At 46.7% G+C, this 132,409-nt stretch overlaps 2 protein-coding genes and 1 non-coding gene across 3 annotated transcripts; 2 read left to right on the top strand and 1 right to left on the bottom strand.

The window, feature by feature from the left end:
• Positions 1–49,737: 49,737 nt before the first annotated feature.
• Positions 49,738–72,791, bottom strand: LOC138748839 (eukaryotic translation initiation factor 3 subunit K). The gene is made up of 8 exons (XM_069909651.1): positions 72,644–72,791; positions 69,671–69,769; positions 67,128–67,248; positions 64,947–65,021; positions 59,634–59,700; positions 53,338–53,415; positions 51,688–51,813; positions 49,738–51,597 (listed from the first exon to the last, which is right to left on the bottom strand). The coding sequence occupies exons 1-8, from the start codon at positions 72,700–72,702 to the stop codon at positions 51,566–51,568; spliced, it is 657 nt and encodes a 218-aa protein (XP_069765752.1). The 5' UTR covers positions 72,703–72,791; the 3' UTR covers positions 49,738–51,565.
• Positions 72,792–79,343: 6,552 nt separating this feature from the next.
• On the top strand, positions 79,344–79,470 carry LOC138749137 (U6atac minor spliceosomal RNA). Its single transcript, XR_011348445.1, has one exon. It is a non-coding gene; the product is annotated as a U6atac minor spliceosomal RNA (small nuclear RNA).
• A 5,115-nt stretch (positions 79,471–84,585) lies between these two features.
• On the top strand, positions 84,586–131,898 carry clip3 (CAP-GLY domain containing linker protein 3). The gene is made up of 14 exons (XM_069907428.1): positions 84,586–84,708; positions 98,275–98,441; positions 99,207–99,346; positions 109,841–109,934; positions 112,558–112,719; positions 114,872–114,990; positions 116,611–116,847; positions 117,857–117,992; positions 121,865–121,993; positions 122,925–123,059; positions 124,612–124,735; positions 127,488–127,552; positions 129,364–129,436; positions 131,239–131,898. The coding sequence occupies exons 2-14, from the start codon at positions 98,288–98,290 to the stop codon at positions 131,291–131,293; spliced, it is 1,623 nt and encodes a 540-aa protein (XP_069763529.1). The 5' UTR covers positions 84,586–84,708; positions 98,275–98,287; the 3' UTR covers positions 131,294–131,898.
• The last annotated feature ends 511 nt before the right edge of the window (positions 131,899–132,409 follow it).

The following is a 132,409-nucleotide window of genomic DNA, read 5'->3' as shown; positions in this document are numbered from 1 at the left end:
AAATGGAATTCAAGAAATCTCCTTTCTATTCCCCATGACTTCATGCTACAATATTCTCCATGCTATCTCAACACCAATGTACCCAATAATGTATATGCATAGATCCCCACATGATCAAACAAAAATTGTTCAACATGTCTGGTCTCTCTTTAAAGGTGATAAGAATGCAAGTGGTTGGAAATGGTACCTCTGCCTTACACAAACTGATCGGATCTGGATAGAGTACCAGATTCAGTATGAGTCACTAAGTCTCATTAAAGAACTCTGGGCATTGTGGAGGATCAGTGTCGATCTTCAATCCAGATTCTGGGGTGAGATCCGAATTAGCAGTTTACTCTTCTGAGAAATGAAGGGCTCAGACTTCTGTTTAGCCAATTCCCTTTATTTGTTATGCAGGCCTGTGGGAGGTCTGTCACCTCCGCAGAGGATCCAGGAGCTCTCTGAACCCTTACAAAGACAAATTTCTATTCTCCAATGCAATCTGACATTAACCAGTCTCAAAGCAGTCACCTCCCTGCAGCAAAATTCTCCCATCAGCATTAAGCAGTGCAATGTCCATTGTCCATCTACACGATGTGGACCAATCACGCAAATGTATCCCCCTCCTTTTTCCCCTATTTCTTGTAAATCACATGACACCAGAGAGAAAGGAGACTGCTGGAAGTCCATCAAGTCAAGTTGTTGTTACCAGGCAACCCACATTCCATAGCTCCTTGCTATCCTTGGTCAGGGCTAATGGAATTTCAGATTGCTGTCGTTGCTAGGCAATACACCATCCTAGGACCTTTCTCTATCCTTTAGTTATAAAGCAGCTTTCCCAACATAAGCATTAAAAGTTGTATTTATATATTACTATTTTGGTTAATTCAGATCAGATTTAGATTTCAGATTTATTGTCAGAGTACATACATGACATCGCAAACCATCCTGAGATTCCTCTTTCTTACGGGTGCGGGTAGAATTACCACTAATTGGTAGTGCAAAAAATAAACTGGACACTGCGTAAAACATATAAACAAACAAGAACTGTAAACAGTTAACAAATGTAAACAAACTGACTGTGCAATACAAAGAGAACAAAAATAAAATCAATAAAGTGCACAAGTAGCTCGGAGGCGCCAACTCTCAGGACGAGAATAAACTCCAGAGGGTTGTTAACTCGGCCTGTGACATCACAGGCACCAGACCTCACTCCATCGAGGACATCGACAAGAGGCGGTGTCTTAAGAAAGCAGCCTCTATTCTCAAAGACCCCCCCCCCCACCACTCAGGCCATGCCCTCTTCACTCTGCTACCATCAGGAAATAGGTACAGGGTACCCCAAAAGACGAGCACTCAACGACTCAAGGATGGCTTCTTCCCCTCCGCCATCAGATTTCTGAATATTCAATGAACCAAAGACACTGCCTTACTTTTCATGCACTTTATAGTAATGTTGCAAGATGGTTATAATATGAATGTTTGCACCATGACGCTGCCACAAAACACTGAATTTCACGACTTGTTCATAACAATAAATTCTGAAACTGGACTCTGGAAAAAAAGGTACGAGTCCTTAAATGAGTCCCTGATTGAGTTTGTCGTTGAGGAGTCTGATGGTGGAGGGGTAGCAGCTGCTCCTGAACCTGGTGGGTGCGAGTCTTGTAGCACCTGCACCTCTTTCCTGATGCCAGCAGCGAGAACAGAGCGTGCGCTAGATGGTGAAGGTCTTTGATGATCACTGCTGACCTCCAACACCAGCATTCCCTGTTGATGTACTCAGTAGTGGGGAGGGTTTTGCCTGTGATGACCTGGGCTGTGTCCACTACCTTTTGGAGGACTTTACACTCAGGGGTATTGGTGTTAATATTTTTGATATTTGACATATAAAGTTTGGCTATGTATGTATTATTAATTACATGTGCCAATAAAACAAAATTTGAAAAAAACATTTTTTGATGTATTAATCAACACCAATCTAAACTAGAAAGACTCTTAACTCTTAAGACTCCTAACTCACAGATCACAAAGAGGGAGGTAGCAGTAATGTTTGCACTTAGTGGCCATGAATTCATATTTTTGAGGGTGAGTCTGATTGTTACTTGGTCTGTTATTATATCAATGGACATGAGGCAAAGAAATGAATGTCATAATCTGTGGAGCAACAGATTCAAGTGACTGAATGACCTCCTAGTCCTATCCTGTGTCCTTTGAGTAGATATTACCATATATACTCAGGTAATTGTCGAATTTCTTTTGGACCACTTATTTGGACTTTCACATGGATCAAACTTTTGATCTCATAAGTACCTGCGTCTTTCAAAGCATCAGGAGCTCGGATGGCCGGGACCAGGTGATAAGTCCACGTTCAGGGCGATGGGAGCTCAAACGGGCGGGTGGCTGGGAAGTTCGGATGGGCAGGCGGCTTGGGCGAGGATTCGCAAACAGGAGCTCGGATGGGCGGGCAGCTGGGGCATCAGGAGCTCCGGTAGGCGGGTGGCTGGGGCGAGGGTCCACTGTCAGGGCATCGGGAACTCCGGTGGGTGAGCAGTTGGAGCCAAAAATGTGGGTGAGGGGGTCGAATTTTACATGGGTCATACAAAAACACTCAACTTTTAGGCCAAAAATTCAGGGGGTCAACTATTACACGGTATGGACAATTGCATGAGTATATATGGTATATTTGCTCTGCATCAGTACAGGGATCTCCCATTGGCAACCACTTCAATTCTGTGCCCCATTCCCATGCTGTCCATGGCCTCATACTATCACACCAAGGCCACCCATAAATTGGAGGAAAAACACTTGATTTTCCATCTGTACACTCTCCAACCAGATGACATAAACATTAACTTCTCCAGTTTCTGCGGGCCTACTCTCCATTCTCTCTCTCTTCCCCATCCCTCTGTCTTCTTTCCTCCAGCTCTCCACCTCCTCCATTCACAGAGCCGTCCCCCCCCCCCCCCACCTTCTGCTTGCTGGTGTCCCCTTCCTCACTTATCCACCTATTACCTCCTGCCTTTGGGCATGTGCTCCTTCCCCTGTTCCCCACCCACCCACTATTTTCTTCGGGTGCCTGCGTACACTTTTTCACACATTGTTGAAGGGGCTGAAGCCCAAAATGTCAGTTCTGTAGTTTTACCTTTGCTATATAAAGTGGACTTTTTACCCCCTCCATAAATCTTCGTCCGCGAAGCCAAGCCAAAGAAAGATAAAGGGCACCATTTGACCTGATGAGTTTCTCCAGCATGTGTTTTTACTTCAACCACAGTGTCTGCAGACTTTCGTGTTTCACTTATGTTCCCTCCAATTGTTTTATGTGAAGGCTTGACTTCTGGATGAAATGGAAGAGTTGCTGGTGTCAATATTAGCTTAGAGGGAGTTCCCCTTTTCAGAGGTGGTTGGGATGTGCAGTGTGGGGAGATTATCATATGAAAAAGAGAATAAAGACTTCCAGACCTTAACCTTGAATCCCACCATAATACCTTTACTGTGGCACAATAACATTTTAAACTCTAAAAACAATGATTTTCCAAAAGAGTTTCACAAAAAAAGCCCCGTAGTTTTACTTGAATATTTCGAGTTTGGACATGAATGTGCTGCTACACCCAAAAGGAAGATAATGACATAATAACTATCTGAGTTGCTTAGATACATGTCTCCTGGTTAACACCTAAGCAATAATTGTATAATATTCAATGCTGTTTTCCCATTAACAGTTGCAAACCCAGTATTGTCAAGGAAAACCTGTTTCCATTGGGACGATAGACAATGCACAGATTTAAAATATTTGACCATTTCTTTATGGGGAATGGGAACGTAGGCATTTTTTTTTCAAGTAGCAAGATACTCTAATCTGGAATGCACTGTCTGGAGAGCAGGAAGAGGTTATTCAATGATAACTTCAAGATCAGAAACTGGAATAATATTTGAAAAAGACCAGTAACACCAAGGGGCGGCTTGGTTAGCGTAGCAGTTAACGCTACGCCGTTACAGCGCCAGCAACTTGGGTTCAAAACCGACACTTCTCCTTGTCCCCGTGTCTGCATGGGTTTCCTCCCACCCTTCAAAAGATACATGAGGTCATAGGATGGCATGGCCTCGTGCGCCGAAAAGGCCTGTCTAAATTCAAATAAATTAAAATTAACATTGGGCCAAATAATGCATTGCAAGGATCTAGAGGCAGCAGAAAAGAATAACGATAAAGCAAATGATAATTTTAAGGCCACGCTTCTTGCTTGGAGGAACGTGACTGAGGTCAATGTGATTGTTGAATTTTTCCTTGAAATGGGTATATCCCAACTCTGGCCCCACCACTCCAAATCGTCTAACCGTTTTTTCAGTGATCTGAAGAAACCAAGTCATCTATCATTAACGCTTACAAGTCAAATCTTCAGACTGTGTAAACAGGAGCTAGCCACTGTGTTACAAAAGCGCACATAAATTGCATTACAGTGGGTAAAAGGAACTTGACCTTCACAAACAAATTTTTAGAGGCATTTCCTGTTTTTGCTATTCCTCATTTTGTTTTCAATTTCACAAGAAATTGCCACTTACATATGTCCTAGTGTTTGCACATTCTGCATTTATTTCTTCCCCCTCCAGAACCTCCCCCCCCCCTCAGTTTTGCAGACTACTTTATAATGAAGTTTCAAAATGTTTTGCTGAAGTTGTTAGCTTATTTCTCCCTGTCTCCTAGCATGAAGCTGACTTCGTGTTTACTCAGTCCCTGTGGTCTGTGGCATAATGTTAAAGGAATATATTCTGGGAGAACAGGGTGGGGCCTTCCATTTGCAAGCTGCCCAAAAAGCAGTGGGCAGATTCCTGCATCGCAAGAGCAAGTTCCAACAGCAGCTGAGGATCCTCCATTCAGTGAGGACCTTTGAATTGAATGACATCAGGCTGTTGTTAAGTTGCCTTCACAGCATGGGAGGTGAGAGGGGGAGGTGGTGCTGGAAGAAGAATAGCGCTGCTTCAGTCGGAAAACCTGCAATGCTTACAATTGTTGAATGTTTCCCTCACATCCTGCGCGTGCCACTGCCTTCCAACTTCCAAGATTAAGTAAGTCTCCCATTTCTACTTCAGCGGCATGGTTCACATAGTGGTTACAATCCAGCACTGTCTGTAAGGAGTTTGTACACTCCCCCACCCCCCCATGTGACCTGTGTGGGTTTCCTTCGGATGCTCTGGTTTCTTCCCCCACCCTTCAAAATGTACTGGGAGTTGTAAGTTAATTAGGTGTAATTGGGCAGCACGGACTCGTGGGCCGATAGGGCCTGTTACCGTGCTAAAGTTTTAAAAGGTGTATTTTTGTGAAACTTTTTTGCTCTTATTCCAGATTCTTTGATAGTGAAATATTTGCTAAATCACCCTGCCTACATGCTGCTCTCCATAATTTTGCATCCAAGTTTGGCATAGAAATAAAATGTGGGTTTTTTAAAAATAGGCCTGTGATCTTTACATCCCAGGATGTCCAAATGTAGCAGGGCGCAACACAATGATACACAACAAACCACTGATGTTTACAGCTGGTTAGCTCCGCTGAGTCTACATTGGATATATTCTACACGCTCACATATTTACTCCCTTCACATTGACCCACTGGGTATCATTGCCGTTTTAGATTTTCAGCCATTGATGTTCCCTTTTTCCATTGGTCACATTTATTCTAAAATAGGCCCACCTCTTTGCTCCCTCTGCGTAGCCCTACATTTTCCTTACACTGTTTCATTCATTTATAATAAAGAACAGTGAGTTCATTATTGCAGACAGAATAGACTGGTGACAAATATCGGGGAGGGTTTATTTCCTTTCCCTGAGGTGTTGAGTCATGTTGCCGAGAGTCAGTGGAACAGCTGAAGGTGAAAGGTTTAATTGAAATTTCAGATTTGAATGAGGGAGACTAAGCACATGCCAAAACTGTATTTTGGGAGGTTGGAAACAAAGGCAAGACAACATAAAGTCAGCCTTCCTCCAGGAAGTCTTGATACTACTGAAAAATTGTGATAGTCCAGATTCTATCACCAATGTGTCTATGTACAGATGGTCGTGTAGGATGACGGCGATTGGCTGAGAGCGTAGCCACACCTACTGGCAGGTCTTAAAGGATTGCTCCTTGCCAGACCAGGTCATTCTGGACTGGTCGACCTATTTGTGATACGCTCCAGTCTTTTAGCTAATAAAACCCTTGGTTTGGATCAACAAGTCTTTGGTTCTTTCGACGCACTCTTCAAAAATGCTTTGTTAAGGGTCAGTAGCTACTCTGTAAAACCCAGTTTAAAGAAATGATATCATTGCAAGGTGCCTGACAACTGCAAAAGTGCCATGCAATCAGGGAAACTCAGGAGTAGATCCAAACCAATTGACCCTCCCCAGCTTGTTCTGCCATTAAATACAATCACGGCTGATCATCCGTTGCAAAACAGGTACGGCACCCCGTATCCGAAATGCTTAGGACTAGATGTTTTTCGGAGAAATGGAACTAAGCAGCACAGTAGCATATTCACCGGTTAAACAACAGCAACAAACAACGGCAGGCTTTTTGAATGCCAACATGATGCCACAAGTGGAAAATTCACATGAAACATTTGATACTTACCAAAAAAACTTGATCTCTGCTTAGGGGCAGTACCAAACACTAGAAATTCTCCTCGACAGCTTTTTCGAATGTTTCCTCCAGTGTCATCTGCCTTATTAACATTGTTTTTTGTCTTTTGCCGCTGATGGTCCCCGACACCTTCTTACCGCCGCCACCAGCCCTGAGACCTCCCCAGCCCCGCCACCGGATCCCGTCTGTGGTCTCCGCTCCTGCTGGTCCCGACACCTCCCCACCCCTGCCACTGGGTCCCAACTATGGTCCCCGCTCCTGCCGGGAGCTCCAGGTCCCCGTTCCTGACCTGGAGCCCGAGGTTCCCCGCTCCTGCCCAGGAGCCCGAGGCGACCTCTTCGATGTGGACATCACTGCCCCCAACGTGGAGAATGGAGTCGGGGAGAAAGCGGTGCAAGGCAGCGGAGATCATCGGAGCAACCCGTCCACCCGGCAGCAAAAATGCCCCGCAAGAAGGCTGAAATTGTAAGACGTGAAGAGTTGAGGAGGATATTACGACCACGGAAAACTGCCGAGCTAGTAATTCCTGCCAAGAAGGCCACAGTGAAGAAAGCTGCTGTGAAAGCTAAGAAACAAAAGGTCGTCAAAGGAAAAACCAGTGATTTGAACCAGGAACCCAGCTCTGCTCCTGCCCAAAATGGAGAAAACAAAGAGGCTTAAGAAGCAAATTTGCTAATGGACAAGTCTCGATGGTGGAAGGCTTATCAATCTCCTGCAACTTGTACAGTTGAAAGGAATATTTTTATCACTTTCTATAAAGGCAACATTTTTTTTTACTTTGAGTGGGCAAATGTTGTGGGTGCTTGCATTGTGTTTTTGGAGAATTTGTATACTGATTGCATGTTGAAATGCTTGAAATTAAACTCTGCTCCCTTATATACCCCTCAATTTGAACCATTTTCTACCTGTCCAATGAAATTGTTTGTAATGTCTTGTTAATGACATTTTCTGATCCCCATGTGAAATCATAATTCTTTTCAAATCTGGCCATTTAAAATGCAACTTTTTAAAATTACTGTTCGAAAGTGGAAATGTTCTTTAGAATTTCATCTGGTTGAGATGAAATTTTTAAAGTCAGTCCTATTTTGGTGAGTATTCCATGGAGTTTTAAATTTGCTACTTAAATAAAGTTGGATATTGTTTTGAAAAAAAAAGAATGGAGTCGCTGCCATCGACTTCAGCTGCAGCTGATGCTGAAGACTTGGACTCAGCTCCATTTGACATCTTCCCGGCCAGAAACAAAGTTTTGTACCACAGAGCTCCATTGTTACCAAACTGGTGCCCATTGAGTGTCAGAGCCCCATATGGGCAAGTCAGGTGATGGATATTTTTCAACATGTCGGTGCTAAAAAAAACTTTGATGTTTGGAACTTTTTGGTTTTCAGAACTTCGGATATGGGGTACTTGACCTGAACCGTAATTCTGTTCACTCCCCACACCTCGCGATAACTTTTATGCCCAGAAATCGGTCTCTCCTTATTGTCACTGGAAGCCTCTGCAGTCAGTCATGGTGGAGAATTCCGCAGCTTCACCATCCTCTGCGTGAAGGTATTTTAGGCCTGTCCCAATTCCTGAGCCCATGACTTAGGTCTAGACACCCCCAGTCAAAGGAAACCTCTTGTTGGAGACCCTTAACCTCAGTGAGTTATCTTCTTATTCCTCCAAACTCAGGCTTAGTCGATCCAATCTCTCCGCATGTGGCAAATTCGACACCTGCTGAGCTTTTGTTCCTCTCCCCTTTGTGGCAACTAACCCGATTACCTAGAGGCAAATGTTGATGCTCCCTCATAACATCGAACAAATATAATCAGACATGGATTTTTAGCATTCATTCTCATGCTTCTGCAGAGGGACTTGGAGCCCTAACTGGTGTCTGCCGTGCGCATGAGAATCGCAAGGCAAACAGACTGCACAATGTGGCTTTCTCTGAGGAAGTATACACAGCACGATGTTATTCAGCATGTATTGTTAATTTGACACCAGTGCTTCTATTTTGGAACAGTCCTAACCTTCTGCAGCTGAATGTGTATTGGACAGCAGGAAACCACTACCTCACCCCATTCCTGGCCCTTTGCTACAAGCTGTTTTAAAGAGACATTCCCTTGTGGCTCGGTACAATTTCAATGCCGTCTCTAAATTTTCTGTCGTTGGCAGAATTGCAAAATTGCGATGAGGAAGCGTACAGGAGTGAGGTAGATCAGTTCGTTGAGTCACAACAAGGTTAGCAAAACTAAGGAGATGATTGTGGACTTCAGGAGGGGGATCCAGGAGAACACAACCCAGTCCTCTTCGAGGGCTCAGCAGTGGAGAGGGTCGAGAACTTCAAATTCCTGGGTGTCAGCATCTCCGAAGATCTATCCTGGGGCCTTCACATCATTGCAATCATGAAGAAGGCTCGCCAGAGGATATACTTTGAGAGGAGTTCGAGGAGATTTGGTACATCACCAAAGAGTCTAGCAAATTTCTACAGATGTACCTTGGAGAGCATTCTGACTGATCTGGTATGGCGGTGCACAGGATAGGAAAATGCAGGGTTGTAAATTCAGCCAGCGCCCATCATGGGCATCGGTCTTCACTCCATTAAGGACATCAACCAAGGGCAGTGGCTCAAGACACCAGCTTCTATCCTCAAGGACCCTCGCTACCATTTGTATCAACTTTCGTAGTATTAGGGTATGGGTGGGGGGGGTGAGGGGTAGGGGGATAAACAGGATCTGTAGGTTATTGTTGAGAGAGATTGTATTGTTTGGATTTGTGTAAGTCTTTGAAAATCAAAATAAAATATTCAAAAAAAAAGGACCCTCACTACCCTCTTTTCACTGCTATCATTCAGGAAGGAGGGACAGAACAAAAACTGCTTCTTCCCCTCTGCCATCAGATTTCTTTTTTTTTTCCTTATTATAATTTTTTATTTTTCACCCCATAAATCACATTAACCATGATACACATTTTTTCCTTTTCACACATATACAATGTCATTTTCTTCCCCCCCCCACTCCTCCCCTCCCACCCTCCCCACCTCCCCCCTCCCGTCCATTTAAGGTATACATTCTAGGATACATTAAACCTGTCAGACAATGTTGTCATTCAATGAAAATACACCAGAAATTCCACTGAGTCCATTCTTTTCATTTCCTTTTCCTTCCGTTAACTTAGGTAGTGATTGTCTCCGGTAGGTTTTCGCTATTGTGTTTAATATAAGGCTCCCATATTTGTTCGAATATTTCAATATTATTTCTTAAACTATATGTTATTTTTTCTAATGGAATACATTTATTCATTTCTATATACCATTGTTGTATTTTCAAATTATCTTCCAATTTCCAGGTTGACATAATACATTTTTTTGCTATGGCTAGAGCTATCTTAATAAAACCTTTTTGTGCATCCTCCAAATCAATTCCAAATTCTTTGTTTTTTATGTTACTTAGGAGAAAGATCTCTGGATTCTTTGGTATATTGTTTTCTGTTATTTTATTTAATATCTGATTGAGATCTTCCCAAAATTTTTCTACTTTTTCACATGTCCAGATTGCATGAATTGTTGTTCCCATTTCTTTTTTACATCGAAAACATCTATCAGATACTGTTGGGTCCCATTTATTTAACTTTTGAGGTGTAATGTATAGCCTGTGTATCCAGTTATATTGTATCATACGTAACCTCGTATTTATTGTATTTCTCATCGTTCTGCCATCAGATTTCTAAACGGACAATGAACCAATAGATACTACATCGGTCTTCACTTTTTTCTCTTTTTCTCTCTGATTATTTTTTAAATCTTTTATTTAGAGGAGCTATCATTTATAACAATTTTGCACATATGATACACAATACTGCTGCCACAAAACGGCAAATTTTATGACACATATTCATGACAATAAACCTGAATTTGATTTGAGTTATAATTCTCAAACAATTTGGCCATCAAGCACCACCTGCCACACCTGCATAGGCATTATCAACCACCCCAAACCCAACAGAAGGAGGCCAGAACAGTGGATACTGCTTAAGGAGATGTGAAAGAATCTTCAGAACCCCAGGTTCGTTGGAGATACAGTATTTCTACTGTTGCTCCACTTTAACATGTTTCTGTGTACTGTGTTTGTTCTGTGAGATTGGGGTTGCTAAGTCACAACAATGCCCAAATTTTTAAATTTAAATTTAGACATACATCAGGGTATCAGGCCATTTCGGCCCACGAGCCCACGCCGCCCAATTTACACCCAATTAACCTACAGCCCCTGGTACGTTTCAAATGGCCCCAGCTGGCTGACGACCAAGGTGAGATCAGAAACTTTGCTGCCTCCCCCCCCCCCCCCCGCCCCCCCGCCACCTCCGCCATCGTCCTGTCACTGTGTCCCAAATCTGCCCTGCTGCACTGCCAAACAAAAAAAAAGATCAGATTCCGGATGCTTTCTGTGATATTTATAAAACAAATAATGCTTCCTGTAGATCTGAAACATTCAGACATTCCATGTTATTTTGGACCATTTAACCTTTGTTAGATCACAGACCTCAACAAAATGTGAAGGCCATGAAGCTGAGCAGAGCGGGTTCACTCCTTGCAGAGGCCATTGAGAGAAGGGAGCTCTACTAGCCCTCAGAATGCACATCATTTTGGAACGTTAAAAAGTAAAATCTCCTGAAAATACAAGCTTACTTAAAATAAAATAACAGCTGACAACTAGCAAAGATAAAGATACATAAGCAACATTTTGGGCTTGAGCCCTTCATTAAGGTTTGAACAAAATGGTGGGGGAAGGAGGGGGGGAACACGGGAAGGAGCACAGTCCCACATCCAGGAGGGCCCACCAGGGGGAAGGGGATAGTTCTGTGAATGGAGAGGGAAGGGGGTGGGGAGCTGGAGGCAAGAAAACAGAGGGATGGGGAAGGGAGGGAGAACAGGGAGTGGGACAGCAGAAGCCGGAGAAGTCAGTATTAATGCCATCCGGTTGGAGAGGGTCCAGGTGGAAAATCAAGTGTTGTTCCTCCAATTTACAGGTGGTTTGGGTTTGACAGAACATGAGGCCATTGACAGACATGTCAGCATGGGAGGGGGGCACGGAATTGAAGTGGTTGCTCACTGGGAGATCCCTGTCTCTGGTGCGGACAGAGCGAAGATGTTCAGCAAAGCGATCTCCCAGTCTGTGTCCATTAAACTCTATTTGTCTCTCTCCTTATTTTCACTGAGAACTTCTACAGACATTTGAGCTGGAGAACTGCACAAGTTCACCACGCTCTGCATGAAGAGATTTCATTTCGGTCCTAAATGTTCTTTCTCATTTCCTGATCCCCTATCTCTTCGGTCCGGACACCCCCAGTCAAGGGAAGCATCTCCTGTTGGAGACCTGTACTGTAACACAGCATTCAACAAGATTATTTTGTCGGCAGATTAAGAATCAAATCCATCAATCGAGCAGGAACTGGGATCTCGTGACCCACCCAGTATGCTTCCCTCTAACAATGACTGCAACATATGACATTGGAAACCTTGGCCAACTCCTACAGTTGTGTGGTGGAAAGTCTGCTGACAGCTGCATCGTGGTTTGGTATGGGGACATCAATACCCCTGAGCGTAAAGCCCTGCAAAAGGTAGTGGCTACAGCCCAGGACGTCACAGGAAAAACCCTCCTCAACACTGAGAACATCAACAGGGAATCATCGGGAATCCACATCACTAAGGACACGCTCTATTCTCACAGCTGCCATTAGGGAAGAGGTCTAGGTGCCACCAGGTTCAGCAACAGTTTCTACCTCTCCACCATCAGACACCTCAATGACAAACTCAGAGACTCATTTAAGGACTCTTTACTTTAATTTATCAATTAATATTTATTTTTTGTATTGCAGTTAGTTTACATTTCTTTGTATGTATCTTTTTTTTAGTATGGTTTACAGTCACCAATGAGTAGAAATTCTGCCTTGCCTGCAGGAAAAAGAATCTCAGGGTTGTATGTGATGTCATGTATGTACTCTGACAATAAATCTGAACTTTGAACTTTGAACACATTTCCTTGGCTGTCAAAAGGCCCAGGCTCAAAATGTTGCACACCAGTGTTCTCTGGTCCTCGGTGCAAAACATGCTGACACACAACCAGACATAACACACATGCAGACAAACAATACATACGAGGGACATATAGAAATAAATATTGTTTTGTGAATATGGAATATGTGAGCGGTTCTTTTGTTCATTCAGCATTCTCACTGCCTGTGGGAAGAAGCTGTTCCTCACCCTTGTGGTGTTGGCAGGTATGTATCTAGGGTATGGCAGGCATGGCACATGCACAGGGTGCCACTTGGGTGGGGGCAACACTTGAAGGCTTCCCCACCCCCAGCTCCTCAGTGCCGCCGCTGCCAACTGGACATACAAGGAACATGTACCTGTTTCTTCTATGCTCGGTGCACTCGTCCTTGTTCCTCATCCTAGCGTTCGCTCTCGTGAGACCTTCTTGTCGTCATATATTTTGACACATTGGCCAGCCCTGCCATAGGTGCTATTTTGTGTAGATACACTCTGGGTGCTGACTCAGATCCTCCTGGATCTTTTTCCCAACAGGAGCAGCTGAAAGATGCTGTGTGCAGGATGGAAGGGGTCCTCAGTGATTTTGCGCACTTCTTCAGACAACGATCCCAGTAGATCACATCGGTAGTGGGAGTAGGGATTATGGATTGACCTCTGATCCATTTCTCTGCAGCAACTGTACCACACAGTGATGTAGCCGCCCAGGACGCTCACAATGGACTCCTGTAGAAGGTTCACAAGGTGATGGCCGGTAGCATTGCCTGTTTCAGTCTTCTCAGAAAGTGCAGTTACTCTCGTGCCTTCGTGACAAGGGAGGAGATGTGCATCCACAATAAGTGAACTCCAAGGAACTTGGTGCCTCTTTGTGTATAACCCTTCCTTTCTCAACTGAAGAACAGCCTTAAACCTTTGAATACCATTTCTCTTTCTCTATTTCCTTTCAAATCATCCTTTAAAATTAAGCAGCTTGATCTATTTGGCCCTATGGCATCCGGGTCTTATCAGAGAATATTACAAGGGGTCTGAGATGCTCTAACGGTGACCACCTTCAAGAAAGGAGGCAGCCCCCTGAAGCAACTACAGTGGGGCCTCCCTGCTGCCTGGAGAGTCCCAATCATCAACCACCTCTTCCCTGTGTCCAAAGCTCTCTATTCTCTTAACTGCACTATGCATTCCATTCAACAAAATTGGGGCAAGTGCAAATGAGTGCAAATGAGCTCCCCCAATAATCATCTCTGAGAATATGTGCGATGTAAGGCCCTGGATGTCTTCAAGGATGCATGCTCTGCCCTCTTGTACATTCTCTCCGCACCTATGTCTGTGCAGCCAAATATCATTTCAACTTTGTCTCCACATTCACTGACGACACCACAGTTGAGGGCCATGTGTCCCATAACGATGAGATAGAATACAGGAAGAAGACTGTAGGTCTAGAGGCACGGTGCCAAGATAGCAACATCTCTCTCAACATCAGTAGCACAGAGGAGTTTATCAGAGACCACGCCTCTGTCCACATTGATGGCACTGAAGTGAGGAGAGTACAGTAACAGTCCGAAGATCTGGGTGCCAGAAAACTGGATCGCCCGAGACTTCCTGAAAACGCTCGGCTTTTGTGCGTGTGCAGGCGTGCACTACGTGTGGGTGCATGTGAGCATTACGTATGCACGCGTGTGCATTACGTGCAGGTGTGCATTATGGGTGTGCGTGCATGCGTTATGTGCAGGCGTGCATTGTGTGCATGTATTGCGTGCACATGTGCATTACAGGTGAGCGTGCATTACGTGCGCGTGTCTGTCCATTCGTGTGTGCGTGCGTGGCGTAAGCACCACAGATGTACTGCCCGAGAATCTGGAAAATTCACTCTACATAACTTCAAAAACATCTCTAGTGACCTGCTGGACCGTCAACATGACACAATGGTTAGAAGAGTGAGGCCATTCAGGAAGCCCCTTTGCCCTTCAACAACCTCCACAGACGCACCATCAAATCAAACTTGCTGGAAACGTCACCGTGCGGGCTGCTCACTACGTCATGTAAACTTCCCTCCGCTCCAACTGACTCCACCTACATTCCTCACTGCCTTGGAAAGGCAGCCAACATACAAAAGAACACATCGCAGCCCAGACACACTCTCTTCTCCCTCCTGCTTAAGGACATGAAATTACACACCTACAGGCTTAAGGGCAGCTTTTTCCTTGCAGCCAGCAAACTCCTGAATAAACCAGTGCTGTTCTTGTTTTTTGCACTTCTCATTGTAACTCCATACACACTGAATCATGAATCAGAATTTATTGTCATGAGTATGTCACAAACGTTTCTGTTTTGTGACAGCATTACATGTGCAAAAAAAATCGCTTTTGATTACATAAAAAAATAATAAATTGGAGCACAAGAGGTCAGGTCTGGGGTTCATTGGCCATTCAGGAATCTGATGGCGGAGGGGAAGAAGCCATCCTTGTGCCGCAGGGTGCTCATCTTCAGGCTCCTGGACCTTCTTCCTGAGGGTAGCGGTGTGAAAAGGGTGTGGCCTGGGTGGTGTTGGGGAGGAGGGGGGGGGTGGTCCTTGATAATAGAGGCTGCTTTCTTGAGATCACTTCTTGCACCCAACACCCAACCCCAACACCCAACCCCAACCAACCAATTTTCCCCTGCAACCGCTGAAACCGTGTCTGCCTGTCCCGCATTGGACTTGTCAGCCACAAACGAGCCTGCAGCTGACGTGGACATTTACCCCCTCCATAAATCTTCGTCCACGAAGCCAAGCCAAAAGAAAAGAAAAAAAAGAACTTCTTGCAGATGCCCTCGATGGAGTGATGCCCGTGGCCGAGTTCACACCTCTCTGTAGTTTTTTTCCCTGTCCTGTGAATTGGCACCTCCGTACCAGACAGTGATGTAACCAGTCTGAATGGTCTCCACAGCATACCAGTAGAAATCTGAAAGAGTCTTTGGTGACCTACCAAATATCCTCAAGCTCCTCATGTGGTATAGCCACTGGCGAGCCTCCTTCCTGCTTGCATCAACATCTGTAATTGTACTCTTGCCATTCTAATTTGTACGGCTCTATGAGCACAGCAGCAAGTAAGGAGAGGAGGGAGGGCAAGGTAAATAGAGAGGGAAGGGGTGGAGAGCTGATGGGGGAAAGGAGAACAGGTTGGCAGAAACCGGAAAAGTCAATGTTAATGCCATCCAGCTGGAGCTGGAGAGTGCCCAGATGGAAAATCAGGTGTTGTTCCTCCAAATTACGGGTGGCCTTGGTGGGATAGTACTTGAGGCCATGGATAGACATGTGAGTTTGTCACAGAAGTGAAATGGTTGGCTACTGGGAGGTCACTGGTGAATGTTACAGTCGACCTGTAAGGAGAGCCCTTCTCACTGTACCAGGCATAATGTGGCAAATAAACTAAATTTTGTGGTGGCACACCACTAGGCAGGCGAACCAGCCCTGCTTGTAATCCACGCAGCGGGGCAGCCGGCCAAAATGGCGCCGTCGGGGGTTTCCTTTTCTTCTCAGCACAGGGCCCAAAACCCCTCGCCCACGTGACGCCTGGGTGACGTCAGCGCCCCCCAGCACAGTTCTCAGCCAGGTCCAGGCTGGGAGTATAAGTCCAGCCCAGCAGCCTGCCATAAATCAGTTCTGCTGTCTGGTTGTGTGTTCTTTCAGTAGCAGTGTTGCTGCCGCTACAATTGGTGACCCCGACTGGTTCAAACGTCTTTGCATCAGTGCTACAACTATCAGGCTGCCTGAATTCTGGGTTCAGGAGCCGGAGACCTGGTTCAGCCACGCGGAGGCTCAGTTTCACCTCCGCCAGATTTCATCCGACACGACCAAATTCTACCATGTGGTCACCCTGGACCATGCTACACTTAATTCAGCACCCACCCGCCGAAGACAAATACGAGACCATCAAGCAAGTGCTCACCAGATCCCTCGGACTATCCAGGCACCAGAGTGCCGCTCAGATGCTGCACCTCGACACCCTGGGGGACAGGTCCCCAATGGAGCTGATGGACGAGATGCTCGCATTCATGGGTGATCATAGCAACTGCCCACTCTTCGAGTGCATTTTCCTCGACCATCTGCCCGAGGACATTCAGCCGTTACTGGCCCAAGAGAGCTTTACCGACCCGAGGAAGGTTGCTCAGAAGGCCCAAGAGCTATGGCTGGAGCGATTCCCGGAGGGTTCAGCGGTCCAGCTGGTCATGAGGCACGGGCATGACCACACCAAGCCCGCCTCTAGCGCTGTGGTAGAGCATCCGGCCCCTGCAGGGGCCACCAAGAGCATAACAAGGGGCATGGCATCCGCTCCAAGCCTCTGCTTCTACCACCAGCACTGGGGAGCCAAGGTTCAGAAGTGTCGTCAGCCCTACTCATTCCAGGGAAATGAGCAGGCTGGCCGCTGTTAATGGCTGCGGCAGCTGGCCAAGGACACAACCTCCTCGACCTGCAGGACTCAGTCAGCGGCCGGCAGTTCCTCGTCGACACTGGGGCCCAGATCAGCATCATCCTGGCCACGACCATCGAGTCCAGGAACTGACCTTGAGGACCTCCCCTCCGTGTGGCCAACGCAACAGAGATCTGGACGTATGGAGACAAGACAGTCCACTTCCAAATCGGCCGACGAAAGTTCTCGTGGAGGTTCACTGTCTCGTCCCTTCCGACCACCATCCTGGGTGCCGACTTCCTCCTTGCCCATGGGCTTCTGGTGGACATTCGGGGTAGGCGCTTGGTGGACGCCCGTACTTTCCAGGCTGTTTTCCTCGACGGTTCCCACACAGAGCAGCTGCAGATGGCCACGATCAGCACGCCCAGAGACGAGTTCCAGCGAATCCTGGAGGAGTTTCCAACCCTCCTCAAGCCATAGTTCTCCATTGCCTCGCTGCGCCACAGGGTGTTCACACCAGGGCCTACCGGTTCACGCCAAGGCATGCCATCTCCCGCCTGACAAGCTCCAGGTGGCAAAGGAGGAGTTTTTGCATCTGTTGGAGCTGGGGATCATTCAGCGGTCCGACAGCCCATGGGCCTCACCGCTCCACCTGGTCCCAAAAACCTCCGGCGGCTGGCGCCCCTGCGGAGACTATTAACGGCTCAATGAGGTGACAGTTCCTGATCGTTACCTCATCCCTCACATCCAGGATTTTACGGCCAATCTGCATGGTGCGAGGGTTTTCTCCAAGGTTGACCTGGTACGTGGTATCACCAAATTCCAGTGCACCCTGAGGACATCACCCCCTTCGGCTTGTTCGAATTCCTTCGCATGCCGTTTGGGCTCAAGAACGCCGCTCAGACCTTCCAGCGCCTCGTGGACTCAGTGGGCAGGGACCTGGATTTCGCCTTCATTTACTGAGACAACATCCTCGTTGCCAGCAGGGATCAGGCGCAACACAAGGCCCACCTGCGTGCCCTCTTCTCCCAGCTGGCAGACTTTGGCCTCACCATAAACCCAGCCAAGTGCCAGTTTGGGAAAGAGTCCATGCAGTTCCTGGGCCATACCATCACGGCCGAGGGAGCCACGCCCGCCACTACGAAGGTCGCCGCTACCAAGGAGTTCCCACATCCGGACAATCTCAAGGGGCTGCAGGAGTTTGTGGGCATGGTCAACTTCTACAACCGATTAATCCCAGGAGCTGCACGCATCATGTAGCCGCTATTCACCCTCATTGCAGCCAAGCACAAAACGCTCACCTGGACCCCAGAGGCCTGCAGTGCATTCGAGGCCACCAAGGACACCCTCGCCCACCCACCTGCATATGGCACTCTCCATCGATGCCTCTGCCACAGCCGTGGGCACTGTCCTGGAGCAGCAGGTGAATGGACAATGGAAGCTGCTGGCATTCTTCAGCTGGCTTCTCCGCCCATCCATGCAAGTATAGCGCTTTTTTAAAAAAAAAATATTTTCACACTGTGAACCGTATCAATCAAAATACATACAAATATTTCCCTCTTAAATATACACAGTGCCATTTTCTCCCCTTTTTTCCCCCCACCTTCCCTCTCCCCTTCCCACCCCCCTCCAAACCCACTAAATGTTCAACATATATAATGCAATAAACCCATTAAACAATGTCATCACACAATGAAAATAAACAAGAAAATTGTGTCATCTACTTTTACACACTGGGTCAGTTCATTTTGAAGTATAGCACTTTTGACCTTGAGTTACTTGGCATGTACCTGGCGGTGTGGCATTTCCACTATTTCTTGGAGGGGAGGACTTTTACCATCTTTACTGACCACAAACCCTTCACCCAGGCACTCCCAATGGTGAAGGATCCCTGGTCGGACCACCAGCAACGTCACCTCTCCTTCATGTCGGAGTTTACCACCGACATTCAGCACAAGGCGGGGAAGGACAACGTGGTCACCGATGCACTCTTGTGACCGGCCATCTGCGTGCTGACGCCCGGCCTCGACTTCAACGAGACACTTGCATGTCTCCCTGAAAGCGGACAAACCAAGAACAGAAGTCCGACGAGGAGACACGAGCCTTCAGGACTGCCATCACAGACCTGCAGTTCCAAGACCTCCCGACTCTGAGCGGCAGAAGAACCGTCCTGTGCGATGTCTCCATGGGCACCCTGAGGCCAGTGGATCCCCAGCAGTGGCGCAGGCAAGTCTTCCATCACATCCATGACCTTTCGCACCTGTCCATCAGGTCCACGGTCCAGATGGTGGCAGAGCAGTTCGTCTGGCACAGGCTGCGGAAGCAGATCGCAGGCTGGGCCAGAACATGCACCAATTTCCAAATGTCCAAGGTACACAGGCTCACCAGGGCACCCGTGCAAGAGTTCGAGCACGTCCAGGAACCGTTCAGCCACCTCCATGTGGACATAGTTGGGCCCTTACCCATTTCCCAGGGCAACCATTACCTGTTCACGGTGGTGGACCGCACCACTCATTGGTCCGAGGCGATCCTGATGCTGGACACCTCCACTGACTCCTGCTCCCGAGCGCTGTTGAACAGTTGGGTCGCCCGGTTTGGCGTTCCGAATCACCTCACCAGCGATCGGGGTGCCCAGTTCACCTCTGTGCTCTCTGCACAGCTCGCCAACAGGTTGGGGATCGAGCAACACTGCACCACGGCCTATCACCCACAGGCCAATGGGCTGGTTGAGCGTCTGCACAGCCACCTTATGTCGGCCCTAATGGCCCGCCTCACCAGTCCTAGCTGGGTGGACGAACTGCCTTGGGTGTTCCTAGGCATCCGCTCCACGCCCAAGGAGGATCTGCAGGCATCATCAGCTGAGCTGGTCTATGGCGCACCACTGGCACTTCCTGGTGAGTTCATCAACGCGCCTCACAACCCCCAGGGGTCGCTGCATGAGCTGCTTCGCCACCTCCGGGCTCGCTTGGACTCCTTTGCACCCCCACCGCCGCCCAGAAACGGCACACAACCATCTCACGTCCCCAGTGAGCTGCATTCCGCAGAGTACGTTTTTATTCAATGGGGCCTGCCCGCGGCACCTCTGCAGAGACCTTATGAAGGGCCGTACAAGGTTGTCCAGCGTTCAGGGTCTACGTTCACGCTGGACATCAGCAGCAGGTGGGAACTGTTTACTGTGGACAGGCTAAAGCCAGTGCATCTCAAACCCACTGAACCAGTGATTGTGGCCCAGCCCAAAAAGCGAGGCCGCCCAGCTAAAAAGGACATTGGCACCGGTTCTGGGGAGGGGCTGTGTAGCCGGCCAAAATGGTGCCTTCGGGGGTTTCCCCTTCTTCTCAGCACAGGGCTCAGAAGCCCGCACTGGGAGACCACGTGATGTCAGCGCCCCCAGTGCTGTTCTCAGCCAGGTCTGGGCTGGGAGTATAAGTCCAGCCCAGCAGCCTGCGATAAATCAGTTCTGCTCACTGAGCTCAACCCGTCTGGTTGTGTGTTCTTTCAGTAGCGGTGTAGCTGTTGCTACAATTTCACTTTAACTAAACATAGACACACCCTTCTCATAATATTAAGGACACTTGCATGTCTCCCTGAAAGCAGACAAACCTGAATTTCTGTACACACCCTTGTTTGAAAGCCTCACGTTTGGCCAATTGCCTGATGCTCATCTTGGTTTGGATGACACAAGGCACTTTCAAACACCTGTCTGAAAAGGCGGAGGTTCTTTGCCCTTACGCCTAAAGACGTACCTTTCTGAATGCGCCGTGGCCGGGTCCAAGGTGCCGATTCCACCCCTTCTCCGGGAAGGATAATCGGTGGAACGCTGCAAGCGACTGGTTAGGGACGGACTGATGATGCCGTCAGCCTGCGACCCTTCTCCCCGCTCACCCCTCTCCCTCCATGACCCCCTCAAGGCAGGGCAGCGGGCAAGAGCCGTTGGGGCAGTGGGAGTCATTGCAGCAGCGGGGGCTGGCGGGACAGCGGGAGCCATCAGGGGGTGGCCTCACCGGGCCACTTCGGCCTTCGGGGCCGCTCTCTGTAGCTCAAAATGCAGCAGAGCACTGGCCATCTCCCCTACCCATAATTCCCCATGCAGCTGAAACTGTTCTGGAAACGACAGAATGGTTCCAGCTGTGGGAGGGATTATGGGTAGGGAAGATGGCCATTGCTCTGCCATGTATTTATGACAGGTGGAGCTACGGCACCAGTCGCCCCACCTCCATCAGCTCCAGGATTCACTTGGGCTGCATAACCTCTAGCAAGGATCTGAAGGATAGCCAGTTAGATATTCAGATCAAGAGATGATTCTGAAAGAAAATGACTGGCTTAGCAATGTCAGTAATGTCGCAACAACGTCACCTCCCAAATTTACAACCTCTCCCACCAACATGCACATGTATTGCAGGCATACGCACCTTCTGCGGGTTTCTCTCGGAGTTGATGCCAATCTTGACCAGGGGCACCTTCACCACAATAAGAGCAAATTATGGAGGAAGCTCGATGCAAGTTCCTTTTACTGACATGCAAAAAACACAAAAAATGTAATGTAGACAAAGAGAAAGTCACCATCAGCATTGCCTGGTGTCCCTAAACAGTAAGAGAAAGAAATGCATGAGAGAGTCCCTTCAGAATCATGGAGTGTCCATGGATTTGCCTCCAGCGCTCCTGCAGCCTCTTCAGCCGCACAGGCTTCCGTTCGATCCATCCACCACCCGTTCTCCAGATCAAAATCTCCGACACAATCAGGAAGCTTTCGATGTCCGAGGCCCTTCGGGAGCTTGCCTTCCGCGCATTCCAGTTCCGATGCCTGGTTCCCAATATCTCCTGAAGTGGTCAATAAATACAGGACTTTTGCCAGAACAAACCCCCTCAGAAAGCCCTTTAATGGGGTGGCCTCGTGTATTTTTTTTTTACCTTTGTTGAGATTTCATGCTGAGAGAGAAGGAGCGTTTGTCCATGTTGTTCGGGTCACCAGAAGGTGGGCCGGGCTTGATATACCAGATGTTTTTTTTTACTGCCCTTCAGATATGTATGGCCAGAGATCAAAGGACCTCATAAATCAAGGTGAACAAAGTTTTCCACAAATAACAAGAATTGCATGCACAAAGTGAAACCAGATATTCAGGGCACATGCGAAACAAAACACACAATTGCTTTACTGATAAGAAAAGTAGGATGGTGGTTGAAGGTGTATGGCGCTGGTTTGACCAGGGCTTCTTCATTGCCCCCTGTTCCAAAATCAAGCAGGCAAGCATAATTGCTGAAACAGGCTAAAGATTTCAGCTGAATATGCGGGTCATGACATTGGGAGCCACGCATTGATGGAAACGTCCGAAACAGAAGCTACATTTATATGCCACCATTCATCTACACGACTTTCCAAAGGCTCAAAGCCAGGCGATTCTCTCACAGCATTTTTACAGCAACTTTACAGAATATGTGGAAGTGTTAAACAGCTGATGAAGGCACCCTGACATGGAGTCACCCTTGTCATGTAGGAAATACAGAAGTTAATTCACCTACTGCAAGTTCCCAGAAAGGGCAAAGTCACCAGAGCACCTGCTTTAGGACTGTAGAGTGAGAGAGAAAAATTGGCACTGGATTCTGGATTAACTCAAATGCCCAGTGCCAGAGATCTTTTGTTGTAATAGACAGGGTCTTAGATTAGCTTCTCATCCAAAAGGCAATGCCTCCAAAATTTAACGATGGTTCAAAACCCCCTCCATAATGATGTTTGGGGTGGGATAAGTTCCAATGGAGCAGAAACCCCTCCATAATGAACTGGTCGGTGGGGCAAGTTCCAATGGTGTGGCCACCCTCCATAATGAACCGCAGGGTGGGACAGGATCCTATGGTGCAGAACCCCTTCCATAATGAACCACGGAGTGGGGCATGTCCCAATGGTGCATCAGTCTTGGACCACTGAACATAGAGCATAGTAAACCACAGCACAGTACAGACCCTTTGGCCCTTGATGTTGTGTTGATCTATATATTCCTGCCAAAATTTTAAAAAATGAAACCCTTTCTACCTCATAACCCTCTATTTTTCTGTCATCCACGTGCTTGACTGAGTCTCTCAAATGCCCCTAATGTTTTAGCCTCCTCCACCATCCCTAGCAATGTATTCTAGTCACCCACAACTCCCAAGGTCCCTTTGTTCATTCACACTATCAAGCATCCGACCATCAAACCTGTACTCAGCTTTCCAAAATGCATCACTTCACTTTTACCTGGAACCATTCCATGGGTGGGTGGGTGGTGGTGGTGGTGGTTGGGGGGGGGTGGGGGGGGGTCACGAACCATTTTCTCACATTGATGGAATGTGATCTGAACCCTATATCGACTTGTTCACTGCAGTACACTCAACTGAGCCACACTTTTTTGATTAGGCCTCACTTTTTTGTTGACTACCAAATTGTGCACAGAGAGGTTCCTCAAACAGCAATGAGGTATTCAGAGACAACATTTTAAATTTAGACATACAGGCCATTTTGGCCCACGAGTCTATGCTACCCAATTTACACCATTAACCTACACCCCCAGTACGTTTTGAACAGGAGGAGAAAACCGGTGCCCGCCTGGAGAAAACCCACGCAGACACGGGGAGAATGTACAAATTCCCTATAGGCAGTGTGGGATTTGCATCCCGGTCCAGTACTAATCGCTGGCGTTATAAAGGCATTGCGACACCAACCATGACACCCTTATGCCAACCGTGCCACCTTACGCCAATAGTATTGGTGAGGGTGTATGGAGAACTTTCTTTCAAACAATGCCATGGGGCCTTTGATTTGGAAAAACTACGGACACCTTCGTTCAAAGTCTCGCATGACAAAAATAGCAAAATCCCTCAGTGAACTGCAACTGAACTGCCAGCCCATAGCACGTCGGCTCAAATCGTGGATTAGAAACTGAATTCATGGCTGGACACTTCAGCACTGCTAATTCGGGAAATCAGCCACACCAAATTAATACCTTCCAGAACAAAATCATGTCAAGATCTCCTGCAGATGAGGAAATCAAACATAATGATGTGCACATTGATAAGGTGGGAAGAGGATGGGAAAATGTTGCGGTAAAAATTCATTAATTTTAAATTTAGTCCTACCAACCGCCCAGGTACCTTAATTAACTAACATCCCCCGTACGGTTTTGAAAGGAGGGAGGAAACAGGCACGCCTGGCAGAAACCTATGCAGACATGGGGAGAACATGCAAACTCCTTACAGACAGCAACAGATTTGAACCCATAATAGTATTGTGCTCGCTGCAATGCTAAAAATTAATGGTATTATTACGGCCAGCACAGTTAGCGCAACGCTGTTACAGCACCAGTGACCTGGGTTCGAATCTAGCACTGTCTGTAAGGAATTTGTACATTCTCTCCGAGCCTGCGTGGCTTTCTTCTTGGTACTCTGGTTTACCCCCTCCATTTAAAAGCATGGTGGGGTAATAGGTCAATTGGGCTTAAGGGCCGAAAAGGCCTGTTACCATGCTGTATGTCTAAATTTCACATTAAAATTTAAGGCCTGCCTCATTGCTGCCCTTTCAATTGCAGCGGTTGCCACATGTTGATGTTGCCGACTTCCAAGATGCTACTCAGCTTCTGCTAGACGTTGCTTGTGGCAGGGCTCGATTAAGGACAACTGATGCCTTAAGCGCAGCCCAACAATGGTTCTCCCTCGAACCTTCCTTCCATTGTCTAACTGGCATGACATTAAGTGCTGAATGTGAAATAATAGATTAAAAATTCTGTTTTTCTCCAGGCCAGACCCCATAATGATATGATATTAAATCTTGTGTGTGTGTGTGTGTGTGTGTGTGTGTGTGTGTGTGTGTGTGTGTGTGTGTGTGTGTGTGTGTGTGTGTGTGTGTGTGTGTGTGTGTGTGTGTGTGTGTGTGTGTGTGTGTGTGAGAGAGAGAGACAGAATGTGAGAGAGAGTGTGTGTTTTTTCATTTATTATAGGGGGGGCCTAGTTCACCTGCACCGTGGTAAATCGGCACTGGAAAAAAATTCTGTGGTGTCCCCTTTCCTTGGTTCTCTAAGCCCATGCTTATTTTGCTTCATGGTCAATCCAAGCCTGGCTTGTGGCAAGAGTTTGCCACAACTTTGGCCATGTTCTCAAACTGTCTTCCAAGAATCATAAAAGTTAGGTGGAGAAGGCCATTCAGCCCATTGATCCTGGACCTGCAGCACTTGCATCTCTGGTAACCATGTGGAAGAGCTGTTTACAAAGGGGGAGCCAGGATAGAAGGTGGAGCAGGTGTGGGTTCTGAAGAGGCTTTTTCATGGAAGATAAAGAAAGAGGGGAAGGTGGGGAGGTTGACGGGGAAGGGTCTTGGCGATTCAGTGATGGACCATAAAAAAGAAAGGGAGGCGGGGAGAGGGAATGGAATGCAGGAACAGATGAAGAACGAATGAAAAGCTGAAAACAATCTAACCAAGAATGAAAAAAATGAGGGCATGCGTTGAATGCTTCTCCCATCCCTTTCTGTCACTGCTGGAGAATGCAGCAAACCCAGCTCCAAAGCAACAGGAATGTGATAATGACCAGACATCCTGTTTTGTTTTGGAAATGTTGATTTGGGGATAAAGTTTCAGACATTGAGGGGCACTGCCCTTCTTGTTTTCAAAATAATGCCACATCCAGCTAAGCGAGAAGTGGCAATTCAAACATTTCCCCAGCAATGAAACTTGAACCCACAATCTTCTGACTTGGAGACAAGCAGTTAAGTATTGTTAAACGCAAAGCACTCCACATAATCATAGAACAAAAACAGCGATCCTCATCGGAGGCAGTGCATTAAAGGTTCAACAATGTCTGAGAGAGAGTGAGAAGGCTTTTTCAGGTGCCTTCTCTGCTAAGAATGCGCCTGAAGAAGCAAAAGTGGCCCTTTAAATTGCCGTTCAGGTGGCACCGTTGAAAGTGCACACTGGCCACCTGAAAGGACAGCTGCGCCGGGATGCACATCTGAGCGCATTCCGGCTCCTGTCTCTTGGGCTGTCAAGTCAGGATGGTTGGCTGTCAGCTGGGACAGCCAGCACGGGCTATCAGTCCGGGACGTCCCCACACTGCTCCTGCTGCTCCGCTCTCTCCCCACTCACGGGGCTGGAGCGGCTGGCGGGGTGGGAGGGGTACAGGGGCTGGAGCGGCAGGCGGGAGAGAAGGAGGCAGGAGCGGGCCGGTGGGTGAGTATGGGGGCTGGAGCGGCCAGCGGGGGAGGAGGCTGGAGCACCAGCGGGGGAGAAGGAGGTTGGAGCGGCCGGCGGGGGAAGGAGGCACTCAAGTCGATTACCGGCCAGCCCCCTTCTCCCCTGCCGGCCACTCCAGCCCCCTTCTTCCTATTCCTGAAATCAGTCCCCACAGTGTGGGGACAGCCCGCGCCGGCCGCCCGACAGTGTGGGGACTGATTTCGTGAGTGGGGAGAGAGCGGGGCAACGGGATCAGTGTGGGGTCGTCCCCACGCTGACAGCCCGCTCTGGCCGCCCAACAGTGTGAGGACTGGGAGAGGAGCTTTTAGGTGGCTTCATTCAGATGGCTGGGGAGGCCACTGTGTTGTGGGGATTATCCCTCTCGGAGGAGGGTTACCAAGCTCGCCTTACAGGCGCCTCCTGCACATTCACGTGGCCTTCCCACAGCCGCATTTTGCCAAAATATGCGGCTTTACAAGCGGGGCACTTGGCCACCTGAAAGTGCCTAGAGAGAGATGTGTGGGAATACAATGGGCACCATCCTATAATTGACTAATAAGTGATGACTGACAGGGACACAGGGAGCTGACCAGACAACAGTGGGGAGAACAGGATGATGCAACAGGAGGCTCAGAGCCACAGGAAGAAACTAAACAAGATTAAAGACTAAAATCTTTCATTTGTGAATGATGGATCCCACGAATGATTACAGGGCTAACAATTGGCAGGTACAGATGATTTACATGGGATTGATGGCCTTTACCCCTCCTTTCAACCTTCATGGACCAGGAATGACCACCCTCTACTACACATTAATAACTATATAGTGGAGAGAGAGAGCACTTAACAAGGGATCTATCGTGGACACGCAACATTTCCTCGCTTGTCAGGAAGGCGCAATAGCGACTGCACACCTGAGACGACTGAGCGGGAAAGGCCCCCGGCCACCGTCATGTCAACTTTCTACAGGAGCTCTTTTGAGAGTGTCCCGGCCGGCTGCATTGCAGTTTTGCTGCAGAGAAATGGATCAGAAGCAAATCCACAGAGAGAGTGGAATGATCTGCCGGAAGAAGTAGTTGCAGCAGGGTCAATTCTGTCATTTCAGATGATGTGAGGGGGTTGGAGGGTTATGGGCAAGGGAGTGGGTAGGCGGAACCAGTGGAGTATCACGTAAATCGGCGCGGACTAGAAGGGCCGATACGGCCTGTTTCCGTACTGTAAATGGTTATAAGAGTGGCAGAGAGGACCACTGGGTCTCTCTCTCCCCTCCTCCCGCCCATCAACGTGATCTACTGGGATTGTTGCCAGAAGAGGGTGCGCAAAATCATTGAGGACTCTCACCATCTTTCAGCTACTCCTGGCGGGAAAGGGATTCAGGAATATCAGAGGTTGAGAAACAGCTTCTTTCCGTGAGCAGTGAGACCTGCCGAACGCCTGATGAACTGCTTGTGCAATCCCTCTGAGACTCTGCTATTTATTAAAGTATTTATTTATTTTTTATTTTTATATATGTACATTTGTTCTGCATGTGCATTGATTGTCTGTATGTATGGTTGTGTATCCCTTATGTTTTGAACCAAAGGCCCGAGCACACTGTTTTGTTGGTTTGTAACATACATTTGGATGATAATATACTTGAACTTTCTCCCTTCACTCTGGACGTCCTGATACGACTGCAAATATTAACCTGACTGGAGATTTTTACTGAATTTGGGTGAAGTGATTCTAGTAAGGGACCATACTTCTCCTAACTTTTTTTTTAAATTTTTTATTTTTCACACCATAAACCACATTAACCATGATACGTACTTTTTCCTTTTCAAATATATACAGTGCCATTTTCTCCCCCACCCCTCCTCCCCCCCCCTCCCTACCTCCCCCCCCGTCCATTTAAAGTACAAAATCTAGGATACATTAAACTTTCCCCTTGAACAAAAGGTTTATTAAAATGACCCACTATTATTTTTACAAGTCTATTCCATTTGGAGCTTTTTCTGCAGGAGACCAGGTTTCAAAACCTGCCCTTAGTCTGAGTAGATCCACTGAGGATGTCCACTGCACTCAAACCTTGGAGCACCACCTCTGTGGATTCCTTCCACAAATTGTTCAGATTCAATTGGCTGCACCTGGAACCTCCACACGCTGTCCAGTTAGTCTGATGAAGGGAAGAATTTTTTCTTTCTATATTAGCCCAAGGCGCCAGCGACCTGGGTTTGAATCCTGTGCTGCATCTCAGGAGTTTTTACGTTCTCCCCGTGTTTGCATCAGTTTCCTCCACGAGCTCCAGTTTCCTCCAAGACGTACAGGGGCTGTAGGGTTAATTGGGGTATTTGAGTGGCAAAGGCTTGTGGGTTGGAAGGCCCTGTTACTTTACTGCATGTCTAAATTACAATTAAAAATATTTTAGGGTCCATAATATCTCTCAGCCCACGAAATCTAGCCTCGGTGTAAGGCCGGAAATGTACTCTAATTTGTGCACAGGGAGGCCCTCGCACACAGCAATGTAATCCGCTGTAGTCTTGAAAAAGGGTCCCTGACCCGAAATGTTGACTGCCTATTTCTCTCCATGGGTGCTGCCTGACCCGGTGAGTTCCTTCAACTGCTCAAGGTACCAACATCTGCAGCTACAGAGTCATACAGTGTGGAGGAGGCCCTTTGGCCCAACTCCTCCCTGCTGACCAAGTTGCTTGTGTTAACCTGCTCTAGTCAAATCAAGTCAGGTTTATTTATCATCTGATTGTTTAAGTTATGGCTTGGCTTCGTGAACAAAGATTCAAGAAGGACCGTAGACATGGGCATGTCCTTTGAGCCTGCACAATGAATTTTTTTTTTTTTTTTTTTTTAATTTTTTTATTTTTCACACCATAAATCACATTAGCCATGATATACACTATTTCTTTTCACACATATACAGTGACTTTTTCTCCCCCCCCCCCTTTCCTCCCAAACCACCCCCCCACCCCCCCCTCTCATCCATTTTAGGTATACAATCTAGGTTGCATTAATCCAGTCAGACAATGTTGTCATTCAACAAAATTACACCAGAAATTCTACTGAGTCCATTCTTTTCTTTCCTTCTCCTTCTATCAACTTAGGTAATGTTTGTCCCCGGTAGGTTTTCGCTATTGTATTTAATGTAAGGCTCCTATACTTGTTCGAATATTTCAATATTATTTCTTAACCAATATGTTATTTTTTTTTCTAATGGAATACATTTATTCATTTAAATTTGGTAGTTTCTTCCTTTTAATTTGGTTATGTATTCCATTAATATTTAAAGACATATAGTTCAGCGTAGCCCTTTTATATTTTGTTTATCTTCTCTTTCCGTTTTTCCATCATTACCTTTCCTCCTTTTCCATTTCTGTTTTCTTATTTTCAACTCTTCATAAGACAACATTCCTACAACATCTAACATTTTCCTTATTCTCCTATTTCTATCTTATTTATCCCCAATCTCCCCTTCACCTCCTGAGTTGTCCTTTATCCCTTGTCGGACAACCACATCTCCCCTCTCCATTTGGATTTGCGAATCCACTCGCAAGCGTCAACTGATTGTGCAGTGACCGCTATTTCCCCCCACCCCGCCTCCCCCAGAAAAGATTTCACTTTTCATATGTCACAAAGGTCCCTCTTTTAATTCCCTCCTTATTCTCTCTATTCCATTACCTTCCCTTATTAATTCTTGTCTATACTATCTATATTTTCCTCTAAGTACAGATACATTCATGTATGCTCATTGTCTCTATTCACTCTTATACCTCTTTACCTGCATACATATCAATCGTGATCATTTTTACTCTCATTACCCGTCTTCTTCCCTCAGTCTATTTTTGTCTTTACCCACATACATATCAGTCGTGATCATTTTAACTCTCATTACCCGTCTTCCTCCCTCAGTCTATTTTTGTAATTGTTCTGCAAATTTTCGTGCTTCTTCTGGATCCGAGAATAGTCTGTTTTGCTGTCCTGGAATAAATATTTTCAATACCGCTGGATGCTTTAGTATAAATTTATACCCTTTCTTCCATAAAATCGCCTTTGCTGTATTGAACTCTTTTCTCTTCTTTAGGAGTTCAAAACTTATATCTGGATAAATGAAGATTTTTTGCCCTTTATACTCCAGTGGTTTGTTGCCCTCTCTTACTTTTTCCATTGTCTTCTCCAGTACCTTTTCTCTTGTAGTATATCTTAGGAATTTTACTACAATAGATCTTGGTTTTTGTTGTGGTTGTGGTTTAGAGGCCAATACTCTATGTGCCCTTTCTATTTCCATTTCATGCTGTAGTTCTGGACATCCTAGGGTCTTAGGGATCCACTCTTTTATAAACTCCCTCATATTCTTGCCTTCTTCATCTTCCTTAAGGCCCACTATCTTTATGTTATTTCTTCTGTTATGGTTTTCCATTGTATCTATTTTTTGAGCTAGTAGTTCTTGTGTCTCTTTAGTTTTTTTATTAGATTTCTCCAATTTCTTTTTTAAGTCTTCTACCTCCATTTCTGCTGCTACTGCCCGCTCTTCCATCTTGTCCATTTTTTTTCCCATTTCTGTTAAGGTCATCTCCATTTTAATTATTTTCTCCTCTGTGTTGTTTATTCTTTTTCTTAAATCCTTAAATTCCTGTGTTTGCCATTCTTTAAATGATTCCATGTATCCTCTAATAAGAGCAAGTATATCCTTTACCTTGCCTCTCTTTTCTTCTTCTATTTCACCATACTCTTCCTCTTCTTCTTCCTCTGAGTTGACCATCTGTTGTTTCTTTGTTGCCCTTTCCTCCTCTTCTATCTTGTTTCTATTGTCTTCTGTGGTCTCTTCTTGCTGCAGGTGTTCTGCAGCTGTCGTTGCCGGCTGTGGAGATCGACTCCCCAGCTGGTCCCCCCTCCCGTCGGTGTGTTTTTTTTCATTCGCATCGCGCATGCGCGAAACTTCGCGCATGCGCGTTTGCGCACTTTTGTTCGGCTCTGCGAGCCATTTTTGTAGTCCATTATTTACCGACCTGAGGGAGCGGGTTTCTCTCTCCGCAGCGGGCCTCTTCGGACAGGTAAGGCCTTCACCTTTTTCCTCCTTTGTCTTCTCTTCCTCTCTTCTTACCGTTGCTTTCGACTTTTCTTTTTTTGTCGCCATCTTCTTTCCACCTTTATACTCACTTTTCTGTAACTTTTATTTCTGTGCCTTTGTGTTTTCTCTTGTTTTTCCCGACTTTTCTGGAGAGGGCTGGAGTTCACCGTCCGGCCACTACTCCATCGCGTGACTCCTCCCCCACAATGGATTTTTTAGGGGGAGTTACTCACCCTTTACACGCAGGGTTTATCTGCCATGGCCTAGTATGCTGACAGCCAGGTCCTCGGTTCATGGGTATTACATAGGAGTGTCCTCCTAGATGGACGGCCTGATGAGACTAATGAGCCCCACCTGCCGGGGTTTGAAATTAGAGTTTCTTTCTCTGGCTGCCAACCTAGGCTAACAAGCCCAGCCTACCCCTCCACTTATACTGCCGACACTCGGTCGCGCCATGACGTAGCAAACTCAGTGAAAACGGGGACACTGACGAGAAGGTGTTGCTATGGATACAGTAATGTAGGAGAGGCCATTTGCAGTGTCCTCCTGCCTGGTCAAGCCAAACAGTGGCCACGTAGCAATCACTACACCAAGAAAGGGAGAGTGGGACATCAGGCCCAGACCTCATCTGCCCCACGAACAATCCAACGAAATGGCGTTCTCTAGTCCTCGGTGCAAAATATGCAGACACACAACCAGACATTACCCACATACGGACAAACAATACATACGCAGGACAAGTATTTCATCTATACAAATAAATATTGTTTTGTGAGTGTAAGAGTCTCGGAAGGTGCACGGGAGCAGTTCTTTTGGTCGTTCAGCATTCTCATTGCCCACGGGAAGAAGCTGCTCTGCAGCCTGGTGGTGCTGGCTCTGATCCTCCTATATCTCTTCCCTGACAGGAGCAGCTGAAGGGCGGCCCAGTAGAAACAGCACAAAGGGCTTCCTATCCCGGGACACTGCACAACCAATTAACTGGGATGCCTGTGGAAAAGGGGCTCTGCTGTGTGCAGGGTGGAAGGGGATCTCAGTGATTTTGTGTGCCCTCTTTAGACAAATGATGTCCCATTCATGTCAATGGGAGGATAGGAGGACATTCTCCAGGACTCAGGCCCAAAATGTCAGAAATATATCTTTACCTCCCATGGACGACGCTGAGTTCCTCCAGCATTTGGATGTGTTTTTACTACAATCACAACATCTGCAGACTTTTGTTTCACTAGTGCTGTTGGCTGAGAGATCTGTATTGGCCAAGACATCAGAGGTAATTACCCTGCTTCACTACAAAGAACTTCCAAGAGATCTTTTGCGTCATTTTTTTTATTGTAATATATTTTTTGAGCATCAAGAACAGCTTTGTACACATTATACAGATAAACATTGAGCTCCTATTTTCTTTTTAAACAAAAAAACCAACACACATGTATACAGACATTCACATACGCCCTCAGACACATGGCTGGAACCACCCCCACTCCGTCCGATCATCTTGGCACTTTTGCCGATGACCGATTGTACTGGTACAACCGTCTCACAGTTAATCTTTTATTCTGACACTCACTGAAGGGTTGCCATTTGTGAACAAATTTTCCGGTGGACCTTCCTAATTTTCTCCAGTTTAATTAAGAAACTGATGTTCTATCAGACTGGGAGAGTGCATCGCTGAGCACCTTCACTCTGTCCGCATCTTTGACAAGGATCTCTCAGTGGCCAACCGCTTCAAATCTGCGCCCCACTCCCACACTGACGTGTCTGTCATGTACTGTCAAACCAAGACCAACCGTTTTCCATCTGGGCACTCTCCACCCGGACAGCATTAACATCGACTTCTCCGCATTTTGCTTGCCTACTTTCTGTTCTCTTTCCCTCTGTCCTACAGCTCCCCACCCCCTTCCCTCTCCATTCACAGAGCCACCCCCCCTCCCCCTGTTTGCTGGGTGTACCCTCCCTCCCTGATCCACCTATTACCTCCTGCCTTTGGGACTGTGCTCCTCCCCCCCACCATTTTGTTTGGGCACCTGCCCACAGTTTGCTCATCCCCTGATGAAGTGCTCAAGCCTGAAACATCAGTTATCTTTGCTACATAAAGTACTCCGTTTGACCTGCTGAGTTTCTTCAGCATTGTGTTTTTACATCAACCATGGCATCCACAGACTTTCCTGTTTTACATTTCTTTATTTGTTTCAATGCCTTGCGCAGAAAAAGAATCTCAGGGATGTATGTGATGTCACGATGCACTCTGACCATGTCTGAATCTTTCATTCTCTGTTCACTCCGGTAACAATAGCTCGGGGTTGAAGTGAGCAGTGCTGGGCAAGGCAATTTATAAATCACTGTGAAGTTACTGATGCACAGTGCAATTTATCAAGATAAAATGCCAGTGAGTAGGAACTTTTGAGGTGGGGAGTGAGATCACATCATCAGGTGGTAATAGACACTGTGTGGGATAGTTACTAGGTCAAACATACAGCAGAACAAATCCTGGCCTGTGTTATTTTAAGGATGAATTAACAGATTACAGTGTACAAGCCGGAACCAGTGACATGTAAGTACTGGTGGTATTTCCCACAGATCTTTAACCATCGCTTGAAGCAAGAAAAATGCCTTTCTCAACCCCTTTTTTTTTTAGCTCGCCACCCCACCCCCCCACCAGAATTCTGCTTAAAGTTTACAAGATCTCTTCCCTGGGAAGTGGTCAAGTTTTGGTTTCTTCCTCACTTCTCTTTTACCAACTACGTTAAAAAAAAAATTGATGTTATACATGCGATGAGAACAAGGCTTTTACTTAAAATTCTTAACCCCGATGATAATGGCTGCTGGAGACTGTCAGGGAGGATTTTGGTTGGAATTTTTTTAAAAATAGCATCAGATTGTCTAAATGAAGAATTTTTTTCTCTCCAGGAATTTGATCTTGAATGCAGCAATTTACAGTGTTAACAACTACTCTGGGCATAACAAACACTCTTGCTCCTGAGATAAAAAGATTGTGGAGAGAAGTCTCACTCCAAAAGCATCAATACAACAGTCCAGGCCAGGGGTGGGCAACCTACGGCCCGTGATCAAAATTTATCTCGTCTCATCAATCCCTTCTCCTGGTCCAAGGCTATCACCAACCACACCTCCCCCAACCCACCCCCCCCCCCCCGGTTTGACACCACTGAAACATCCGTGAGGCCCGGGGTGATGGGTGGGGGAGGGTGGCGTTGGCGGCGGCAGGGCTGGACAGTTAAATTTCAATCGCAGCCCAACACTGGTGAAAAACAGGGGCCTGCCATTCAGCCACTGTTTCACCATCAGGCCCACGCATGGTAAAAGTTCCCTCCCTCCACCCCGGTCTACACTGTTTGCCTCTGAACAAGTACAGATTTATTGCTGCCATCTTTCAGTCAAGGAATTAAACTGCCTTCTAAGATGGACATAAAAGATACTCTGGCACTTCCCAACATGGAATCACACAGCATGGAAAGAGGCCCTTTGGCCCAATGTGTCCATGCTGATCCTTCTTTCCAATTCCCATTTGCAAGCATACCGTGACAATTTAAGTACAGGTCTGGATAATTCTTGAATGTTGCCTGGTCTTACCCACAGAGGAATTCTCGATTCCACCCTCCCCCCCCAGCTGAGTGGATAGATTCTTCCTTGGACCCCCTTTAACCTCTTTACCTTAAGCCCATGGTCTCAGGTTTTAGACCCTGCAACGGGGAAATATTTCCTACTACCCACCCGAGGTGAAAAGGTTCTTCCTCGGACCCCCTTTAACTTCTTTACCTTAAACCCGTGGTCTCAGGTTTTAGACCCTGCAACGGGGAAATATTTCCTACTACCCACCCGAGGGGAAAAGGTTCTTCCTCGGACCCCCTTTAACTTCTTTACCTTAAACCCGTGGTCTCAGGTTTTAAACCCTGCAATGGGGAAATATTTCCTACTATCCTCCCTGTCGTGTGACAAACAGACTGGTGTAGATAAGCATCACGGGCACCAAGGACAAGGTGAGGTGAATGAGCTCCGTTGATTAATTCTGCGCACCTCTAACGGTGCACCCCAAGGGAAACAAGCCCATCCTGCCCACTCTCTCCTCATAACTGATGCACTCTACATCAGGTGACATTGTGGTGAATCTCCTCTGTGCCCATGTGATCTGTCCTGCAGGGCAGCAACCGGAACTGCACATGGTACTTCAGCTATGAACAAATCAGAGTTGTCCAAAGATATCACTCATACATTTTAGGCCCCAGGTCATATATTTGAGGACGATCTCCTGGTATTCCGGCCAGTGTTCATTCCTCAACAAAGTGCAAAGATCTACTTCATATTTTCTTATACTCCACTCAGACAGCACTGGAAGTCTGGATTGATCCTGTATTGCTTCCCACAAACCAAGTCAAGTTTATTGTCATCCAATTCCTTAAGTACAACCTGATGAAACAGTGTTCTCCGGTCCACCAGATGCACCACCAGACATAACGCATATACAGATAGACAATACAGATGCAAGACAAGTATTCAGATAGACAATAAATACATAAGTAAATAGTGTGTCATACATATGAAAGTTTCGGATGGTCTGTGTGAGCCATTCCTTTGGTTGTTCAGCATTCTCACTGCCCATGGGAAGAAGCTGTCCCTGGTGGCACTGGCTCTGATACCCCTGGATCCCTTTCCCAACAGGAGCAGCTGAAAGACGTGGAAGGGGTCCTCAATGATTTTGCGCGCCCTCCTCAGATGACAAATCTGGTAGACCACGTCAATGGGAGGGAGGGAGACTCCACCTCCAGGATCCTCTCTGCCACTCCTATGGTCCTGTGGATTGACCTTCAGTCCATTTCTCTGCAGCAACCGTGCCCCACTGTGATGCAGCCGGCCAGGACTCTCGATAGAGCTTCTGTAGAAGGTTGACATGATGCCTGATAGTTACTGGTGGCCTGCTTGTGGAAGCTTACTGTGCAGAGATTGGCTGCCACATTTCCTGCATTCCAATCACTCCAAAGTCTGCGGAACACTTGGCGATGAACTACACTCGTGAGAGGAGCTATAAAAGAACGCTGCTTTTCCTGTTCAAAGTCCAACACATTCAGGAACTTGTCCCTACGAATAAAATCCAGAGATTCGCTAAAACCAGTCGCAAAATATTGCAGATGCTGGAAATCTGAAATAAAAGCAGAAAATGCTGAAAATACTCAGAAAGCCAGGCAGCATCTGTGGGCACAGGATCAATGACTGTTCATCGGAAGCTTTAATGCCTGCTAACATGCGTCAGGACTTAATAGTCTCAGCTGTGTCAGTAAACCTTCGGACAGACAGTAAAATCCCTCTTATCCAGAATTCAAGCAACCGGAAACCTCAAACGACCGGCAAAAATTACTGAAGTTTAAAATCAGCACGCCTCATCATTAGCTCTCCAGTAACACAACACGGAGTCTCAAACAACCATAAAATTTGCTTATCCGGCGTCTAACAATCCCTGTGGGTGCTGGATACCAAGCGTTTTACTGTATCCTTTATACTGTTCCCTAAATATGTCTGCACTGATTTATTGCTCGGAAATCAAGGTATGGCTTTCTTCCATTTCATTCTGGATTTGGCTTGGTGCTACAACGAAGAATAGACCTCTTGGGATCTGCAACAGTCAGGGAGGGAGAGGAAAAGGTTGCTTGACGGAGCTCTGATTGGCAATAGAGAAATAAAAGTGCTTTCAACATTATCCCGTACCAACGCACAAGAGGGATGGTTGCAGCAGATATTGCATCAAGAGGCGTTGGACCCCTTCCTGCTAGATTGTTCCTTTTGCATGTAAGAACGTGAGCCTCCATTTGAGTGTAGGTCATTTCAGTGAGACGCCACCATTCAGATTTTCTGCTGACTGAAATAAACAGTGTGAGAAAAGAATCTGGAGAATTTTTTAGAATTTCCTTTTGTCCCCAGGGATGCAGATGAAGCTGGCAACTAACTCCATGCTAACCTTCGTTCCTTCCCCTGAGGCAGCACTTCACGTTTGGGAACGACGTTGCTTTTAATTATTTTACACTAGGGCTGGTGACACCCACTGCGGTAACTCATGGTGTCACCCCCCCCCCCCCCCCCCTCATTCACAGCGTCACCCCCTCCCATGGACCTCCTCCGCAACTGAGTAACTGAGCGGAAGCCTCTTTTGACTTTTCTCCTTTTTTCCCCTTTAATCGCCTCTCCATTCTCACAAAAAGGCTCTTGATCTCGTTCACAAATACTACTGACCACAATATTGCAGCTAAAAACACTGGAAAATCTGACAAAAAAGCAGCGACTATAAAAACACAAACAGCAACGAAAATAAAAGCGGTGAAATGTCCTCGTCGTTGGGTAACGACGTCGGCTCTGACCGGAGCGATTAGAAGGTTCAAAAAGTAAACGAGCCTCGAGTTTTAACCTTGTAGGTATATTGATACATGTAAGATGGGCTTACAAAAAAATGTTTTGTTGCAGCTAACTTCAGGGATATTTTTATAAATTCCTGCTGCAAATTTTTTACACAGTCATTTTAGTATCACCCCCTCTGATGGTGTCACCCGGTACAGTCCGCATCCCCCTCGTGATGTCAGTGTTACAACTGAATAGATTAGTCGGCCAAATCAGAGGACATAGGAATTAGTTACATCGAGGACCAGGCCACACAGAAAAGCCAGATTCACTTCCATGGACAAGTTCACAGAACCAGTTATGATTTGAGTACTCCCCAGCAGCTTTCCAAACAAGGCCTTTTCTCTCATTGATCTCCTCTGTATATTTTCTTCTTTGGCTTGGCTTCGCGGATGAAGATTTACGGAGGGGTAAAGTCCACGTCAGCTGCAGGCTCGTTGGTAGCTGACAAGTCCGATGCGGGACAGGCAGACACGGTTGCAGCGGTTGCAGGGGAAAATTGGTGGGTTGGGGTTGGGTGTTGGGTTTTTCCTCCTTTGTCTTTTGTCATATGTATATAGGATCCTTAAAACCTTCCTCTTTGAATCCCCATGTGACTCAGCATTGAATTTTGTAACTTAACTCTCCTTGGAAACATCTGGGACATTTTATCAGATAAAGGCGCCATGTAAAAGCACGGTTGTTTCTAGTTTCGCTAAATTAATTTTTGCAATGTTTTACAGTAAAACCGACAAAAAAATCGAAAATAAAAATAAATTAGTATAAAATAAGAGGTAGAAAATACATGTTTAAAATTGTAAAAGTAAATGTTCTCTATAGTAAACACATAAACCTTTGGTGAAGTTTGGAGCAAATATTCAGCCAGTGGAGAACCTTGGTCGGTCCTGTTTGTAGCAGCTCTTTGAATAAAGGTGCATCAAACGGCAATGGCGTCGCCCAGGATGAAGAGTTGGGCTTGAACTGCCTCCTTATCCCTGCTTTGTAAGTCACCCTAGTCAGAGGCTTTATCTGTAAACTTGAGAGCGGGTGGCGGGGGGTTAATCTACAATAGCAGGTGGCCAGAATACCCGACTATTCTACCCCGATGCAGCTGTCGGGTGGCCACCTGAAAGTGCAGAACCTGGCCAGGAGGAGCACTTACCTGACCCTCCTCCCATAGGTATATTCTCCGGCTCAGAGAATCCCTCCGTTGCACCTGAAAGGGGAAGGGGGAACTACAGCCGCAGTCCACAGGAGCAGGCGTTCGCTCGGACGCGGCTCTCCTTCTGCCGGCCCATTCAGGTGACAGAAAGGCGTCTTCTCCGCGGCCACCTGAACGTCCCAGCTGTACCCCCCCAGCCGTGTCTGCCGGTGCATTATCTGTGTCCGAGCACCTGAAAGGTGCTAATGTTATTGTTCGTCTTTCGGGCGGCCCCATGGAGGGGGAGGAACTGGCAGATGCAGCGACGGTTAAATGTTTTCAAAGAATGTGACTGTAAATAAAGTAAAGTACTTTAATGTTTGTATATTCATGCAAGTGAAATTTGTTCAATGTAATACAGTACAATCTTTTTTGTCTGTTTATTGTTAATGCAGGTGCATGAACCCTCTATTTTACTTTCATCCATGTGCCCGTCTAAGAGTCTCTTAAGTGCCCCTAATGTATTGTCTGAGATGCAGTTATTGAGATATTTGTTCCAAGCTCTTGTTTTTGGTGAGTGTTACTTTGGGGGTTGGTTCAGGGTGCAAAACACTCAAGATTTCATAACAACATCTTTTCAGACTCAGAGGCACCACTGAATCCAAACCATAAACCTAATGCCGTCAATGAAGAACCAGAAGAATGGATTGTTTACCCAAGGAAAGACGCCTGGTAAAGAGAAGTCATATGATTATGAGTCCATTTTCTTGGGCCACTGAAACAGAAACAGGATCGAGTATTGATCAGCAAGTCATCTGATGACATTGAAGTCCTTGGGTGAAATGGACACTTCTGCTCTTCTTCTTGGAAGGGGAAATAGTGATCCACCGTGACCACTGTACTTGTCATTTTTATTGACCCATGCCTGGGTAAAAGAAGCAGGAGAATCGCTTCATTAGATTGTGACCGTCCTGACGGTCATTTCATCTGACAAGTTTTGTTTCATCTATGCAAGGAAGAGGGGAGTCGTGACAATAATTCGTATGAAAGAACATTTCTCTGGAAGAAACTCAACAAGAATTTGTGAGTTTTGAGCAGTCTGATCACTCAATGTCTCGCCTACTTTAAAATTATTTCTGAACATCAGTTTAAAAAGTTTGAGTTTCAACACAGGATTTCGAAGGAATTGACTTTCCAGAACTGTGCCTAAGGTGTAATGGTTTGAGTGACACGTACGCACGCGCGCGCGCACACACACATACTTAGATTTAAGTAAGATGTTATATTATTGGTAATTTCTTTTGCTGCTGGTCTGTGACACAATAATGTTAAACTCTGTTCTCTTCCCCGCTGAGTGGCATTTCAGTTTATATTTTAAACTGAGGTCTATATCCCTTCTCAAGTGGATCTATTTCAGAGAATTGGAGACATGCTCCTTCGTACCCTGGCCAATATTTATCTCTCAACCACTTAACTGAAATCAGATGACCTTATCATGAGAACATTGCTCTCTGTGGAGCTTGCTGAACATTCTTGCACCTTACACAAAACCAGAAGTACGCTTTTAGTTGTGAAATGATTGTTTACATCCAGACATTGTGAAAGGCATGGTAGAAATGTGTTTTTATAACACAACTATTAAGAAGCTTCCTAACTGCTACTCTTTCTCTTTCTCTTCTCTTCCCACATCTCTTTGTTCCCACTTTCTGTTCTGCACAGTTCTCAGGAATCCAGAATTTTATCGTCATGTGTATCAGTGGATTTCTTCTCTGGCACATCTGCATCTGTCCACTGCCATAAACAAATGAAGAAATCCACTGATACACATGACGATAAACAAATGTGCTGGAGAAACCCAGCAGTTCACACAGCATCAAAAGGAAGAAAAAAGGTAACCAATATTTTGGGCCTGGGACTGGGATTCCAAAAGGGAAAATTAGGTGAATTTTTGGCTTAATTTGGGTTTTGCTGCATTAGCTTTTGGACATGTGAGCTCAGTCTTGCTGGTGATGTTTGACGCATTGATCAGGTCCGCCACTGCACTGATTGGTAATGGGGGACCTAACCAATTGTACAGAAATGCTGTAGGAACTCAGCCAGTCCATTGGAAGGTAAAGAAGTGGAACCGATGTTTTGGGCCTGAGCATACCTTGAAGAAGGACTCAGGCCCGAAATGTCGGCAATATATTTTTACCACTTATGGATGCTGTGAGTCCGACTGAGTGCCTCCAGCATTTCTGTGTTTTTACTACAACCGCAGCGTTCTGCAGACTTCCACGTTTCACTCTATCTAACCAAGAACGACCACCCTCCACTGCACATCAACAACTCTGTAGTGGAGAGAGTGGAGAGACACCAAGTTCCTTGGAGTTCACTTAACTAGTGACCTATCATGGACACTCAACATCTCCTCACTTGCCAGGAAGACCCAACTGTGACTGTACTTCCTGAGAAATCTGAAGCCGCCAAGGCTCTCTATAGAGAGCGTCCTGGCCAGCTGCAGAGAAATGGATTGGAGGTCAATCCACAGGACCAAAAAAGTGGCAGAGAGAATCGCTGTCTGAAGAGGGCGTGCAAAATCATTGAGGATCCCTTCCACCCCGCACACAGCAGCTCCCATCAGGAAAGAGATACAGGAGTATCAGAGCCAGTACCACCAGGCTGAGGAACAGCTTTTTCCCACAGGCAGTGAGAACGCTGAACGACCAAAGGAACTGCTCACACTGACCATCTAAGATTTTCATATTAACAAAATGGCATTTATTTATTTGTTCATATGAATACTTGTCCTGCATCTGTATCGTTTATCTGTATGTGTGCTATGCCTGGTTGTGTGTCTGCGTATTTTACACCGAGGACTGTTTCGTCGGGTGGTATGTACAATCAAATGACAATAAACTTGACTTGATTTGACTTGAATTTCTTCTGACTCTCTCTAATACAGAGACACAATGTACCCAACTCAAAACCGACTGCAGATCGAACCAGTGCTTCACGAAGGAAGCAATAAAGTGGGTTTTTTTTCACATTTCTAGTGGGTCTAGGAATCAGTGGGTTAATTTGAAATCAAATTTCACGTGGCTGACTCAACTAAACCACAGCTGTGTAGATGACTAGATCACATGCTTTCAATCGTGGGGAGGCCCGAGCCTTTGGAATCCTCTCTTCCAAAGGACCACAGAATCTTTTGAAGACCTGAACTAAGTCCATATGCAAAGTTCCACTTCAAAAGTGCTCCTCCAAAGAACCGCAGAAATTTCAAAGGGGAAATCAAGAATGGTCTCAGTTAATATCTCAACCGAACATTATCAGTTTCATTCAGAGCCTCCTTGATCATTTTGCAGTTATATTGGAACTCAAACAAACTGCCAGTGCTGGAAATCGGAAATAAGAAAGTTCTGGAAATAACCAGCTGGTCGGGCAATATCTGTGGAGAGAGTAGTGTTAATGCTGAGAAATCAATAGATTTAAGAACATTGACATCGGAAAAAAACAAATAAGCCTGATTTCTGCCAGTTATCATTAGATTATTTTGTATAATTACAGCATTAAAGGTTAGTGTTCAAAATATTAAAGGAAATTGCAAAAATTTGGCTCTTTCTGAGGATTTACAAAGAAATACAATTCTATTGTTCCCTTGTGACCCAAAACACTTCACAATCAGTGTTGTGTGGATTGCAGAGGGTCATGTGACCTCTCCGCCTGGAACCTGATTGAAATGTGGATCGCGGAGGGTCACGTGGCGTCTCTGGCTGGTACCCGGTCAGAAGTCACCTCATCTGCTAATCAGGGGTTAAATCTGCCAACTGTGAGGCTGATGTGTGACTGACCTTCGCAGCTGATGTAAGGCTGGTCCCCCAGCTGCCCACAGGTGAGACCGACACGCGATCAGTCCTCGCGGGTCACGTGCATTGCAAAAAGCCTAGCACGTGGAGCGTCGCTCTCTCACTTCTGCTGCTGCCTCGAGGCCATCACCGAAGTCCGAGCTGCCAGCCATGGGCAGGCACCAGAGGGATGACTGTGATGGGTTCATCCCAGTTCCCTGAGTCGTGAGCAATGCTGGAAATCAGGTTCATTTGGCATACTTGTTAGTTGTAATTAACTTACTGTTCATTAGTGTGCTGTGCCTGTGGGTGCGATTAACCCTTGCAGGCCCAATCGGGAGTTGAGAATGTTTAGCACCCTATGTGGAGTCATTTGTGTATTATTCCAGGTTAGTCTGTGTGAGTTTGTGCCCTTTTATGAGTTCCCCCCTACGTAAATAAAGACCACTCTTTGTCCAGCCTTGATTCTCTTTGAACCTATTTCTGGACAGAACATCCAGTGAGATAACTTTGAAGCACTGGCCATATTCAGGAAGCTCCTGCTAACATTCAGATAATCTGTGGCTGAGATAGGGGGTTGACCCTGCATGCCAGAAAAAAGCCCCTGCTCTTCCCTGTAATAGTGCCGGGCTGGAGGGAACTCAGCTGGTTTTAGCAGCGTCCATGAGGTAAAGATATATATTTATTTCAGGCCTGAGTCCTTCTTCAATGTCAAAGCAAAAAAGCAGGCAGGCATTAGAACTAAGCACTAGGGAGAGAAAGGGGGAGGAGGGAGGATTCCAGACTGACAGACAATAGGTGTTCATTGGATCTGATAAGAGGAGAATTGATTTTGGCTCTGTGAAAGGAGACAGAGGGAAAATGGAAGAGACAGGAAAGGAGATGGGGGGGGGGGGGAAGAAAATGGGGCAGGGAAGTTAACAGAAACCGGAGGTGATATTAATGCCATCTGGTCAGAGGGTGCCCAGACGGTCTGGTCTCCTCTACATCGGAGAGACTGGGTGCAGACTGGGAGATCACTTTGTTGAGCACCTCAGCTCTGTCCGCTGCAATAGCGGGGATCTCCCAGTGACCACCCATTTCAATTCCCCATCCCGTTCCCTTGCTGACACGTCTGTCCATGGTCTCATGCACGGCCAGACTGACACCACCCACAAATTAGAGGAACAACACCTCATCTTCCATCTGGGTGCCCTCCAACCGGACGGCATTAACATCGACTTCTCTGATTTCTGTTAAACTAACCCCTTCTTTTTCCCTTGTCTCATTTCCTCCAGTTCTCTCTCTCTCTCTGTCTCCTTTCACAGAGCCAAAATCAATATTCATCTTTCCTCTTATCAAATCCAACAAACACCTTTTGTTCGTCTGGACCTCTCCCCCTCCCAGTCTTCTCCTTCTCTCCCAGTCTTTAATTCTGACACCAGTCTGCTTTTCACACTGAGACCAGCTGAGTTCCTCCAGCAATTCTGTGCTTTTACAGTGTCTGCAGACTTTCATGACAGAACAAACTGACTGTGCAACAGAGAGAAAAAAATTGATAAAGTACAAAGGTAAGAGTCCTTAAATAATTCCCTGATGGTGGAGGGGTAGCAGCTGTTCCTGAACCTGGTGGTGCGAGTCTTGTGGCACCGATACCTCTTTTCTAATGGCAGCAGCGAGAACAGAGCGTGTGCTGGGTGATGTGGATCCTTGATGATTGCTACTGCTCTCTGACAGCAGCGTTCCCTGTAGATGTTCTTGACGGTGGGGAGGGTTCTATCCATGGTGTCCTGGGCAGTGTTTACGCTAGGGGGAATTGGTGTCCCCCATACCAGACCATGATGCAGCCGGTTAGCACAGTTTCCACCGCATATCTGTAGAAATTTGCCAGGGCTCCTGGTGTCACACCAAACCTGCGCGAACTCCTGAGGAAGTAGAGGCACTGACGTGCCTTCTTCATTATGCCATTGGTGTGTTGGGTCCAGGAAAGATTCTCCAAGATAGTGACTCCCAAGAATTTAAATTTGCTCACCCTCTTCACCTCTGATCCCCCCAATGACCACTGGTCACTACTTCTTTGTAACAGTGACGTTGGATAGAGAGCTGAGGGGGCAGATTGAACCTTGTTTTAACGTCTCAGGAATGGAAGGCCTAAAGTCCTCTGGATGATCCTGACCTGAACAGTCAGCACTTCCTGCGTTTTGAGGATTAAAATTTTTTTTTGACGTACAGCACAGTAACAGGCCATTTCGGCCCACAAGCCCGTGTGGCCCATTACACCCAATTAACCCGCACTCCCAGTATGTTTTAAACGGAGGGAGGAAACCCACGCAGACACAAGAACAATGTACAAACTCCTTGCAGAGAGCGAGGGATTTGAACACTGGTCCCAATGGCTGGTGCTGTGACAGCTTTGCGTTAACTGCTACGCCAACCCTGCCACCCCGGATGTTGACCATTTTCAGGATTCAGGGATACACTTCCTACCCATCCCTAATTTCCCTGGAGAGAGTGGTGGTCAGCCTACTGACAGCAGTTTGGTGCAAATGGTGAATCATCTCTTTACAGAGTTAGTCAGATAGGTGTGGGACTGCTGAGACAATGGGATTTTACAATAATCTTGTGGTTTCATTTTCACCACTACTGTCGGTCACTTTAAAAAAATGAATTAACTGCGTGTAAATTCCACTGCTCTCTAGTCCAAGTATGTGGATTATCAGTCTCGTAACATTACCACCAAGCTACTGAACTTATCTGTATAACACTCACATCTCCTGACTTTTAGGTAAGGGGCGACACACTGATGCGTCTGTGTACACTGTACGAGGTATGTGATATAAAACTCAACCTCACTATCTTCAGATTGTTAGAAAGGTAAAGAATAAACTGTATCTAGTCGAATTTTGTGGGCCAACTTTTAGGTTAAATTTAGGGGATCGACTATTACTAACTTTGACCACAGTGAGCACCTGTCGCTCGGGGCATTGGGAGCTCGGATGGGCAGCGGGACGGCCGACTCTGGGTGGTAGGTCCACATTTAGGGCGTTGGGAACTCGGATGGGCAGGCAGCTGGGGCGCCAGGAGTTCAGGTGGGAGTGTGCTGGGGCGTCAGGAGCTCGGATGGGTGGGTGGCCGGGGCGTTAGGAGCTCGGATGGGAAAGTGGCCAGAGCGTCGGGAGCTCAAATGGGCGGGAGGGTGGCCGGGGGAGGGGTGTGGTCAGAAGCTCGATGGCCAGGCGTCCAGGGCCTCGGCATGAGTCTGCAGTCGGGGCATTGGGAGCTTCAGTGGGTGGTAGTCATGACCAAATATAGGGTGTCGACCTTTACATGGTATCGGCTATTACATGAGTATATACGGTACTTAGGTTAGGGATACAGTTGTGGAGATAGTGGAGCAGCTGTTAAGTAAGTGAGTCCCTCTTCCCAAAGCATAGAGTCAAAATTAATCCAACCTACTCCCTAATTTATTTAACTCCACATCACCACCCATGGCTGTGGAAACTCGGCTGGCAACAACAGAACTGTTATCGCCTTCCATTATCTCACCTAACTTCTTAATCTCAGTATCTATGGCCTTGACTCTTCAATCCACCCTCTGCTAATACCAAATGTTAGCAGGACACAATATTCAGCTATGCACGGGATCCAATCCAACCAGTTTCAGCATTCTGAAGGTGGTGGGGTGGGGTAAGAGGCGTGTGTCACACTTGTTGCGTGTGCGTACAAGAGACACGATGTGTATGTGTAAGTCACACCTGGGGAAAGGTTGATGTGTGTGTGTACATGACACCTGGGAAAGAGTTGATGTGCACGCGCGTGTGTACACTCTTTCATTTGACTGACAGTGTTTCCTGTGACTTGGGGTGACAATGGGCTAATTACTGATGGGGAGATGTAACACCCAACTTATGGAGTGCAGGTTACATTCTGCTCAATGGCGGGGGGGGTTGTTCAGCAACCTCTCACTCATTTCCCAGCGTGCTCATGCAATTGCTGCAAAAAAGTAAACCAGAACGCAAACTCCAGTGAATCTTCCCCCAGGCAGAAACTGTTTATTTTCCACCTTGTATGAACAATATGACAACAGGCAGAGGGAAAGCCATCAAAATCGGCTGATGACAACACGGGGGCATGTTACGAACTGTGGAGGGAGGGGAGTGCGCAGAGCAGTGTCAAATGCAGTTCAGTGTGAATTGGTGCCTTGTTCTGGAGAGTGAAAGGGGCACAAAAACCTGTGGCCGACAGACACGTGCTGCACATTAAACCAAGGCCTCTCTGCCTTCCCAGGTCGATGTAGACTTTCCATGGGAGTTTGCTGAAAGAGAATCATTTCGCCTGGGGTCCTGGTCAACACTGGGCCCTCCACCAGCATCCTGCAGCAGATTCCAGCCACCTGCCCCTTTGCTGTGCAGTCAGAATCCAGATCACCTACATAAGAGTGGCATGACGAGCACAACACTGTTCCAGCACCAACGACCTGGGTTCGAATCCCGCACTTTCTGTAAGGAGTTTGTCAATTCTGCCAGTATCTGCGGGAGTTTCCCTCGGGCGCTCTGGTTTCCTCCCACCGTTCAAAACGTTCCAGGTCAATGGGCTCGTGGGCTGAAATTTAATTAAAAAATTTAAAACTACCAGCTCAAGTAAAAGCCCTGATTCCAAAACTCATGGCTGGTGGAGGAGCTGTGTACTCAAAGATGCAGTGAAATTCTCAAGGGAATGTACAAGATGGATCCTTGATTGAAACCGAACTCTTTTCTACTCAGATTTCAACTCCTTGAACTCTCCTTTGGTGATGAACACAGCTCGTGGGAACAAACGGCTAGAAACAAGTTCCAACACCAGCACAGGAACGGTGTGTGTCAGGATGAGATCATACACCTACATCAGAAATGCAGGGGAGGAGGCTGACTCCCTTACCCAGGCTAATGACGAACAATTGTCATGCCCTGGAACTGAGCCAGTCTGGGAAGAGTTCGGTCAAGGCACAAAGACTAATTAGCACAGAACCAGCCCAGTGATTTCACCAATCCCACCAGGGAAAGGGTTTTTTTTGGACATACAGCACATAACAAGCTATTTTGGCACACAAGCCCGTGCCGCCCAATTAATCTACATCCCCCAGTACGGTTTGAATGGTGGGAGGAAACCAGAGGCCCTGGAGGAAACCCACACAGACACGGGAGAACGTACAAACTCCTGACAGAGAGTGCTGGATTTGAACCCTCGTCCCAATCGCTGGCGCTGTAACGGCATTGCACTCACCCGCTACGTCAACCTAAACTCAAATATTGTCATATTTGACAACTATTTGGAAAAGCTGCCAGAACCCTTCATGCTGGAGCATGAAATCCAATACTAATCCTGCCCTACCCTGACTTTTGCCTCAGGTGTGGACAGATCCTTGTTCGGGAGAGGAGAGAAGCCACCTTGACAAAGGTTACCATTCAAATAGCCCACTTCCTCTCATTGCTGATGCATTAACCAAATCAACCAACATATGGGGGACTGTGGGCATCTCAGATGCCATCTACATGAAGTAGACTAGATTTAGCAATTTGGAACTGAGGGTTAAAAAAAAAGGCTGGGATCACCCGTGACCACCTAGAATCTGCTAATAAAGCTCTGATAATATTGATCTACCTGGCCCAGCTTTCAAAACAGAAGGAATTAGACGAGGGACACAATATTATCGTAATCTTCCATCTTGTTTGTGGCATGTTTTAAAACTGTCTCACTGCTGTCCCCTGGAGGCCACAGTTTGTATTACGCTACCAACAAATTTACCCTCCGTGCTCACATAAATCACATTTATAATTGTAAACAACGATTAGGCCAGGTAGTTGGTTTCTGCTACTTGCCATCAGCACCTTGACATTCATGCTTTGAATTGCCCAAGGGACAGCGGCGTTTCCAAGATAGGCACTGTCTTGCTGAGAGGCCATAGTAACAACAGATCTACGGCCTACAGTAGCAACAGGTTTACAGCAGATGCCATCTCACTGGCTCTACACAAAGCCTTGGACCACCTGGACAGCAAAGATGCAGACATCAGGATGCTCTTTATCGACTACAATTCAGCATCATCCCCTCAAAACTGATCAGCCAACCTTGGTCTCAATAGCCCACTGTGTAATTGGATCCTGGATTTCCTCGCCTCCAGACCGCAGTCAGTGACGATTTGGTTTCCACAATCTCCCATCAGTACTAGAACACAGGGCTGCGTTCTTAGCCCCCCTGCTCTACTCGCTTTACACCCATGACTGTGTGGCTTGGTTCAAATTTAACAGCTACAAGTTCACTGACAATACCATGGATGTGGGCTGTATAAAAAGGGATATTCACTGATACTGGATATTCACTGAAAGCCTGGCTGAAAGGTGCACCCACAACAACCTTGCCCTTAATGGCACCAAAACTAAGCTGACTGTTGACTTCAGGAAAGGAAAGCCAGAGGCTTACGATCCAGTGATCACTGGGGGAATCAGAGGTGAAGAGGTGAGCACATTTAAGTTCTTGGGAGTCACTGTCTCGGAGGATATTTCCTGGCCCCAACACAAAATGGCACGTCTGTGCCTCCACTCCCTCAGTTTTCGTGACGGCACAGTGGCGTAGCACGGTAGCCGTAGCAGTTAGCGCCACACTGTTACAACACCAGCAATCGGGACCAAGGTACGAATCCTGCTGTCTATAGTTTGTACGTTTCTCCCATTTCCTCAGGGGACTCTAGTTTCCTCTCAGTTCATTGGGTGTAATTGGACGGCACGGGTTCGTGGGACAAAATGGTCTGTTAAGCTGCTGTATGTCTAAATTTAAAATTAAAATTGATATGACATTGGAAACCCTGGTAAATTTCTACACAGTATGTGGTGGAAGGTGCGCTGACCGGCTGAATCATGGCTTGGTCCAGGGACACCACAACCCCTGAGCTAAAAGCCCTGCAAAAGGTCATGGACATAACCCAGGACCTAACAGGCAAAACCCTCCCCACCATCACGGACATCTACAGGGAGCGCTGCCGACAGAGAGCAGCAGCGATCATCAAGGCTCCCCACCACCCAGCGCACACTTTGTTCTCGCTGATGCCGTCAGGAAAGAGTCAAGGTGCCACAAGACTCGCACCGTCAGGTTCGGGAACGGCCGCTACCCCTCCACCATCAGACTCCTCAATGACAAACTCAATCAGGGACTCCTTTATTGATTTTTCTTTCTCTGTATTGCAGTTTGTTTACATTTATTTACATGCATATGTTGAATCAGGTTTTTTTTTGCGCTACCAATAAGTGGTAATTCTGCCTCGCCTGCAGGATGATGTCATGTACGTATTTTCACAATAAATCAGAATCCGATGGTAGAGAAGCTCATGCTTGTGGTGGGTAGTGTGCATTGTTTTTTTCTACTATTCCATTCTACTCCTGTCATTGCTCTGTCCAGAACCCGGGGCCATGGTTCGAGGATAATAGGCAAACCATTTAGAACCGAGATGAGGAGGAATTTCTTTACCCAGAGGGTGGTGAATCTGTGGAATTCATTGCCACAGAGAGCAGTAGAGGCAGGTTCATTGAATATATTTAAGAGGGGATTAGATATATTTCTTTAGTATAAGGGAATTAGGGGATACGGAGAAGGCGGGGACGGGGTACTGAATTTTAAGATCAGCCATGATCTCAGTGAATGGCAGAGAGGCTCGAAGGGCCGAATGACCTACTCCTGCTCCTATCTTCTATGTTTCTAACAGTGGCAGGATGCACAGCCGCCAATCAGCTCTTGTACCCAGTGAGGGGATGATTATATGTGTATGTGGCATTGATCATCCCATGCCTTAACATTGCTCTGGTCTTGCTTCGTACGGACATGGGAAACCCTGGCAAATTTCTACACAGCATGTGGTGGAAGGTGCACTGACTGGCTGAATTATGGCCTGGTCCAGGGACAACACTATCCCTGAGCTAAAAGCCACAGAGTCCATGGTACACTAGACAACAATATATTTTTTTATATGTTTGATTCTGAAAAATATTATGATCTTCAAGCTGAACACAAATTTCAGATTGGTTGTTTTACATAAACATTAAATGAAATTTTGTTGCTTAACCGCATCGTGATGTTGACACATTGCATTAGTTCAACGGACCTAAAAATGTTTTGCAGCTGATTTTTGTTGGTACTCAGCCTCTCTTGTCAGTGTCCAACGATAGGCGGCCACCACTGATGGGATTCCAGTTGCCCTGGTCACGCTTCTCCAGAGTCGCGACGACCTGGTGAAACCTTTCACCGTGTTCGTCACTAACGGCATCAAGATCAGCGGGGAAGACGTCCAAGTGTGAATGCAGAAAATGAATTTTCAACGACATGTTGCACTTCACGGTTTTGTCTGCTTGAGGCAGAGTTAAAATATGACAGGAAACCACAAAAATAGGTTACATCTTTTTTTTAAAAAATGGTAAGCGATAGGAAAATTTTAATGTGAAAATCCATAAAATACACCCCAAAAGTGTTCAGGAAGCAAAATCTTTGTTGTCCAGTGTTATCTAACAAATAACATTCCAGAACAATCTGTGTTAGAGAATCCCAAAGGTCACTCTCTGAGCAAAGAAATTCCTTTATTTTAGACCTAAATGACAAACGTCTCTCCGACACCCTTAACTCTCCAATTAAAGTGAAAGTAGCAGCAAAAGAGACAGGTCTACAGCAGTATCGGCAAAAAGAGTTCACCAGAAAGGCTAGCTTGCGAAAACAGAGCAGTAACAATGGAGGAATAGCACAAGCAATGTGCCGGAGGCAAGTCTTTAAAGAACTAACAGCGAGAAACAAGCCATTCATTCAGAGAAACAAAGGAATGTTCCACATCACTGGACAACAAAAGTTTCTTCTCGTGACGATTCAGTTTCATCACAGAAGGGAATCTTTTTCAACTTTTTTTTGGATATTTGCAATAATGTATTACAGAATAAGAAATCTGGTCCAAAAACAAAAATAAAACGCCTGGGTTTGAACAGCAGGTGTTCACTGGGATGAGGCCATGATGCTTGCCACACCTGGAAATCAAAGAACACCCATCAACACAATATTCTGAACCTGGAAAACAAGCTCTATAAAGAACATCACTTGGGATATAATTTACTCACTGTCGAAATCTATCTTCTCCACGATGTTTTTGGGTTTGATACTTTCCTCTTGGTTGCAAATGAAGATTTTGTCAGGTTCGGTCTCCGTCCAGCCATACTTGCTCATCCAAGCTTGTAGCTGGGAATCTGAAGAAGATCATTCAGATGGATGACAGAAAGAGGCAGTTCATTCACAAGGAAGACTGGGCCTGCCTTTCCGATCCTCAGCTAAACATGCAACAAGGAGCTGTGGATTCATAGTCCTCCCAACTACCTCAGGGCACAGCCATAATCTAGTGGAAAGAGGCTGAATGGTGGAACGGTTGGCATAGGGGTTAGCTATCAGCGATCAGGACCGGGATTTGAATCCTGCGCTGTCTGTAAAGAGTTTGTATGTTCTCCCCATGTCTTGTTGGGTTTCCATCCAAAAATGTACAGGGGGTTGCAGATCAATTGGGTATAATTGAGCAGCACGAGCACATGGGAAAGAAGGGCCTGTTACCCTGCCATATGTCTAAATTTTTAAAAATAAATAAATTTAACAAGGACTGAGCATTCTCTTAAATGTCTACTACAAGCTGAGAACCAGGAATAAGCTGTAGAGAAAGTATGGAGAGTACATTGTAAAAGGAACATCAGCCAACCAGTGGATCACCATTGCTGGATTTAATTGCCGTGTCTCTGCCGAGTTAAGATATTTTCAGCTTGGGCATGTGATGAGAAGCTGAAGGGACTCATCGCCTGTGGAGAGAAATGGTCAAACAGTGTTTCTGATTGAGACCCTTTCAGAAGACAGAAGGTGGGAGATGTGGAGAGACAGGTCGAAGGAGAGATCTTTGGGAGGAAGGGGAGTTAACAGGAGCAGGTAAAGATGGTAAAAGCGGAACCAGATGATGGCGGGGTTACTTAAAATTGGAAAAAAATAATTTGGGGCAGCGCGGTGGTGCCACGCCTTTACGGTGCCAGTGATCGGGACTGTATTTCGAATCCCGCGCCATCTGAAAGGACACGTTTGCTGGCGCTGTAAAGACATTGCGCTAACTGTTACACCATCCGTGTCACCTCCAAAACATGGTTTGTTTAAAAATCAGAGAAAATAACGAGTTCAGCCTAAACTCATGTTTTAGTTTGAATGTAGTGTACTCTGTGATGAAGGAGGGGAGGAAGGGCATTTAACTCCCACAACAGTGTTTATTAACACAAAGCTATTGGCATGGACGATACAAGCTATTGTAATAGGATATCTCAACAGGTCAGCAGGAAATATAGCTTTTTCAATGAAAATACAGGAACAAATTATTAGTTAGGATAACTTTAATGATCTGTTATTATCTAGGTAAACAATCTCTTTTTTTTTCAATTTTAGAAGGCACTGATTTGCCTAGGAACACAGCCCCTTAATTACAACCATTCTAGTTTCTTAGGCCTGAAAAAAGATACAGGAAACTGAAAACCCATTGGTGGAGTGAAAAGGAGAATATGCAGTAAATGGCAGTCCCCACACTGAACTCCTTCAAAAGAATAAAGGAATCAAGCTTACCCTGCATTTACGTGCAACTTTGCTGAAGAGGTTGAAAAGAAGACTAATTACCCCCTGTATAATGTTTTGTCACAAATCACTTACCTACTGGGAATTATCGTAACAGCCCTCAAAGGCTGCATAACCCTTACCTGTCAGGTCTCCCAACATTTCAGCTAGCAGCCACTTCGCAATCATTTGATAGGTGATTCCAACAACATGACAGATAACTGTGGGAAGAGTTCCAGTAAGTTAAGACCCACCCTAAAACTTCAACAAGCAACTGGTCTCATTGCAGACCAACTACTTTAAGTCTCCTAGAAATAACATTAAATCCACTGGTTATGCAGCCCAAGTGCTCCTTTATAAATGGATTCAATGCAGTAAGCCGCTGACACCCCTCTTGGGAGGGAGCACTAGTCTATAGTCTTTAGGACAGGTACTCAAGATGGTTGAGCATTTGCGGCTCCACTCTAATCACCAAGGAACTGGTAGCAAATTGGTTATTGGTGGTACAGAATTATGTTATTAGTAATCTTTAAGTTATAAAATATATTATTTTTACAGGGACTCTGTACAGGGACACTTGCACAAAGGCAGATCACACATTCATGTTAGCAAATCAGAAAGGTCTTCCAGAGACATAGTGTCTGCTAATTCAAAGTCAAGCAGAAGCCCTCAAAGCCCTTATTATCATTCAGTTATGATTGTTCGCCACTGAAAGATAATGGATGTTTGCTCCGAAGCATCTGTGGACACGCACAGCCATTCTGCTCGTTGGTCTGAGCAGACAGCCAGGAAGCATTTTCTCATTAACTTTTGGAAGAGATGAACTTCAAACAAACCTGGGTGGTGAAAAAGGCATCTTTAATAATTGCACCAGTTTCATCTAAAGTCAGAAATGCTTCTCAGGAGAAGCTCTCCTGTTGTGGTGTTCTCCTGATCATGGGAGAAACACAAGATCAGTGGCAATGACGAAGAGCCACTTCAACTGTCTCTTTGTCAAAAGAGGGCGGTTCTACCGTGCTCATTTTCAAATGGTCACTTCATTTAGCCCTTGCCTGGGTTGGTGAAATCATTGTGTGAAACACTAGTTCCGAAACCCCTACACAAGAGAGGGGAATTTGTGAGTCATTTGTATGAAGAAATATTCCTCTGAAAGCAAATCTACAAGAATTTGTGAGTTTGAGAACTTTTGAACACTCTGAGCTTCAACACAAAAGTTTCTAAGAGTGATCTTTAAAAATGGACCTTTCAGAACCGTGCTTGAACTATAACGATTTGGGTCTTGCCCCCCCCCTCCCCCACCACACCCACTTGTGCGTAGTTGGAGGTTAAGAATAGAGTGAAGTAAAATTTTATATTATTAATAATTATTAATAAAAAATATTGTTTTGAAGATATCGTCTTGATGAATTTCTATCACGCTGGTTTATGTCACAACATTGGGATAACACGGATTGCTTTTAAAGCCAAGGCTTCAGAGGGCAGAATGCATAGAGCTGATGTCAGCACCCAAACTGAACAAGGCAAGGTATCCCTTCGGACAAAGCAGATATGAACAGGTTGGGTCTTGACAATAGATTTTGGGTCAAAACACTGGGTTTCTAATCCAACACGAGCAACGCCGTGACTGCACCATGCTTTAGAGCAGCCAAAGCTCTACAGGGGCCATAGGCCTCCAACCCCGAGGGGGAAGAGCACCTTTCAAAGGGGCCACGGTCTGAAATCATAAAATATATTTTTTAATGATGTCAGTCGGAGAGAAGTGTGGAAATGTAACGGGAGGGTCATATGACCTCTACAGCAGGCAGGAGATCAGAAGTAACCTCACCAGGCAATCAAGGGTGAGATCTGACCACCTGTGAGGCTGATGCATGATTGGCCCTTGCAGTTGACATGTGATTGGGCCTCCAGGTGCCAATCAATGCTTAGATTTGCCCACAGATGAGGCCGATGCATGATTGGTCGTCGGAGGTCACAGGGATGGGCCCTGCATTGAAAAACCTCACCACATGACCCGGCTGGCTCTCTTTGATGCTTCCTCAAGACTGTTGCTGAGCTCCAGGTCATGGGCAGCTCCAGGGCTGACTGCAAATGAGCCCAACCCAAAACCTGAGCAGCAGTGACAACGGAGACCAGGTCCATGTGTATGTATTTGTTAGATGAGATTAGGTTACTGTTTACTTGGTATACCGTGCCTATGGGTGGGTGGTGGATACTACAAGTTTAACCCTAACTTGGTAACCGTGCCTATGGGTGGGTGGTGGATACTACAAGTTTAACCCTAACTTGGTAACCGTGCCTATGGGTGGGTGGTGGATACTACAAGTTTAACCCTAACTTGGTATACCGTGCCTATGGGTGGGTGGTGGATACTACAAGTTTAACCCTAACTTGGTATACTGTGCCTATGGGTGGGTGGTGGATACTACAAGTTTAACCCTAACTTGGTAACCGTGCCTAGGGGTGGGTGGTGGATACTACAAGTTTAACCCTAACTTGGTATACCGTGCCTATGGGTGGGTGGTGGATACTACAAGTTTAACCCTAACTTGGTAACCGTGCCTAGGGGTGGGTGGTGGATACTACGTTTAACCCTTGTTCACTTGGTATACTGTGCCTGTGGGTGGTGGGTACTGCAGGTTTAACCCTAGCTTACTCTGTATCCTGTGCCTGTGGGTGGTGGGTACTGCAGGTTTTACCCTAGATTACTCTGTATCCTGTGCCTGAGGGTGGTGGATACTGCAGGTTTGACCCTCGTTTAGTTACTTGGTATACCATGCCTGTGGGTGGTGGGTACTGCAGTTTTAACCCTAGCTTACTCTGTATCCAGTGCCTGTGGGTGGTGGGTACTGTAGATTTAACCCTCAATTACTCGGGGAACCGTGCCTGTAGGTGGTGGGTACACTAGGTTTAACCCTCATTTCACAAACAGGAGTTGATCTTGTTTAGCAGTTACTTACTTGTACCTGATGTGCAGTTATTTGTGCATTATAGCTCCTAGAACGCTTCCACCAGCGTTGTCTCCGCTCCATCCTCAACATCCATTGGAGCGCTTTCATCCCTAACGTCGAAGTACTCGAGATGGCAGAGGTCGACAGCATCGAGTCCACGCTGCTGAAGATCCAGCTGCGCTGGATGGGTCACGTCTCCAGAATGGAGGACCATCGCCTTCCCAAGATCGTGTTATATGGCGAGCTCTCCACTGGCCACCGTGACAGAGGTGCACCAAAGAAAAGGTACAAGGACTGCCTAAAGAAATCTCTTGGTGCCTGCCCCATTGACAACCGCCAGTGGGCTGATCTCGCCTCAAACCGTGCATCTTGGTGCCTCACAGTTTGGCGGGCAGCAACCTCCTTTGAAGAAGACCGCAGAGCCCACCTCACTGACAAAAGGCAAAGGAGGAAAAACCCAACACCCAACCCCAACCCACCAATTTTCCCCTGCAGCCGCTGCAACCGTGTCTGCCTGTCCCGCATCGGACTTGTCAGCCACAAACGAGCCTGCAGCTGACGTGGAATTTTACCCCCTCCATAAATCTTCGTCCGCGAAGCCAAGCCAAAGATAGCTGTGTATATGTGAGCCCTTTTGTGAATTCCCCTGTGTGTAAACAAAGATTGTACGTGTCCAGCCTTGATTCTCTTTAAACTCATCAAACCTATTCTGAACATAACAGGAAGGAAAGCAACTCAACTTGGCCCTCTTTGTGAAGCAGAGCCCTAAAAGGTCAAAAATGGCTGCTTTAGATTTTCAAACACAGCTGTGCTGAATTTAATCGAACATTTTAATAGACCCTTCACCTCCCTTAAATTGTTCAGTTTTCTGAGCCAAACGGAACACATTCTAGAACTGTGGTTTGTGTACCCAAGATCCTGTTCAATCTTACCAGCAACAGATGCTCAATAAAGAAAACAGGAAAATGTGCAAGTTGGTCACATACGAAATACGCACTATATGTTGAATAAACAGTAGCATCATGTACATCAAGGACCTGCACATCAGAAATGTCCTTACAATGCATCACATCCAAGTACACGCCTTCTTCCATCACACATTGCAAAAGCAACCAAGGTCATCTCAATGGCTGCAAAGTGTTTTGTGCTGTGTCACTAGAGGTAATATAAAAAGCCTGTTTTCAATCGATCAATGGCTATTCTCCTACCTCAAAATCAGAAGGTTCAAGGATAATCAAAGTCGAGAGCAACCATGCTCAACCTAACTTTTTTTGGCACCAGCCACCTACCTCAGGTCTCTGCTCAAGGTTTAAGCCCCCCCTCCCTGAGAAGCAGGCAAGTGCCCCTTTTAACACTGAGATCCCAGTAAATTGGGATCATTGATCCATGTTTAAAGTTGGGTCAGATAGGAGCATTCACACTGAACCAAGAAAAGCCAGTTCACTGCAACCATCTACATAAGCACCTGGCTCCCTGGAGGGCTGGTGTCCCATGAAGGCAGGAAAGCCTTTTACACTGGAGCTGATGCCAAACGCATCAGCTCTGATACTACAGGTACACGATCCTTTATCCGGACATCTAAAATCCGGAAAGTTCCAAAATCCGGTAGGTGGGGAGAGAGGCGGGCGAGGGACCAGCGCTTGGGGGAGGCAGCCGGCAGGCGAGGGACTGGCGCTTGGGGGAGGCTCTCCAAAATCTGGAAAAATCCAAAATTTGGGACACACTGTCCTTCAAGGGTTCCAGATAAAGGATCGTGTACCTGTACCTTCCTTGGCGGATAAGTTCAGGATAAAAATGACACCCCCCGCCCCCCCAATAATGTTTTGGTTGTATTCACACAGGTAAGTGAAGGCTGTTAAAAGGGCATAAGTTAGTTGGTTTCTTCCATACTTCTCTCTGACTGACTATGTAAACAAACGTTTTATGATTTCAGTCCACGTCCCCTCCCTTAAATGTGCTGTGCCCCCTGGAGGGGCCATATGATCCCTGTTGGGAATGGCTGGTCTAGACTAGACCATAGCAAATAAAATCCTAATGCAGTGGTGAATGAAGAATGCACTACATTTCAGATGAGCTCTTAAACCAATGCCTCACATGTCCACTTATTTGGACTTGACAGTTTTAGAAAGCAGGCACTTATCTTTGTGTGCTCCAACCAATGTTAATCCCTCATTCAATTGTGAAAATAGGTCTGGCTGTAATCATGTTGAGTTCATGGACACTAAAGTGTGGTGGCCATGTCAGCGGACCATCGAGGGGTTCAGCAGCTGAAGGACCCTGTGGGGGACTTGCAAAAGGCCCATACAGACTGCGGGCTGCTGGGGACTGGCTCAGGGAAGCCAGGTATTGGAACCGGGATTCGAGAGAGGGCTGAGGGCAAGGCGGCTTCCTGATCATGTTGGAGGTTTGGATCTGGAGCTCAGGTTGCTGGTGAACTGAATAGGGGTTTGTGCGGCTGTGGGGAGCTGAATCCACGGACACTCGGTGACTCTGAAGGGACTCTCTTTTGCTTGTCCTTCATTTGAACGCGATTCGTTAATCCGCGGAATTGCTTATAGCGCGGGTGTCCGTGGACCCCAAACACTGATTTTTAGGATGCCAGGCTAACAGACACAAACTCAAAAATGGACTCTCATGACTCATTTAGAAGATGTGTATGTTAATATGTGGAGTTTAAAGGACTTTAAAGGGTTTGAGTCACCATTCTGTTTTCCTGCTTCCGGAATCATGACGTATCTGCATCTGTTCCACAGCGCAGTATGAAATCTTGGATCCCAACTACCGCGTTCTAACGAGGTTTCACTGTACTAATGGCAATTCTTTATCTGCCTTAAGGTACACTCAAGAAAATTTTGTGTAATATATTTTCTGTATTATTAGATGACAATAAATTAATCTTAAATCTTAAAGTGGGGCCACATTTTCTTCATTACTTCAACAGCCCCTCACTGCTTGTTAAACATGTTGAAACTTTCCGAAAGGTGCTATAAAAATACAATACTCAGATTCCCTTCCATAATGTTACATGTAGCACCTCTTCAGTGAAAAATTATGGAAACATTTGTTAAGAGTGGAAATATCCTCCAAGAAATGTTGTATGTATACAAATATGGAATTCTGAATTCTATCCAGAAACATTAGTTTTACTTATTACAAGATTTCTAAGTCAATATTTAACATTGAAACATCCTACATCATCTGTTAAAATGGAAAAATAACTTTGTCCAATGATGCAGAGAATCATTTCTCTCTAGTAAATAGTTTAGGTCCAGGGAAGGGCATTGAGAGCTATCAAAATGTGTGCTGTTCAGCACCTCCTTCTGTGTACAGATCCCTGGTGTCCAACACCACCATAGGTCACCTACTAGCTTAGACTTTGGTTCTGGGACACATGACTCGCTCTACCTGGAAGATCTCCTTGCTTGCACACATCCCCTCCCTCATCTTATCAGGAAGCTCTAAGGAGCTTGTGGATCAGGGCTTTTACTCACATTTACGCACTGAATCTTCAAAGCCTGTGATTCCATCAATCAGCTCAGCGTTCTCCTCTAGATTACGCTGGAAGTGGAAAGAAAGAAAAATGAAGTCATGGAGCCACAGAATAGTTCATTCATTAGGGCGGCACAAATATCGCAGCAGTTAATGCAACGCTGTTGTGGAGGCAGCAACCTGGGTTTGAATTCAGCGCTGTCTGTAAGAAGTTTGTATCTTCACCCCAATTGGGTTTCTTCTGTGCACTCAGATTTCCTCCCACCCCTCAAAACATACAGGGGTTGTATGTTAATTGGGGCATTAGAGGGACATGAGGTTAGGGTTAGGGTCATCGAGTCCACGCTGCTGAAGATCCAGCTGCGCTGGGTGGGTCACGTCTCCAGAATGGAGGATCATCGCCTTCCCAAGATCGTGTTATATGGCGAGCTCTCCACTGGCCACCGTGACAGAGGTGCACCAAAGAAAAGGTACAAGGACTGCCTAAAGAAATCTCTTGGTGCCTGCCACATTGACCACCGCCAGTGGGCTGATATCGCCTCAAACCGTGCATCTTGGCGCCTCACAGTTTGGCGGGCAGCAACCTCCTTTGAAGAAGACCGCAGAGCCCACCTCACTGACAAAAGGCAAAGGAGGAAAAACCCAACACCCAACCCCAACCAACCATTTTTCCCCTGCAGCCGCTGCAACCGTGTCTGCCTGTCCCGCATCGGACTTGTCAGCCACAAATGAGCCTGCAGCTGACGTGGACTTTTACCCCCTCCATAAATCTTTGTCCGCGAAGCCAAGCCAAAGAGAGAGGGACATGGGCTGTAAGGGCCTGTTACCGATCTGTATGTCTAAATTTAAAATACAGTTCACAGTGGCACATTTCACACTAATCTCATTTTATTCTTCCTCAATCCCTTTAAATTCCTCTCAGATTCTCACCTACACACACCGCAACTATTTAAGTGGCTTCAACCTCCAGAAACACAACAACTGCTGGTGAAACACAAAAGTCTGCAGCTGCTGTGATCATAGTTGATACAACAAAAGTGCTGGTGAAACTCAGCAGGTCTTGCAGTATCCAGATATGCAACTAACGCTTTGGGCCTGAGCAAAAAGCAGGCTGATGCCTGAATAATAAGGTGGGGGGTGGGGGGTGGGGGAAGAGAAAGAAGGGTCAACTACTGCCATTTATTCACCACCCTCAAGCTGGCAAACATTCCAATGTACTTCAGAGGGAAGTCACCAAACAGAAGTTGGCCCTATTACCGAATTCACCTATTACAAGGAAATAAAGAGGGGTGAAGCGTCAAAACAATGTTTTTATTTTCCATGTGCTGTTGCAAGATTTTGTTGCCCATTTCCACCCTGCTCTCACTTTTAGGGTAACAAATGGCTCCCATCTTTACAGATGTCCATAAATCAGAAAAAAAGACAACAAAAAAAAAATCACGCGAGGATGTGCTCAGGCTCGGAATGTTGGTAATACATTTTAACCTCCTATGAGTTCTCCAGCGTTTCTATGTTTTAAAAAAAATGCTGATGTGATGTCTAAATAAATGAATAACAATCACACCTTTTGAGCAAACGTTAATTTCCTTTGTGCACCGGCTGCAAAACGTGTACACACGCACAGCTCGGAGGGAACAGCGCTCTGTGAAATGTAACATTTATCAGAGACCTGGTATAAAAGGGATCAAATTATAGGAACTAAAGGTAAAATTTCAGTTAAGACACCATGATATCAGAATAAAATGTTCCTTGTTCACTTAATAGCCCCTACTTGAAAGCTTGGGAAATTAGGGCATTAAATTGGTGGATTGTTTTGAAACTGGTATGTTTCTTTTACTGGACACAAAAATTTGGGGTATCATTAAGCTCTTTATTTGTTTATTATCAAGTTTGGGCATCATTGACAGAAAATCTTGGACGGGATCTGGTTTTACCTGGACAAACTAAATTTGAGATATTAATTGTTGATAATGGGAAGAAAGGGTTCATTTCTGAAATGCCCGTTTTGTTACAAGAGAAGACAGTTAAGGTTGACTTATATAAAATGAAGGATAAATGAATGGGAGAAGGCTTTATCTATCATGTTATCTCAGGAGGAATGGATGAGCATGTGGTGTAGTCAGTGTTACAAAATTAATTAATGTGAGATATAGTTTAGTCAAATATAACTTTTTACATCAGCTGTACTTGACTCCTGAGAAGTTGAAAAAATACGGTTTTAGTCCTTCAGATTTATGCTTTCGTTGTGGAAGACAGACAGGTACTTTCTTACATTCAGTATGGACATGTGAAAAAGTTAAAACCTTTTTGGAAAAAAATCATGGAAGTTTTTGGAAGATTTGTTCAAGATTGAATTACAACTTGATCCGTTATTGTGTTTATTAGGTTATACTGCTACATTAACAACTGGCCTACGATTGGATAAATTCCAAATTGCATTTATACATCTGGGATTGGCTGTAGTTAGAAAATGTATTGTTGTCATGTGGAAGGATGATGTTGAATTGAATATACAAAGGTGGCATAATGAACTAAAATTGTGTCTTTATTTAGAGAAGATAACTTACAATTTACGGAATAATTTTTTTTGTTAAAACGTGGACTCTATATTTGAAATGTATGGATTTGGATATACAATAAATGTTTTATTTTAAAGATGTAAAGGGTTGGCACGCTCCACAACCACTGATAATTAGCTGAAATATGCATTTTGCTCCGACATGGGAGGGGGGGGAGAGATCTAGGGAGTGGGGTGGGGGGTTATAAGGGTATAGTTTTTTCTTAGTAAGTTGTTTTGTTTTGTATGTATTTTAAAAATTTATCAATATAGTTTTCAAAAAAAAGAAATAATTACTAAAAGTGGCGAGAGCAAACTAGTTCTGCCATTAATAGGAAATATGAACATGTTGACTTTTGAATTTAATATTAAAATATTTAATAGCATTATTTATTTGAAAGTCCATATGTGACTTTCCTTTTTTTCCCCCAACTTCTCTTTCTGTATTTCACAGGGGCAAATGACGACACAAATCTATTAGAAGCCCAAAGCCTCCCACGGCCATCTCAATTGCACCCGATGTGCCATCCATCTGCTGCGTTCAAGCAGGTTTTCACTCTGAACAGATGCTGGGTATTTGCAGCATTCTCTTTGAATTCAAATCCTCAGCAAATTCTGCATCTGCATCTCACTGTCACAGCCTGGGCCTTTTGTTTATTTGCTCCTCGCCCTCACTGGCCCCCATTCTCCTTTTAATTCAGAGCTCCGTGTCAGCCATCACCCTGTCAGACAAAAATGGAACTGCGAGCTGTGAAGAGGATAGTGTGACTCTGCACCAAGATATAGATAGAGAGAGTGGGCGAAATCTTGGCAACGGCAGCTTTATGTGGGGAAGTGTGATGACGTGCATGTTGATACGAGAAATCGAAAGCAAATTATATTAATGGATGAGACTGAGGGACCCGTGTGTCCTAAAAATTTCTTCTGAAGGTGACGATCCTTTGGCGTTCTCTGCTCTGGCGTGGAGGCCAGTTCATCAGAAATATTTAAAGTGGTGGTATATAATTTTTTTTGAAAGATGGGGAAAATGAGGGTGAAATGAAGATCTTGCACAGAGAAGATGCGGCCAGAGGTAAATCTGCCCTGACAGTGAGCAGCAGGCTTGAGGGGGGCAGTGGCTGACTCCTGCTCCCATTTTCTTGTGTTCCCACTGTCCCTTTTGCCCCTCAAAGCACACTTGCTTTCTCACTTTGCCAGTTGTGATGAAGAATGATAACTTTGTGAGGAGATTCGGTGTGTCACCGAAGACTCTCAAACTTCCACAGGCAGACCATGGAGAACGTTCCGGCTGGTTGCATCGCTGGTAAGGTGCCAATGCACAGGACAGGAAAATACTCCAGAGGGCTGTTAACTAGGCCTGCAACATCACGGGCACCAGTCTTCACTGCATTGAGGACGTCTACAAGAGGCGGTGTCTTAAGAAAGCGGCCTCTATCCTCAAGGACCCCCACTACCCAGGCCATGTCCTCTTCACTGCTACCACTAGGGGAAAAAGGAACTGATAATGAGCACTCAACAGCACAAGGACAGTTTCTTCCCCTCTCCCATCAAATTCCTGAATGAATAATATACCACGGACACTGCCTTACTTCGACTTTTCTCTTTTTCTTGCACTATTTTAATTTATTTTGTAAGGTTGTTTATACAGGTTGAACCTCTCTAATCTGGCGCTCTGTGGTCCGGCATGCTACCGTTAGTACAAACGCCTTAAAGTGCGGGATTCGAACGCCGGTCCCAATTGCTGACGCTGTAAGGGCATAGCGTTAACTGCTACGTTAACCATGCCACCCACTCTATTACTTCCTGTTTTAAGCTTTGTTCCACCTTTGATATATTTATATAGGGGGTTCCCTTAGGGGCGAATTTCTGTTTTATGGCATTTTCTATGGTCAGGCACTGGCCAGGACCCAACATCACCAGATTAAAGAGGTTTAATCTGTATAATATTTTCACTGTGCTGCCTCAAAACAGAATTTTGTGACATATTCATGAGGATAAATTCTGATTCTGAATCACTATCTCTGTTCCATTCTCCATAGATGCTGCCCGCTGGATCAGTACGCCCTGTTAATATCCTTCCCTCTGCAGGAAATCACAGTCCAAGTACATAACTGGGAGATTGCTGGGGTCCTATAGTCACCAAGTCTGCGCACAAGTCCATCAAAGTTAACACAACTAAGGTAAACATTGCCTCCACACAAAAGAGCGGCACGGTTGGCTTAGCGATGTGCACAATGGCTTTACAGCGCCAAGGATCGGGTCCGGAACTGTGTTCGAATCCTGTGCTGTCTGTAAGGAGTTTGAACGTTATCTCCGTGTCTGAGCAGGTTTCCCCCCCCCTCCCCCCCAGAGGCTCCGGTTTCCTCCTACCCTTCAAAAACATACCGGGTTGTAGGTTAATGGGGTGTAATTTGGGCGGCACGGTTAGTGTAGCAGTTAGCAGAATGCTATTAAAGCGCTAGCCACCTGGGTTCGAATTCGATACTGCAAGGTCCTCCCTTTATCTGTGTGGGGTTCCTCCGCATTCTCTCGTCTCCTCCCACCCTCCAAAAATGCACAGGGTTTGGCGGTTACTGGGCCACGCGGGACTATTTAGGTGGCACAGTCTTGTGGATCAGAAGGGCCTGTTATCATTGCTACATCGCCAATTTTATTAAAATAAAATTAAAACTCCGGCTTCCTCAAGTCTCGCCCGTTAACCAGGAAGTACACGTTACCTATTTCTAGCACAAATAGGCACCCAAAGTCAATTACTCACCCAGAAGTCTTGGAAATGGCAGGTCTCTAAGAGGTCACCGAGATTCAGGATCTGCTGGATTGGCCGCTCCTCCTGCTGTACACGTTCGGTTAAGGCATGACTCAACAATTTCTGCACGGCTCGGCTCAACCTGCATCCTTTTCTCCCCCCCCCCCCCCCCCCCCCCCGAGTGATCTATATTTGAGGATGCCCTGGTCCCTCCGAACCTCCGTGTTTTAAAATGACCCCATCCTTCTACTCTTTCCTGAATGAATAATGGCCTAGTCATTGTCAGTATCTCTGTAACAGCTACTTTGCATCCTCTTCACAGCTCACATTGCCACCTAGCTTTGATTAACAAGCAAGCTCATAGATAGTTGATATGAAATCAGGTCATGGGTCTCAAGTGCTACTGGTAATACGGAAGACTAAATGGAATTTTGGCTCTTATTTCAAAGGCATTGGGTGCACAAAAGTGGGGATGTTTTACTGCAGTTGCACAAGGCACTGGTGAGACCTTATCCAGATGTAGACCACAGGGTTGTTGCGGTCGGAGGGTCAGAGAGGCTCATTGATGTTATGGTGGAAATGCGCCAGGAGAGGTTCAATGGGTTGAGACTCCACTTTCTCGAGTTTAGAAGAGTGTACGATGATTTTATTGAATCACAAATTTAGAGCAGTGGACAAGGTAAATACTGAGGGAATTTTCTTCTTGCGGGGAAATGCAAAACCATTCAATATAAAACACAAAATTCTGCAGACACCATGGTTGAAGTAAGAACACAAGGCTGGAGAAGCTCCGCACACTTTACGTAGCAAAGATAAAGATACAATAACCGTTTCGGGTTTGAGCCCTTCATGAGGTATGCACAAAATGTCGGCAGGCGCCCAAGCAAAATAGCGATGGCGGAGGAGAGAGAGAGAGGGGCAGGGGGGAGTCCCACAGGCAGGAGGCAATAGGTGAATGGGGGGTGGGGGGATTGGGCACATCTGCAAACAGGGGGAGGGGAGCTAGTTCTGTGACTGGAAAGGGAAGAGGGTTGAGATCGAGAGGAAAGACAGAGGAATGGAGAAAAGAGGGAGAACAGGGAGTGATCTAGCAGAAACTGGAGGTTGATGTTAATGCCATCAGGCTGTAGAGTTCCCAGTCGGAATATTAGGCGCTGCTCCTCTAATTTAGGGGTGGCCTTGGTTTGACCGTGCGCGAAGCCATGGACAGAAATGTCAATATAAGGAGGTACCCATGTAAGTGAAATAATGAAGCATTTCTTCCTTCAAAGGGTCAAATTCATTTGCACAAAGCACTTGAGGATAGAGCTCTTAAGGCAGAGATTGATAGACTTCTAATCAGTGAGGGAATCAAGATTGACGTGGAAAAAGCAGGAAAGCAATGAGGAATGCAAGATCCTCCAGGAACCGAGAATGGGAGAGCAAGCTCAATGGGCTGAATGGCCTGCCCCAAGTCCTACATGATTATTCAGTGCTATTATGTACAAACTGGGGCAGCCCATTCTCTAAACAATGCTTTTATTATATAATGCTAACTTACAGGCTGTACAGTTAGCTTAGCGGTTAGTGACCGGGCTGTCTATAAGGATGTTCTCCTTGTGTCTGCTGGAATTTCCTCTGGCCACTCTGGTTTCCTCCCACTCTCCAAAACATACTGGGGTTATTGGTCAATTGGGTGGCACATGCTCATGGGCCAAAAGGACGTGGAACTGTGCTGTGTGTCTGAATTTTTTTTAAAAATTGGAGCTCCTTATTCCCTCTGCGCCTGTTATTCTCACTCTTTTCTAGGTTTTCTTCCATGAAAATTAGTAAAATATTTATTTTACTTCTCTGGCATTTTATCATTCCCCAATAATAATTACACTTGCTTCAGATTGGAAATGGCTACAATGCACTTAATTATAGAGTATAACATTCCCACACTAATTCATGTTGAAAGCAAGCACACAATCAGAACCAAAAGTCAAACACTTTACAAGCAAGGATTAAAACCTGCTTCGCAGGACATCTCTCTCCCCAATCCTTAAAAAGAAAAAGTGATCAGCAAGAGGGAATGTCTTCGAGATGGCACAGAAATAATGGTTGAAAACTAAGCTACGACATCAGTTTCCTCCCTTAGACACAAGATTAAAGCCCTAGAGTTCAGAAAGGGATAACTGCACAATAAGCTGACTGCCCATTGGGTGAGGATACATGTGTCTGGTCGATCATACACTTGCAGAGTGTGAAGTCTGTGTGTGGCAGGTTCGTCAGTGCTTTTAACAATATCTGTGCGGTTACGGTAGTCTGGAAAAAAGCGGGATTGAACTGATAGCTGTAAAGAAAAGAAAGCAACTGGATCACGACAAGGTCCACCGTTTAAAATTCAAAGACCCTCCCGTCTCGTGTTGTGGCTCCTCGTGTTTTTAAAATCTTTATTTCGCCGACATTTACTGCCCATCCCTCATTCATGTGGAAATGAATTGCCTTCTGCCTACCAGTGAAGACGCTCACACAGAACTGCTGGGGACAGAGATCCAGGACTTAGATTCAGCTGCAATATTAGGATGATAACATATTCTGAGTTAGGAATGGTGCTTGACTTGGTGAGGAATCCGCTGGAGGTGGTACACCCACGCACCGTTGTTCTTGTCCATCTTGACCATGGAAAATTTGCATGGTGGGTATGCCCCAGCGTACAAGACAACCACAGAATTTTCACTTAAAATGCAGATTTTGAGCTATACTCACAGTTTTAAGACTACCCCAAGTCTGGCACTTACTGCTGACCAGTAGAGTGATGCTGTCACAATATTTTAAAAGCAAACTAAACAGTAAAGGTTTAAATTTTAGGCACATATTTCAAAATAAACAACCATCGGCTCCTTTAACAAGCCATTTAAAGCCTGTACAGAGCCAACGGCAGTCAGATTAGATGGAAAGACCCTGCGGGGAAGCGCTGAGACTTCACTGTTAAGGTTCAGATTTTCTCCTTGGCATTTATGATGGCCCCTGGTTTTGGGGTGACATTTTTAAGTTTCAAATCTCGTCTTGTACACGACATATACAGTAAAAGGACTATAAGCAGATTGTATACAGTGGAAGGAATGAACATTTAGGGTGGCTGATTGGGTCTCAATTAAATGGGTTGCTTTTTCCGAGATGGTGCTAAGCTTCCTGTGAGTTACACTCATCCAGTGGAGGGCATGTCATCATCTGGGGCGACATGGTTAGCACGGCACTGTTACAGCACCAGTGACTGGGGTTCGAATCTGGTGCTGTCTGTAAGGAGTTTGTACCCTGTGTCTGCGTGGGTTTTCTCTCACCATTCAAAATGTACCGGGGGGGTTGTAGGTCAATTGGGTATAAATGGGCTCTTGGGCCGGAAGGGCCTGTTACCGACCAATTTATGCCTTGTAGATGGGGACAAATGTTGGGGTAATCGAGAGGTAAACCATAGGAAGTTCAGCTTCTGATATGAAGTGTGTATCTGTGTGTCTGAGTGCGGGTGTGTTCTTGCAGGAGTGTGGGTCCATCTGAGAGAAGAGAGAGGGAGAACTGGCACTAGGCTAGCAGAAACCAGAAAAGTCTACGTTCGTGCAGTGCCGAGACAGAAAATTCGGTGCTGCTCCTCCAGTTTACGGGTGGTCTTGGTTTGACAGTACCTGAGGAGTGGGGCACAGACTGAAATGGCTGGCTGCTGGGAAATGCAAACAGAGAGAATATGCTCAGTGAAGTGGTCCAGTCTGCGTTCAGTCTCTCCAATGTAGAGAAGGCCACAACAGGAGCCACAACGATTCCCAGGGACACTGCTTCCCTTGGAGGTCTGTTTAGGGCCCCAAGTGATGGTGAGGTGTGGGCTTGCGTGGAACTTCATGCAGCCACAGGGGAAGGTGCCGGGGGAGAACTAATAGGAGGGGATGAGTGAAGAGGGAGCTGTTCCTACAGAAGGCAGAGAGGGGAGGATAAGGGACAATGTGCCTGGTGGTGGGATCATCTTGTCGTTCCACATTCTCTGTGAAGAAGTTCTCTCTCATATCCTCCCCAAACTTTCCCCTTTCACTCCTAACCTGTGTCCTCTTGTTTGAATCTCACCCACCCTCAATGGAAAAAGCTGATTATGTTGGATCCAGAGGCTGGTTGGGTGGTAGGTGAAGACAAGGTGAATCCTGTTTTTGTTGCTAGAGCAGACAAGCAGGAAATGGAGAAGATGTGGGTGAAGGGAAGCCACATTTGTTTGGAAAAAGGACATTTCAAATGATCTGGACTGAAGACCTCATCTTGGGAACAGAAAAGATGGAGAAATTGAGAGAAAGGAATAGAATCCTTGCAGGGGACTGGGTATGAAGATGTGTGGATGAGTTGGTGGGTTTGTAAAAAAAAAAGTCTGTAGAAAGTTTGTCTCTCGAGATGGAGACAGAGAGATCAAGAAAGGAGAGAGTGTAGCCGGAGATGGACTAAGTGAATTTGAGGTCACGGTAAAAGTTGGCAGCAAAGTGAATGAAGTTGACAAGCTCATCGTGGGTGCACGAAGCAGCACAGCGGAGGAAGAGTTGAAGGACTGCGTAAGCTTTTGGTCTCATTAGGAGAGAAAATTGTTTAAAAGAGCCAGCACTGGCAATTACACCCTGCGCCCACCAGATGATAGAGATAAAACCTAAACATGTTGGAAATCTTTCAGCATGCAGTTTCTTGGAAAGCGAGAAAATGAATAATGTTTCAGATCATCGATCATGTATGAAACATGACGAACTCACAGTTTAAGGACAGCCAGATTGGCTTCTAGATCATAAGCGTTCTCCCTGGCCTGAGTCTCCACGTATCTTTCCAAGGTTGAGAGATTCTCAGGATTATACCTGTGGGGAGAAGTCACAGACTTGAACGCAACAGACTTTCAAAATGCGCAACAGACCTGAACAATTTTAAACACAGAGGTATCGGTACAGAGGTTGGAGGATTCGAATCACATGGAGATCAGAATCCCAAAAAGTCCAACACAGTTCCTCCAGACAGGGTCAAGCAGCATCGGTGGGAGAAGAATCGCCAACGCTTTGAGCCAAAGCTCTTCTTTATCGCCCACTTATGCTGCTTGATCTGTGGAGTTCCTCCAGCAGATTGTGGTTAGCTTCAGATTCCCACATCTGCAAACCCTCTTGAGATCAGCCACTCTCAACCTTTTTTCAGCTATGGTCTCTCTGGGGAGAGTCCCAGTTTATGGGCCTAAGTTTATGGGCCACCTTCCTTGTGCAGCAGTTTCTTCCATACTTCTTTTTATGTACATAAAACACAAAAGTGTTCATGTTATGCGAGGTGAAATCAAGGCTTTTACTGTAAAGTGCTGGAGCTCCTGTTGAGAAGAACTGTTCTAGATTATGATTGGCTTTAGTTTCCCCCTCCCGGCCACGGGGACCACCCTCTCCTCCCCACCATTAAGATCCCTCTATGCACCCCATTCCCCTCCCGGTCATGGGGGGGGGGGGACCCCTCCCTCCCCTTCCAATCATGGGAGAGCCCCCACTCCCCTCCCAGGGGAACCACCCTCCCTATCACAGGGGGACATCCCCCTCCCGGCACAGTGTGGAGGGAGGGCCTCCCCCTGTGAAAGAAGTTTAACGATTATGCTTAACAAAGGGTTAATTAATTAGCTGAGAAAATACAGTAGTTGCCTTGTAACGTGGTGGGAATGTAATTGCCTTCTAACATGACCTTAACTTTGCTGTAGTGAGAGAGCAACTAACACCACAAAAAATGCAGTAAAAGTAAAATAAACCGAGAGTAAAGACACCCTGACATTTCCCAGCCGTCAGCAGATGCTTGAAGATTTATAAATATGGGATGAACACTCTGTATGCTTCGAGTGGGGCTCAGTGTAGAGAATGAGTTACTGAACTCTTTCTTTGTACCCCTCACTCCCACTAGTGTTATCAAGGTTGAATAAAGAAAATGGTTGTACGTTTAATTGGTTCTGCTGTTTGTTTAATTACAGTGCAGGTTGATTTTAACATTGGCATAGACTGCAGGATGTAGCCAGTGCTGATTAAGTTCATATTACAGTACGGGATCTTGCGGCATTCATATAGCCCCTTTCCACTTTCCTCAGAATTAAGATTGCAGGGAGATTAAGTTCTGGGCTTGAGCCCCATACATATTTTGAGTTAATCTGATATAATTAACAAAGCCAATTGGATTCTTATTTCTGTCAGGAGCAAGGTGGGAGTCTTAACAGCATTTCTTGTGGTTTCCACTGGATATAAACTTCACTGACAAAAGGCAAAGGAGGAAAAACCCAACACCCAACCCCAACCAACCAATTCTTCCCTGCAACCGCTGCAACTGTGTCTGCCTGCCCCGCATCGGACTTGTCAGCCACAAACGAGCCTGCAGCTGACGTGGACATTTACCCCCTCCATAAATATTCGTCCGCGAAGCCAAGCCAAAGAAAAAGAAGAAACTTCCATTAAAGTCTTGACCAGGTCCTCGGGGATTTGGAACTATGTGAAGGGGTAATTGTCTTTTCCTCTGCTTTCTTTCCTTCCCTGTATCTCATTTTTACTTCTTCTGCTATTCCACCACTAAACTCAGCCTCTGAATTTGAATCTTGTTCCGCATTGAATTCTGTCACTGAATCAGCTTTGACAGGTGCTGCTGAGACTGGTTGCAAGGATGCCGAAGTTTGGGGAACTTATAGTGGTGGATGACTCCAAAGGAAATCTTCTGATCCTCATAGTTTGTCAGAAATAGGGTCGCCATGCTTGATACTGGATTCCCGAGATCACCTTTTATCACCGTCTGCTTATTTACCATTTGCCACTGAGCTCTGCTCTCATCCCCTCTCCCTTTTTTCCCTCTTGATTGTCATGCCACTCACACTCAGCCTGCAAGTCCCCCCCCCCACCTCCCTCCCTCCCCTCCCGGTCATGAGGGGTCACCCTCTCCCCCTCCCGGTCACGAGGGGTCACCCTCCCCCCTTCCCGGTCACGAGGGGTCACCCTCCCCCCCCTTCCCGGTCACGAGGGGTCCCGCTCCCCCCCCTTCCCGGTCACGAGGGGTCCCCCTCCCCCCCCTTCCCGGTCACGAGGGGTCACCCTCCCCCCCCTTCCCGGTCACGAGGGGTCACCCTCCCCCCCCTTCCCGGTCACGAGGGGTCACCCTCCCCCCTTCCCGGTCACGAGGGGTCACCCTCCCCCCCTTCCCGGTCACGAGGGGTCACCCTCCCCCCCTTCCCGGTCACGAGGGGTCACCCTACACCCCCCTCCTGGTCACGAGGGGTCACCCACCCCCTCACCCCCCCCCTATCACCGGGGGGAACCAGCCCCTCCCAAGCATAGGGGGACACCCCTCCCTTCATCTCTTTCTTCCCCTCCCCTCTCCCCTTCCCTCCTTCCCCCCCTCTCCCTCCCTCCTTCCCCCTCCTCTCCCTCCCTCCTTCCCCCTCTCCACCCCTCTCCCTCCCTCCCCTTCCCCCTCTCCCCTCCTTCCCCCTCTCCCCTCCTTCCCCCTCTCCTTCACCCCCTCTCCTTCACCCCCTCTCCTTCACCCCCTCTCCCCTCCTTCCCCCTCTCCTTCACCCCCTCTCCTTCACCCCCTCTCCCCTCCTTCCCCCTCTCCTTCATCCCCCTCTCCCTCCTTCCCCCTCTCCCTCCCCCTCCCCCTCCCCCTCCCCCCCCATCACTCCAGCCCCGGTTCTCCCCCCCACCCCCGGGGCTGGGCCGAGCGATCGCCGCACTCACCGGTCAATGCCTTTCAGCAGCTTCCCTACATTGGCTCTCATCTGCTCAATGGCGCTCATGGCTCGGCCGGGATGCCGACTACTCCAACCCCAGGCTCTGCTCTCAACCCGCAGGCCTGCACACGCGACTCCGCCAAAAGGGCAAAGGGCAAGCCGCACTGCGCACGCGCGGTACCGGCCTTCAGACCTGCCGGCAACCGATGCGGCGCATGCGTAGTTGTGACTGGCCTGACTTTGCAAGAGGGCATTTTCCCTTCACATGTCCACAAAGACACCTCAAAGCTTGGTCCTCTTCATGTGATGCCTTCGTTCTCTACCCCACAATAAATGATCTTTCATTTGAAAATTTCAATCAAATCTTTCTCTAGACCAAACCCAAAACATTTATTCCCAAACTGCTGTCTGACCTGCTGAGTTCCTCCAGCCATTCCTGCTTGGCTCTCGGGATTACAACTCTACTTGGTCTAATTATCCTGACAAATTAACATTTAGGACCTTGGGTCACATTGGAAAATAAACACTACTCCCTCCAAACATTTATATCCTCCCCAAAAAGAGGGGAAACCAGGGGTGTACGTACGATCCAGTGAGCAATGGGGGGGGGGGGGGGGGGGGAGGGGATCGGAGGTGGAGAGGGCGAGCACATTTAAGTTCTTGGGAGTCACTATCTCGGAGGATCTTTCCTGGACCCAACACACCAATGGCATCGTGAAGGAAGCCCGTCAGCACCTCTACTTCCTCGGGAGTTTGCGGAGGTATGTCATGACACCGGAAACCCTGGCAAATTTCTACAGAGGTGTGATGGAAAGTGTGCCAACCGGCTGCATCAACGGTCTGGTAGGGTGGCCATTTCAAACTCACCAAAGCGGGGGACTTGCAGGCTTAGCATCAGAAACACCCTTGGTAGGGGGAGGTGAGGCCTACCTGCCATGCTCCAGCTTCACACTTCCCCCTCATTGTGCGTGCGTCGGCCGGCACTTTGTGCGCTGCCATCGCACTTCCCTCTCATCACACATGCGCACGAGAACAAATATGACTGCGCATGCCGAAATAAAAAGTTAAGCGCCATTTCTGCCCCTTAATTTGTCCTCTATTTGGGGGCATAGGGCCTATAAATTAATGTCCACTCGAGGTGGTGCCAGACAGAGGACAGAGGGCTCAAATGTCTGGCCTAAAATTGGATGTCTTGCCACCTTATAATCTGGTATGGGGGCAGCAATACATCTGAGCATAAAGCCTTGCAGAAGGTAGTGGACACAACCCAGGACATCACAGGTAAAACCCTTCACACCATCGAGATGGACGCCGCTGTCAGAGAGCAGCAGCAATCATCAGGGATCCACATCTCTCAGCACATGCTCTGTTCTGATTACTATGGTCAGAACAGGCCTGGATTAACCATTAAACAAAATGAAAATATATGTATCATGGTCAATGTGGTTTATGGTGTGAAAAATAAAAAAAATTTTAAAAAAACTTTGCTCTATAAAGCACACTGTTTGACCTCCTGAAAAAAAAACCATTAAACAAAATAAGGATGTGCTTAGGGAAGGGAGCACCACAGAGTTTTTTCCAGTGCCAGATTTACCATGGTGCAGCTGAACTAGGGACCCACAATTTCCTATTGCCCTAGTTGTAAGTAAATAATTTGCTTAGATTGCTTACTGCTATTTAGTGTTAAATAAATAAAATTTTTAAAACAGGCGATATTTAATATCATTATGGGCTCTGGCCTGGAAGAAAATTGAATTTTTAATCAATTATTTTACATTCAGCACTTAATGAGTCTTAATATCTTGTCAGTTAGACAATGGAAGGGTCGGGGGCTGTGCTAGGGCATCAGTTGGTGTTAATTCGGCCCTGCATCAGGGAAGATGCCACAAGACTCGCACCCACCAGGTTCAGGAACAGCTGCTCCCCCTCCTCCATCAGACTCCTCAACGACGAACTCAAATCAAGGACTCGCACTTGTGCACTTTATGGATTTCTTTTCCTCTCTGATTTGCAGTCAGTTTGTTTACATTTCTGTATTTGTTTACATGTGTACATTGGGTTTTTTTTTGCACTACCAATAAGTGTTAATTCTGCCTTGCCTGCAGGCAAAGGAATCTCAGGGTTGTATGTGATGTCCTATACGTAAATCTAAAATCGTGATATCAGTTAATGTAGAAATACAATCCAGTACTTCTATGAAAAATAAACAATGCTACAATAATACACACAAATTGATTTTAAAAGAGACAATAAAAAGTTTTTATGGAAGGGCAAAAAAACCAAGAGTGGCTTTGAAAAATTAACATGGAGGATTGCAGTTACCAAATTTCAAAAATTATTACAGGGCAGCACAGTTGAGAAAAAAAATTACCAATAATCTAAAAGACAAACATACTTTATTTGAACAAATTTGGGAAACATACATAGAAACCGTAGATTACAGACCTCCTAAGCTGATAAGATATAAGCTCGACAATACTTGAATATGGAATTTTGGACGACACGTTTTCTCTTCTCCTTTTGTGTTCTTTTATTGGTTTTTTTCTTCTTTTGATTTCTTACTTTACATTATGGGGTGGGGAGGGTGGGAGGAAGGGGGGGGGAAATGAAAATGTCTGTGTATAGTGTAATGATGAATATTTGTATATATTGTTGATATGTGAAGTAATAAATAAAAAAATATAAAAAAGAGACAATAAATAAAAAAGTTAACACACATTCACAGTTTAGTGCGAGAAAAGCAGGGACTTTGCAGGATCAGTGTCAGAATTTATTTTCACAAAACTCATTGTTTTGCAGCAGAAAAAGAGATGGTGGTTGACTTCAGGAGGGCCCGGGGGGAAACCACGCTCCGCTGACCGTTGTTGTCATCGAGGGTATCAGGTACATTGGAGTGCACTTGGCGGAGAACCTTACCTAGTCCCTTATATTGGTATTCCCATTTGAGGCGCTATCAATAACTCCAGAGACTAGATGTTACCTGACTGATAGGCTTTTATTACCACAAACCAACAGCACATCTCATGCTGCTGACCCGAGACCCGAACTTGTACTGGGGGAGGGTTTATGGCATTGCCGCCTTTATTAGGGGAATCAAGGGGGAGGTACAATCAGCAAGGGGTTGCCAGCCATACACAACAACAGTATTAACAGTGGTTCCACCACACCATTCCACTCATTTCCTTATAACGGGCAATCCTTACAATTCATCCTTCCCCCTCATGACACGTGGTGAGAGTATACATAATATATTACTGAATATGTATTGGTATTGTTGTGTCTTAAAATATACCTTAACATTCAGAATCAGAATTTATTGTCATGAACGTGTGTTGTTTTGCGACAGCATCACAGGTGCACAAATTGCAATAAGAGAAGAAGCTGACTTTTTCCGCTGGGTGCTCGTCTTCAGGCTCTTTCCCTGATGGTAGTAGTGAGAAGCAGGCATGGCCTGGGTGGTGGGGGTCCTTAAGGATAGAGGCTGCTTTCTTGAGACACCGCCTCTTGTAGATGTCCTTAATGGAGTGATGCCCATGATGGCGCTGGACAGGTTCACAACTCTCTGTAGCCTCTTCCTGGCCAGTGCATTGGCACCTCCAGACCAGACAGTGATGCAACCAGTCGGAATGCTCTCCATGGTGCACCTGAAGAAATTTGCGAGAGTGTTTGCTGACGTACCAAGTCCCTTCATCATGATCGACGTGAGGGCCCCAGATCAGAGATCTTGACACGCAGAAATTTGATGTTTTTTCCCCCCTCCACTGCTGACCCCTCGATGAGGCCTAGTTTGTGTTCTCCTGGTTTCCCCTTCCTTATTTTGGTGCTGTCTCGTGCACCTGTGATGAGCTTGTCAATCATACATTATGACCTTAAGTTCACTTGGTCCATCTCCAGCAACACTCTCTTTCTTTGATCTCTCTGTCTCCATCTTGGTAGACCAACTCTTGACAGACATCTTCTACAAACCCACCAACTCACACATCTACCTCGACTACACCTCTTCCCACCCTGTCCCCTGTAAGGATTCCCTCAATTCCAATTGGTGCTTCTCTGATCTCCTTACTTGAGAAAAGATCTATTGCAGGTGGTGCAGAGCAGGTTGATTCCAGAGATGAGGGGTGCTAGCCTATTAGGAGAGATTGAGTCACCTGAGATGATACTCACTGGAATTTAGAAGAATGATAGAATCTTGTAACATTATGAAGGAGGTATATCAGTTTGAGGCAGCAAAGTTGGTGAGACAAGAACTCGGGGACATAGCCTCAAGATCCGGGAGAGTAGATTTAGGACAGAGATGAGGAACTGCATTTCCCAGTGGGTCATGAGACTCTCTGCCCAAAAAAGACAGTAGAGGCTTCCTCATTCAATGTATTTTAGATAGATTTTTACATATAAATGGAAGTAGGGTTATGAGGAAAAGATGGGTAAGTGGAACTGAATCCACAGTCCCAAGGAAAGCATCTGGTCAGAATGGACTACCCGGCCGAGTATCACAAACCTGTGCTGGCCAACTTTCAAGTATATTTGTGGGTATTTTCAACATTTCACTTTGTACCAGCGACAAAGAAAAGTGTGGTAACCTAGCTAAAAGACTATCGAACAGTGGCACTCACATCCACAGTGATGAAGTGTTTTGAAAGGCTAGTGTTGAACCACATCAGCTCCTGTGTGAATGGATCCATTCTATTTCACCTCCCATAGCAACAGGTCTACGGCGGATGCCATATCACTGGCCCTACAGAAAGCCCTGGAACATCTGGACTGCAAAGGTGCAAACATCAGGATGCTCTTTACTGATTACAATTCAGCATTTAAAACCATCATCCCCTCAGAACTGATCGGGAAACTCTAAGACCTGCAACTTAACACCCCACTTTGTCATTGGATCATGGATTTCCTCACCTCCCGACCACACTCAAGCTGCTTTCAGGTGGCCAGAATACCCCATCGTAAAGCCGCCTAAAATACCCGAAAGCGGCTGTTGGGAGGCCACCTGAAAGCGGAGAACCCTGACGTGAGGAGTACTTACCCAAACCTCCTCGAGTAGGTGTATTCTCCACTTCCGAGCGCTTCCCCTAGGCACCTGAACCAGGCGGGACTACGGCCAGCATTTTCTCCGCAGTGCCTCTCCCCACTGCGGACCTTTCAGGCGTCAGGACAGCGCCTTCAGCGCTGCCACCCGAATGACGCACCCGCATTCTCCCAGCTATTCCACCTGAAAGCGGCTTCAGTGAGATTGGCAAGAACATCTCCTCCACAATCTCCATCAGTACTGGAGCATCACAGGGCTGCATTCTTAGCCCCCTGCTCTACTTGCTATACACCTACAAGTGTGTGGCTCGGTGCAATAAGAACACCATCCACAAATTTGCTAACAATAACACGGTAATGTGTTGTATAAAAAGGCCTGATGAATCAGCATACAGGAGGGAGATTGAAAATTTGCTTGAATGGTGCACTAACAACAACCTTGCACTCGATGTCATCAAAACTAAGGAGCTGATTATTGACGTCAGGAAGAAAATCCAGAAGTGATCATTGGGGGATCAGAGGTGGAGAGGGTGAGCAAATTTAACTTCTTGGGAGTCACTTATCTTGGAGCATATTTCCAGGACCCAACACACTAATGACATCATGATGAAAGCACGTCAGCCCCTCTACTTCCTCAGGAGTTTGCAGAGATTTGGTATGACATTGGAAACCCTGGCACATTTCTACAGATGTGTGCTGACCGGCTGCTTCACGGTCTGGTATGGGGGCACCAATACCCCTCGGCGGAAAGCCTTGTAAAAGGTATCGGGCGCAGTCCAGGGGACATCACAGCCCACTGTCGAGAGCCTCTATGGGGAACGCCGCCGTCAGGAGGGCAGCAGCGATCGTCAAGGCTCCACCCCACCCAGCGCACGCCCTGTCTTCGCTGCTGTCATCGGGAAAGAGGTATCGGTGCCACAAGACTCCAACGCCTCAACCACAGGGACTCCCACTTGTGCACTTTGATTGATTCCTGTTCCTCATGTACTTAGGAAAGAAAATTAGCAATGCAATTTTTAAATCGAGTTCAGGAACAATCTCAAAAAGCCAATGGATTTTTGATCCCAAATCCTTTTGCAGGAAAACAAAGGAGGTTAAGCAAGAAATCTGCAGATGCTGCTCTGTGCACCTAACAGTAAACGAAATAGCAAAGAAAACTATTCTTTGGCATGAGATCAAGTTTTATCAGTTGTGGCACCACACATGCATGGGAGCCTTGCTGCGGTCCCGGGGATGCGTCCGGAACACGAAGTGAGCATGCGCAAGCCCGGGGAGCCGGTGACGTGACCCGAGGCTTCGCCAGGACCGAGTCAGCTTCACGTCCAATTTAAATCCTGGTCGAGTCATTCCTTATTTTTTTCTCTCTCTTTTGTGCTGCTATGCAAAGTCCAGGGATTTTTGGGCGGATTTCCGCAGCTGCTGAGTTGCGCTCGGGGGGGGGAAAATAGTCGGTGAATGGTAATTGGCTGACACTCTGCATATATTAGCATGGCTCAGCGTCTATAGTTTGGAAAGGCAGTGGAAAGTCGAATTGAAGTGTGTTTCCCGGATTTTGTCGATTGTAATTCAGACCGGAAAGATTAGGCTGGAATGAAATAAAATAAAATCACTTACCATAACTATAATGTAGATCAGGCTTTGAAGATATAAATAGTGTCCCCCAGCACTAGGCTGGTGTGTTGTATGAAAGGAGAGAAGGTTAGCACTCCCCTTGATAAGGATGGAAGAGGTCCTAGTGGCCTTACAACACACATATGGTTAAGGCATTGCCACCTACTTTGTGGCATCTAACCAAGTTTTTTTCCCCCCCCCCCCTCCTATTTTCTTTCATTTGTTCCAGCAGTTATGGGCTGATCCTTCTCCATCAATAGTTTCTTCTTTGGCTTGGCTTCGCGGACGAAGATTTATGGAGGGGGTAAAAAAGTCCACGTCAGCTGCAGGCTCGTTTGTGGCTGACCAGTCCGATGCGGGACAGGCAGACACGATTGCAGCGGTTGCAAGGGAAAATTGGTGGGTTGGGTGTTGGGTTTTTCCTCCTTTGCCTTTTGTCAGTGAGGTGGGCTCTGCGGTCTTCTTCAAAGGAGGCTGCTGCCCGCCAAACTGTGAGGCGCCAAGATGCACGGTTTGAGGCGTTATCAGCCCACTGGCGGTGGTCAATGTGGCAGGCACCAAGAGATTTCTTTAGGCAGTCCTTGTACCTTTTCTTTGGTGCACCTCTGTCACGGTGGCCAGTGGAGAGCTCGCCATATAATACGATCTTGGGAAGGCGATGGTCCTCCATTCTGGAGACGTGACCCATCCAGCGCAGCTGGATCTTCAGCAGCGTGGACTCGATGCTGTCGACCTCTGCCATCTCGAGTACCTCGACGTTAGGGGTGTGAGCGCTCCAATGGATGTTGAGGATGGAGCGGAGACAACGCTGGTGGAAGCGTTCTAGGAGCCGTAGGTGGTGCCGGTAGAGGACCCATGATTCGGAGCCGAACAGGAGTGTGGGTATGACAACGGCTCTGTATACGCTTATCTTTGTGAGGTTTTTCAGTTGGTTGTTTTTCCAGACTCTTTTGTGTAGTCTTCCAAAGGCGCTATTTGCCTTGGCGAGTCTGTTGTCTATCTCATTGTCGATCCTTGCATCTGATGAAATGGTGCAGCCGAGATAGGTAAACTGGTTGACCGTTTTGAGTTTTGTGTGCCTGATGGAGATGTGGGGGGGCTGGTAGTCATGGTGGGGAGCTGGCTGATGGAGGACCTCAGTTTTCTTCAGGCTGACTTCCAGGCCAAACATTTTGGCAGTTTCCGCAAAGCAGGACGTCAAGCGCTGAAGAGATGGCAGTCTCTTCAATCTGAGGCGCCTGCAAGCTCACACCAAGACACAAGAGAAACTTGTCCGTGAACTACTCTTTGCAGATGATGCCGCTTTAGTTGCCCATTCAGAGCCAGCTCATCAATAGTTTACGTGCTCACAAAATCACCAAAACGAAACCAGGAAGTCTTGGCAAAAGAGACCTGCTCGCCGAAGGGGTGTGACGACAACCACCTTGGTCAATAAGGCCCGGGAGATGAGTGTGGACTTCAGGAGGAGGCCAGGGGAACACGGCCCAGTCCTTGACGGGGGATCGGTTAGCGGAGAGGGTTGAGGACTTCAAATCCTTGGTGGGGGGGGGTCAACAGCTCCGAGGATCGGTCCTGGAGCCTCCACATTGAGGCAATCCCGAAGGAGGCTCGCCAGCGGCTAGACTTTGTGAGGTGTCTGAGGCGGTTCGGTCGGTCACCGAAGACTCTCATAAACTTCTGCAGTCTGGTACGAGGCGCCGACTCTCAGGACGAGAATAAACTCGAGAGGGTCGTGAACTCGGCCTGTGACGTCACGGGCACCGGACTTCATCATGGACGTCGACATGACGTGGTGTCTTAAGAAGGCAGCCTCTATCCTCAAAACCCCCCCACCACCCTCTTGACTCTGCTACCATCAGGAAAAGGTGCAGGAGCCTAAAGACGAGCACTCAGCGGCACAAGGGCGACTTCTTCCCCGCTGCCATCAGATTCCTGAATGACCAATGAACCAAAGATACGGCCTTACTTTTTGTGCACTGTTAAAATAATATAATAATGTCGTAAGATGGTTATAATATGAATGTTTACTCTATGACGCTGCCACAAAACACTAGATTTCATGACTTGTTCATGACACTAAATTCTGATTCTGAAATATCTACTTGATCAGGCAGCAACTGTGGAAAAACATTTAAGGTTGATATCCTTTAATCAGGATAATTAGGGACCACAAGAGAGGCATTGAGTGAAAACGGACGATGTAACAGCCAGGTACATACTTGTATAATTGTTGATACTGTGCAATAGTCAACCCCTCTGCCTTTATTGGTCCAAAAATTCTGTGTTTTTTTAATGATCTGTGTAAAAGTAGATCCCCCTATCTTTGGCCACAACCACCCACCCATCCGAGCTCACAACGCCCCAACAGCGAACCCTCTCCCTGGCCACCCGCCCATCTGAGCTCCTGATGTCTGGTGCCACCCATCCAAGCTCCCGGCGTTTTGAATGACACAGGTACTACAGTAAAAAGTTGACCCACCTTTTTTTGGCCCACAAAAGTAGTCCAAAAAAATTTGAAAATTACATGAGTATATACGGTAATCAAATATACTAGTGGAATTCTGCAATTTTCTATTCAGATTGAAAACTAAGGCTGGAGACATTCTTTGGCATTTAAACAAGACTATTGTAAGAGCATTTTGAGTACAGTAATTCTGTGTGTATCACCTTGAGAGACAATGAAAAGCAAGTTGGAGTAAGACACAAAAGTTTGCAGTTGCAGTTGAAATAAAATCACAAGGCTGGATAAACTCAACAGGTCAACAGCCTCCTTTATAGGGCATCACCAATGTTTCGGGCCTAAGCCCTTCATCAAGGTACGAGCAAAATACAGGCAGGTATCTGGATAAAATGGTAGGGGGAACAGCACAGTCCCACAGACAAGATGTGGATAAGGGAGGGAGGACCCATCAGCAAACAGGGGGAGAGGGAACGGCTCTGTGAATGAAGAGGGAAGGGGGTGGAGAGCTGGAGGAAAGAAGACAGAAGGAGGGAGAACAGAGGGTGGGCTAGCAGAAACTGGAGAAGTTGATGTCAAGCAATCTGGTTGGAGAGGGCCCAGATTGAATATTAGGTCTTTCTCCTCCAATTTACGGGTGGCTTTGCTTTGGCAGTGCACAAGGCCATGGACAGACAAGTCGGTGTGGAAGTGGGGCGTAAAATCGAAATGGTTGGCCATTAGGAGATCCCTGTTAGTGGGGCGGACAGAGCGAAGATTGCTCAGTGAAATAATCTCCCAGTATGTGCACAGTCTCTCTGATGTAGAGGAGACCTCAACGGGAGCACCAGAGACAGTAGAGGACCCATGCAGATTCACAAGAGAAGTATTGCTTCACTGGGAAGGACTGTTTGGGCCCCAAGTGGTGGTGAGGGAGGAGGTGCAGATACAAATGCAAAGGGGATGATTAGTAGGAAGGGATGAGTGGGCAAGGGAGTCACAGAAGTGGAGAGAGGAGGAGAGGAGAAGATGTGTCTGGTGGTGGGATTGTGTTGTAGGTGATGGAAATTTGAGTGGATAATATGTTGGATGTGGAGGCTGGTGGGGTGGTAGGTGAGAACAAGGGGAATCCTGTTTTCGCTGCATCTTTGTGGCAGAGGGGGCCAGGATAGGTGTTCAGGAAATGGAGGAGATGCAGGTAAGGGTCTGAGTTGATGGCGGTAGAGGGGAAGAGTCAGTTTACCTGAGTAAAACTACCAGAATGAAAACAATATTCCCTGAAATTTAAGTGGCAATTCAATCTCAAAAGATAATTGATAGGTTATATTGAGAGAAACTATTCCTGTTAATTTGGGAGTCTTGGATTCAGATGCATAAATTAAAATTCAGAACAATGCTTTTGGGAAAGTCTTCTCTGCGCGAGAATGCATGGTTGCCATTTGATGGAGTCAGTAAAAACACAAAGCTGGAGAAACACAGCAGATCAAACAGTGTATCAAAGATGCACAACCATCGTTTTGGGCTTGTACCCTTCATCAAGGTATGGACAAAATGTTGGCAGGCACCCAAACAAAATGGGTGGGGGTGGGGGGTGAAAGGAAAGAAGTTCACTGAAGGGGAGTTCTGTGGGATTCTCTCTCACTGTTCCCCAGCTGTTCTGCAAAACTTGTTTGATGGTGTGAATTAAGTTTACATTTTGATGGAGTGTGATGGAGTCGGGTTGCGGAGTGTGGAAGAGCCGATCTGCTTCTCTTGCCATGAGGTATGGATCGGCAAAGTCCTTGTTGGAGATGGCGGCAGCAACATGAATCGGCAACTTGGAAAGGAACAGGCCCTCAAACAGGAAGCACTTTGTGTGTCTGTCTGCCAGGGTCATTAGCTCCTGTGTCAGTCCTGAGGGGTTGAGGCCCTGCGTGCTAAGCATGAGAACGGCCTGTCCGTGCCGGCTAAATTCAAATGACTCAAGCGAAAACCGTGTACTTTACAAATGGGGCGACCTTCGCTGCTGTGGTGGGGTCCAGGGTGCTGACCACGTGTCCTCAGCTGTTATTCCTCGTAGGGCCAACTGCGATTCTTCAAGTTGCAGCCGGCTGCGTGGCTGGTTTGCCCAGAATGGCGGCAAGTGGGCGCTGACGGCGTCAGCCGCCGCGGGAGATCCGTTGGTGGCAGCCGCCTGGGCAATGGACGAGTCGGCAGGATTCATCTTGCTGCGTGTTGTGGGTTCTAAAAATGTTAGAACCTGTTCGGGGTCACTGCTCAAGGCAGAGCTGCTGCAATAAATGCCGTCCACACCAAGCAAGCAAACCAGTAATGTGCCATTTATCCAAACCACCTTTTGAGCGGAGGGGACAGGCTCACAGGAGTGATGTCAAACTGCTGCAGTCAGTTCCTGCAGCCTGGAACTTCTGCCCGGCGGTGGTGGTGGGGGGGGGGGGGGAAGCCCCTGTGCCCTGCCGCGCTACAGCGATTCGGCCTGACGTGCGTAGAGTTGACCCGGCCCGCTACATATCCACGGTAACCCATGACCTCCTTTGGGATGGCCACCCCAACTCCTAGACTCAATACTTTGATTTATGAAGGCCAATGTGCCAAAAGCTCTCCAATCCTAGCCACCTGCGATGCCCCTTTCAGGGAATTATGTCCCTGTATTCCCACATCCCTCTGAAGTGTATCTATTTCCATAGATGTGTTTGACCTGCTGCTTGCTTCCAGCATTTTCTGGGGGGGGATTTGTTTTTAATTGAGGATGATCAAGTGTTGATTTTACATTTTGAGTACACCCCCTCCAAGCTCTCACTAGCACCTGAATGGACGTGGGCTCTCCACAATTTGAAGCCTCTCCCTCTCCACATGCGTCAATGAATGAGCTTGGAGCCCCAGTGCGAGGAGGGTCTGCGCAGGCGGCGACAGAGCGGATCGCATCTTTGGGAGAGCCGGGAGGACACGTCGAATGGGTTTCAAGCCACACCGAGCGGTGCAGAGAGACTCGCCTGGTAGGACTGAAAGACAATCTTGTCAATTGGAACTCATTTGTTGCAACATCGGTGAAAATGGCAACACCGTGAAATGGCAACATTTGGCTCCCGCCTTCTTCGGGGCGCGGGACGAGTGATATTGACAAGCTCGTTTCGGGGAGGGGGGGGGATTAAAAAAAAGGGCGCGTTGACTCTCAATTGTTATTTCTTCTTCTGTCTTCACATGAAAGGGGGGGGGGATTTGATGCTCGTTTCGGGGGGGGGCTTGTGTTATTTCACTGACGCATCTTGCAATGGATGCAAGGGTGCTGATGCCTCCCTATTGTCTGTACACTGCCCGGCTGGCCCGGGAACAGACATGCAGCGGGAAACCCCCCCCCCCCAGTCAGTCAAAAAATAAACGGGCTCCTCATCCCCCAACAGTGGCTGAGCTCCGATTTAATAGCAATGGCTTCTGTCTTGCGGAGAACCAGCGGGGAACTATTCCATCCACTGGGAGAGAAAGGCTCTTCGGGATTTGGTCCTGCTCGATGGTTCTCCTCCAAGGCCTCGACAACAATTTAAATAAAATCCCAAGTAATTTAAAGGGTGGGGATGTTATGTAATTTCTCATTGTTCAGCTGACCCCCCCCCCCCCAGTAATAACTCATTCTGAATTCAATATAAGCAGTGGGGGGGAAAAATCCTTTTCCTGCATCCTGTGCTCAAAAATGGTTTCCAATTAAGCTATTTTAACAGTTTGGAAGGTTCAAGGATTGTTAGCAAAGGTGATGGGGATCGTTAATTAAACAAGAGTGCAATTGACAGGGTTTCTTCTGAATTTGGCCATGTCAATCTGTTGCAGTAATTGCGTCTAAATACAAAATATTGAGGCGTTGGTCTGACAGAATCCTTTCCTACCCCCATCGGATCTCTCTCTCTCATCTCCCTTCCTCCCTCCTTGCATCAGTCTCATCACTTGCCCCTGTCCACTCCGGCCTGTGCTACTGACTCATGGAGTGAAGCAGGAGAGTCTGCAGGCGCAGCGATGGAGGTTGAAAGGCTAGTGGTGGAGAAACTCAGCAGGCCAAGCGGCCTACTTCATGTAGCAAAGATGCATCACCTTGTGCCCTTCATCAAGGTACGAGTAAAATGTGGACAGCTGCCCGGACAAAATGGTGGGGCGGGAAGGAGCGCAGTCCCGCGGGCAGGAGGTAACAGGTGGATAAGGGGAGGGAGGGCCCACCAGCAAACTGGGGGTCGGGGAGAGGGCTCTGTGAATGGAGAGGGAAAGGGGTGGAGAGCTGGAGGAAAGAGTGGGATGAGGAAGAGAGAGAGAACGGAGAGTTGGGGTAGCAGAAGCCCCCGCGCCAACACCTTTACAGCGCCAGCGATCGGGACATGGGGTTCGAATCCCATGCTGTCTTTAAGAAGTTTGTATGCTCTCCCCGTGTCTGCATGGGTTTTCCCTGGGGAGACCAGTTTCCTCTCATCCTTCAAAACATACCAGGGGTGTAGGTTAATTGGGTGTAAATTGGGCGACGTGGACTCATGGGCCAAAATACCATGCTGTATGTTTAAATTTTTTTTTTAAAATCTTGTTCGGTCACCTGTCTACATTTTGCTCACACCTTGATGAAGGGCACAAGCCTGAAACCTTGGTTATGTATTTTTTTTAATCTTTGCTGCATCAAAGTACATTCTGTGACCTGTCGTGTTTCTACAGCATTGTGTTATTACTGAATAATGGTGCAATGAAATAAATGAAAGAATTGTTGGCTGCGATTGAATAAATGAAAGAATTCCCCACCTGTCACTTGTTCACTTCCTCTTTGTCCAGCAGGCCTTACAAGTCTGCATCAACCCATTAAGCTCCCATCTTGACTGATCCCATTTTGTACTCCTGACATTTCCTCATCTTCCCCAAGATTCCAGCACTCACCTACGGGCAATTTACACCGGCTAATTAACCTAACTGACCTGTTCGTCTTTGGGATGCTGGATGAAACCAGTGAACATTCCATCTCCATTCAGACACCACCGGAGTTCAGGCTCGAAGCCAGGTTCCAGGAGGCTGTGGGAAAGTTAGCTGTGCCTCATGTTCACTGGGGTCACAGAACCTGAGATTTTTTTTCCTTTGGGGAAACATTTTGTTGGTGACAGCGGGACACACAGGGATTATGAACAAGCCACATGCTGAATAACAGGTGTTGAGTCACCTCCAATGGTTCTCTAGCGCAAAACCAGATTGCAACCTTTATTAATATTCCCAATCGCTCCTGTTAATATAATTTATGGGCAGTTATTAAATGGCAGGGATATAAAACCCTTTATGGTACAATCTGCAGCATTATATTGTTGAGGAAAGGGGTAGAATGCATTATCGCCTTACTAAGAAGCAGCAGTATTTAGGGTTGCCAGTTTATTTTTAAGACCAGAGTTCATTTGTCGCAAAATACCTAGTACAATGAGAAGGGGTCTTTTAAAAGCAGGCTGACAGATTATCTCTAATATTTGTGCAGCTGTCACAGTTCTATAACAAGCTGATTGGAAGTAAGCACAGCCCTGGACCATTAGAACTGTATATTCTTTTGATTCAGATTTATTCTCAGAGTACATGTATGATATCACATACAATCCTGAGATTCTTTTTGCCCTGCAGGCCAGGCAGAATTACCACTTACTGCGTGCAAAAAAAACTGTACACCAGGCACACATATCAACAAATAAAGGAATGCAAATAAACTTGTGCAACACAGAGAAAAATAATCAATAAAGTGCACGTAAGAGTCCTTAAATATGTCCCCGACTGAGTTTGTCGTTGAGGAGTCTGATGGTGGAGGGGGAGCAGCTGTTCCTGAACCTGCTGGTGCGAGTCTAATCCTCATCTGATGGCAGCAGTGAGAACGGAGCGAGGGCTGGGTGATGTGGATCCTTGATGATCGCTGCTGCTCTCCATCGGCAGCGTTCCCTGTAGATGTTCTCGATGGTGGGGAGGGTTTTGCCTGTGATGTCCTGGGCTGCGGCCACTACCTTTTGCAGGGCTTTGCGCTCATGGGTATTGGTGTCCCCATTCCAGACCGTGATGAAGCCACTCAGTGGACTTTCCACCTGAAATTTCTGTAGAAATTTGCCAGGGGTTCTGATGTCACACCAAACCTCTGCAAACTCCTGAGAAAGTAGAGATGCTGACATGCTTTCTTCATGATGCCATTGGTGTGTTGGGTCCAGGAAAGATCCTCTGAGATACTGACTCCCAAGAACTTAAATTTGCTCACCCTCTCCACCGCTGATTCCCCAATGAAACCTCTGGTTTCCCTTCCTGAAGTCAACAATCAGCTCCTTGGTTTTGCTTTCATTGAGTGCAAGGTTGTTAGTGCACCATCCAGCCAAGTTTTTAGTCTCACTCCTGTATGCAGACTCATCACCCCTTTTTATGCAACCCGCTACCATGGTATTGTCAAGCAGTGTTGACATACCGAGCTATGCAGTCATAGGTGTAAAGTGAATAGAGCAACGGGCTAAGAATACAGTGCTGTGATGCTCTGGAGATTGTGGAGATGTTCTTACCAATCCAATTACACAGTCGGGTATTGAGCTCCAGGTCTTTGAGTTGGCCGAGGGGTTGATGGTATTTAGTTCTGAACTGTAGATGAATGTTGGCTACATTTTAAAAAAAGTCTGGTAAACCTTGGTATAAAATGGTTGGTTTTCTTTCTCCTGTTGGGGGAAAAAAATCGTGTGAATTTTGAATTCTCAGAAACTTCCACCATTGGTAGGTTCAAAACAGAAACTGGTGATTATGCTACTTGAATTACAAATTGAATTATCTTGTGATGAATAGCAATATTCTCAGCTTTTATTCGAGAACCTTTTTTTATGGACCCTTTTGAACTTTGCACTTGTGGCTGGGTCAAATACACCATTAGAAGTCTGTGTTGAGCCTGTGTATGTCCGTCTGTGCATCACCGTGTGAGTGCGTGTGTCTCTGCGTGCGCGTCTTCAGGCTCTCTTCGAGCAGCTTCATGCATATTCAGCTTGAATTGTGCACGAGACTTTCTGATCTCGGAAGCTGGTCAGGACTTGGAGGGGAGACCATCTAGCAACACCAGGTGCTGTAGATTTCTGTGAAGGGTGATGGACAAAAGCCGAAGAATTTCATCCATGTTACATTCTAAATGTCCCACTACATGACAATAATGAAACCTTTACCGTGTGGTCAATGGTATCAATTTCAGGTGTGACGACTCTTGTGGTCAAATAGACTTTGATTCTCACTGCCAAAGCCTTTGTAGTATATTGGATGGCAGCCTGTAACTCTAGAATCAGGTGTTGGGAGAGAGGATTTGACTCTAGGAAATGAGGAGGTCAAAATTAAATATCCTAATAAATAATGTGTTTAATAAATGTAAAGATTATTTTGAAAGGGGATTTAGGTTGTTGAGGAACATTGGTGATATTTCTCTGTCTGCAAGCGAAGGAATCACAGATCAGTTACAGCACAGTTTTCACTGGCTTTGATCTCTTTGCTGCATCATTGCCTCCGATGCGGAAAAGTACAATCTGGGACATGCGGGCACGGGAAGTGATGGAAGTGCATCTCGGGCAGGGAATGGAGGGATATAGACTATGTGCAGTTTAAATTGGCATCACGGTCAGCCTAGACTCGGTGAACTGAAAGTGCCGTTGTATATAGTGGCAGCACAGACCGCCTACAGTTTTAATGCTGGATCAATTCCCCCGACCTTTCCCCGTCACCCTGCAAATGTTCGACCTCTAAGCTTCCTTCTTAAAGTGTCTGTATGGAGTCTGCAGATTCTCTCTGTGCACGAGAGACTCCAGTTTTCTCCCACATTCCAACAATATATGCAGGTTTGAAGAATAATTAGTTGTTGTGAATTGTTCCTGAGGTGTAGGCAAGGGGTAGAATGTGTAGGAAGTGGGGAGAGTGAAATGGAATGAGAGTAAATGGGTGGTTGATGGCTGGCTTATGGGATGGCCCAAAGGGCTATGTGGGCTCCTTGGATGAGTACAGGTGTGTTATAACTGTACAGGACATTGGTGAGACCACATAAAACATTAAAGCACAGAAACAGCCCCCTTTGGTCTTTTTAGACTGCGCTGAACCTTTTTGTTTTGCCTGATCCCACTGACCGGCACCCAGTTCATAGCCATCTATACCTCTCCCATCCATGTACCTGTCCAAATTCTTCTTAAATGTTAAAATTGAGCCTGTTTCACCACTTCAGCTGGAAACTCGTTCCACACTCTCACCACTCTGTGTTTGAAGAAGTTCCCCCTTGTATTCCCCCTAAACTTTCCCCTTTCACCCTTAACCCATGTCCTCTGGTTTGTATCTCACCCACCCTCAGTGGAAAAAGCCCATCTACATTTACTCTGTCTTCCCCCCCCCCCCTCATAATTTTAAATACATATCAAATCTCCCCTCATTCTTCCATGCTCCAGGGAATAAAGTCTGAACCTATTTAACCTTCTCCTGTAACTCAGTCCCTGAAGTCCGGGCGACATCCTATAAATCTTCTCTGCCCTCTTTCTACCTTATTCAAATCTGTCATAGAGAATTGTGCCCAGTGCTGGCCACCCTGCTTTAGGAAGGAGAGTATTGCTCAGGTTGCAGAAAAGATTCTCGAAGACATTACCAGGACTGGATAACTTGAGTTAAAGGTGAGATTGGATAGACTGACTTTTTTTTCCCCAGGAGGCTGGGGCTGAGGGGCTGGAGGTGGGGGGGGGGGGGGGGGGTGGGAATATTATGGTTAATAAAATCACAAAGGTTTTGTGTTGTTCCCACAGTACAAAAGTCTAAAACTAGAGGAAGTAGGTTTAAGGTGAGGTGGGAGGGTGGGCAGATTTAAAGGGGCCCTGGGGAGGGGGAGCAACTTTATGCACAGAGGGTGGTAAATGTGCGGAATGAGCTGCCAGAGAAGATTTACTAGGATGTTGCTGGGTTTTCAGGAGTTGAGCTTCAGGGAAAGATTAAACTGGTTAGGACTTTATTCCCTGGAGCGAAGGAGATTTGATGGAGGTTGACAAGATTATGAGAGGTATAGACAGAGTGGATGCGAGTAGGCTTTTTCCACTTAGATTGGGGAGATAAATATGAGAGGTCGTCGTTTTAAGGTGAAGGGGGAAGGTTTTAGGGGGAATGTTAGGGGAGAGTTCTTCACTCAGAGAGTGGTGGGAGTGTGGATCGAGCTGCCACCTGATGTGGTGAATGCAGGCTCTCTTAAGTTTTAAGAATAAATTGGATAGGTACATAGATGGGAGAGGTCTGAAGGGTTATGGAGTGGGAGCAGGTGAGTGGGACTAGCGGAATAGTGGTCAGCACAGACTAGAGGGGCCAAATGGCTCATTCTGTGCTGTAGCGCCCTATGGCTGGGACAATAACAAGAGTTAAAACACAGGGCCAGGGAATGATTAGAGGAATATGGGGCAAATGCAGGCAAATAGGAGTCACCCTGACTGATCTGGTCAACATAGGACCATTAAAAATAGGTGCTGTTGATCACACAATTTCAGTTAACTATCCCTGCTTTGTCCCCACGCTGATCCCACAGCCCCGTGTCTGTCCCCACGCTGATCCCACAGCCCCGTGTCTGTCCCCACGCTGATCCCACAGCCCCGTGTCTGTCCCCACGCTGATCCCACAGCCCCGTGTCCGTCCCCACGCTGATCCCAGAGCCCCGTGTCCGTCCCCACGCTGATCCCACAGCCCCATGTCCGTCCCCACGCTGATCCCACTGCCCCACTTTCTCCTCACAGCCCTGTGTCAGTCCCCACACTGATCTCTACATACAAATAAAAAGTTTACAGGTACACTACAGTGTAAAAAATATTAACCATTAATACCTTTGGCATGAGTAGGCTTACTTTATTTTCACTGGGGTGCAATGCACCACTTCTAATCATCCAAAGCGCCATTGGTTGGCCATCCCTGCTCTACATCAATATACTTGAACTAATAATTACCTCTCTCAGCGCGTGGTGGGCTCTTGGGGGTCAATACCTCTTTGTCTCGAAAGGTATCAAGTAGTAGCTCGCACTTTGAATCCAGTTTGATTTTGTCAATGCATAGAATTTTGGAAGTGAGCTATGAGTGAATGTGTGTTTTTAAAAAAAATTATTCCAAGAAATCAATGTTGAGAAGAGGTTTCCCAAGCTTGGAACCACCATGATATGGACCCCTTGCTTACAAGGGTATTAGCGGGACAGGACAGGGAATCCCCAAGTCTTTGATAAACGTGTTCATTTATTGATTTTTTTTTCTGGAAGGCTTTTCACGAATGAACAGTCAGGATGTTAAATGATGGAGAAGGGTCAACGGGCAAATGGGTCCTGATTCTGACGTCCTTCTGCTTCTGTTTGCATGAAAACATTACTGACGCTGGAACAACAGGGTCATTTGATCAGAGATTGGATGCGGTCTGACCCACTCAGTTCCTCCAGCCTTTCTTTGTTCGCGATACACAAACCTGCTGGAGACAATCCGCGGGTCATGTAGCGTCCAGAGGGTAACCGATGTTTCGAGCCTGGGACCTGCGTCGGGTTTTGTATATACTCCTGTAATCATCGATACCATGTCATAGTTGACATTTTCCCCCCGCCCCAGCCCAAAAATCGCGTGTTTTTGTACGACGCGTCAAAATCGAGACCACCCCCCCACCCACCCCCTCCCCGCCGCCTGCGGAGCTTCCGATGCTCCGACCGCGGATCCTCGCCTCGGCCGCCTGCCCATCCGAGCTCCCGAAGCCCCGAGTGCGGTCTCACCACCCGCTTCTGGCCATCCGAGCTCCCCGTGCCTTGAATGACACAGGTACTTACCGCAGCCAAAAGCTTGATCCCTGTAAAAGTTGACCACCCCCCCCCCCACCAAATTTGACCAGAAAAATTCATCCAAAATATTCGATAATTACATGAGTAATTTCTTTGTTTGCTCAAGATTCCATCACCTACAGTAGGGGTTCCCAACCTGGGGTACATGTACCCCCAGTGGTACATTTGCACTTTTCAGGGGGTACATTGGGTCTGAGAGAATAACCACTACTTGTGTTGTAATCTGCAGTCAGATTGCACAACGTCGTGGTTTTTTTTATCCTTCATTTTTAGGGGTACATGGGAACCTATAAAAATGCCCAAGGGGTTGGGGACCCCCTGATCTACAGCATTTGTGTTTCTTTGATTTTATTTCTCAGCGTGAGGGCATTGAGGAGACGAACATATTCGGTGACTAGTGGCAGACGTGTGAGGGCAACAGGCACAGTCGTGTAACAAGCCTCCAATACAACACTCCCATCCTGACCTCCCCACCTTGGACCATTGACAAGATGCATCATAGTTTCAGAAAAGATGAGCTGTTGGAGCTTGTAGGATCTAAAATAAAAAAAAAGCCATTTGGTCCAAAATAAAACAAATGTAAAGGGTTACTTGTACGGTAAGGAACAACAAACACTGCGGCTGCTGGAGGAACCTGGCATGTTTGTCCATGGTAGAAATGGTCAGTCAACGACTCGGGTCGGGACATTTCATCCTCTGAGCCTCCCTCTCCACCCTCGCCCCACTGAACTTGCAGTCTATCCTTGCATCTTGCCCCTCACTTCCAGGCAGGGCCACAGGCAGTCCTTCCAGATGAGGCACGCTGTCCAACCTGATCTACTGCCCTCTGTAGGGGAGACCAATCACCGATCGGTGGCCGCTTCACCGAACCCCTGCGCTCTGTCTATGAGTCTCAGCAGGAACTTCCAGTAGCTGACCATTTCAATTCCCCTCGCCGCTCCCACACAGACATGTCTGCCCCCAGCCTCATCTATTATCAAGGTGAGGCCAAACTTAAGGAACAATGCGTCATATCCTAGCCTTAAACCTTGCAGCATGAACATAGATTTTTATTCTACTTTTAGGTAACCTGCCCCCCCCCCCCACCTCTATCTGGTCCTACTTTTTCCATCTTTACCTTTCGGATTTATTGTCTGAGTACATACGACCCTGAGCTTCCTTTTTCCTACTGGCATGGCAGAATTACCACTTATTGGCAGTGCGAAAATTAACTACACACGGTGTAAACAAATAAAGAACTATAAACATATAACGAATGTAAGCAAACCGACTGTGCAATACAGGGAGAAGACAAGAAAATCAATAAAGTTCACAAGTAAGAATCCTTAAATGAGTCTCTGATTGAGTTTGTCATTGAGGAGTCTGATGGTGGCTGTTCCTGAACCTGGTGGGTGCGAATCTTGTGGCACCGAGACCTCTTTTCCGATGGCAGCAGCGAGAACAGAGCGTGTGCTGGGTGGTGTGGATCCTTGATGGTCGCTGCTGCCCTCCGACGGCAGCATTCCCTGCAGATGTTCTCGACGGTGGGGAGGGTTTTGCCTGTGACTTTCTGGGCTCTGTTCACTACCTTTTTTACACTCCGGGCTATTCAGAAGGTGATGCAACCCTTTCCACCTCACCTCTGTAGAAATTTGCCAGGGTTTCTGGTGTCACACCAAACCTTCGCAAACTCCTGAGGAAGTAGAGGCGCTGACGTGCTTTCTTCGCGATGTCTTTGGTGCGTTGGGTCCAGAAAAGATCTTCCAAGATGGTGACTCCCAAGAACCTTGCTCACCCTCTCCACCTCTGATTCCCCAATTTCCACTGGATTGTAGACCTCTGGCTTTCCTGCTCTTGTTCATAATTTCCTCTCTATTATCCTCCCATTGTCTCAGTAGGTGCTTGTAAGCTCCAGCACCCGGGTAACCCTCCTGGGACCCAGATATGATTAGTGGGGCAAAGGTGCATCTAGCACCTTTTAAGCTAAGGGGGGAATGGACCCAGTAAATCGCCAACCTGGCGATTTAAGGGGGATCCCGCCCCCCCCACGATGATGCGGTGAGTGATGCATCATGCAAAGTAGTCTCCCCCGTTTTCCCCCCCCCCCCCCCCACTGGCTTTCAGTCTCCCTCCCACCGTCAATCGCTCTCGGCCCTTCCCTGTGGCAGCGACCCCTCTAACTGATTGTGGCAGATCCTGCAGCAACCTCTCTCTTCCCTCCCGATTGTAGCAGGCACTTCACCAGGCGTAAGGGCTGACATCACTGGAACAACTGCAGGAGGACGCGACCTGGGTGAGTATCACTGGGTTTCCTGACTACCTCCGAGGTAGGACAGGGACCCGGTTGAATTGGGACGGCTCTGAACGGGTCGGACCTTTTCAACCTGCTGCGTGAGTGAGGCGCTAACCGGGCAATTTGCCCGGTTAACCCCATTTTACACAGCAGCTTGAAAGGGCCTAGTGATCCCTCCTTCTACCTGTCTCATCATCTCTTCCACCTTCTTTCCCCTTTGATGTACTTGATATTTGCCTCTTCCAACTCAAACCTGAGACATTGACCATTTCAAGGTTCATAGAAACATAGAAAATACATGTAGGAGTAGGCCATTTGGCCCTTCAAGCCTACACCACCATTCATTTTGATCATGGCTGATCATCCACTCAGTACCCTGTTCCAGCTCTCTCTCCATACCCCGTGACCCCCTAGTCACAAGTACTAAATCTAACTCTCTCTTAAATATAGCTATGGAACCGGCCTCAATCACTAGAGAATTCCATAAATTCCCCACCCTCTGAGTGAAAAAATTCTTCCTCATCTCAGTCCTAAAGGACTTCCCCTTTATCCTTAAACTGTGACCCCTGGTTCGAGACTTGCTCAACATTGGGAACAATCTCTCTGCATCTAGCCTGTCAAATCCCTTAAGAATTTTGAACGTTTCTATTAAATCTCCTCTTAATCGTCTAAACTCCAGCGAGTACAAGCCCAGTCGTTCTAGCCTTTCTTCATATGCAAGTCCCGCCATCCCTGGTATCGATCTGGTCAACCTTTTCTGCACTTTCTCCACGGCAATGATGTCCTTCCTCAGATAAGGAGACCAAAACTGAACACAATGCTCCAGGTGAGGTCTCACCAAGGCCCAATACAACTGCATCAATACCTCTCTGCTCCTGTACTTGAATCCTCTTGATATGAACGCCAACATACCATTCGCCTTTTTTACTGCTTGCTGTGCCTGCCTGCCCACTTTTAATGACTGATGCACAGCGACACCCAGGTCTCTTGGTATCTCCCCTTTTCCTAATTGGATACCATTAAGATAGGACTCAGCCCTCCCATTCTTTCCTCCAAAGTGGATAACCACACCCTTATCCACATTATAATTGCATCTGCCATGCATTTGCCCACTCACCCAACCTGCCCAAGTCACCCTGCACACTCTTAACAGCCTCTACACAGTTTACAATGCCTCACAGCTTTGTGTCGTCTGGAAACTTGGAAATACTGTTTTCTATTTCCTCATCTAAATCATTAATATATATCGTATATACAGTTCCTTTATTGTCATGTAATAATACAGAACGTGTAATATTACGCAAAATTGCCTTCTGCCTGCTGAAAGGGAGACTAAAGAGTCATCATTTAGAATCACCCAATGTCCCTTTCAGTACAAGAGAAGCAAAAAGGAGTGTGGTGGTCCATCACCGGCCTACTGCAGGGGGTATCCTCTGTACCTGCAGGAAGAGCACAGGGACAAGACAACACCTGGCTGGCTGTCAATCAGCCGACCTGAATGGACCAAGCCTCACCCGGTCGGGTGTCAATCACCTTCCGTGATGTAAGCCAGAGCCGGCCCTTCGAAGACAGTCTCAGAGCTTGCAGCACGTCTCCTCACAGCCAGCTCTGTGGAAGCTGATGTCGAATAAAGCCTGTTGAACAGACTTTATGTTTTGTGTGTTTGCTTCTGTCCGATCCATCATCAACCCGAGCTCTAGATCCAGACCTCTGACACAATCAGGAGGCTGTCAGCGCCTGAAGCCCCTTCTTGAATCCCGGTTCCCGTGAGTCAGACCCCAGCTGCCCACGCAGGTCTCCTGATTGCAAGTCACCCGCTGCCTGCGTGGGTCCCTCAGCCGCTGAGCCCCGCCCGCTGGTCCGTCGCCGGGCTCACTGTCCTGCAGGGCCATCTCTGCTTCTCCTTCTCAATGAAGGATGCTCTTCCTCACTTCTGGTGCCCTGTGCCGGTCTACCCAAGGATGCTGCCTGATCCGCTCACTTCCTCCAGCAGATCATAGTGTTTTTTTTTTGTAGCGTTGGTCATTCTTTATGGTATTTTAAAGAATTCTGGCCTGAGAAACCCAATGCCCTGGAATTACTTTGACTGTGCAGCCAGACATGTCATAGAGTCATACAGCATGGAAACAGGCCCTCCAGCACAACTTTCCCACAGTGACCAAATTGTCCTACCCACACTAGTCTCACCTGCCTGCATTTGGCCCTCTAAACCCACCCTATTCATGTATCCTTCCGCCACAGGGGCTGTGTTCACCATCTACAAATTTGCCGACGATACCACGGTAGTGGGTTGTATAAAGGATGGGGATGAGTCACCATACAGGATGGAGATCTTGGCTGAATGGTGCACCAACAACAACCTTGAACTCAATTATAATTACAAAAATAAGGAGCTGATTGTTGACTTCAGGAAAGGAAAGCCAGAGGTTTCAAATCTAGTGATCATTGGGAGATCAGAGATGGAGAGGGTGAACACATTTACGTTCTTGGAAGATCTTTCCTGAATCCTACACACCAATGGCATTGTGAAGAAAGCATGGTAGCATTTCTACTTCCTCAGGAGTTTGCAGAGGTTTGGCATGACATCAGAAACCCTGGCAAATTTCTACACAGGTGTGGTGGACAGTATGCTGACCAGCTGCATCATGGACTGGTAATGGGGACGCCAATACTTCTGTGCGTAAGTCCCACAGAAGATAGCAGACACGGCCCAGGACATTACAGGCAAAACCCTCCCCACTATTGAGCACATCTACAGGGAACTGTGCCGTCGGAGAGCAGCGGCAATCGTCAAAGACCCTCACCACCCAGCACGTGCTGTTCTCACTGCTGCCATTAGGAAAGAGGTATCAGTGCCACGAGACTCACACCACCAGGTTCAGGAACAGCTGCTACCCCTCCACCATCAGACTCCTCAATGCCAAACTCAATTAGGGACTCTTACTTGTGCACCTTAAAGATTTTCTTTTTGTTCTCTCTGCATTGCACAGTCAGTTTGTTTACATTGGTTATCTGTTTACAGTTCTTTATTTGTTTACATGTTTACAGTTTAATTTTCGCACTGCCAATTAGTGGTAATTCTGCCATGCCCGCAGGAAAAAGGAATCTCAGGGTTGTATGTGATGTCATGACAATAAATCTGAAATCTTTTTGTTCTCCCCTGTAAATGTTGCAATAGTCCCTACCTCAATCACCTCTTCTGGCAGCTATTTCCACCACCCCTCAGGTTTCTGTCAAATCTCTCCCCCTCAACACCTTAAACCTATGTCCTTTCATTTCCGATTCCTCTACTCTGGGCAAAAGTCTCTCTGTGTTCACTTGATGGGATGGAAAGGGCGACTAGCCCACTCCTGTTCCCTCCTCTAATTGCCCATTAAAGAAACGGAGGATTCCCAGTTACTTTCTCTTGGACCCGGAGCCCCAATATTCAATCACTTGGGGAACTGCGGTGACAGGTTTTAACCCTCTATGTTCCACAGGCAGCATTTGAAAATGACGAAAGAGAACTTGACGGAGGTGGCTTCCAAGGAGGAATCTCACAAAGAGCAGGAGCAGCCGCTGACGGAATTCCACAGCTCGGTGCCGGAGAGACGCCAGAAACCCATGGTTCATCCATCCGCCCCAGCACCACTGCCCAAGGACTATGGTAACTGTCTGAGCTATGTCCGGCCGTGAGCCAAGCTTTCCCCCTCTCCCTTTCTACTGTCACATCCTCCCCACCCGTCCTCCTTGGGTTGGTTTATTTAATTTCACGTTTATTTAATGGATTACGTTCAAGTTCACTGCTGACCGATGGACCAAGTCTGTGCAATCAGTGGAAGCCATGCTCCCTTACCATATATGAGCAAATCCCTGTTATCTGGAGTTCCAGCAACTGTCTGTTTCAAGCAACTGGCAAAAAAAATCACGGAAAACAAATAGGTAAAAAAAATGAAAGTTTAGAATTGGTGCACCTCGCCATTAGTTCACCCAACACGCATTCTCAAGCAACTGGAAAATTCACCTATCCAGCATCTACCGATCCCTATAGGTGCCGGATACTGAGGGTTTTGCTGTATTTCCTGACAATGGAGGAGGTCAAATTGACCCATCGAGTCCAGATTGGCTCATGGAGCATTCCTTCTCCCTCATTATTTTCCCTTGTTCTGTCCACATTCCCTGCATTTCCACTCTCACCCACGCACAAGGGGAAATTACCCCACCCACCCACACTCACTTATGATTCGGAGGGAAATCGGAGCACTGGGAGCCAAATGTGGGAGACCGTGCAAACTGCACCAGAGGTCCGGGTAGAACCTCTGGAGCTGCAAGTGCCAGTGAGCTGATGGGCGCTGAGGATTTAAATGTAGCCTGTTATCTCGGGGAGACAGGTGGTGTTGGTTGACGTGCTCTTCTCGATTGTTCTCTGCAGCCTTCACCTTCTTCGATCCGAATGACCTGGCCTGCCAGGAAATTCTGTTCAATCCTCAGACGACCATCCCCGAGCTCTTTGCGATCATCAGGCAATGGGTTCCTCAGGTGCAACACAAAATCGACACCATTGGGAATGAGGTGAGTGCAGGGGTGTGCAATCCCCGCTCTTCCGAACTGGGCACCGTGGGAGACCTCGCACAACTACAGCGTTTCGAGAGGCAGCTCGCAAACCGCTTGAGGGCAATGAACATGGGCTAGTCAGTGACAGTTATCCTTCATGAATGAGCACAAGATAAAAGCTCGAGGCTAGAAAATGAGGAAGTTTTATTTTCATTTTGGGGGAGGTAAAAATAAAGGAATTTGAACTTGGGAATGTCAGCGGAATGTCACAAGGAAAGGGGTTAGGCATTGAGAAGAGATTGCTTCAATCAGGGGAACAGGTCAGCACGGTTAGTGTAGCAGTTAGTATACGGTGGCAGAGGCCTGGGTTTGAATCTGGTGCTGCCTGCAAGGAGTTTGCAGGTCCTCCCTATATCTGCATGGGTCTCCTCCAGGTGCTCTGGTTTCCTCCCACCCTCCAAAGATGTATGGGGTTTGTAGGTCAATTGGGAGTAATTGGGCAGCACGGACATGTGGGCCTGTTACTGTGCTGTGTGCCTGAATTTAAAATTTAACAAAAATTATTTGCATGAGCTGTGGATGCTCACTGTCTGAGTGTAAGATCAGGTAAGACTGGGAGTTGGAAGTGACCTGGGATGAGGCAGGAAGTTCAGACACCGGAGAGGCCTCGATCCTGAATTCTGGAGCAGCCCATTTGGCCAAGGCCTGCCCCTGTTTCTTCAGACCTTGACGAAATTTTGCAAACATTCTCATTTTTGAAGACCAAGGATTTAAAATGGGGTCAGAATGTTTGTCTCATTTAATTAGATTTATCCACTTCCACCACTGACCGGGGCAAAGAATTCCAGTGATTCACCACCCCGCTGGGAGAAGTGGTTTCCATGAGAGAAACACGATGGACCGCAGATGCTGTGATTGTAGTAAAGACAACGAAATGCTGGAGGAACCTGGCTGGTCTTTTCAGCGTCTGTAGGAGACAAAGATACATCGCCGACGTTTCGGGCCTGAGGCCCTTCTTCAAGGAAAAATCAGAAGCAGGATATATCAGAAAGTCTCAGAATTTAAACCATGGCGGGGGGAGGAATCCAAACCAACAAAAGGTGTTCATTGGGTCTAGGTGAAATTCATCATGTCTATACGAAAGGAGACAGGGAAGGCGAGGTGTTGTTCTTCCAGTTTGCACGTGGACAGGCATGTGGGCAAGGGAATGGGATAGGAATTGAAATGGGTGGCCACTGGGAGAGCCAAGGTGCTCAACAAAGCAATCTCCCAGTCTGCGTCCAGTCTCTTTGATGTGGAGGAGACCACAACAGGAGCACTGGATGCAGTGACGATCCCTGCAGATTCACAAGTGAAATATTACTTCACTTGGAAGGACCGTTTTGGGACCTCGAATGATGCTGAGGGAGGAGGTGAAGGTGTAAGAAATTTTTGTGCACCTCAATTTAGAATGAAAGCTCCTTATCTTGTGGTTACGTCCCCTGTTTGAGACTGTTCCGTTACCAAATAAAATTATTTTTTAATTCTATCACTTAAATCATATTTTAAAAAGAAACTAGGTGTGAATTTTAGACTTCCAGAACAGAGCCTATTTGAGTATTTAATAATTCATACATTTTTATTGAGAAATTTATTACTAAAATGTATATGCAATTACAAGACACAATACAGAAAAATGAATTATTTAAGTAAAAAAAAAGATGGGAAAAAGATTTAAATATACAAATTCATGACAAGGCCTGGTCAAGATTGTGTCAGGAGAATGTAACTAATACAATTTTTTTTTATTTTTTTTTAAAATTTTTTATTTTTCACACCATAAATCACATTAGCCATGATATACACTATTTCTTTTTCACACATATACAGTGACTTTTTCTCCCCCACCCCTTCCTCCCAAACCACCCCCCCACCCCACCCTCTCATCCATTTTAGGTATACAATCTAGGTTGCATTAAGCCAGTCAGACAATGTTGTCATTCAACAAAATTACACCAGAAATTCTACTGAGTCCATTCTTTTCTTTCCTTCTCCTTCCATCAACTTAGGTAATGTTTGTCCCCGGTAGGTTTTCGCTATTGTATTTAATGTAAGGCTCCTATACTTGTTCGAATATTTCAATATTATTTCTTAACCTATATGTTATTTTTTCTAATGGAATACATTTATTCATTTAAATTTAGTAGTTTCTTCCTTTTAATTTGGTTATGTATTCCATTAATATTTAAAGACGTATAGTTCAGCGTAGCCCTTTTATATTTTGTTTATCTTCTCTTTCCGTTTTTCCATCATTACCTTTCCTCCTTTTCCATTTCTGTTTTCTTATTTTCAACTCTTTATAAGACAACATTCCTACAACATCCAACATTTTCCTTATTCTCCTATTTCTATCTTATTTATCCCCAATCTCCCCTTCACCTCCTGAGTTGTCCTTTATCCCTTGTCGGACAACCACATCTCCCCTCTCCATTTGGATTTGCGAATCCACTCGCAAGCGTCAACTGATTTTGCAGTGACCGCTATTTCCCCCCACCCCGCCTCCCCCAGAAAAGATTTCACTTTTCATATGTCACAAAGGTCACTCTTTTAATTCCCTCCTTATTCTCTCTATTCCATTACCTTCCCTTATTAATTCTTGTCTATACTATCTATATTTTCCTCTAAGTACAGATACATTCACGTATGCTCATTGTCTCTATTCACTCTTATACCTCTTTACCCGCATACATATCAATCGTGATCATTTTTACTCTCATTACCCGTCTTCCTCCCTCAGTCTATTTTTGTAATTGTTCTGCAAATTTTCGTGCTTCTTCTGGATCCGAGAATAGTCTGTTTTGTTGTCCTGGAATAAATATTTTCAATACCGCTGGATGCTTTAGTATAAATTTATACCCTTTCTTCCATAAAATCGCCTTTGCTGTATTGAACTCTTTTCTCTTCTTTAGGAGTTCAAAACTTATATCTGGATAAATGAAGATTTTTTGCCCTTTATACTCCAGTGGTTTGTTGCCCTCTCTTACTTTTTCCATTGTCTTCTCCAGTACCGTTTCTCTTGTAGTATATCTTAGGAATTTTACTACAATAGATCTTGGTTTTTGTTGTGGTTGTGGTTTAGAGGCCAATGCTCTATGTGCCCTTTCTATTTCCATTTCTTGCTGTAGTTCTGGACATCCTAGGGTCTTAGGGATCCACTCTTTTATAAACTCCCTCATATTCTTGCCTTCTTCATCTTCCTTAAGGCCCACTATCTTTATGTTATTTCTTCTGTTATGGTTTTCCATTGTATCTATTTTTTGAGCTAGTAGTTCTTGTGTCTCTTTAGTTTTTTTATTAGATTCCTCCAATTTCTTTTTTAAGTCTTCTACCTCCATTTCTGCTGCTACTGCCCGCTCTTCCATCTTGTCCATTTTCTTTCCCATTTCTGTTAAGGTCATATCTATTTTATTCATTTTCTCTTCTGTGTTGTTTATTCTTTTTCTTAAATCCTTAAATTCCTGTGTTTGCCATTCTTTAAATGACTCCATGTATCCTTTAATAAGAGCAAGTATATCCTTTACCTTGCCTTTCTTTTCTTCTATTTCTCTGTACTCTTCCTCTTCCTCTTCTTCTTCCTCTGGGTTGACCATCTGTTGTTTCTTTGTTGCCCTTTCCTCCTCTTCTTTCTTGTTTCTATTGTCTTCTGTGGTCTCTTCTTGCTGCAGGTGTTCTGCAGCTGTCGTTGCCGGCTGTGGAGATCGACTCCCCAGCTGGTCCCCCCTCCCGTCGGTGTGTTTTTTTTCATTCGCATCGCGCATGCGCAAAGAATCGCGCATGCGCGGTTGCGCACTTTTACTCGGCTCTGCGAGCCATTTTTGTAGTCCATTATTTACCGACCTGAGGGAGCGGGTTTCTCTCTCCGCAGCGGGCCTCTTCGGACAGGTAAGGCCTTCACCTTTTTCCTCCTTTGTCTTCTCTTCCTCTCTTCTTACCGTTGCTTTCAATTTTTCTTTTTTTGTCGCCATCTTCTTTCCACCTCTATACTCACTTTTCTGTAACTTTTAGTTCTGTGCCTTTGTGTTTTCCTTTGTTTTTCCCGACTTTTCTGGAGAGGGCTGGAGTTCACCGTCCGGCCACTACTCCATCACGTGACTCCTCGAGACTGTTCTGTTGATGAAAACATCCCAACAGTTACCCTGTCAAAGCCCCAGCAGGATTTTGCATGTTTGAGGTCACCTCAATAGGCCGACCTATTTAGTTTCTCTTGTTAGGTCAACCCACTCTTTGCACGAATTACACATGCAATAAAGAACGAGAACGTGCAAACTCCACCAGAATGAGCCCAGTGGATATCTTTTGAACAACTAACGTTGCTATATTGTTGTTGTTCATCCTTCGTAGTCGAAGATGACCATGACTTCAAAGTCAAATGGGAGATCAGTGGCTGTGGGTCCGGAGGTGACTGGTGTGTCCATTCCGGGCCTTGAAGGCTCACCCACATGTGGGACACAAGTGGGTGGGTGCTGTCACGGCAGTGGATGCTGCTTGGGCCTTGCACATATAGCATGCCTCGGTGATGCGCCTGACTTCAGCTGCACGGGCTCCTGTGGTGATCTGGATGGTCCTGGGCAAGGTCCTCCCACGTGTTGATGTCGACACCCAGGCCTCGGAGGGACCGCTCTGAGGCAGTTTTTGTAACGTTTCTTCTGTTTTCCCTCCCCGACTGAGCTCTTGCCCTGACACAGTTCTCCGTACAGCAGCTGCTTAGGCAATCGGCTGTCTGGCGTTCTGACCACATATCCAGTCTACCTGGCTTGGGCTTTCAGCAGGAGGGTGTAGACGCTGCAGAGCCCAGCTCATTCCAGGATTTCTGTGTCGGGGACTTTGTCCTGCCACCTAATGTGAAAGAGTCTGCTATATTTTTTTGATGATGGCGCCAGAACTGTTAGGACCCAGAAGATGGTGAACTGTGTCCAGAGGAGGTGGTCCTCTAATCATTCCTTCATTTCTGAGTTCTTGGAGAAGGAAAATCCAGGCTGGATCATTGTTCCTCTGAGTGATTAGGTCCACATGCAAGTTGGGAGTAAACACACAAGTCTGCAGACGCCGTGAAAGGGGCGGCATAGTTCGTGTAGCACTTAGCGCAACACCTTTACAGCGGCAGCAACCAGGACTGTTGTTCGAATCCTGCGCTATCTGTAAGGAGTTTGTATGATCTCCCCGTGTCTGCGTGGGTTTACTCTGGGTGCTCCGGTTTCCTGCCACCCCTCTAAATGTACGGAGGTTGTAGGTTAGTTGGGTGTAATTGGGCCTTTTACCGTTCAGCATGTCTCAATTTTAAAAAGTAAAAAAAAATTAAAACCAGAAAAAGTTTTCAGTGTCCATACACAAGTCGAGTACTTGCAGCTCATCTCAGAGACAAGCCACCTGCGTATGTGGGTCCCTTTCTTCACAGTGAGCTGCAGCAGGCTCGTTGGGTCGGATGGCCTACTCCTGCTCCTATCAGCTTGGTTTACACAAACGCTGCCGGTATTGCCTGAGTAGCCCAGGTGCGTGTTTCGGCAGGGTTGGCGTAGCGGTTAGCGCAACGCCTTTACAGCGCCAGCGATCGGGACCTGGATTCAAATCCCATGCTGCCTGTCAGGAGTTGGTGCGCTCTCCCCATGTGACTACATGTGTGGCTTCCCCCCCTCCCTGGGCCCCTGGGTGTATCCAGCTCCTCCTCCCTACCACCCCACCCCCCCCAACCATCCCAAAGGTGTGCGGGTTGGTTGGTAGATTAATTGGTTGCTGTAAACTGCTGCAGGCGAGTGGTAGAATCTCAGAGATGAGGACATTGTGGGTTGAGTAAAATGGGATGGGGGTGGATTCAGGTAGAGGTGTACAATTTAGAAACAGGCCCTTTGACCCTCTCTTTCAGTTCTGACTTTTAGGACTATCCATGTTAATTCCACTTCCATATCCCTTTAACGTCCCATCCGGCTGCCTCTGAAATGTTACTCTTCCGGCCTCCCCCACATCATCTGGCACCCCAGGAACTGATTGGCTGAATGGTCCTAATAAGCACACAAGAGGCAGAAATGCATGGATGGGTCCAAGTGCCATCTCCTGCTCTGCATTACTCCACTGGCGGGGGGGATTCCTCCGGGCAAGGAATGGAGACTGAGACAAAGAGCCTGTCCTCGTGATTCAGAAGAAACACGGAGATGCCAGAGGAACTCAGCCAGTCTCACAGTGTCCATTGGAGGCAAAGATCTATTAGCGATGTTTCGGGCCTGAGCCTTCCCTCAACGATTGAGCCAAAAGCAGGCAGGCATCAGAATTGAAGAGTGGGATCATATCCAATTAAGACCTTTCATCTGTGGTCTGGACTCCATTCCACACCCCCCCCCCCCCCCAGTCTTTAATTCAGACGCCTGCCTGCTTTTAGCTTATTCCTTGAAGAAGGACTGGGGTTTGAAATGTTGGTGATATACAGTTTGGGACAAAGACATTTTTTTTTTCCTTCATTTGGCCTCCACAGTTACAGTAACTGCAAAATGAATTCTAAGGTACATGAAACATCTTATCTGCTCAATTAGAGCAAATGCCTCCAAGCTCATTAGACGGCGCTTCATCCTACATCAGGACAGTGATCCCAAACAGACGACTACAGCAACAAAACAGTTTCTCAAAGCTAACAACTGGAACATTCTCGAATGGCCAAGTCAGTCACATCAACTAAATCCAATTGACCAGGCCTTCCTTGTGCTGAAGAGAAAACTTAAGGGGACAAGTCCGCCCCCCCGAAACAAGCAGAGCATCACTCAGCTCCTGGCGATGTCTATGAATCACGGACTTTGCATTGCAAGGTGTGGTGCGCTGAGGTAGCAGGAAGCAAACACAGAACTCAAAGGTCTGTAGAACAGGCTTTATTCAGGTAAAAGTCTGAACACCAGTTCATGCTTCGGTGTCTCCCATGTGACTGGCTGAAGAGGGGCCAGCTCAGGTCTATATTCGGGTCAGCTGATTGACAGCCGGCCAGGTGGAGTCAGCCCCTTAGGTGGTCTACCTGCAGGTTCAGAGATCTCCCCCTGCAGTCGGCCGGTGGTCGACTAATATACAGAGCATTGCCGTGCCCCAAATATTAAGGTGCCCTGAAATATGTGTAAAAAGTGCTGAGTTTCTCCATGGTCAAACCAAAATGTACACAAATACCCTTGAATAAAATCTGGAATGTGGGCTTTAATCACATGTGAATTGCTTGATTACAAATTTAAAGTTGTGGAACACAGGGGCAAATAAAGGGAGGGGGGGGGGAAAAAGGTTTGTCCCAAATATTATGGAGGGTACTGTGACCATCTGAGTTCCTCCAGCATTTCTGCGTGTTCTCATGACCGAGGAGATTGCTGGAGGCAGAAGTGTCCTCTGGTTAGATGGGCTGCCTTGTGCCCCATCTCTTGACGGTGCTGGTCTGTGTACAGACACGGTGGGGGGTGGGGGTGGGGGGGGGGAGCATCAACCACAATCTGATGATTAAGTCAATTGGAGAATTTTTGCACAGTCCACTGATCTCATCGGCTGACGAACTGGATTTATAGACTCCCCGATGAGTCATCGGTTCGAACAACACCTTTCTGCCAAGCTCCCAACCACCAGAGCAGACGAGAAACTCACTTGAGCTGCTGTGATCAGCTTTCATCTAATATGGGATAAAACAGAAGTCCGATTGTATTGCATGCAGAATACATGGGTGGGAGTGTGTTCCAGGCAAGAAAGTGTGAAGCAGCAGTTTCCTCTGGGAACTGGTTCATTAAGAGCTTGTCTGAAAACAAAGTGATTTGGGAGGTGGGGGGGGAGAGGGGGGGGTGTCTTGACCTGAAATGTTCTTGCACCTTTCCCATCCACTTGAGGGAAAGCCTTAACCTGCTAAGTGCTTCCAGCATTTGTTTTCCTTTAGTTCTGTGGATTTTCAAAATTCAGATTTATTTTAAATCACATACAACCCTGAGATTCATTTACTGCCAGCGAGACAGGATTTCTTCTGTGAACTTTGACCACAGCGTCTGTGTACTTGAGAATTGCGAAGCCATTGCCCTTGGAAAACGATTGGTCCTTTGTGAGATTCATTCAGGAGACGGAGATATTACAGGGACACCCAGGATCTACTGCCCATTCCTTGTTGCCCTTGAGAACTGTGGTTGGGGGTGGGGGGGGGCTCATGATGAGGCGTTGGATTCGGGGAGAATTTCCGCAGCCCGGTGAATCCAGACCATCCCCTCGCTGCGCGACTTGTCTCTGGATTAAAAAGGGAGCTGTAAATAAAACTGCCCAGTTATGCGCAGGAAGAAATAGGAGGTTATTTATGAAGTATTACTCAGGCCGAGCGATGTCTTGCACTGATGAATGTCTGTGGATTAAAAACCCAGGGGAACGTTGATTCTTTGGAGCAATACATTCTCTTGATGTACAGGCAGCATTACTCAGTTAACCCTGAGTCAAGCTGCGCTTTTCTGATTGATTTTACACATTTGCATTAGATCTAGGTCCAGGCCATTAACAGCACAGCTTGTGCAGAAATGTTGGCCTTTCTGACCTGGATCAATATACAACAATTACAGTACGGAAACAGGCCATCTCGGCCCCTCTAGTCCTCGCCAATTTAAGTGAACTCCTCTAGTCCCACCTACCCACTCCCTGTCCACAACCCTCACATCCATGCACTCATCCAACCTTCTCTTAAGTGACAGAATTGACCCTGCCGCAACTACTTCTTCCGGAAGGTCATTCCACTCAGCCACCACTCTCTGAGTGAAGAAACTTCATCTCATGTTACTTTTAAACTTTTGCCCCCTAACCCTTAACTTGTGCCCCGTTGTTCCAAACTTCTCTACCCTCAAGGGGGAGACCCTATTCACATCTACTCTGTTAATCCCCCTCATAATCTAAAATACCTCTATCAAATCCCCCCTCAACCTTCTACGCTCCAATGAATAAAGAATGTGAGGGGTGTGGGTCGGGGAGAATTTGGCAATCAGTTACTTCATGGATCTGTTGTTTCCCAGTCACGGAATGAGTAGAGGGAAAATGAAGAAGAGGACTATTCAACTTCACCACCCCCCTCCCCCCGCACTTCCTAGTCCTAGGATGTCCTAGTCCTTTATTGGATCACACACGAGTGGCCTTGCAGCCCAAGCCATCCAAATACCCCAATTAAACAACATCTCCTGTACATTTTGAAGGGTGCAAGGAAATCTGAGCACCCGGGGGAAGCCCACACAAATATGGGGAGGACGTACAGTGATAGATTTGAACCCTGGGTCACTAACGCTGTTATAGTGTTGCGCTAACCCTGCTGCCCTTGGTCTAACAAGTAAAGACACTTGGTCTGCCACCTTCTGTATGTTCAAGTGTCCATCCAGATACAATAAAACCCCAGGTATCTGGCACCTATGGGGTTTGGAAGTGAATTTTCTGGTTGCTTGAGATTGTGTTGCATGGATTGGTGAACTAATGGCAAGGAGCACCAATTTTATACTTCTGCATTTTAACTATTTATTTTCCTTTTTTTGCTGGTTGGTTAAGGCTACACGGTTACTTGAATTCTGGAAAACAAGGGTATTTGTGAGAGAACCTGCCTGCACCACCCTCTGAGGTGCTGTTGAGTGAGGAAACAGGTTTGGTAGGTCTCAAAGGCAAGGACTCTGAAACACAGTTTTGGTAGGGAAGGATTTTATTTACAGAAGGCAAGTGTGGGAAATCATTACAATGCCCCACCACCCCTTGACTCAGTTCAGGTAAGGGTCTGTGCTATGAGGCTCACAAATTAAACGCTCCCAACCCTTTTAACAGTGCAAATCTTACCAACAGTTTCACCAGCGCCCTTCCACATTTCTAGGTCTGGAGTAAAGCAGGGTGGTCCCAAGCTGACAAAGGGAGAGAGCAATGGCACCTTTATAGTGCTGGAGGTTTCAGCCCAGCTCGTAAGCAGGGTAAAATGGCTCGGTGCCAGGATGATTTATCAAATTACAACAAGCAATGGCCCAAGGCCAAGTACAGGCAGGTTGGAGAGTCCAGTCCAGGTAATTTACATGTGCCCAACAGCAAGGTGTGCACTAATGGATGGGGCAGAACCAAACCTTGATCGGAAGCTGGTGTGTCCTCTGACAGGGGGCAGTCACATGACAGCCCAATACAGGTGCTATGCTGCAAATTCCAACCACCATCTGGGTGATAAAAATTCTTCCTCACTTCCCCCTCTACATCTGTTTTCCTTTTTCCCCCATTCAGTTTCACTTGCCTCACGAGAAGAGTTTCCGATCCATGACATGCATCTGAACAGATTTATCTACAGCCTCTGATATTCCCTCTCCAACTCTTGTCTGTCAACCTCTCAGTGCTCAGGTCTCCTGAGGTCCCTGATGACGTGGTCCCTTTGTACCAAAGCTCACCCCTCCCTCGAGGCGCTCGTCCACCCTGCTCTTCCCCGAGATCCCCGATTGGCCAGTCTGGCTGAAAATGTCTCCTACTCTTTTACTTCTGTTGCCAATTCAGATTCTGAAGCGAGGTTGCCACGTGAATGATCGGGATGGACTGACGGACATGACCCTGTTGCACTATGCGTGCAAGGCCGGCGCGCATGGAGTAGGTAGGTGCTGGTGCTTCTGGAAGTGGGTTTGGTTCTAACCGTCATGGACAATCGTCGCGAAAAGAGGGAGGTCACCGCGTGTTCCTAAATCTGACCTTCCAACGTTGGGAATAGAACTTGCTCTCGGGGAAAATCAGACGGTTTCTAACGAGCACCTAACCCAGTGGTTCTCAACCTTTTTCTTTCCACTCACATTCCACTTTAAGTAATCCCTAAGCCATTGGTGCTCTGTGACGAGTAAGGGATTGTTTAAGGTGGGATGTGGGTGGGAAGAAAAAGGTTGAAAACCACTGTTTTAATCGTCCCTCATGGACTTGTTATGTGCATGGTTTCAGAACTCCAAAGGAAATGGGCCAAAGACAATTCGCAAGTGAAGTATTTCAGTAACAATTGGGTCTAGAGCAGTGGTTCTCAACCTTCCCTACCCACCCACATAAGCGATCCTTTACCAATCACAGAGCACCAATGGCACAGGGATTACTTAAAGTGGGGTGTGAGTGGAAAGAAAAAAGTTGAGAACCACCGGCACCTTTACTGCACATTTCAATTTTTTTACAGCACCTGTAACAGGCCAATCTGTGCCCCCCAATTTACATCCCATTAACCTATACCCTGGTAAATGTTTGAAGGGTTGGAGGAAAGGAGCTCCCATAGAAAACCTTTGCAGACACGGGGAGTACATACACACTCCTTCTCGACAGCGTGGGATTCAAACCCAGATCCAGTTTTGATCACTGTAAAGGCGTTTCTCTTCTGAGAAGGGTGCGTTCCAAGTGTCTGACTCCACGGGTTGTGAATTTGATGTGAAGTTATCTTGAATATTTTAATGATCAGTTTTCAAGCTCAGACTCGTACAGTTGATCAATCTTCATCATTTCCTTACAAGTTTCACCATTGAGTTTGAGCCTCATTTTTTTTCCTCCCCTCCCGGCCCGCTATCACACACAAGGGGCCACGTAACAACCGAGGTTCGAGCCACTCACAGCAAAGGTTAAAAACATAAATCAGGGATATGTGGATTTGATCCTGCACTGTGACCCGGCCCATATTGTATCTAGTCTTTATTTTTTTTCCCCCAGGTTGGGATGAGGTGGGGCTAGGCCGTAAGACAGGACGGTACACCCTATAACTGTGCACCTGTGAAGTTTAGGTATGGTTCCCAAATCTTAAGGAGGGCACTGCAGTGTTTCTTGTTGAGGACAACTCCCCCCCCCCCCCCCCACCAAGGGTGCTGCTTAAAATGGGGGTATGTTATAAAAGCAATTGAGATTTGAGACATACAGCAAGGCACCCAAGCCTGTGTCGCCCCACATATCCCAATTAACCTACAAAGGCCCGTACATTTTGAAACCCACACGGACATGGGGAGAACGTAAAGCTCCCTGTAGACTACGCAGGATTCAACCCAGGTAGCTGGCACTGTAATAGCGTCGCACTAACTGTGTCACCCTTGATACTCAGCGGGTCAGGAAGCAGCTTAGGAGGGAGGTTAAAAACCATTATTTACCACCAATGGTACACATGAGCCTATCGCCACAGCTTGTGGCATCTCCTGATGTTAAAATTCTTGCTCCTGTTATCAAATCCTTTTGCTCTCTCCTTCCTCCCTTTCTCTGTTACCTCCTACTCCCGCCATTTGCGTTTTCATCGTTCTGTTAATGAAGGCCGTGTCTTCAACCACCTGAACCCTTTGATCTGAAATTTCCTCCGTTAAACCTCTCTTTCCCTTGAAGACACTTCCACGCATCCTACAGAAGTTGGTCCAAGCTTTCTTCAATTATTCTAGTTTACTGTTATCATTCAATTGTATCGGTATAACTGGACGAAATGGCGATCTTTGGTCCTTGGTGTAAAAACATGCACACACACATGTAGGTATGTTTGCAAGCAATTTGTAGGCAGTACACACTCTGAAGGGGCTGTATGAGCATTTCACCAAGCTTTCAGCATTCTCACTGCCCTTGGGAAGAAGCTGTATCCCTTCCCCGAAGAGAGTAACTAAAAGATGCTGTTTGCGGAGTGTTACGGGTCCTTAAGGATCTGGTGAGGCCTCTTCAGGCCTTAAATTTTATTGATTGGTCCAAAATTCCTGATTTCAGATTTATTGTCAGAGTATATGCACGATGTCACATACAACCCTGAGATTCCTTTTCCTGCAAGCGAGGGAGAATTACCACTTACTGGTGGGGCAAAAACAAATACCTGTACTAAATAAATGTAAATAAACTGTAATAGAGAGAGGGGAAAAAAAATCAATAAAGTACACAAGTAAGAGTCCTTAAATGAGTCCCTGATTGAGTTTGTCGTTGAGGAGTCCGATGGTGGAGGGGGAGCAGCTGTTCCTGAACCTGGTGGGTGCGAGCCTTGTGGCACCGAGACCTCTTTCCTGATGGTAGCAGCGAGAACCGAGCTTGTGCTGGGTGGTGTGGATCCTTGATGGTCGCTGCTGCCCTCCGATGGCAGCGTTCCCCGTAGATGTTCTCAATAGTGGGGAGGGTCCTGGGCTGTGTCCACTCCCTTTGGCAGGGCTCAGTGTCAGATTTTGTATGTTCACCTTCCTTTTGATGTATTTGATTCTGACGTTCTGGATGTCCATCACAAGCTGTCTGTGTGCCCGGTTTAGGTGACCCGGTTGCCGCAGCTCGCCTCTGTAACCAGCTGATCTCGCTGGGAGCTGACGTCGGACTGCGCAGTCGTTGGACCAACATGAATGCCCTTCACTACGCTGCTTATTTTGATGTTCCAGAAATAACCCGGATCTTGCTCAAGGCTCACAAACCTAAAGGTAGAGTTGGGATGTCTGCCATCTGTTAATGGGATTTGCCACCATTTCAAGGTAAGGGACGGCCAATGAGCTGGCTGCCTTCACCCACAGCGACTGGCGATAGATTGCCACGAATGTGTGTGACCTGTGTGTCCATGCACCTGCTACCCTTGCTCTTGCTGTTGGTTCAGGTTACAGTTCATTCCTTGCTGGAGGCTTTGGAGGGGTGGGGGGTTCACCAGGTCGATTCCAGAAATGAGGGATTTAGCGTACGAGGAGAGATTGATTTGTCTGGGACTGTACTCACTAGAATGAGAGAAGCGTATAAAATTATGAAAGGTAGAGATAGGTACGTTAAAAACACAACGCTGGAGAAATTCAGCAGGTGAGTTTATAGCAAAGATAAAGGAACACAACTAACATTTCGGGCTTGAGCCTTTTATCAAGGTATGGTACATCAAAGTATGCCTTGATGAAGGCATCATATCTTTATCTTTGCTGTATAAAGTACAGTTTTTAACCTGCTGTTTCCCCAGCGTTGTGTTTTCACTTCAACCCCAGTGCCTGAAGACTACTGTTTTATTTTTTGACTTGGGTAAGTTGTCCTCTTTGAGCCTCGAGGCTCAGCGTACTAGATTTAGGACAGAGGTGAGGAGGAACTGCTTTACCCAGAGGGTGGTGAATCTCTGGAATTTGCCACCCCTTGAAGCAGTGGAGGTGACCTCAGTAAATGTATTTATCACAAGGTTGGATAGATTTTTTACAAAAGGGAATTACTGGATATGGGGAAAAGGAAGGTGGGTGGAGATGAGCTGATCATCAGATCAGCCATGATCTCACTGAATGGCAGAGCAGGTTCGACGGGCCGGATAGCCGACTCCTGCTCCTGTTTCTAATGTTCTTGGGTTTGGGACCAGCCGGAGTGAGTAACTGCAGTGCATTTCATTGACTGGTGGGCAGTGATACTTTAGAGTAGGGGGAGAGGGGAGGTATGATGGCTGGTCTAGATAGCTTTCTGCTCAATATGGTTGGTGGGGATTTGATAATGCCATTTAATATTGTGGGGGGGGGGGATGTTGTTATTACCTGGACTAGTATGGCTACTTGTTAGGTCATGTTAACCAGTCACGCCCCACTGGCTGGGGAGTGGGGGTAATCGTTGTTGGAATGTCACCACTCCACCCCCCAGTTGGGGGTGGGGGGTAGAATTCAGGCCCACAGGCACTGTTCCCTCTCAGCCAGGGGTAGCCAACCTTTTAATTTTTAATCTTGAATTTAGACATATAGCACAGTAACAGGCCATGTGTTTGTACCAGGATTGTAGGTTAATTGGGCGCCACGGACACATAGGCTGAAATGGCCTGTACTGTGCTGTGTGTCTAAATTAAAAATGTAAAATTAAAAGGTTGGCCTCCCCTGCTCTAAGCTGTACGCGCACACACCTGTTCTGCAACGAGCGCCTAATGAGTACAAAAGGTTAGTTCCCTAAAATAATATAATTAATAATTACTGAAAATAATCTCTTAGCTAATTGTTTCTGTTAACTGGTTAGTCGGTTTTTCAAATACCACATTTGCACATCACCTCACCTTTCCTGCTTTGGTTTGTACATTGCTTCACATAAAAATAAGAAATATTCCTTGATGATTTATGTAATGGAGCAACAAACTGATCAAAGAAGTTCAAAGTTTAGAATAAAATCTTAACTAAATGCGTTACTTCGTTGAATTCAGCCTTGCTTGTATGATATTAAAACATGCCAGTTCAGTTTTATTAGCCATGAGAGATCGGCTGGGCAGAAATGATCTTGAAACAATTTCAAGTTTACATTTGCACAAGCATTTAGTGCATTCAAACTTTTGTCATTGGGGAAAAAAAATAGCACAAAATTTTTGCATGCACTTACTTAAAAAAATTAAGGGGAACTTTGCTCTGCAATCCTTGGCAGTCTGCTGTCGCAATCCTTGGCAGTCTGCTGTCGCAATCCTTGGCAGTCTGCTGTCACAATCCTTGGCAGTCTGCTGTCGCAAGAGCTCCCGTTCACCCTCGGACAGCTGGTCGTGAACGCAGGAGGTAGCCTCTCGTTCTTGCATGGGCAGCAACGCTTTCCCCAGCTCCCCGCCCCGTTCCCAGGCGCCTGCTGTCTGACTGGCCGCTCACCTCTGTGTTTCAGTGCTGAATTCCACCTGCAGCGACTTCAACCACGGAACAGCCCTGCACATTGCGGCGTCCAACCTCTGCCTGGGAGCCGTCAAGTGTCTCCTGGAGCATGGAGCCAATCCAGCTTTGCGGGTAAGCTGGGGCATCTGCTCAACGTTTCGATCTTCGGGCCTTGAGACAAATCCCTGCCACCCTGCGAAAGCTCCACCTCACTGCCCCTCTCTTCGATGCAACGTGCAACCAACTCTGCCCCTTCCCCCTTAGCCTGGCCTCCGAGCTGGTCCCACTCCTCTTCAGCAGTCCATCCTGTCCCCCCCCCCCCGCCCTCACCTCCCCGCACCCCTCCTCTGCAGCTCCCTCTCCTCAGCAGCCCTGCCTCCCCGACTTTACCTTCTCCCTCCCCCAGCCCCCCCCAATTGAATAAGTCATGTTGCAAAACATTGGTTGGATTACACTTAGCATGCAACACTACAGGAAGGACGCGGTAGCAATACAGGGAGTGCAGAAAAGGTTCACCAGGAAGTTGTCTGGAACGCAGGGTGGGGTTATGAGGAGAGACTGGACAGGCTGGGAACAGAGCAGGTTGACAATCCCCCTCATGAGAGGCTTATAACGTCAGGAGGGAGCCAGGATCTTTTCCTCAGGGCAGGGAGTCTGGAACCAGAGGGCTCAGGGTGAGGGAAGAAATTTAAGAGCTCTAAGGGGTACATTTCTCAGAGGGTGGAAAACTTTGGGAAGAGGCAGGAACAATAGGCCATTTTACATAGCCAAGGCGGGAATATTGTGCCACACCCTTCTGTGTAAAAGGTGCGAACATGGAATGGTGGGGTGGGGGTCATTTCAGTCCCGCCTTTAAGCCGGCAGCAGAGGTAGTCACAGCGCCGAATTGACGTCTGTGTAAAAAGGGCGAGCTGACAGGCCGAGAGCAGGATGGGAAAGGATGTGTATGTTATATGTCATACTAGACCCCGACGCTGTTGTGTTACAAGTCACGCCTCTTTTGCTTTGGGAATGCCGGCATGCTTTGTAAAATGACTCACTGGGGCAGCATTATGCCAGCTTTGTTTGGTTCAGTGTTAAGGAGCAAAGCCGACTTAATGATGGGTCTTCTTTTCAGCAGTATTGGGGGATCCCTGTGTAAAAAGGGCTATTTGGAATGTTTAAAAGTTATTTGCAAGTCCTAGGATAGGAAAGGAGGAGAGTGGTGATGGTTTTAATGCTAATTAATGGGATTAGTGTTGGGAGGCATCACAGATAGCATGGACATGATGGGCTGAATGGCCCCTTTGGTCTGTTCGATTCTGTAACATGAGATCAGACAGCATTTGACTCTCAGACCAATTGCTAACGGGGGAGGGGGATGGGCAACACGTCGTAGCGATAGATCTGTTGCAGCTTTTAGCAATCTGGGTTTGATCCTGATCCCGGGAGCTGTCTGGGTGGAGTTTGCATGCTCTCTCTATGACCACATTGGGTTTCCCCAGGTGCTCTGGTTTCCTCCCACGTCCTTAAGAATGGATGGGTGCGATGGGTGCTGTAACCTGTCCCGAGTGTATTGAGAGGGGGAAGAATCTGGGGGGGATTTGATGGGCATGGGATTGGAACAAATGGGCTGAATGGCCTGTTTGTATACTCTGGAGTTGAGGACATGATTGATTCTGAGGCCGGAAACCAGAATGATGAACCCTTTCCGTGAAACAGGAATGTTATCAGAGCCACTGTTTTAATTTGAGCTCCTTTCCCGTCCAACAGAACCACAAAGGACAGGTTCCTGCCGACGTGGTTCCAGACCCGATGGACATGAGCTTGGACAAAGCTGAGGCTGCCATGGTGGCAAAGGAGCTCAAGCAGTTGCTGCTGGATGCCGTCCCGCTGAGCTGTAACCTTCCAAAGGTCACCTTGCCGAACTACGACAACATCCCGGGCAACCTGATGCTCACCTCGCTGGGCCTCAAGCTCGGTGACCGTGTCCTTGTGGATGGGGAGAAGGTAGGTGGCGTAACCTCGCTGTGACCCTGCGCCTGTGGCTCCTAGCTTCACGATGAACAATAGAATGTGGGTGGCACAATCGGCAAAGCGGTGAGCGTAGCGCCTTTGCAGTGACCGGGACTGGGGGTTTGAATCCCGCACAAAGAGCGGGGGTCCCTGAGCAGATCCCCTGTGGGACTCCACTAGTCCTCCAGGCAGAACATTAACTGCCCATCTCTACTTTTCTGCTTTCTATAGGCAAGCCAATTCTGAATCCGCACAGCCAAAGTTTAAGGGATCTGATTGAATCTCTTATGGGGGACCTTGCTAAAATCCATATGGACCACATCTGCTGCCCTACCTTCATCAAGTTAGTTTGTTAGCTCTTCAAGAGAAACTCAGTTAGGCTCGTGAGGCATGACCTTCCCCTCACGAAGCCATGAGGATCCCGTGGATGTGCTGAAATGCCTCTCTTGGTGATGGTTGGGAATTTTAACACCGAAATAGGCCATTTGGCCCACATACCCCATGCTAGCATTGATTTGTCTTCCCCCATCTGAGCTGCTCCCTCATTCCTTTGTCTCCTGAGATATTATTGTCCTAAGATACTCCTCATGAGTGTATGTAGAACTATATCTTCCCAATCCCAAGCTTGCACATCATTGACGGGCATCTTTTTGAACAAACTTTTAACTGTTATTTCTTGACCAATGGCAGGTGAGACACCCGGGCCTAGCCAGTCCCCCATCATCATGGATTCAACCAACATCCCATTCCTCATTTGTACTTAACAGAAGGAACATTTCCTCTGCTCCATCCGAGTTCATGGACCCCTTGCACCTCCCTGCATTGATGCAGAGGTGAAGTGCTTTATGAACAAGCCTTCTGTGTCATTTAGGGGAGGTTCTCTCCAATGCCAAGATGCCAGCTCAAGTACAGAGGTCAGCCCTTGCCCCGGGACGGAGATGTCGAGCTGAGTTTGCGTCTCGAGTGCCGCAGGAATATCACCCCAGTTGTTTGCACATTACAGGCTGGCACTCTGCGGTTCTGCGGCACCACTGAATTCGCCAGTGGCCAGTGGGTGGGCGTCGAGCTGGACGAGCCCGAGGGAAAGAACGATGGAAGTGTCGGAGGGATAAGCTACTTCATCTGCCCGCCCAAGCACGGTAAGGGGAAGCTCGGGGACTGGGTGCGGTTTCCCAGTCCTCATTAAAGTCCACGAGCTTGAAAATACATCCTCCAGGTTCCAGGACAGATTCTTTCTTGCTGCTATTAGCCTCTTGAATGGTTCTCATTCTGGGGAAAATGGTGGCAACCCTGCAACAGTGCCAGCGATTGAATCCCGCGCTTTCTGTGAGGCGTGTTTGTGTGGGGTTTCCCCCAGGGCTCCATTCGAAACCTACAGTCATTTGGGTGTAATTGGGCAGCTCGGGCTTGTGAGCCCTTACTGTGCTGTATATCTAAATTTAAATTTAAAAGTGGTGTCTTTTTTTTTAAATTTTTTATTTTTCACACCATAAATCACATTAGCCATGATATACACTGTTTCTTTTTCACACATATACAGTGACTTTTTCTCCCCCCCCCCCTTTCCTCCCAAACCACCCCCCCACCCCCCCCTCTCATCCATTTTAGGTATACAATCTAGGTTGCATTAAGCCAGTCAGACAATGTTGTCATTCAACAAAATTACACCAGAAATTCTACTGAGTCCATTCTTTTCTTTCCTTCTCCTTCCATCAACTTAGGTAATGTTTGTCCCCGGTAGGTTTTCGCTATTGTATTTAATGTAAGGCTCCTATACTTGTTCGAATATTTCAATATTATTTCTTAACCTATATGTTATTTTTTCTAATGGAATACATTTATTCATTTAAATTTGGTAGTTTCTTCCTTTTAATTTGGTTATGTATTCCATTAATATTTAAAGACATATAGTTCAGCGTAGCCCTTTTATATTTTGTTTATCTTCTCTTTCCGTTTTTCCATCATTACCTTTCCTCCTTTTCCATTTCTGTTTTCTTATTTTCAACTCTTTATAAGACAACATTCCTACAACATCCAACATTTTCCTTATTCTCCTATTTCTATCTTATTTATCCCCAATCTCCCCTTCACCTCCTGAGTTGTCCTTTATCCCTTGTCGGACAACCACATCTCCCCTCTCCATTTGGATTTGCGAATCCACTCGCAAGCGTCAACTGATTTTGCAGTGACCGCTATTTCCCCCCACCCCGCCTCCCCCAGAAAAGATTTCACTTTTCATATGTCACAAAGGTCACTCTTTTAATTCCCTCCTTATTCTCTCTATTCCATTACCTTCCCTTATTAATTCTTGTCTATACTATCTATATTTTCCTCTAAGTACAGATACATTCACGTATGCTCATTGTCTCTATTCACTCTTATACCTCTTTACCCGCATACATATCAATCGTGATCATTTTCACTCTCATTACCCATCTTCATCCCTCAGTCTATTTTTGTCTTTACCCACATACATATCAATCGTGATCATTTTAACTCTCATTACCCGTCTTCCTCCCTCAGTCTATTTTTGTAATTGTTCTGCAAATTTTCGTGCTTCTTCTGGATCCGAGAATAGTCTGTTTTGTTGTCCTGGAATAAATATTTTCAATACCGCTGGATGCTTTAGTATAAATTTATACCCTTTCTTCCATAAAATCGCCTTTGCTGTATTGAACTCTTTTCTCTTCTTTAGGAGTTCAAAACTTATATCTGGATAAATGAAGATTTTTTGCCCTTTATACTCCAGTGGTTTGTTGCCCTCTCTTACTTTTTCCATTGTCTTCTCCAGTACCTTTTCTCTTGTAGTATATCTTAGGAATTTTACTACAATAGATCTTGGTTTTTGTTGTGGTTGTGGTTTAGAGGCCAATACTCTATGTGCCCTTTCTATTTCCATTTCTTGCTGTAGTTCTGGACATCCTAGGGTCTTAGGGATCCATTCTTTTATAAACTCCCTCATATTCTTGCCTTCTTCATCTTCCTTAAGGCCCACTATCTTTATGTTATTTCTTCTGTTATAATTTTCCATTGTATCTATTTTTTGAGCTAGTAGTTCTTGTGTCTCTTTAGTTTTTTTATTAGATTCCTCCAATTTCTTTTTTAAGTCTTCTACCTCCATTTCTGCTGCTACTGCCCGCTCTTCCATCTTGTCCATTTTCTTTCCCATTTCTGTCAAGGTCATCTCCATTTTATTTATTTTCTCTTCTGTGTTGTTTATTCTTTTTCTTAAATCCTTAAATTCCTGTGTTTGCCATTCTTTAAATGACTCCATGTATCCTTTAATAAGAGCAAGTATATCCTTTACCTTGCCTTACTTTTCTTCTTCTATTTCACCATACTCTTCCTCTTCTTCTTCCTCTGGGTTGACCATCTGTTGTTTCTTTGTTGCCCTTTCCTCCTCTTCTTTCTTGTTTCTATTGTCTTCTGTGGTCTCTTCTTGCTGCAGGTGTTCTGCAGCTGTCGTTGCCGGCTGTGGAGATCGACTCCCCAGCTGGTCTCCCCTCCCGTCGGTGTGTTTTTTTTCATTCGCATCGCGCATGCGCAAAGAATCGCGCATGCGCGGTTGCGCACTTTTACTCGGCTCTGCGAGCCATTTTTGTAGTCCATTATTTACCGACCTGAGGGAGCGGGTTTCTCTCTCCGCAGCGGGCCTCTTCGGACAGGTAAGGCCTTCACCTTTTTCCTCCTTTGTCTTCTCTTCCTCTCTTCTTACCGTTGCTTTCGATTTTTCTTTTTTTGTCGCCATCTTCTTTCCACCTTTATACTCACTTTTCTGTAACTTTTATTTCTGTGCCTTTGTGTTTTCCTTTGTTTTTCCCGACTTTTCTGGAGAGGGCTGGAGTTCACCGTCCGGCCACTACTCCATCACGTGACTCCCCCAAAAGTGGTGTCTTCATGTCCTGCATTATTTGATTCTTCTCCCCACACTCGTTTAGTTATCTGTTTATTTCTTATTATTGCCCTGCCTTCTGGGTGAGTTGACTTGCCTTGGATAGTACACAAAATGAAGCTTTTAACTGTAGTTTAGTAGGTGTGGTAATAATTCAATTTGGGAATCCGGCTTGTTTTAAATTTTCCCCCATGGAAGGAAATAGCAGTTGAATTCTTTACCATGTTAACATTTTGGTGAGAGCACCACCCCCGTGTTCAAACCCCTGCCTCTGTGGCCTCCTCCAGTCCCACCATCTCTGCCCTCGATTCTGGCCTCTCCATCTCCTCCACATTTGTGCTTTCTATTCCACCTGCTCCCTTTCTCACCATCCGAGCACTGGCGTTGCTAGCGGGGACGTGGACCACACAGGGTGGCGCCATCGGGGGCGGGGGGTAGGGGTGACACCAAAATGACTGTCTATAATATTTTTGTGCAGTGTTTCAGCAGAAGTTTATTATTTTTAATAAAAACATCCCTGTAGTTAGTTATAACAACAAAAACATTTTCTGTAAGCCCCTCTTGCATGTATCAATATACCTATAAGGCTAAAACTCGATGCTCATTTACTTTTTGAGCCATCTAATGCACTCCGGTCAGAGCTATCGTTATTACCCAATGACGATGATGCTTTGAATCACATGGTTTCGACTGCACACGCCATCAGCAAGCGCTGTTGTTTTCATTGCTACTGTGTGTATGATGTAATTTAAAGGTGTAATTTAAATTTTGCCAGTTGTTTATCTCACTACTATTTCCATTACATTCAGTGATATTTGGGAATTACAAGTAACATTAGTACAAAAGAATATTACGAAGGATTCTGTTTGGTCTGATACGGGAGGAGGTCTATGGGGTAGGGGCATGACATGAGTTACCGCACTGGATGACACCAACCCTAGTAACACCACTGATCCGATGGTTCTTAAAATAATCTTTAATACCTGTCCTTTCTAGACCAGCTAATGTCCTGCAAGGGGAAAGTGCAAAGTGCTATGGGAATGTAGATCAGCTGGCTCCTGTTTCTCCATGCGTGGGTTTGCCAGTCTTTTACGTTGCCGGTCTACTTGTGTTTTGCAGGTTATTTTTCATCAGTGTCGAAAATCAGCAAAATTCTCGACCACACTCCTTCTTCGGTAACCTCGACACCCAAAACGCCCAGGATGGATTTCGCACGCATGACGGGGAAGACTAAAAAGGACAAGAAAGGTCAGTTTGCCTCCTCGTCACGGAAATCCGTGGTACAGTGAGCCGGGTACCTAATCCAGGAAGCTGGAGTCCGGACGCGAGGCGAGATCCCAGCTGGGAAACCTGAAGTCTAGTTCATGAAGTAAATCTGCCATAAAATGTTCGCAGTGTTAGCGAGACTCTTGTCGCATTTCAGAAAGATTCAAGTGGACGGCAAGGTTGGCGCGACGCTGTTACAGTTCAGATCCCGCGCTGTCTGGAAGGAATTTGTTTCTTCTCCCCGTGTCTGCGTGGGTTTCCTCCGGCCGGTTTCTTCCCACTTTTCAAAGACACACAACCCCTCCTCCCCTCCACCGTATGTCATTTAGGTCGCTGAATTCAGCCCTGCCCTCTCATGAGTGATGTCTTCTTAGTGGTCACCAAGGCTAGGAGCTTCTGACAGCGATGCGGAGTTCTTTGCCTGCATGGTCACTGCTGTGGCAAATGGCGGTGTCCATGTCATACAGAAGTTGTGGTTGCCAAGGTGATGGGGAGAAGCCCCCCCTCCCTTCTTTGAGGTGCTGGACTTATTTGTGTCCCGCTGAGAGAAGCCTGAGAAGAAAGGAAGGGAGCAAAGCGCCAGGTTACTGATCACTTTCAATTTTAAATTTAGACACACAGCATGGTAACAGGCCATTTCGGCCCATCAGTCCGTGCCACCCAATTGACCTACACCCCCCGCCCCGGGTACGTTTTGAGCGATGGAGGGAATAAAAAGGAGCCCCTGGGGAAAGCCCATGCAGATACAGGAAGAACGTGCAAACTCCTTACAGATAGCGCCAGATGCGAACCCCAGTCCCACTTGCTGGCGCTGTAAAGGTGTGGCGTTAACTGCCAAGCCAACAGTGTTGCTCTGGGGGTATCTGTACCTCCCTTGCCCTCAGCTTGTTTCTATTGCTGCTTCTCTCCTCAGCCTTGAGAAGGAAGTCTCTGTCGGTGGGGAGTCTGGACCGAGAGGGCTTGAAGATCGAGATCGGTGACCAAGTCCTGGTGGCTGGGCAGAAACCAGGGGTCATTCGGTATTATGGGAAAACGGACTTTGCCCCAGGTATGTGGTCACCCTCCCTAATCTCACCATTCACCCTTCTCCCTGGAGAATCTCGATGACAAAAATTCATTTAACGACCTCTTCCTTTGGCTCTAATTTAAATTCCCTTTTCCTCGGATCCTAAGGTATGTATGAAATGCCGTGGGATCTCTTTCATCCTACTTGTCCAGGTCCGTTCATGGTTCTGTAAGAAGCCGGCGCAGGTGAGAGAGGCCAAACTGTTCAATAGTTCCTCATTACCATGTTCCAAATTTCTTCAGCATTGAGCGTGAAGGGGCCTATATTGAGCAAGAAGAAACCAAAGCAGGTGCTTTGCCTCTGGTACACGATGATGGCTTCATTATAGCAACCTGAACATTGTAACATTTCCCAAGGTGCTTTAATGGATTGACATAGAAACAAAAGTAGACCATTCAGCCCATCAAATCTGTCCTGCCGTTCAATCATGAGCGAATCCATTTTCCCACAGAGCCCCACTGCCCAGCCTCCTCCCCATGACCCTTGATGCCCTGGCTTATCAAGAACTTATCCATCTCTGCCTTAAATATGCCCAATGACCTGGCTTCCACAACCATGTGTGGCGATACAGTCCATAGATTCACCGCCCCTTAGCTAAAGAAGATCCTCTGCACTCTGTTCCAAGTGGACGCCCTTCAATCCTGAAGTTGTGCCTGCTTGTTCTAGACTTTACCACCACGGGAAAACATTGTCCACACCTTTCAAAATGTTTTAATGAGATTCCCCCCCGTCTCCTAAATTCCAACGAGTACAGGCCAAGAGTTCCTCATGGTCACCTTTCCAATTCCTGGAATCATCCTTGTGAACCTACTCTCCACCCTCTCTTACATCAGCTCATCCTTTCTTAAATGAGGAGCCCAAAACTGCTCACAATACTCCAAGTGGGATCTCACCAGGGCCTTATAAAGCCTCAACATCACATCCCTGCTCTTATATTCTATTCCTTTTGAAATGAACGCCAGCATCGCATTTGCCTTCTTCACCACCAGCTCAGCATGCAAGTTTATCTTCAGGTTATCCTGCACGAGAACTCCCAGGTCCCTTTGCATCTGAGAGTTTTCGATTTTTCTCCCCTTAGAAAATGGTCATCAGGCTGACCAAAAAACATGGTCAAAGTGGGTATGGCTTTGGGGAGTATCTGAAACCAGGAGAGAGAGTCCTAGAGTAGGAATTCCACCAGCTTAAAAATATCTTAACAAATTGTAGACAGGTACAATGAACAGTAAGTTCGGACTTGCTAATGGTGGAAGGGGTTGTGCTCAGGACTGAGAAGGGAAGATGCAGGGGAGAACAGAGATCCTGAGGTCTCGGTTGAGGTGATGGAGGTGAGGAGAGCTTTGGGCCGGTTCAAATCACCGCAAGAACAGCAAACTCCCCCTTTTTCCACAGACTCCCCTTATTCAGCACAGCGACGTCAAAGTGCTGGGGATCAGGGCGGGGGGTGGGGGGGGTGGTGGAGGCGGGTGCTTCCCCTGAGCTGCATCTCTCAAGTGAATCCCACTGACTTGGCACTGTTTATCTGTTGACCTCTCAGGCTACTGGTACGGGATAGAGTTGGACAAGGCAACCGGGAAACACGACGGTTCAGTGTTCGGAGTTCGATATTATACTTGCTTGCCAAAGTACGGAGTGTTTGCTCCTCCTTCCAGAGTGCAAAGGTAATCTTCAGTCTCCAGTTGTCCGCTGGGACCTTTGAGGAGACGGTTGTGGGTTCAGGAAGATGGAGACCCATCTAGAGACCACCCTGAGAAAAAAATGGCTGTGCTGTGGCAACAACCGCGCTGCCACTGGTGCAGACCCGAGGGTAGCGAGGAGCGGAGCCATGATGCTTCTCTGCAGGGTCCGACCACTGACTGTTCCATAAAGGCTTTAAAGGGTCTGTTAAAAGAGCTGATGGTGGTTTATTTTAAAATCCTGCGACCGCAGAGTCTGGGCCTGTGTTTGGCAGCGGCCTTGAGGGGTTGCAGACTCCGGCGAAGCAGAGGACTGGCGCAGGGCACCAGAAAATGGGGAGACCCCCCCCCCACCCTGTTTGAGAAGGAGAAGCAGAGGAAAGGAACGGTGACCACAGCAGCGGACCAGCCATTGTCTCTGAGGCTGAAGGACACACTGGCGGTGGGCTGTGGGCAACTCGAGGCGGGGAACCCATGCGGGCTGCGGGTGACTGGAGACTGGCTGAAGGGGTACCAGGTATCGGAACTGGGAGGCGAGCAGGCGCTGAGAGCGCTCAAGGCTTCCTGACCGCGTCGGAGGTTCGGATCTGGAGCTCAGGCTGCTGACGGTTATGGTTGCGGGAGCGCTGGAGGTGAATCCATTGGGGACTCGGTGACTCTGGTGGGGGGGGGGAGAGACTCTGCTTCTCTTTCTCTGACTCTCAGGGGCCTCAGGCAATTTCTGATGATGGTGATCTATTTATTTATTTATAGTCTGTCTTAAGGGAATTTTGTGTAACATTACATCCATATTATATGACAGTTTAAAAAAAAAAGTGCCACTGTGTACATGCTGATTTTTGGATTGAGCTAGCCACATCTGCTGTAAGTGGACGCAAATGTTCATGGGCATTCCCTCCTGTGCCTAGTGCCTCCTCCAGGATCTGAACACAGAGATCATCACCAGCTCTAGGTTCCTGTCATCTCCAATGCTCCTCAGTTCAGAGGAGAAAATGTTCCAGGTTAGTGAGACATGATGGAACATTGTCGACCCGAACGTTAACAGTTTCCCTCTCCGCAGGCATTCCCTGACCTGTGGGGCATCTTCAATGTTTCCAAGAGTATTGCCTTTTGGTGTGGGGTATACAGAGCCGTTGTCATACCCACACTCCTGTTCGGCTCCGAATCATGGGTCCTCTACCGGCATCACCTACGGCTCCTAGAACGCTTCCACCCTCGTTGTCTCCGCTCCATCCTCAACATTCATTGGAGCGACTTCATCACCAACATCGAAGTACTCGAGATGGCAGAGGCCGACAGCATCGAATCCACGCTGCTGAAGATCCAACTGCGCTGGGTAGGTCACGTCTCCAGAATGGAGGACCATCGCCTTCCCAAGATCGTGTTATATGGCGAGCTCTCCACTGGCCACCGAGACAGAGGTGCACCAAAGAAGAGGTACAAGGACTGCCTAAAGAAATCTCTTGGTGCCTGCCACATTGACCACCGCCAGTGGGCTGATCTTGCCTCAAACCGTGCATCTTGGCGCCTCACAGTTCAGCGGGCAGCAACCTCCTTTGAAGAAGACCGCAGAGCCCACCTCACTGACAAAAGACAATGAAGGAAAAACCCAACACCCAACCCCAACCAACCAATTTTCCCTTGCTGTGTCTGCCTGTCCCGCATCGGACTTGTCAGCCACAAACGAGCCTGCAGCCGACATGGACATTACCCCTCCATAAATCTTCGTCCGCGAAGCCAAGCCAAAGAAGAAGAAAGAAAGAAGAAGAAGAATCCCTCAAAAATAAATCAACACTCTGTGCGTGATCTGGCAGGGACTGGCTGAGTAACCATTCCCAGCAAATGACTGATTACACTGGACAACGAAGATTTTGTTTCCTGAACATTTTTGGGTGTATTTTATGGATTTTGGGCAGCTGGTCAAGAAAATCACCTTAAAATTTTCTATCACATACATTAAAAAAAAAGATATAACCTATTTTTGTGATTTCTTGTCCTTTTTTAAGTCTACTAGCATATTGCCCATAAAGTAAGCTGTTTTGGTCCAAGCAGGAAGCCTGGGCCTGCACTCAGTGCAGGTGCTTTGCAAACGTTGTCTTAGGCCTGGGCATGCTTAATCAGGATATGTGCAGACAGGCTCTAAAAACAGCTTAGGTATACAGCAACTACAGAGCACCAAACTACACCCAGCTGATTGACAACAAGCTTCAAGCAGAGAAAACCGTGAAGTGCAACATGTCGTTGAAAATTCATTTTCTGCATTCGCACTTGGACGTCTTCTTGATGCCATTAGTGACGAACATGGTGAAAGGTTTCGCCAGACCGATGCGACCGTGGAAAAGCGGTATCGGGCCATTTGAATCCATCGATGCTGGCCGGCTATTGTTGGACACTGACACAAGAGGCATCAGAAACAAAAATCAGCGGCAAAACATTTTTTAGGCCAGTTGAACTCACGCAATGTGTCAGCGTCATTATGCGATTAAACATGGTAAAAGTTCATGTTTCTCCAACTTCCTACATGATACAGAAAATCCGAACTTATCTTTGTGTTCAGCTTGAAGTTGTTTATCATTTTTTTTCAGGAAACAAACCGTTTTAAAAAAAATTTGTTGTCCACTGTAATCCAGCATCTGTAGTTCAGAAATCGTGCCGTTTCACTTGTTCATTCACAACGTAAGCCTGACATCTAGATTTTAAACTAAGAAGTCAGCATTTCTTTTCTCTTTCTCCTCAGGATTGGAGGTCCCAAAACTCCCACGGGTGACGGAAACATCAGTAAAAAAATTCACCAAGTAACAAGTAAGTTTAGATCGCTTTAGTTGACTCGGTGGTTTGAAATCGATGGTCCAGAAACGAAGGGTTCTTTAGTCCATTGTCCTTGCTCACTGTGAGAGGGAGACCAATTAATCGACTCATTCTTTTCCCACTACCCCCCCCACCCTATATTTTAATGAGTGGGGAAGGGTTCAATGCTTCCAAGACCCTTTGGGGTGGCACAAAGTACAAAGGGGTGAACGTAGTCTTTGAATCAGGATATCTCGTCGTTAACCTGTGTCATGAAATTCGTTGTTTTGCGGCAGCATTACTGAGGCAAAGTTTCTGTAAATTACATGTTTAAAATATAAGTAAATTAATGTGAGAAGAGTGGGGCGGTATCTATGGGTTCATTGTCCATTCAGAGATCTGGCAGCGGAGGGGAAGAAGCTGCCCTTGCGCCGCTGCTTGTCTTCAGGCCCCTGGACATCCTCCCTGAATGGTAGCAATGAGAAGAGGGCACGGCCTGGGTAGTGGGAGATCCTTGAGGCTAGAGGCTGCTTTAGTGAGAGACAACCACCTCCTGACCTCGATGGAGCGAAGACTGATGCCTGCGCTGGTGTTGGTTGTGTGTGTTGGTCAATCATTACCCCTCTCCTCTGGTCAAGCCCGGGGAGGCGCTTATTTGTAGCCGCAAAATGCGTAACATGGCAACATTTGTTCATTGATCTTTGCCTTTGAAGTTCAGCTCGATTAAAATGAGACGCAGAATTCAAGGGAGCAGTGGTTCAACATCTTGCATTTATACATCGAGGCAGAGTGACGCTTTGTCCCGATGGTAGCACATTGTGGGTGCAGAGAATTTGAGATTGTGTTCTGGGGTTGCGGTGATTGACTGATCATGTAAAAGCTCTGAACAAGGCATCTCCTCGCTATTAGGGCACTCAGATTTCAGAGTACATTTATCATATCACATACTTGCGGGTGAGGCAAAATTAGCACTAATTGATGGCGTGAAACAAACTGTACACAACATACACCTGTAAAGAAACGTCAACAAACTGCAATACAGAGGGAAAACGAGGGGGGGGGAGGTTGGAATAAGCGAGGAGAGTGTTGAAATCGGCGGTGGTTAATGTCTCGGCAGCAGGTAGGAATAAAACGATCCAGAGCAGGGCCACAATTAGCGTAGTGGTGAACGCAATGTCTTTATAGTGCCAGTGATCGGGACTGGGGTTCGAATCTGGAAGGAGTTTGTATGGATCTCCCAATGTCTCCTCTGGGGGCTCCAGTTTCCTCACACTTCAAAAGGTTGTAGGTCATTTGGGTGGCATGGGATTGTGGGCAGAAATGGCCTAAAATTAAATTTAAAAATAATAATGAGCAAAGAATGAGTCCCTGGTTGAGTTTGTCGTTGAGTAGTCTGATGGTGGAGGGGGAGCAGCTCTTCCTGAACCTGGTGGGTGCGAGTCTTGTGGCTCCGAGACCTCTTTCCTGATGGCAGCAGCGAGAACAGAGCGTGTGCTAGGTGATGTGGATCCTTGATGATTGTTGCTGCCCTCCGACAGTAGCGTTCCCTGTAGATGCTGTCGATGGTGGGGGAGGGTTTTACTTGTGATGTCCTGGGCTGTGTCCACTACCTTTTGCAGGGGTTTAAGCTCTGTGGTATTGGTGTCCTCAGACCAGACCATGCTGCAACCGGTCAGTACGCTTTCCACCACACATCTGTTGAAACTTGCCCGGGTTTTTGATGTCATACCAAATCTCCGCAAACTGAATGTCTTGGAGTTCTGGAATTGCACTCAATTGCGGGGTGTAGCCTTTGGTGAGCTTTTCCTCCTGCTTTGTTCCTGCAGTGACTCAACCGAAGCGGAACTTGGCAGCTGTGAGGACTCCCAAAGATATTGCGTCAGAGAGTTCCATATCCAGGTAACAACATCTCCTGGGTGCATTTTATAATGGAGAGATGAACCTGCCTTGTTTCCTTCTCCACCCCCCACCCTGGCTTCAACAGGAGGCAGGTGCACATTAGTGGAAAGAACTGCTGGTCCCCAGTCTGGACGATTTCCCCAACTCTCCTTCCCTCTCTCAGCCTCTCCCCCTCGTATACATCTCCAATCCTTTCTCTCTCCGTGGTCTCCCCTCACCTTCCCCCGCCTCACCCACTCTCCTTGAGATCTTCTTTATGGGGATATACGGTGAAAATGAGATGGTCCAGTCCAGGGAACTGGAAGTTGTCAAAATGGTGGAGGGTGTATTAGGTGTCCCTGATGTTGGTGGGAAGGGAGTGGACCAGAGGGGATGATATGGAGTTGAGGGATGATGGATAGGGCAGGAGCACGTGGAGACAATGGGTCTATCAGGGCAGTTGGGTCTGTGCAGGGTTAGGGAAACATTGAGGTTGGATTCAGTGGAAGGGAGATGCTTGGAAGCGATGGGGTCAGTGATGATGTATAAGATGGTGGTCTGATGTTTTTTGGTGGGGTCCTGTTCAAGAGGTAAGAGGGCTGAGATCTGTTGTCTGGCCTCATCAAGGTCAGTGTGCCAGACCACCACATCTCCATCTTTGTCTGCAGGTTGGATAGTGAGGTTGGCATTTGTGCGGAGAGAGTGGAGGGCAGGGCGTATCGAAGGGGGAGATTGGAATAAGCGAGGAGAGTGTTGAAATTGAGACGGTTAATGTTAGGAATAAAAAGATCCAGAGCAGGTCGAAAGCCAGAACTGGTCCAAGAGGAAGAAGACAGCTTAAAGCAGGAGAAGGGTCACTCAGAGGGGGATGGAATCCTTGTTGAAGAAGTAGTCACGGAAACAGCGGAAGAAGAGTGGGGCATCATGGCAAGGGTGGAACCCGTTGAGGTGAAGGTAAAGGGGCACGGAATTTGTTGACTTTCCACAACAAATTTCAAGGGCTAATGACAACTGGAACATTTGAATTGAATGCATCTTTCTCGGTTGTTACGCAGGATAGTTAAGAAGGCCGATGGGACGCTGGGCTTCATTAATAGGGGGATGAGTTCAAGAGTCATGTTGCAGCTCTACAAATCTCTGGTGAGACCACACTTGGAATATTGTGTTCGGTTCTGGTCACCTCACTATAGGAAGGATATGGGAGCTATGGAGAGGGGGCAGAGGGAGATTTACCTGGATGTTGCCTGGATTGGAAAACAAGTTTTAGGAGGCAAGCTTTGAGAGTTGGGACTTTTCTCTTTGGAGAGTAGAAGGATGAGAGGAGACAAAGATTCTGAGAGGTTTAGATAGGGTGGACGGCCAGTACCTGTTTCCCAGGGTAGGAGCAGCAAACACCAGTCTGTACAAAGTTAGGGGAGACATCAGGGGTATGTTTTTTTTTAAAAAAAACACAGTAAGATGTCGGTGTCTGGAATGCCTTGGCAGGGATGGTGCCAGAGGCTGGAACAATGGGGGCATTTAAGAGACTCTTAAGACAGGCACGTGGATAAAAGAAAAATAGAGGGTTGCGAGGTGGGAAGGGCTTGGTTTTTCTTTTTGGTGGGAACATAGGTCAGCACATCACCGAGGGGCGCAGGTCCGCCACCGCGCTGTGCTGTTTGATGAATGCTCATTGAAACACCCATTACTCGGTCAAAGACCATTCCCGGTGACATGGATGCGTCACAGTGGGTCAGCCGAGCACCCCCTGATCGCGTGGTTCTCTCGCCCTCCCCTTCCTGTCTCAATTCCTCCATCTCTCTCTCTCTCTCTTCTCATTTCAGGTTGCTCTTTTGCTGTTGGTTCCCTTGGATGCTGAGGGCAGAAATGCAGTCGTAGGGGGGGGGGGGGGTGGAGAAAAACAAAAGCTTCTGCACCTTGCTCCTCAGGCTCTGCTCTTCCTTCTCAACTCTTCTTCTTTATTGTGCTTTGGAGACAGACACGCTGATACCAGTCCTAGATATTAGTTCACCCAGATTCAAACATAGTTGACTCTTGTGCCTTGACTGCATTTGTAGTCACACATGTGAAATCCCTGCATTTTATGGTAGTTTCAATAGAAGAAATATCTGCTCATTTGATACAGTGACTGAAAGATAAATATATATATATAATATTCACAGACATGGACACTGATTTGTGGTTCCTGTTTAATGTTCGACTGGAAAATTACTGATGGTGCATTGACTGTCTCGATTACGGTGTGTACCGTAAAAAAAAAAACCCCAGAATATATTCACTCCCTCTATTTTGCATTTAAGTTTAGAGCTCATTAATTGCTTCATTTCTGTAAGAGTGTAAAGAGATGGTTATTTGAGATTTTTTAAGGCTCGCAAGGGTGATGACTTTACTGAGTGATTCACTTTATTGCCAGATGGGATTGAATAGATTAAAAAGATGTTTATTATGTTAAAAAAAGTAAAAAATAAAAGTTAGGAAAAGTTTGTATGGACTGTTGTTTAATTATTATTCGAGTTGGCATATTTTCCTATTTCCTTTCTCAATAACGGAATGTTTTAAAGGATCTGCAGATGCTGAAATCTAGAATAAAAATCACGGGCCATGCAGAGAGTTAACATTTCCCGTAGGAGGAACTCCGACTCCACCTGCGGACTCTGCTGCTGGACCCAGAGTGCGGTTCCCGTTTCTTATTTCAAGGGCGTAGAATCCACGGCGAACCTCGCCAGGGAGGCGTCGCAGCCAGCTTCCTGCTGCCTCTTCGGCCCTCTCTTGCAAGAGAGGCTGCCGACGATGGTGGTAAAAAGAAAATGCAGAGATGCCGGGGGAACTCAGCCGCTCTCGCACCGCCCATAGGAGGTAAAGACGTATCACCGACATTTTGGGCCTGAACAAGGTTTGAACATTGGTGATGTATCTTTACCTCTTATGGACGCTGTGAGACTGGCTGAATTCCACCAGCATTTCTATGTTTTCACTAACTTCTGGTTCAACCTG

This window comes from Narcine bancroftii, chromosome 13 (genome assembly GCF_036971445.1).
Source record: "Narcine bancroftii isolate sNarBan1 chromosome 13, sNarBan1.hap1, whole genome shotgun sequence".
Lineage (NCBI taxonomy): Eukaryota > Metazoa > Chordata > Chondrichthyes > Torpediniformes > Narcinidae > Narcine > Narcine bancroftii.
This window is presented reverse-complemented; position numbering and strand designations above follow the sequence as displayed.

Excerpts from the sequence above, each read along its gene's own strand:
- clip3 (XM_069907428.1), top strand. The coding sequence starts at position 98,288 with ATGACGAAAGAGAACTTGACGGAGGTGGCTTCCAAGGAGGAATCTCAC. Across the intron at positions 98,442-99,206 it reads ACCACTGCCCAAGGACTATG|CCTTCACCTTCTTCGATCCG; the intron begins GTAACTGTCTGA and ends TGTTCTCTGCAG. Across the intron at positions 123,060-124,611 it reads GAAAACGGACTTTGCCCCAG|GCTACTGGTACGGGATAGAG; the intron begins GTATGTGGTCAC and ends TTGACCTCTCAG.
- LOC138748839 (XM_069909651.1), bottom strand. The coding sequence starts at position 72,702 with ATGAGCGCCATTGAGCAGATGAGAGCCAATGTAGGGAAGCTGCTGAAA. Across the intron at positions 67,249-69,670 it reads AATCTGGCTGTCCTTAAACT|CTATCAGTTCAATCCCGCTT; the intron begins GTGAGTTCGTCA and ends TTTTCTTTACAG. Across the intron at positions 51,598-51,687 it reads GGAGAAGATAGATTTCGACA|GTGTGGCAAGCATCATGGCC; the intron begins GTGAGTAAATTA and ends TTTGATTTCCAG.